General features: G+C 39.6%; 2 protein-coding genes and 1 pseudogene across 4 annotated transcripts; all 3 read right to left on the bottom strand.

Moving 5' to 3' along the window:
- Positions 1-92,938: 92,938 nt before the first annotated feature.
- Positions 92,939-116,110, bottom strand: Socs6 (suppressor of cytokine signaling 6). 3 transcript variants are annotated; one of them, XM_032885422.1, is made up of 5 exons: positions 115,952-116,110; positions 109,896-110,020; positions 109,678-109,750; positions 105,265-105,429; positions 92,939-95,414 (listed from the first exon to the last, which is right to left on the bottom strand). In XM_032885422.1, the coding sequence occupies exon 5, from the start codon at positions 95,283-95,285 to the stop codon at positions 93,642-93,644; it is 1,644 nt and encodes a 547-aa protein (XP_032741313.1). In that variant the 5' UTR covers positions 95,286-95,414; positions 105,265-105,429; positions 109,678-109,750; positions 109,896-110,020; positions 115,952-116,110; the 3' UTR covers positions 92,939-93,641. The 3 variants fall into 3 exon arrangements, with proteins under 3 accessions (XP_032741313.1, XP_032741311.1, XP_032741312.1); XM_032885420.1 differs by lacking the exon at positions 105,265-105,429; XM_032885421.1 differs by lacking the exons at positions 105,265-105,429; positions 109,678-109,750.
- A 1,744-nt stretch (positions 116,111-117,854) lies between these two features.
- On the bottom strand, positions 117,855-122,630 carry LOC116884747 (N-chimaerin-like). Its single transcript, XM_032885966.1, has 2 exons — positions 122,522-122,630; positions 117,855-119,753 (listed from the first exon to the last, which is right to left on the bottom strand). Exon 2 carries the CDS (start codon positions 119,713-119,715, stop codon positions 118,228-118,230), a length of 1,488 nt encoding a protein of 495 aa, XP_032741857.1. The 5' UTR covers positions 119,716-119,753; positions 122,522-122,630; the 3' UTR covers positions 117,855-118,227.
- Positions 122,631-138,553: 15,923 nt separating this feature from the next.
- LOC116884369 lies at positions 138,554-139,156 on the bottom strand (annotated as a pseudogene).
- Between the last annotated feature and the right edge of the window lie 5,023 nt (positions 139,157-144,179).

The raw sequence follows: 144,179 nt of genomic DNA, 5'->3' as shown, positions 1-144,179 counted from the left end.
TGCAAAGCCACTAGAAGCTCTGGTTTGCTCTGAGGAACCTGTGCCTCACACACCTGAAATTTAATTTCCAGGTAATTTCACGGAGAATTCAAGTCAAGAATGGGCTGGATTGTGAAGTGTTACACAAGATACAGGTTTTAGGGGTTAACGAGAAGTCCTGAGAAGTTATACACTGACTTCCAATAAATGTAAAGAAAACAGCATACACGAAGCAACAAAATCCAGCAAGAACAACTGAAGACATTTCACCTTGAGCCAAGAAAATGGCTAAGGGAGAGCACTTTAACATCTGAGGCCCTGGGTTATATCAGCAGCAACACAGGGACAGGACCTATTTAGTCATGAGAAGAGCATATTTTATAGTCAAATATTCAGAGCCCTCAAGGACAAGAATTTGGTATAGGCTTTTGGCAATGACTTGTGTCCAGTGTTATTTAAATTGATGGAACTAAAATATATGACTAAAGTGAACTAGACAAAGGAAGATGAATGCTTCATGGTCTTATAGACTCTCATTTGTGATATATATGTAATATTTAGAGAGACATATATATGTATATATGTGTGTGACATATAAATATATATTATATATATTACATATATATTACACACACACACACATATATATATATATATATATATATAGAGAGAGAGAGAGAGAGAGAGAGAGAGAGAGAGAGAGAGAACATGCATATAAACATTTTGAGTGAAGTTTTGGCATTTGGGTGATAATGCCATCCTGAACAACCACAGATTAATAAAAGTCCCACTGACAGTCATAGTCTCTCCCCTTTTAGTTATTGGCCTAGGGAATCTAAAAGCCTCCCAAAGATATGTAGACTGTGGCCATTGCCCTTGGTTGCCTTCCAGAACTTAAAGGTGAGATCTATTTCTGAAGAAAGCACACACTTTGGGCACGGAACTTTGGATACTCAAGCTAGAACTGACCTGGAAGCTTTTCCCATGAGGACTAGATCTCCTAGTACTGAAAATAAGTTCACCTGCTCTGAACATTAGGCATGGTCTGTTCTAAGCTCATCCCTAAACTTAAAGCCTGCAAGATATATCATTGACCTAACTAAAATGACGCTGTAGGAGAGAAAAATGAGTTAAATTGACAGGCTGCAAGCAACATCGACACGACAAGAAAATATCTCTTATAAATCAAATGTCCTGTAAGCTTTAAATCCTATTTAGGTTTTTAATGCCCAAAGCTGCCACAAGGGCGCGCTGCTGGTAAACCAACACCAGCCTTGCTTGGTGACTGTGTTAACTAGAAGGATCTTCCAGGTCCTAGCCTACAGCATGGCTGGAAGTTCAGACAACACACAGCATCAGCCGTGAGGTTTTCACAGAAGAACGCGTGCAAACGCAGATGTCCATAAAAAAAAAAAAATGTACATTTAAAAAATAATAATACCCGGATACGGCTTTACCTGGTCTTATCGCAGATTTATTGTTAAAACCAGTCTTTGCATCTTTTCAAGAGAGAACAAAAGCTGGGGTCTATTCATCCTAGGCCCACGTCCACAGTGGGAAGACAGTTTTAGAACCGCTGGGAAACCTGAATCTCCTAGAGACGTCTTTCTAGCTGACCAGACAATCTACCAGTCAGCTTCCTTACACTGCGTGTCATTTCAGTTAAAAGTGTTGTCTTTTATATCACATTCTCAAGGACTAACAGGAAAAAGCAAACAAACAAAATCCCTTACCCCTGGATGTTTAAAATGCAAATCAAGTTTTGAAATTCAGAGTCAGGCTTTGTTGTGCTTGGAATTGATTTCACTATTTTTAACTTCCCTCCAGTGAAGTCAACAAAGAATCTCTGAAACTCCAGGACTGAAAAGTTGTAAGCGGTTTTGTTTGGCTTAAAAGCTTCCTCTTATGAGTGACAATTTAAAAAATAAAAAAATAAAAAAAAATTAAAAACTTCTTTCACAGTTTCAAGCTTTTGTCTTTTCAGCAAGAGCATTTCCACAATTTATAGGATCCCTTGAGATTCAATTATTTTTGACTAATTACTTTCCAAGCGGATTTATAAAGCTGTTTTCCTGTTTTGCTACCCTCACCAACTACTCATAAATCAACAGCAGGTTAGCTCTTTTGGGTATGTCATCGAATGGGTGACCGGCCAAGTATGAAGTACTAATCCTTCCCTATGTCCCAATATGCTTCTTTTCCTTTGTATTCACATGATAATGGCCTTATCATTCACATGATAATCCAACCATCTACAGGTTTTAATGGAGGAGTGGGAAAGATTTCCCATCCAAAGATGTCCAGTGTTCCCTCCCAGGCAGTTCCTTTCTGTGCTACACTGGGTGGGTACTGAGGGATTGTAGATGACAGATAACCATTGTCTTTAACAACAGTACCTTGCATAGAGATTGGGCTTACACCCAGAGAGTGTGTAAATTATTACTAATTTGCATGGCATGAACTGATTGGTACAGGAAGGGTGCATATTATATAGTCAGTCTTGTTGTTTAGATTAAACAGTGTAGTGGTTTGAATGAGAAAGGCCCCATAGGCTAAGATAATTGAATGCTTGGTCCCCAGCTAATAGAACTGTTTGGAAAGGATTATAAAGTGGTGTGTCGCTGCGGGGAAGACCTCTCAAGCCTGATATCAGGTTCTGGTCATTACTCTTATGAACTCTGACTCTCTGGAATTGTGAGCTCCAAATTCAACTATTTTTTCTATGAGTCATAGTATTTTGTCAACAGAAAAGTAACCAAGACAAATTGTGTCCCTACCAAATGATATCTTCAAGTCATATACTTTCCACAAGCCCCAGAACCTGTGAATATGACATTTGCAATAGTGTCTTAGCTATGGTAATTTGGAACCTTAGGCTAAGATCAACCTTGATTTTGAGTAAGTAGTGTCCTTATGAAAGGAAAGAAGAGGTTTGACAGACATACAGACATATGTGTACACAGAGGGAGATACAGAGCCTACAGAGACAATACTACCAGGTGAGGGATCTTCCAGCAGCTACCAAACCTCAGGGCAAGGACAATCTCTGAGCTCCAGGTAGAACTGACCCTGTTAACTGCTAGATTCTTTACTCTTGACCTTTGGGATAGAGAATAAGTCTGTGGCTTGGGACCACTCCTAGTAATTTGTTATAACACCCAAGAAACTAATGCAGCCGTCATGTTCAAATCAATTCTTTACTAGCTTTGAGGCCCTAGGCACCAAATTTCAAACTTCCTCCTCCAAAATTCCTAACATTTTTCTCACAGAGAAATCAAAAAACCAATTTAGACTGCCATTATCTACTTTCTTCTACTTCTGACCCAGGACTTTGGCTATGCATTTGAGCCCTGTCTTTTGGCTTCTTCACCCAGAGGACCCAGGTGAAACAAACTACTTCCTACTTCCGTGTGCCAGTACTGGAGACCTCATCATGCACAGTTGTAAATGACTGATGCCAATATGTTGCTATACTGGTTGTCATAGGAACTGAGATATAATCAGCAAGACAGGAATCACCAGGAAGCTCTTACCAGCAGTGGGCCTTAAAGTACTGTTTTCTCCTCTCATACCAGGCATGGGAAAGGAGAAAGTAACTGGAGAAAAATTGTCTCAGAATTCAAGTCCTAAATGAATTTGAAGGTATGTGTGCAGGGGACCCTAAAGTCGTACCCTTGAACTAGACAAGCTCTTACCCCCAGTTTCTCAGTCCATGAAAAGATGACCAGTCTGTGTACAACCCAAGTGTGGAAGGAAACATGGACCTAGAATAGAGGACGAAATCAGAGATAGCCCTGGGGCGTGTTCCTCATCAGGAACGTAAAGCAATGACACAGAGCGGGAGAGGAAGCACCTAGCCTCGGAGGAGACTCTGTGCCAAGGTCAGGAGATGCCTAGTCCTACCCTCACCCCACCCCACACCAGCTCAGAGGAGAAGGGGTGGGAGCACTGGGGAAGGATTGTGGGAGGGGGTGACCAGGAATGGGACAGTGAGCAGAATGTAAAATAAATAAGTAAAAAAAATAAAATAAAATTTAATAATCAGATGCAGGTAACAGAGACTTACACAGCGTAGTGTGAAAATAAACGGATAGAATATCAAGCTATAACCAAAGAACCAACAGCCCTGGTACCTTTCTGAGGTAAGGGGCAGCTTTTGTAGAAATGGGAGAAGCCAGGGAAAATACAATCCTAGAAAGTTATGGCCTCGCTGAAGTCAGCAGCTGTAGCAATATTGAGTTTTCAGCATGTGGCGCTGACCCTTCTCCCAGTGGACCAAGAAACAGGGTAATGTTTCCTAAACTTTGCCTTGGTGAAACAGAGTTAAACTATCAACATCATTATAATTTTGACCACATCTTGTGGACAAAAATAAATATTACAATGATAGAGAAAATGTTAAATGGAATAACTACTAATAAAATACAAATATATAAACCCCGAGGGCCAGCAGAACGAATGGAAATAGGCGACCTTGGGAGGAAGGAGGTTGGGAGGACCCTCTAGAATGTACCAGAGACCTGGGAGGTGAGAGACTCTCAGGACTTAAAGGAAGGGGCCCTAAATGAAAGCCCTACAGTGGGGAGAGGGAACTATTCAATCCACCTCCAGCCGAAAGACAGGGCATCAAGTGAGGTTTGGGGTTGCTATCCCATAGCCAAAGCTCTGACCCATAATTCTTCCTCTCTGAAAGAAATGCAGGGATGGAAATGGAGAAGAGCCTAAGGAAAAGAAGGTCCAGCAACAGGCCCAAAGTGGGATCCAGCTCAAGGGGAGGCCCCAAGACCTGACGCCATTACTGAGGCTATGGGGCACTCACAAAAAGGGACCTTTCGTGACTGCCCTCCAAAAGATCCAACATGAAAGAGTCAGATGCAGATATGTACACCCAACCAATGAACAGAAGCTGCTGACCCCTCCAGTTGAATCAGGGGAAAGCTGGAGGAAGCTGAGGAGGAGGGCAACCCTGTAGGGGGACCAGCAGTCTCAATTAACCTGGACCCCAAGATCTCTCAGACACTGGATCATCAACCAGGCAGCATACACCAGCTGAGATGAGGCCTTCAACACATGTACAGCAGAGGACTCCTGGGTCTGGGTTCAGCCAGAGAAGATGCACCTAACCCTCAAGAGACTGGAGGCCCCAGGAAGTTTAGAGGTCTGGTGGGGTGGGTGGGGTGGGAACATCTTTGTGGATATGGGGTTGGAGGGGGGGAGTGCGGGGTTGGGGAGGCATGAGGGGGTGGACTGGGAGGGGAATAAAATCTGGAGTGGAAAAAAGTAATAAATAAAAAAATGAGAAGAAAAAAATATATATATATAAAGTTAACAAATTATCCTGACCACAAGAGGTCAGTATTGTTTCAAAGCAGAATCACCCTAAACCCCTTGGGGGCAGGGTATAAGGTTCTTTTTAAAGAGATTACATTTCCCTATAAATCAAAGGTTAGTCTCCAATGAATCTGATTTTTATAGCCTGCTGAGTGACAGATGGCTACAGAATGTGAGAAATATCAAGTTGTTGAAAAAATTAACTTGTTAAACTATATATTTCCTGTTAAAAAATGAACTTGGATCCTTCACATTCAAAAGCAGTAGTCATAATTAAGTGGAAAAAAATTTAAATTTTATGTAACATAAAGTAAGTTTATAAATTCAAAGGTATATATTTAAATAAATTTTGTATTTGTATGCTAAAATACATTGTATGTAAAATTATATATACACATATGTATGTATACACACACACACACACATACACAAGTATATGCATATAGAATCATGAACTCACCTTGGAGCTCAGTATCAAAGAAAAATAGCAACATGTTCTTGATTACTCTGCAGATGAAGAAGTCAGACACACAGGATGCCTTTTGGTAAAAGTAGAAGAAGAAACAGTGCTGGGCCGGAATGAAGATGGAGATGTGTACTAGACAATGATTTTCCAGTCTTCAAGCTAAGATTAGGAGAACTGAGAAGCCTAGAAATTACAGGGAGGGAGTAGAGGGAGGGATGGGATCGGTGTGAACGCAGCAGGGAACCGTTCCTGTTCAGGACAGCTTCAGGTCTACAACTCAGAACCAGGCCTGTGGCCCTGGATGCCTCCCATTTGCCTCCCATTCCAAACATTCTAATAGTCATTCATTTGTTGCCTCAGCCCTCATGGGGCTGATTTAAATGAGTAAATAAATTCCTAAATATTTGATGATCTATAGTGATACACTTCCTGAAAGAACAGAGCAGAGAGACCTGAGAAGGTTTTTCATGTTTAAGAGTGATCTAAGGTTCATTCAGAACAGAAACAGCAGGTCAGGAGCTCAGCCCCTAAAATCTAGAGCCAACATGGCTGTGGCACAATGAGCTAGCAGGAAAGAGAACTCTGCGTGGCATCTTCAGTGCCGAGAGAAATCAAGAATGAAGTTGGGATCGTAGTTTCTGTGAAAATTACACATGGAAAACCTACTTAGGCTGTTGTGAAAGAGAACAGGTGGAGATATACCTGGGAGGGAAACGTCTAGGAAGAAACAAAACAGGAAAACCCAACGCTCTGATTGATGGGACCTGAGGGTGTGTGTGTGTGGTGTATATGTATGTGGTGTGTAGATGTGTATGCTATATATGTCCTGTGGGTATGTGTATTTATGGGTGTATGTGTATGCTATCTGTGCATTGCTATGCATGCATGTGTGTGTGTGGTATGTTATACAAGTGGTGTGTACATGTGTGGTGTGTGTGCTGTTTGTGTGTGTTATATACATGTGTTTGTGCTATACCTATGGTGTGTGTGTGTGTGTGTGTGTGTGTGTGTGTGATATGTGTGGTATGTATGTGTGTGTATCTATTCATTCACTGCTGAAACCTAATTTTAATGAAACCGCTAACCTTTCCTCTTAAAAGCACAGCTATTAAACAATCGCTATTTACACAGGGGTGTTTCAAATAATAACAAGTCATCGTTTTGGTATATGCACACAAATAATGCCCAGCGAACACCATGAGTTTTTAATGATAATGGAAGTAAAACAATATTCAGCCAAATGCTTTTAAATTAAAATTTAATAAAGAAAAGATTAAAAGATGATTATTCCCTTGATGCCCCAACATTTATATCCATTGCTCAAAATCTCTACAGAGTATTCTTTTTCCTTTGAATTATTCATAGAAAAATGAGTACACTGGATCTAAAAACTTCACCCCATAAATCTATAAATTAGAGTCATACTCAATTTTGCACTGTCTAAGAACATTTTTAATAACTCACACGGCACTGTACAAAAGGTATCTACCATAGCCAGAAACCATCAGGAGAAATGAGGGGCCTCTGGTTCTGCTACGTCTTACTGGCTGCACAGAAACTAAATCGGTAGCAATGGTCACACTGTGACCCTAAGCTGATTTTGGACTTCCAAATAAAACTGGAAGTGAGCAAGCAGGCTGGTTTCTGCCTGGTAGACCTGGATCAACTTTTGTGAGTAGGATCTAGAATCAATAGATCTCAGGCTTCCCTGGTGCCAGAAGATCACACACACAGGGGATTTGAAAATATATTGAGATCACTGATGGTCACAATGAAAAATGCTTCTCTTAGGATGGCTACAACCTCCCTATGCAATCTTCTCCTCAGTGCTGGGGCCCTGGGGAGCTGCACCATGTCTAGCTAGTAAACACAGTACCATCAGGTCTGTTCTCCAGTCTGTCCTCTGCATGGGTCTTGGAGGCAGCTCTGTCTCCATGACGTTCTCTGTTCTGCTCAACTGCCTAAGAAGTCGCCACTTTTCTCATTCATGAATTCATGACCACTGTAGGAGCAAATCCACAGAACTGTGGAGCTCTTACAAAGATAATATATAGAATTCACAATGCAATGCTGTAATTAATTATGATTCCCTTTTATGATTCACCTGTTATATTCTTATGACCTGACCATCTACATAGAGTAAATATCATACCACTATCATTTTATATTATATAATTATATATTATAATGTAGTATTATGTTGTTGGTTATAAAACAAAGAAGGGAATACTAAAGTTTCCTAAAATATATTTTTAAAATCTATTTGAGGGAAGGCAACATGGCTCAATAGGTGTAAGTGCTTGCTCCTCAGGCCTGGCATTCTGAGTTTGATCCCTGGAACCCGGTGGGGAATGGGAGAACTAACTCCTAAAAGCTGTCTTGCAACCTCTATTATCTACCTAGATACAAGTTAACATATGCTCACACTCACTCGTTACACAATAATAAACAAACAAACAAACAAATAAAGGCTACTTTGACTTCATCCCTCCCTCACATTTGCCAAGGATAGAATCTGGAGTACAGATTTTAAAATTCTATTAGACTATACTGCCTATTGCATTGACTTTGGTGGCTACAGGAGAACTAATAGTGGTAGCAGACAAATAAATACTATATACATAAACTTAAAATTGCAGTGATTCTGAAAGATGACTACTCTCTTAAATTAACACCCTAAGGAATGCAAATCATCTTCCAGTTCACTCATATTTCTGTTAGGCTTTTAAATTGCTATAGCTCACAGGATGCCGTCCCTGCTTCTATTCTCTTTGTTCCTGTAGTATCTCTTTTCTCCTTGAAGTTGGGGGTCTCCAAGTGACATCTCACATAAACACAAGAACACATCTCTCTAAGTCATCAAATGGTAATTCCCTCATCTCTGGTCTTTTACAGTCTTTGCTGCTTGCAAAAGCTCCTTGTCACCACCACATATCCTGGTCAAAGCTGCAGAGCTCCGAGCCCTGACTTTGTATCAGCCACCATATTTGACCTTACAGTGCTGGGATCTCAACATTCAGGGTCCACAATACACTGGCATATAATGTTCTCTGTGGAAATGCAGAAGGAACCACTAGATACCAGAGAGAGGGGGTGAGGGAGGGAGGGAGAAGAGGAAGAAGAAGAAGAGGAGGGAGAGAGAGAGAGAGAGAGAGAGAGAGAGAGAGAGGAGAGAGGAGGAGAGGAGAGGAGAGGAGAGGAGGAGGAGAGGAGAGGGAGGAGAGGAGGAGGAGGGAGGAGAGGAGGGAGAGAGAGGAGAGAGGAGAGGGAGAGGAAAGAAAAGTGGAGGAATAGAGAGGGAGGAGGAGGGGGAAGGATGAGGAGGAGGAGGAAGAGGGAGGGGGAGGGAGAAGGGGAGGAGGAGGAGGAGAAGGGGGAGGGGAGGGGGAGGAGGAGAAGGAGAGACCTTTGCACTATACCCGTGGATGGAATCCCCAAAAGCACTTTTTGTCCTCAAAACATCTTTCCCAGACTTTTGCACTGTGAGATGTTTCTGCTTTTGGTGTCCAGACTTAAAAACCTCACTCTCTCAAGGGTAGACTGGAGACATAATTGGGGTCAGGAGAGGACCTGAGGTTAAGAAGGTGAGAGGACCAACTCAGCTAGCAGCTCCTGACAAACTCGTCTAATAATCCAGACCTTTTCCATCAGACTTAATTGGACTCAGTTCCTCACCTCCCCTGTATGTCCTAAAGACTTCTGCTCCTAGGGATGCTGGCTTCTATGTTGACCACATCTTAGATTCAAGCAAAAAATCCACCCCTATAGATCACAGCCTCAGCCAGAATTCTCAATTAGTTGTGGGGGAAAAAATGTGGACGATTGGAAATGTCACAAAAACAAACTACATGAGAACTCATTTTACCTGCAGTGAAATGTGTCTGCTAGTCCTTCCCGTGTACAAGTACTGTTCAAATATTTAATTCCTATTCTCCATAAAATGATAAACCTATAATGTGAGGCCCTCCTGCCCCTCCCACATCCAACTGCTTTGCTATTGTGTGCAAAAATTCTCGATCCCTGAAGTCCATTCAGAAAGCATATTAATGAAGCCTTCTTTGTCACAGCTGATTTTCCCCAGGGTGACCTTGTCTTCTTGCTCTACAGTAATATCACATGCATGCCTGTCAGACATCACCAGTCAGGGAGACTCTACACTGACTCCTGATTTATGTAGAAGCAGCAAATCCTGGGATAATATGCCAGGAATGGAGTGGAGATGGGGGTTTCTCATTGTAGATAACCCCCAGAAATCACAGCCTGGCTAGTTATGAGTCAGGCTTACTGCACTACACAATCACCATTACGTACTAGCTATACAATGTAAACAAGATCATATTTAAATATAAGGAAACAAAAGAACTATATCTCAGCCTGGCAACCTCAGTGATATGGCTACAAATCAAAGAAGGCCCAGGCTTGCTATAAAACATCTTTTTCAAAATAATTTCCTTGTTTTTGGAGACGCTTTAAGAAAAGTTACAAAAATAGTGAGACAGACACATTTACAGCCTTTAAGTGGAATCTCAAAAAAAAAAAAGTCTCCTTATTCTCTGTCTTAATGTCTGTCTGTCTTTCTGAACGATAGAGTTGACTGACAGACATATTGCCTCTCTGTTCTGGATACTTTGGTCTTTCTAATTGCAGGATGATTTCCATTATTAGAAATCAGCACTTGCCAAGGACCAGCCTCAGCTCAGCGTGAGAGCTTTTCTGAGAGAAGGGATGGCTGGGAGCAGTGAAAACAATAACCAGAAGTCAAATCTTGGGTCCAAGCTGGTGGCCCATGCTCTGCTGGAGACAGCTTTTCAGCCTGCGTTCTTTCTGTCCTGCTTTCTTCCTTTCTCTAATCTTCTTTCTATGGAGATCTCCTGACAGCTCTCTATGTTCTGCTGGAGACAGTTCTCCAAGCAGTTCTCACCGGCTATTCTAAAAATTCACTGGAGAGTTCATCTCCTGTAGATCATAAGCCCAGTTTTTTATTTTCCATTCATTCACTTCAGGTTTCCTTTTGATTATCCTATAAATCTACATCCCATTCTGTTACCCCAGCCCCCTAATTCTTAGGAAATAGTGTCAAGCACACTTTTTCTCTTAACACTGGAAAAGAATTCAGACATCTGCAAGCACAGATGCTAAGCTAGCTAGGTGGCACCCCATCCTGAAATTACCATTTCTACCACACCTGGGTCTGGACTCATGGTGTCCCTGGCTAACCTTGAACTGAGGAATCTGCCTGCCTTTGTATCTGCCTTCCTTCTTTCTGACAAGCTGGTTCAGTGCAACTGCCTTTGTTCCTTTATATTCATGAAGTCCCTCATAATTCATATTACATCCTTATTTTTTGCATAGTTGAGAAATAATTTATTTTCAAACTCATGTTTAAAAGAGTTATCTTCCACAGTCTTAAAGGCTATTCTGAAGGTCTCATCCTTAACCATTTTGCTGAGACATTAGCCACACCTTTGCCTCCTGGACTCATGCTGTCTGATTATCATGGAGTCATTAAGGTTAACAGGGAGAACATTCCTTAAAGGAAGTACATGAAAATATGTACATTATCATACAAACAAGCCCATGGCAACCATCAACACTCACGGAGGCCCATGTCCACTGGCCCTGTCCTAGGGGTGGGAAGCATTTTATTCTGTTCCCACCAAGGCCACGCCAGACCTGGCAAGCACTGACATGCCAGTAATTCCTTTCCTACAAACCTTAGACCAGCCTTTCTGACTGCCCTACTGATGGAAAAAGAAACCAAGATTTAGGGGTTGGGGATGTAGCTCAGTGGGAGGGGGCTTGCCTAGCAGGCGAAAGGCCCTGGGTTCGGGCCCCAGCTCCGAAAAAAAAAAAAAAAAAAGAAACCAAGATTTAAGGTTCATGAGTGATGCTACAAGGGCTCTAAGATCCTTCCAAGGAACAGCAAAGCACAAGAATCCACCACAGTCTTGGTCAAAATATCCCTGAGTATCTAGACCTTGGGTTCCTGCTGGTAGCATCTAAGTTGAAAAGTGAGGGAGAAAGACAGAGAATGTTGGGTCTGTGGTTTTTATTTCCCCTCTGTTTCCCTTTGAACCAACGTAACTCAGAACTCCCTAATTACTACATTAAACACTTAAGGCATCCATGTGTTCTCAGAGACATAAAGTTATGGAAGATACAAGTGCCATAACTTTTGTTAAGTCCAAATGCTTTTATGAACCAAAGCGTTAGTAAGTAGCCAAATAAAAGTAAGATCTATTTTATAAAAAGAACAATATGCACCAGGATAGACGCCATAACAACTGATTTTTCAACATGTTTAGTTTATCTCTTATATGTGTAATTAATTTACTCTATTCTATAGATGAGAGAACTGAGGATCATCAGGACAAGAAACTTCATATTATCCTACCAATGAGAGGCAAAGAGAGGATGTGTACCACATTCCTTAGAAACACTGTTGAGCAATGTGGGGCAAAGAAAGAAGAGGGCTATTTGATGGAGGGTAAGAAGTTTTCCCAGTCCTCAAGCTGAAGATAGTATCAAGCTAAAAGAGCAAAGGTAGAAGATATAAGCATTCAAGAGTATAAAACCAAGATGTTAAATAATAGAGAAGTGACCCAAAGTTCTTACCTGGAGAGATTCAATAATACATCAAGTGTCTCTCTCTCTCTCTCTCTCTCTCTCTCTCTCTCTCTCTCTCTCTCTCTCTCTCTTTTCTCTCTCTTTTTCAAGACAGAGTTCTGTCCTTATACTCACAGAGACCCTCCTGCTTCTGCCTCCTGAGTGCTGGGATAATAGATGTGCCATCCAGACCAGCTATCATCAGTTTTTCTAAACAACCTGTGAAACTTCAATAACACTCACAGAAAAGCAAAAGTCCATGTAGAATACAAGGCACTCAGACAGCCACCTGTTTCTGCCTCCCAACCTCTAGGATTAAAGGTTACTACTCCCAGTTAGCAATGTTTCTTCTATTGTAGAATTTTCTGTTTCGATGCCTGGACTTGCTAGAACTCTCAACCAAAATACTATAACCAATGCTCATCTTAGAAGGTAGCTTGTCTTTGCTTTTATCATCATTATTTAATGCCCATTGTTTATTGTTTTCATATGCCTTGGGAAGAAAAGAACTGCATCACAATCATAGCTATCTACCTGATTGAAGTTATCAACTTTAGCAACAGGCTTTTATGAAAAGTAGAGTGATGCATTTTCATTATATCAGACCATGAATCATTCAAACATGATGCTTCCGAAGTCATAAACTATTCACCAAAAGAGAATGGCTTTCTGTGTTGCTGTAAAATTTTAAAAAATGTCTTTTACAATGCACTAGGTCCAGCACCACAGTGCTCCAAGACATCTGGTAGATATCTTCATCTCAATCAGCAAAGCCCCCCACTTGTTTTGCTCTCTCCAATGGCTTCACTCTGAGTCTGGCAACAATCTCTCTACCCATCTAGTTCCCAAGGCAGGCTGCCACACATACCAGAAATAAATATCCCAATTCTGTGTCGGCATAGTGTCTCCAGCCACCCATACTCTCTTGAACTTAAATCGCCACATGAAAGAACACAAAACACAATAACCTCTGATCCAGCTGATGATATATAATTGCCCACCTAGACATACCAAGCCCTATACACATTCATCCCTTAAGAATATTCATAACAACATTCAAATGTGCAGAAAGGAATCTTAACATCTGCCTCCATGTTTTCTCAGCTGCCTCTCTCCTTTGCTCTTGTCTCCTCTTCTCCCTAAAACTTTTCTCCCACTCATCCTTCCTTCTCATCCAATGACAGGCCTCATTCTATCTTCTACCTGCCTTCACCTATGTAATGACATCATCCCACATTTCTGTGTTAACACAGGCATGGATCCTAGGTACCTGACCCACATCTGAATCTTCTCTCAGAGTCAGATAAGCTCCTATGTCATTGCTCACTTCACCTGAAACATCAATTTATGGCCTTTGGATGCTAAGAAACTTTCAAAACTGTATTCCTTTGGGAACCTAGAAATACTTTTATAAATCAACTAATTCTCTTACTGAACCAGTGCTCAGTCTGGCTGTGCCTTGAACCCTTTTCCAAAATATGGTGGTGTAAGCAGATGCAAGGTTAAGTTCTGATATGTGAAGACTTGTCTTGTAGGAATGGCAGAAATCCAGAAAAGGAAGGGGAGCTGCTATACAAGTTCCATGTACACAGCCTACATGTCGGCAATAGGACATCTCTATCCAGACTTCATAACATAAGATAGCTCATCCTGTGTAAGGGACAATGCCATTTATAATCTCCACCAGATGGCCATGGATAGTTTGTGGAGGTGGATGTGTAAAGAAAACATCCTTCTTGGCACTCATTACTCCCCAATTCTTTGTGTGCATCAAAGCAGCACCCAACATTTCTGAGAGTTTACTCTAGGCATGCAGCAAACTCTAGTCTCCGTTTACACAGCAACCACTACTCATTCCCTATCAAGAAATTTCTTCTTCCAAAGGGAAGTAATGAAAACACTGCTACTAACAAAAGAAATGTATCTGCCTGTTCACTGCCACAAATGCCGGAAGAAAGAGAACTTAAGAAGAAAATCAGTAATTTCTCTACTACCTCACCAATTATGCTGATGTCCCCTTAAAAGAGTGACTTTAGTAACCCAACGTGGCTATTATCCAGAGCCAGGCAAGCAAAGTCTAGACATCTGGAATGCTTCATCTGTGTCCAGAACTTAGGCTGGGGAAAACAACTTCCTCTTCATTTTGGTATCTCCCATGTATACAATAACAAAATATACTTATGTATATTAAAACAGTTACACAGAAACACAAACTTGCTTAGCAAGCATCTTTGAACATATTTGGTATTTTGAAACAGTGACCATGTAAAATTTGAAAGGGTCATCTGTCAGCCTGGTGGCAAATTAGCCATGAATTTCCAAAAGTTAGCTCAGCAGATCTCCTGGAAGTCTATAATTATTTCCCATTTCATATGCGGTGATCCCAGGGATGCTGTACATTAGCATTACTTACACCCAAAAGATGGAGATGAACGTAAACTAGACCAGACAGATGTCAGATATATGATGGTTAATGCTGGGTGTCATTTTGACTATGTAGGGACACCTAGAAGCTCTGTAAATCACACTTCTGAATATGTCTGTGAAGAAGTGTATAGAGACAATTAGCACATGAACTGTGTGAGCTATACCACCCAATTGTCTCAGTATCAAGATTAAATAAATCACCAAAGAGGTAAACATGTCCACACATGCATACTAGACTTTTCTTGATGTGTTTTGGTTTTGTTGGTGTTTTGCCTTTTGGTTTTACAATCATTATCATCCACAGACAGTGGACTAAACCTTTAAATATGGACTGTTGCCAGGGACTATTCAGAACCTCCACATCTAAAGGCTTAGACTGGGGTTCCCTCATGAGTCCCTCATGTTCTGAGAATTTTGAAGTGAATAGCTACTTATTTCCCAGCTCTCTAGACTGCAGACAGTGATTATAGGACTAGCTACCTTCAGACTAGGTAGACACTTTAGTAAATCCCTACTTATCCCACACATACATGCATGCACACACATAAATACACACACATGGACAAATATGATACATGGTCTACTGGTTCAATTTCTTTGGAGAACCTAATATGGAATATGACAGAGAAGCAAGAAATTACCAGTAAATTGGGTTACATGACCTTGATAAAATTGACAGCTAACCACACGGAATCATACCTTGCCTTTTTAGCTTGGGGTCTTCTGCCCTGCAAGTTTATTGTTAATCCAACGGTCACAGGCCTAGTCTGCTCTTCTGTTTCATTTCGAAATAAACAGTGACAAGTAGTTTGAGGACTGCTTGCTAAATGACAATCATTTGAAAATCTAAGATTGTTTCTGAATCGGCCATTCTCCTAATTTCCTAACTCCTTGCCGACCCCAACACAATCTTAATAAAGTTACAGACTTCTTAGCTGTTATTTAAAGAGGACCCAAAGGGGATGTCATACATACACCACACACACACACACACACACACACACACACACACACACACACTCACACACAGGAGGAGAGAGGAGAGGGGAGGTCTTTTATTTCATGAATACTTCTGGTATCCTTTCAGCTGGCACTGGGCTTCATTCAATGTTTCTGCATCCCAGGCTACTCAAGAGTATAGCCAGGATACAATGGCACATCCCTATAACACTGCTGTGCTTATTACATGGGCTAATTTCTAAGGTGCTTCCAGCAGGGTCTAGCATATGGTATATTATAGCTCCTTTTGTGAGCCTGGGAAGCTGGCATAGACTTCATTGAGCAGCTGGTGTAAGCAAGACAATTAGGTAAGAAATAGGACGCAGAGTCCTGAGTAAGCCATAGGAGAAAGCTTGGAGGAAGGAGGGAGGGGGATTATTATGCTGACCCTAATTAAACTAGCCTGCCTGCCAGGAATCATCCTTCCTGGAATCCACAGGGAAGATGCAGGCTTGATTGTGAACAAAGCACTCAGCTCTCCCTGGAAAGGGGGATGTCAGTATATTACTCACTGCATTGTTGTATTTTTCAAAAGATTTTGAACTTAAAGAATCTTCTCTTTTAATTGAATTTTTTCAAAAATATACCCAGATCACATTTTCTATTCCCATAACTCCGACCAGACCTTTCCCACCGCCCCACCCACCAACTCCACACCTTTCCTTTCTGTCTCTAAAATGCAAGCAAACAAACAAACAAAGCACAGAATTTTTAAAAAATATATAAAAATAAAACAAAGGAAATTTTCTGTTTTCATGTTGTTTTTAGGTCTCCTGGGGCTTCAGAGATAATTCTAGAAAATTTTAAATGCACTATAGGAATCATATTTAAGATGATTACTAATAAACATAGTGATAGTAGTCCTCTGATTAATTTTTTTAAATCTATCCATTGTCAGCATCACACAGTTTTAAAATGTAGGATCTATGAATGAGTCAGCCCAATAAGGTCAAAAGGTCAGGAGGTAATTGCTACTGAAAGCTTAAAAAAAAAATAGTTCCCAAGAGAAAGGGCAAGCAACACATTCAAGGCCACAGGTCAAGAGCCAGACTATTTTGGTGGCAATCGTGAACTAAGAAGGCATAGGAACCACTATTGGAGATCCTGCCGGAAAGGCAAGATAAAGCTTGGTGCAATGAGTCATTTGAGTGGGCTCAGGGGGTCCCAGATTCACTCTAGGTGTCAGGCGATCTTCCCCACTTCTCGGCAGGTGTCGGCTCTAGATGCTTAGGGCAGGGGATTGCTGTCTTCCTCTGTGCCTATCCCAGAAAGCAAGTCAGGTTCAGAGGTAGGTTCCAGGTGATCTCCTCAAGAGATGACGAATGCTGAAAGGATTCCTGTTGTCCATCTGGATTCCAGAAACAGAGTATCAGGAACGTGTGAAAAGAGTGAAGGAGAGCGACATTGACAAAGCAACAGAAAGGGAAATTATGCTTCATGCCAGGAATCTGGCCAACCAGGTTCAGTGAATTCATGGATATCAGATAACCTATAATTGCCACTTTACTAAAGCAGCATAGGTCCTAATTACATTCTAAATATACCTGTATATCCACAGATAAATGAAATCTTTGACTCTCACCAAAGAAACCTCTCTTTGTAACAGAGATGGTTAGAGTAACTTTTCTTCAAGTGCTATGAAGATGTATCTCTGAATTTTCAGTTGTTAGTTCTGTAACTGAATAGAATAGAATAGAATACTGGCAGGATTCTGGTATCATCATTTGTATGGCCGCCACTGGCTTATATTTTGTAAATATCCTTCCTTCCTCACTTGCCTAAAGGCAATCTAGAATTGTATCAAAGATTCTGATTGGTTGTAATGAAGATCTGAGGGCCAATAGCTGGGCAGGAAATGGAGGGTCGAACTTTCAGGCAGAGAGAGGGATGCTGGAAAAGAAGCAGATGTGGGAGATAGAGAGGAGCAGACAAGAATTACAGTGGATAGAAAAGTATAGAGCTAACCATATGGTGGATTGTGACCAAGATAGGTATGTTAAGAATAAGAACTGGTAGTTCCTCAGAAAATTGGACATTGAACTACCTGAGGACCCAGCTATACCACTCTTGGACATATACCCAAAAAATGCTCCAACATATAACAAGGACACATGGTCCACTATGTTCATAGCAGCCTCATTTATAATAGCCAGAAGCTGGAAAGAACCCAGATGCCCTTCAACAGAGGAATGGATACAGAAAATGTGGTACATCTACACAATGGAATATTACTCAGCTATTAAAAACAGTGACATCAAGGCTGGGATTTAGCTCAGTGGTAGAGTGCTTGCCTAGCAAGCGCAAGGCCCTGGGTTGGGTCCTCAGCTCCAGGGGGAGACTGATTATTAAAAAAAAAAAAAACAGTGACTTCATGAAATTCTTAGGCAAACGAATGGAATTAGAAAATATCATCCTGAGTGAGATAATCCAGTCACAATAAAACACACATGGTATACACTCACTGCTAAGTGGATATTAGCCCAAAAGCTGGAAATACCTAAGAAAAAATTCACACATTATATGAAGCCCAAGAAGGAAGACCAAAATGTGGATGCTTCATTCCTTCTTAGAAGTGAGAACAAAATACTAACAGTAAGAAATACAGGGACAGAGTGAAGCAGGGACCGAAGAAAAGGTCATCCAGAGACTGCCCCACCTGGGGATCCATCCATCCCATGTGCTGCCACCAAACCCAGTCACTATTGCTGTTGCCAAGAAGTGCTTGTTGACAGAAGCCAGGAGACCCCAATGGAGGAGTTAGAGAAAAGACTGAAGGACCTGAAGCGGTTTGCAACACCATAGGAAAAACAACATCAACCAACCAAACCCCACTAGAGCTCATGTGTACCAATGAGTACACACCGAGGAACCCATGACTCCAGCCACATATGTAGCAGAGGATGGCATTGTCCAGCATCAGTAGGGAGGAAAAGCTCTTTTGAAGGCTTGTTTCCCCAACCCTTCTTTCTCTGTTCTGCTGCAGTCCATCTTTTCCCTCCATGTCTGCTCTCAAATCTCCTGTGCCTACTTCTTCTCCCAACATCCCTCTCTCTGCACGGAAGTTCCTCTATCCACTTGCTGCCCCGCAATTGGCTGAAAGATCTTTATTACAACCAATCAGAACTTCTGATCCAATTCTAGATTGCCTTGAGGCAAGTGACAAAGGATGGATATCCACACACTATAAAGAAGGTTATCGCATCAAGAGACCATTACAGAAAACCACAACCAATCAAAATTCAGAGATCAAGAGATTGGCTCAATCCCAGTCCCAACCAATACGGCTACAACACAATGCCTGCTCCCTAAGGCTAGGGAATCATTGCAGCAGACCAAGGAAGATTGCTCTTGTGGGAGCACATAGTAAGAGTCAGAGGATCAGGAAGTTTACTGTGAGATTATCACCTAGAAATGTCAGAGAAGCTATACTCATGATATCTCATCAAAACGGCTGCCTACATAAAACCTGAACAAAGATGGTGCCAATAGATACGCTAATGTGGAAGGTAGAAAGCTCATGAGGTCTTAATCCTAGAAGAACTACAGGCAACTAAGGAATGCTGAGAGCTGACAAAATACTCTCCCCCCAATTGGTGATCTAATACTTTAAAATCATATACATACAAGTAACATTATAAAGACTGAGCATGTTGTACACACACATATGCGTGTGGCCGTGTGTGTATAACTTGTTTATTTATTTAATATACTAAATATATGTAATTGTTAATATGTTTGTTTAATTGTTACACACACACACACCATTTTAAAAATCAGGCCATGATTTTGAGAACAAGAGGGAGGATGTATGTTAGAGGTTGTAGGGAGAAAAGCGAAGAGGGGAAATGACATGATTAGACTATAATTTCAAAATATATATAAAAATAAATGAGAAATTTAAAAATTTAAGACTTTTAAAGCTAATTGGGAAAAGTGTCCTAGAAAGGAAAAAAGAGAATAAAGGTATTCTTTCAAATAGTTTACCAAATCCTCCCAAACACGATACCCCTGAATTTTACTGCTCTTCTCCCTTCCTGTGAACTTCTTGTGTATTCTCAGTGCAAGAATAATTTTCTTCTATCTTTACTTAGTGAAGTTCTGCTCTTCCTTTTGGAACAGACAGTAATTCTTGTGCTCTGCAGATTCTCCAGTTTCTCTCACAGCTGCTCTGCTGTACTGTTAGGATGAGGATACAGCCATGGGCAAAATCTAGTAGAAGAAACTGGCTACATTGCAATATACTTCTGTTTTTAAAAGCAGGAAGCAGGTTGGATTGTGCCTATAGCTGCGTTTGCTAACCCCTGGGATAGATGTCAAGTACATCCTCCTGAGGATTTTCTTATGCTCTGATCTGTGTGTGTGTGTGTGTGTGTGTGTGTGTGTGTGTGTGTGTGTGTCCTGTGCAACCTGAGTTATGTTCCAGTGGATGTCCCACTGAGAGTCACATGTAAATGAACACCCTGTAATCTATTGAGTAATCCTATTATCACCAAGTAGAACGTTCTGTTCTTATAACAATGCCAACAATTGTAAAATCCTCTTTTCTAGTTAAACAGAAATAAATTCTAGCCTTCTCTTAGTGCACTGGTTCCCACACTTTGTTTTTAAATTACAACCTCCTTTACTCTCTGCTTTCTTCATTTGTTAATTTTTGAAAGAATGAGAAGTGTGTCAAGAATTAAAGAAGTTTTTTTTATAGCATGGATGTTTGCATTTGTGAGTGCAGAAGATAATGATTTCAATGTCTGGGTCATCGTGTATTTTAAAAGCTGTTCATTTGAGCATCTGATGACCCTCCTGACAGCACAGGCAGACACATCAACTTTTCACTGAAACTTTTCTCAGTCTCTCTTGGATTTTCCGTCAGCAAACCTGTTTCCTCTAATCTGAAATCACAACCACATATCCCAGGGCAGGAGAGATGGCTCTGCTGTTAAGATTTACTAAGGACTGAGTTCAGTTCCCAGCATCCCAATTGTGAGATAGCTCACAACTGCCTATGGCTCCAGTCCCAGCAGACCAAGCACTGTCTTCTAGTCTCTGTGGCACCTGAATACATATGCCATACACATACAAAGACATGTAATCAGAGAATGACAAAAAGTGCACATCTACATATATACACATAGATACACATGCACACTTGCAAAGATGCACACACACACACATACATATAAAGATGCATGCACGGAGAAAGAAATTAAGAAATAAAAACTTTAAAAATAAATTACAAAGCCTTTGATTTATTTGAAGAGATTTCAGGCACCAACAAAAACTGTGGAGACCCCCTTTTCTGTTTTGGGTTACAGGAAGTTAGTTAGCAAGAACAGGTTGAAGTTTTAGAATCTGGGAGCCAACTGCCAACCATGACCTCTGGACACCTTCATTCTTTTGTTGTTTTTTATTATATATTAATTATATATGATGTTCTTATAACAACATTTTCATACATGTATACAATGGATTTTAACCATGTGCACCCTGTAATCCACTCCTGATGCTCCCCCACCCCCATCCCCACTCACCACTTCTCTAGACCATGGATCCTGGGATAGCCCTCTGTTTCCTCCTCTGATCATACTTGAATGCAGTTTGTGCTTTCAGAGAGTATTGGCTGGCTCAATTGAACCACTAACTGCCATAACACAATTGATTACTGGCACCTCCCACCTCAGCTTCCTCTTTCTAAGGACTGATGTCACATCTTAATTTTCTTAGGACATTAGTGTCAGAAATATATATCATTTATCCTGGGTTAAGGAGCCAGAAAGAGAGATCTACAGTGACCTTCCCTGTACTCCTGTTAACTATAATTATGGGATATGACTACTTATGATACTCACAGACACAAATATTAAACATCTGTCACCAGTCCAGGTTACAAATCACAATGCTGCTTCTTCTATTTCATATTGCAGCTACCTCTAAGCTTGCCTCTTTATAGCCCTCTGTTCACTTTAGAAGTAGTCCTCCTCCAATGTAGATCTCAGCCTGCCACTCTGTGCCCTGGGCTTATCTTCAGGACCTTCTACTTTGGTCCTACCTATGCTCTAGTCTTGATCTTCAGCATCACATACAACAGCTTTACATGCAGCTGGTCTTTGAAACAAGGATGTGCTTTCATTATTCCACTCATTCACAAACATTAGCTGAGTGCTTGACTAACCTAGATATGACAAAGTACACAGGAGATAACAGGTGGGATACTTTTACATCAGTGTAATGACATCTATGACCACAAAGGTATGGAGAGAAAATTGCACACAGTTATCAACACCGAAAAGGAAGAAGCTATGAATATTGGAGTTGAATGCTACTTTTCTCAAATGTAACTCAATTGTGTTTCTCTTGATTTGGTAAGTCTGACAGCCATGCCTGAATGTAACTGTAACATCTGCTGCACATTCATTGCAACAAATATGTCTGAGCAGACAGACATTGTAACATTACTTGTAATCCAAGCACTGAGGAGACTGACACAGGATGGTGAGTTCAACTCCACCCTAGGCTACGTATTCTCCTCTCTCTCTCTCTCTCTCTCTCTCTCTCTCTCTCTCTCTCTCTCTCTCTCACACACACACACACACACACACACACACACACACACACACACACACCACTCTCAAGGTTTTTGTGCCCTAGTTATCATTACTATAGTCTTGCCTTTTAGCACTTACATTTTAAAAGCTTAACAATGCATCTATCCTCTAAATTATCCCCAAACATTCACTCAAATAATCTCACATCCAGCCAGGAGTAAACTTCTCCTTCATACATTTCTTCTTCCTACCTTATCCACCAACAACTGTCAATACAGATCCTAAAGTTTTCAGCACAGATGGTAATTTGACAACAATTTTTTCCTCAATGTTACAACCAGGGATATTTCTAAAGGAATGAATTTTAATATAATTATTTCTGGGTATTTGGTGGCATTTTTCTAGGCTGAAGTTCAAACTAAGGGCCTTGTATATGCTAGGAAAATCCTATAGCACTGAAATACATCCCAGCCCTGGGAGTTTTTGTTGCCAACAGACAATTATATAGGTGATACCTTCTGTGAAGGAAATTCTCAAGACATACTCACTGTATGTTCAGGATTCATTTTTCCCAGATGGGTGAACACACTGCCTTCTTCAGGTAAATCTGTCACCATGTAGGTAGTAGTGTCATAGACCAGCTCTCAGACCTGTAGGAAGGCAGAGAAGGTCATATCAAGCCTGCTTTATTGGCCTGGAGAAAATGAAATTTTCAGTTTCATGCTCAATGGTCCTGTATGGAGTGGTGTTATTAGAAAGATCTATTGCACCATGCTGCATTAAACCTGGATAAGGAATCTCAAAAGTGGGTTGACAGGCAGACTCTCTTTAGCTCAGCTCTGGAAAGCAACCATCTCCTAGAGGATCCTCAGCTAACGCCTCTTACTTCACCAGGAACCCCAATCATGATATGAATCTAATGAATAAATTAACCACCAGCAATTTTTCCAAAATCACACTGCTTCCAGTAGATAATAAAATTGAAGAAGCATATTTTGAATTTTTTTTTTTACTGAAATGCCAATTCTTTCACATACTATAAATTTTAAAGTTCTCATCTTCAAAAATAACTCCAAGGGGAAAAGTTTTAAAGATAGAATCTGTTAAGTGTAACTATATATCTGGAGAGAAAGAGTAGTTCTCTCTATTTCCTATATTTTGTGTGTTTTTAAATTTCATTCAAGGCAAACAGATTTTGTACAGTATATGTAGTTTTTTTTTTTTTTTGAAACAGGAAAGCACCTTTCATGACTTGAAAGTTTCATTTATCTATTGTTTTATGTAGATCAATTTGTCTGATAATTTCTCCATGACTGCTTATTTTATATATTTTTGCTTCCACCCTAATGGTTTTCACTTGAAAACCATTCATCACATGATAATTAAATAGAATAGCCCAGAACTAAGCAGCAATGTGCACACCACCAGGAATACTACACGAAGTGTAGTACATTGTTGCCTTATCATGACTGTTTGGTGAATTACAGCTAAAATGAATGGAAGTGAGGAGAGAAGAAAAACAGAATGGGAATCTCAAAAAAGTCCTTTGAGTCACTGCATCTGCTGTCACCATAAACAATCTCCCACTTAGCAATACTAGAATGTTATGCCTATAATTGCCTCTGAGCTATTTTTAATGAATGTTTTGTTTTGTTTTTGAGAAGCGTTCAGTCCAGATATGAACCTTTTTCACACAACTCTCATGCATTCTTGGCTACTTGCCTGGCTTACTCATCACTTCCTCCTACTGTGTGGGGGCCCCAAGACACCTTACCATAAATACAGCCATATTACAAGTGCAATGAAATACAATTTTCCATACTGACACCATGGCCTGCTTAGATACTGAACAAAGTATGCCCTGCCTCTCCAGGATGTTTTAACCTAGGCTTGTACTTTGCCAAGCTAAAACACCAGCCATAGAAAAGCTTACCTCCTAAGGATGAAAGATTGTACTCAGACAAGCAAGTCTGGTTGCTTGGTGGGCTGGTTGGTTAGTGATGAGTCAGGATCTTGTTTTGTAGCTCAAGTTGGTTTTGAACTTGTGGTCCACTTGCTTAAGCCCCTCTGGTGTTGGAATTACAATATCCCACCATGCTCTATTCAGTGTGCTACATTTATTCAAACCACGGACTCAAAAGGAAGCTAATGCTGAGTGGAAGTTGATTCCCAAGAAAAATAGAAATGCTTAATTTACTTTCTAATAACTCTAGTGTGAGGATGAGGGCTTTGAATCTTTCTAGTTGTCTAGGAGGGCAACTCTGGATCAAGGGTTCTCATTAAATCTTTTCGCAGAAGCAATCAACCACAAGACACAGGCAGCAGCTATAGATACACCCGTTGCATCAATGTGCATATAACCCATGCTATATAGATAGCCAGGACCTCATCCACCTGTGTTTGAGGAGACAAAAATCATGCCAGCATCAGTAGGCTCCAAACACTGCTTAGCAGACCCATCACTCAACCTAACTCAGAATGACTATTTTCCATGGTAAGTAACTTGAGCCACTGGTGAGGAATAGATGTAAAAAGCCAGACAAAATCCTAAGGGCTGGAGAAGATGTAAGTTATTTTCAACAACAGAACTGTATAGTAACCAAAAGCTCTGACCCATTTCTTGCTGGTAAGGGTCTGTTTGCTTTCTTTACATCAAAATGTATATTTAGGAGCAAGACAATATATATTTTTATTTAGGCAGTGGCTTTCCATTCTTCTAATCTAAGAAGCACCCATAAGTTGAGAAGAATAAGGGGGTTGATGAAGCAAGTAAGAGGGCATTGGATCTCTGAGCTCTAACCCAAGCTGCCATCCATCAGGTAGTGAGTAGTATCAGATGCCTGAGTACACAGTGAGATGTGACCCTAGTACACAAATCAGGAAACTGTATGACAAATACAGGAGAGTGTGCAGAATGAATGACAGGCTTCTACTTCTCTTGTTTCTTTTCTTCAGCACCCATCTACACTCTCAGGCACATACTGATAGATGTGCTCAAATATTCCATGAAAGCTCAGATAGACTTGGAACAGGATAGCCCATCTCTGAGAATCTCTGCTGAGCTCTGGCCTCTGTTTTACTGTTCCTTCTTCATCGTGCTGACATAAGGTCTTTAATCTTCAACCTTCTGACTTCACTCCTTTGAAAACCCTTCTCATTATAAGTAGACAAATGGTATGCTCTTAGAATGTTCTCACTAAATATTCTGTTTCTCATTGTTAAATCGGGGTTAAAGTTAAGAATGGCTATCACGGATTATGGTAGCATTGTCAAACTGGTACCTGGGAGGTAAGTCTCTGGGCATGTCTGTAGGGGAGTACCTTGAAATCCTTGATTGCAATGACTGAGGTGGAAATATCTGCCCACTGTGGATAGAACTAGTCTCTGCCTAAGATCCTGGACAGTGTGTCCATGGCTGAGAGTCCTGGTCTAGGTGAAACAACTAGTCTTTTCTTCATTTTTTATTATTCCTGTTAATTCCATTCCTTTTGTGCCCAGTAGTTATGATGTCAGGCAACACAAAACATAAGCCTTCACCATGATATCTAGGAAAAAGGTAAGCAAGGGAGAAACTCTGACTTACTGAACATCTCAATGGAATGTGAGTTAGCCTAATTGGGCATCCTCAACCAAATGACCTGGACTGCATGCTTTTTAGCAACTGACATCTATCTTCTCATGGGCCTGTCATCAGAGAACCAGCCAGTGACAGAGAAGTTGGTTGTGATTTACCGTCATCTAGGAGATAATCCTCTGGGATTATCTGTAAGGAAGTTTGCAAGGAGGACTAACTCAAGAAGGATGGTATGCCCTGCGGGTGGGAGCCATTATTCCATGGGCTATTCTCTTGGACTGAATAAAAAGGAGAAAGTAAGATGAGGGCTAGCATTCACTCTCTTTTTCCTGACTATGGACACAATATAACCAACCATCCCACACTCCCATCGCCATGCTTTCTCCACCGTGATGGATTGTATTGTGAAACCGTCAGCCAAAGTAAGCCCTTTCTCCCTTAAGTTGCCTTTGTCAAGTTTTTTGTGTAGCAGTGATAAAATAACTAACACAGTGAGGAATTCTCTTTGCCTGCCTTGTAGGCAGCTGTCTTTCCCTGTGACCTCACATAACCTTCCCTCTCTACAAGCATGGAGAAAGAAATGAGGGATGTGTGGGCCTGACCTGGAGCTGAAAAGGGGTCGTCAAAGCATGTCTAAAAACCTGGAGTTTGGCTGCTCCCCCACCTTGCTCTGGTGCCAACAATCCCCAGCAGATAATCTTCCCTGGGTATGAATGAACCCTGGTCCAGGTAACAGTAAATAAGTTCCTAGTGTTACAAGGACTGGTAGCTGTTTATCTGGCCATTGGGTCTGAAACATCATGGGCTGGATTTCCTTTCTATATGACCTTATAAGGCCCCTACTGTTCCCAAGTATGTAAATGAAGCATCTTCAATATTCTTCCCACAGCATAGGCCCAACTGGTCATTCTTCATAGGGTATAAATACCCTCTACTCCTTCCTAATAAATGATCTGCCTTCTGATACAATCTTCTAAGTGTTTTCCCCCCACTGTACCCACCCCTACTCAGGATCCTCTTCTGGGTTTAGAGCCTGGCAGAGGTAGAGTAGGTCCTGCCTAATAACCTCATTTAACTTTAGGTACACCCACAAAATAATCAATCTCCCAAAATATTCATGTTGTAGGGTTCAAGAAACTACAAACAAATTTGTAAGGCACAAACATTCCATCTAGCACAACGAGTGAGTGAGGTGGAATTATTCCAGACAAGTTGAAAAGAGTATAAACTAATGGGTCTCAACTTTCCTGATGTTGCAACTCTTAAGTACAGTTCCTCATGCTTTGGTAACCCCCAACCATAAAATTACTTTTGTTGCTACAATATCATAACTATAATTTTGATATTGTTATTAATCATAATATAGATATCTGTGTTTTCCAATGGTCTTAAGTTACCCCTGTGAAAGGATGGTGACCTCGTAGGTTGAGAACCCCATGGGTAGAAGAGCTAGCTCTGCAGACTTGGGCCTTCATTTTCATACACAACTAACCATCGGGTTAAGGTTGAGAATGATGATGGTAGTTGTAGTAAAGCTGCCAGATATTAAATCAGCAACAACATTGAAAGGGAAAAAATTGCATCTTCGAGATTAAGATCAGCATTAATTATACTCATTTACTTGAAATTGGAGAGTAATTTGAAATTGAAGGGTGTAAAGTTCCCTTGTCTGATTAAGCCCCACTATTAAGATAATACTCTGTATTATACTTTTTAAACTCTACAGCATTACACGATGTGTTGAAAGAATTAACTGCTCAAAGGAGGGACTTAATTGTAAAAGAAGCTGGGAAACCATGGAGCAGAGTTTAAAGATCAGGTATTTATCTACTACCACAGCACTGTAGCATTATCTACAGAGAAGAAAGTATTGATGAGGAAGTATTCTCTTTCATTCATCCCATAAGTATTTTCTGCTAGTGATGGACAAATTCAACAAATGAAATCAGATTGCACTTACAGCAAAAGGATCAAGGGCCCTATCAAGAAAAGATGAGGAATAGCTGGATTGGAAACAGGACAAGTTAAAGACCATGAAGTCCTCCTGGGCAGAGACAATGATGGCCTGAACTATCTCGGAAGTGAGTAATAAACAGAAAAACTGACAAATTTAAGGAATAAACCATGGGGAAGTATGATTAGCTCATTAAAAAGATAATTCTTATAATCAGGTAGAAAAACAGAAGTTGGGAGTACCATTCAAGACCAAGATTATAATACTATAGTTAAAAATTATTTACCATGTATCTTTGCATAGGTGATGCGTGCAATCATGCCAAGGGCAGGGTGCTGTGAAGTCCTTGGGGATTTGTGTGTGCTCACTAGTATAACCTTGGAAAGGGTAACATTCTTGTTCCTCAGTTTCCTTGACAACCTTGCCAGGTTTCAGTGAGTCAGTGTATGTCCTTATCTTCATGAACTTCTCTGTCTAGTCACGGGGACATTCAGAAAATACTTCAGGTGCTCCACCAGATGCTCTTTGCCAACCCATGCTACCATGTCAGCAAATACCTCAGCAAACAAGGCATGGCAAGAACCTGGTACATTCTGTAATCCCAGAGCTACCCTACAAATAATGAGAAAGTGGAAAAGGAAAGCCAGCTCTCTGTGCTGCTATTTATTCTCTGAGCAATTGACAGTTATAGGGGACTGTAAGGTGATGTCATTATGCAGCAAGGCATAGCCTATCATTGGATGAGAAGGAAGGGTAGGCTGGGAAAAAGTCTAGGAAGGAGGGTGGAGGAGGATTGAGAAAAATCGAGATGGAGACGACAGAGCAGGATGATCCGGGGGACTGGGTAGATTTTGTCTTGTCTACGTGGGCTAAATCTTTATTGATTGGCAGTGAATTTGCTGTGTGGATGTATTGTGCATTGAGAATTTAGCATGTAAACCTAACAGCTAAATTACAAGTTTCTAGAACTTTGATTTACTGGGCTAAAAAGGACAGTGTGTGAAAGAAATGGCTGAGAGGCAGTTGGAACGTGAGGATCTGGTTCTGTTGTCCTCTCAGAGTGAGAATGAGCAAGGGCCCACAGATGTGTTAACTACCACCTAGGGGACCTCGAGGAGTAAAAACGTTTGAGGACAGGTTCTGCCATTTCTTTAACAGCAACAGGGGACAACTGTACAGTTTAGATTTAGTTAGCCCCATATGTTCAGGGAACAAGAAGCCCAGAAATAGGATTGCATAAACATAGCCATTTAGTTTTACTGAAGACCCAAGGCACTGCAACTGATGAAGAATGGTCTTTTAATGTTGGTTCAACTGGCCATATATATGTTATAGAAAAACTTTATGATGGGTTCACAAAAAGGTTTTAGATATGACACCTATAGTGACTTGGATGAGAATGGTGCTGATAGTCCCATATGTCTGACTATTTGATCCTCAATTGGTGGAATTGTTTAGGAAGTATAGCCTTACAGGAGGATGTGTGGCATTGGAGTGGGCTTTTATGTTTCAACAGACTCATGCTATTCTCAATATTCTTCTCTCTCTCTCTCTCTCTCTCTCTCTCTCTCTCTCTCTCTCTCTCTCTCCCTCCTTCTTGCTTGAATTCTCAGTGTTTTTTGTCATTATGCCTTTGCTCCACCACGATGTATGCTACCACTCTGAAACCATAAGCTCAATTAAATACATTCCTTTTAAGTTGCCTTGGCCATGGTGTTTTATTACAGCAATAAAATAGTAATTAATGCAACACCAATAGTATATAAATTAAAAAAGTAAATAACTGTACTTTATATATTGTTCTTTATGAAATTTTTAAGTTGGTTCTAGGAAAAACATTTAGGGGAATAAAAGAACCAACCTATGATACTCAGAGGAAATATTTAAAATACACACACACACACACACACACACACACACACACACACACACGAGTTCTTAAAGGAGTATATACACAAATGCTTAAAAACCTAATTATAAGAAAATATAACTCATTTTCTAAAATGGAATTTTAATATGAACACCAGTGTGAGATGGTAACAAATGTGGGTGGAATGCCCAGAGCATTGACATTAGAGAAATATTAAATTAAACCAGAATGAGACGTCAATACAGATGTCTGAGATTCTAAGGACTGGCTAGAATCAGAACTACTAGAACTGTCCAACATTGCTGATGTGGATATGAAATGATAAATTCTTGTTTCTTGTAAAGTTGAGTATACACAGCATAGCATGCTCCATGGGTATTCATTTACCCTGAAGAAAAAGCATAAATGCATGTGACAAGACACAGGCAAACATTCATTACAACTTGGCTTATAATACCAAACACTAGAGACTACTTACCCAGTCATCCCTTACTTGCATCTCAGACTCAGCTTGCTAGATATATGGCTGTAAGTGATGAAAAGTCCTAATTAAATAAATATTGAAAATGATAATCAGATGTGGTGGCACATCCTATAATCTCTGCACTTAAAGACTGAGGTGAGAGAAAATAAGTTCAAGAAGAGTATAAGCCATCAGAAAGAATCTACCTCAACACAAACAATTAAAAATTCAAATAATAAAATTAAAAAGCCAGTATTAAAAGCAATGGATAAATTAACAGAAAACAAAAGCATAATTTCAAAAACATCAGAAGTAAAACCTTATCAAGTCTACCCTCTTAAACATGAATTGTTTTCAATAGGGTAAATAAAAATGACTTTAGGATGTATAAACATATAAAGGATTATTTTCAATAACACAAAAAGGTTTTATTTAAGGATAAAGAAGATTGATAAACTATTAGTCAAGTGAATTAAAAGAAAAAGAGCGAAAACCTAGATTGATAAAGTTAGAAATAAAAAGAGACATTATAAAAGATAGCAATGACGGCATTTACTATTTGAATTTCTGGTTTTGGGAACTTTTTATTCTGTTCCATAACTTACTTGAAAATATTGGATTCCTTTTTTCCTTGAGGTTTATTTTTTTTTAAGTTCTCTGTATATTCTAGTTACAAATTCTGTGTCAGCTCTATCACTAGTAAAGAGTTTCTGCCATCTATGAGCTGCCACTTTCCTCAACTGACAGTTTCCTTTGTTGTAGAGAAGCTTTTTCATTGCATAAGATCCTGTTTGTCAATTGTTGGTCCTGCTTCCTGGTTAAGGGAAGTCAATTCAGAAAAATCCCAGCAATGCCTAGAAGTTGAAACATATTCTCTGCCTTGTCCTCTGGCAGTTTCAGAATATCAAGTCTTATGTTGAGATGCACTTTGAGTTGACTCTCAGACAGGATAATACATAGAGCATAGTTTTCTACATGTTGAAATCCATGTTTCCCAGCACCCCTGTTGAAGGTGTTATTTTTTTCTCCAATGTATGTTTTTGGTGTGGTGCCTTTGTGAAAAAACAGGTAGTTGAGTTTATGTGGACTGATAAACAGGGATATCTATTCTATTGTACTGACTTCATGTCTGTTTTATGCCAATTATAAGATATTTGTAATAATTTGGCTCTGTAGTACAATTTGAATTAGGCTGTGGTGAGACCTTCTGCAATACTTTTTTGTTTATTGCATTGACTACCTGTTTTTGTTTTTGTTTGTATTTTGTTATGGTTTTGGTTGTTTGGTTCGTGTCCTAGTGTTTTTATTGCTGTGAAGAGACACCATGACTAAGACAACTCTTGTAAAGGAAAACATTTCAGTGTTTCCTTCATTGACTAAACTTGACTATTCCAGAACTTACTCTTTAGAGAAGGATGACCTTGAACTCAGAAATATCCATGCCTCAGTCTCCTGAGTGCTGCAATTAAAAGTCCATGCCTGAGCCTCCCTTTTATTACAGATCCTTATAAGCATGACCTCTATGTCTCAGGAACTGGATTAAAGGCATGTGTCTATCTGGATCAAAAGCATGTGTCATTCACCTCAAGATCTGGATCACAGGTGTGCCCTCCATTTCTAGATTGTAGTTCATTCCAGATGTAGTCAAGCTGACAACCAAGACGACCCGTAAGATTTGGGTTTGTTTGTTTGTTTTTGTTTTCTTGCTTGTTTGTTTTGCTTTGGTTTTGTATTTCCCATAAATACTGAGGTTTTTTTTCTGTATCTGTGAAAAATGACCCTAGAACTTTGATTGAGATTGCATTGAATCCATAGGCTGCTTTAGGTAAGTTAAGTATTTTCATGATATGAAATCTGTGTTGATATGGTTTGTGAGGTGATTCCTGAACCCCAACAAAAATATATTTTATGAAATCTCAGACAATAAATAAAAATATTTCTAAAATGATTTTAAAGAAATTTTAAAAGAAGGATTGTACATCAGTGGGCAATGCTGCTCCTAAAAGACACAGGTTATTAAGTGAAAATCTCAGTGCCAAGCGCGATCTCTCCCTAAGAGTTGTTAGTCTGGGAGTTACCAACACAACTCAAAACAGCAGATGCTGTTGTCATTGCTCCTATTTATCTACCACAACCACAAGTAAGATTCTGTTGCCAAAGATACCACTCACTCTGAATATGGAATATAAAGACATCAACCTTAGAACTGACCAAGAAGCTCCTATGCTGTCTAGCATACAAAATGCTGAGGTGTCTGCTGAGGGGAAAAGATACCAACTGTCTTACCAAGCACTATAATACTGACCTGGTGTGTAGTACAAACTATTTAACCTTATCCCTGACTAGCATACAAATACATGAGACTCAGAATGTGGTTATTTTATTTGGCTATGACTATTACTGGGGGTCACCCCTCATCTACTTTTCTAACTGCAGGCCTCCTGAGCAATGTACCCCAGATACTTGCTCTTTCTCCTGGCCATTTGCTCATGGTTCCTCTCCCCTCCTGAAGGTTCCTCCTCCTTCTCCTCTTTCCTCCCTGTTTCTCCTTTTCCACTCCTAACCCACCTACCTCTAATCATACCAGGAATTGGCTGTAGCCAATTTTATTCAACTAATAGTTTTAAATCAAGGAACAAGGATTATACCACAAAAGCTTGTAAACATGAGAAATCACTCATAGGTCAAGGGATAGCATTTATCATTACAATATACAGCAACAGACCAAACCTCGACACTGGTGACTAGATGTACCCTGGGTACAATATTGGCATGATGGCAATGAGAGTAAACAACTGCTTTCCAATTAGATGTGAGTCCTGTTCACAGAAAAGATTATGCCTGATATTGTAAACCTTGTCAAAATCCCATGATTGGCTTGAAAGATCAGGGGTGGGGATTGCTGCTGTTGTGCTAAATGGCCACACTATCAAATTGTATTCTAAATATTTATGTTTATTACCATATATTTGCTACTCTTTTTTTTTTTTTTTTTTAAAAACAAATACTCTTTTTTTATTGCAGAATTGTTACATCTGAATTAATTTTTTTTAACAAGTAAGTTGATTTTCAGCCAATCAAGGGAAATAAAATGACCAAAAAAGACAGTTGAGATACAAAAATTGATTAGGGAAGTAAAGCAAGGTTGAGGATATAGCTCAGCGGTATATACAGTGCATGCTTTTCATTGCGGAAACCGAAGGTTCAATCCCCAAGAAAACAAGGAAAGAAAGAAATAGGGAAGGGGAGGGGAGGGGAGGGAAAGACAGTTTGAGAATTTTACACAATTAACACACAGTCATGACCTTTGCAACAGGTTCTACTAAGAGGACTACAAATGTTTAATGTTTCAGGCATTTTTTTCACATCAAGAATGATTTCTGGACTCTGGAACTAAGTCAGAAGAAGATTCAAGTCCACACAGTTGTAGTGGTTAGTGGGGTCCATGTTACCCAAGTACCCAGTTCTTTTTAGGAATTTGGGAGAAGACAGTGACGAGATGCAAATCTATTGAGACTTAGATCACTTCTGTTAAGGAGCAACATCCCAGTTCTTTTGTGTTTTGTTGGTGCGTGGTTTGGTTTTAGGACTAGTAGGAGTTGAATAAATATTTGATTTAATGATTTGGGAATGGAGGATTGTTTCTTAGAATATTTCTTAGAATGAGGAATAGTAGAAGTCTGTTGTCTAAGATTAGAGTAAGAAAATATTACTTATCTTAGTAACCCTAAAAACCTAGGAAGGAAATTGGGAGAATCTGATCCACTGGATGCCAACTCTGTTCTGAGGCTCCTTTTATTTTGAGGGAGGTCAGACTTCTCTATTCTTAGCATTACAAATCTAGAACTACAGCTTCGGTTACTATGGGATTGACCTGGGTGTGACAGGATAAATGCCCAGTGGCCGATTCCCGTCCATCAGTTCCACAGTAGCCCAGATACAGCTGCTAAATGACTACAGTATCTCACCTGCCACCAGTGGCTGCAACCAAAAAATTTCTCAACAAATTGCCAAACACCTTTTTTGTAGTAAAAACGTGCCCCCAGATAAAGCCAGTATTTTTAGGTGTCACTTTAATTATCTCTCCTCAGTACAGTGCTCTTCATGCTTTATTTTTTTTTTTTTTTTTTTTTTTTTTTTTTTATTAACTTGAGTATTTCTTATGTACATTTGGCAAACATCCCCTTCCCTCCCCCCCTTCCTTATGGGTGTTCCCCTCCCAACCCTCCCCCATTGCCTCCCCCCGACAGTCTAGTTCACTGGGGGTTCAGTCTTAGCAGGACCCATGGCTTCCCCTTCCACTGGTGCTCTTACTAGGATATTCATTGCTACCTATGAGGTCAGAGTCCAGGGTCAGTCCATGTATAGTCTTGGGGTAGTGGCTTAGTCCTGGAAGCTCTGGTTGCTTGGCATTGTTGTTCATATGGGGTCTCGAGCCCCTTCAAGCTCTTCCAGTTCATTCTCTGATTCCTTCAACAGGCGTCCCGTTCTCAGTTCAGTGGTTTGCTGCTGGCATTCGCCTCTGTATTTGCTGTATTCTGGCTGTGTCTCTCAGGTTCGATCTACATCCGGCTCCTGTCGGTCTGCACTTCTTTGCTTCATCCATCTTGTCTAATTGGGTGGCTCTATATGTATGGGCCACATGTGGGGCAGGCTCTGAATGGGTGTTCCTTCAGTCTCTGTTTTAATCTTTGCCTCTCTCTTCCCTGCCACGGGTATTCTTGTTCCCCTTTTAAAGAAGGAGTGAAGCCTTCACATTTTGATCATCCGTCTTGAGTTTCATTTGTTCTAGGCCACTAGGGTAATTCAAGCATTTGGGCTAATAGCCACTTATCAGTGAGTGCATACCATGTATGTCTTTCTGTGATTGGGTTAGCTCACTCAGAATGATATTTTCCAGTTCAACCATTTGCCTCACAATTTCATAAAAGTCGTTGTTTTTTGATAGCTGAGTAATATTCCATTGTGTAGATGTACCACATTTTCTGTATCCATTCCTCTGTTGAAGGGCATCTGGGTTCTTTCCAGCTTCTGGCTATTATAAATAAGGCTGCGATGAACATAGTGGAGCACGTGTCTTTTTTATATGTTGGGGCATCTTTTGGGTATATGCCCAAGAGAGGTATAGCTGGATCCTCAGGCAGTTCAATGTCCAATTTTCTGAGAAACCTCCAGACTGATTTCCAGAATGGTTGTACCAGTCTGCAACCCCACCAACAATGGAGGAGTGTTCCTCTTTCTCCGCATCCTCGCCAGCATTTGCTGTCACCTGAGTTTTTGATCTTAGCCATTCTCACTGGTGTGAGGTGAAATCTCAGGGTTGTTTTGATTTGCATTTCCCTGATGACTAAAGATGTTGAACATTTCTTTAGGTGTTTCTCAGCCATTCGGCATTCCTCAGCTGTGAATTCTTTGTTTAGCTCTGAACCCCATTTTTTAATAGGGTTATTTGTCTCCCCTTGCGGTCTAACTTTTTGAGTTCTTTGTATATTTTTGGATATAAGGCCTCTATCTGTTGTAGGATTGGTAAAGATCTTTTCCCAATCTGTTGGTTGCCGTTTTTTGTCCTGACCACAGTGTCCTTTGCCTTACAGAAGCTTTGTAGTTTTATGAGATCCCATTTGTCGATTCTTGATCTTAGAGCATAAGCCATTGGTGTTTTGTTCAGGAAATTTTTCCAGTGCCCATGTGTTCCAGATGCTTCCCTAGTTTTTCTTCTATTAGTTTGAGTGTGTCTGGTTTGATGTGGAGGTCCTTGATCCACTTGGACTTAAGCTTTGTACAGGGTGATAAGCATGGATCGATCTGCATTCTTCTACATGTTGACCTCCAGTTGAACCAGCACCATTTGCTGAAAATGCTATCTTTTTCCATTGGATGGATTTGGCTCCTTTGTCAAAAAATCAAGTGACCATAGGTGTGTGGGTTCATTTCTGGGTCTTCAATTCTATTCCATTGGTCTATCTGTCTGTCTCTGTACCAATACCATGCAGTTTTTTATCACAATTGCTCTGTAATACTGCTTGAGTTCAGGGATAGCGATTCCCCAGAAGTCCTTTTATTGTTGAGCATAGTTTTAGCTATCCTGGGTTTTTTGTTATTCAGATGAATTTGCAAATTGTTCTGTCTAACTCTTTGAAGAATTGGATTGGTATTTTGATGGGGATTGCATTGAATCTGTAGATCGCTTTTGGCAGAATGGCCATTTTACTATATTAATCCTGCCAATCCATGAGCATGGGAGATCTTTCCATCTTCTGAGGTCTTCTTCAATTTCTTTCTTCAGAGTCTTGAAGTTCTTGTTGTACAAATCTTTTACTTGCTTGGTTAAAGTCACACGAGGTACTTTATATTATTTGGGTCTATTATGAAGGGTGTCGTTTCCTAATTTCTTTCTCGGCTTGCTTCTCTTTTTGTGAGGAAGGCTACTGATTTATTTGAGTTAATTTTATACCCAGCCACTTTGCTGAAGTTGTTTATCAGCTTTAGTAGTTCTCTGGTGGAACTTTTGGGATCACTTAAATATACTATCATATCATCTGCAAATAGTGATATTTTGACTTCTTCTTTTCCGATCTGTATCCTTGACCTCCTTTTTTTTGTTGTCTGATTGCTCTGGCTAGAACTTCAAGAACTATATTGAATAAGTAGGGAGAGAGTGGGCAGCCTTGTCTAGTCCCTGATTTTAGTGGGATTGCTTCAAGTTTCTCTCCATTTAGTTTAATGTTAGCCACTGGTTTGCTGTATATGGCTTTTACTATGTTTAGGTATGGGCCTTGGATTCCTATTCTTTCCAGGACTTTTATCATGAAGGGGTGTTGAATTTTGTCAAATGCTTTCTCAGCATCTAATGAAATGATCATGTGGTTTTGTTCTTTCAGTTTGTTTATATAATGGATCACGTTGATGGTTTTCCGTATATTAAACCATCCCTGCATGCCTGGGATGAAGCCTACTTGATCATGGTGGATGATTGTTTGATGTGCTCTTGGATTGGTTTGCCAGAATTTTGTTGAGTATTTTTTGCGTCGATGTTCATAAGGGAAATTGGTCTGAAGTTCTCTTTCTTTGTTGGGTCTTTGTGTGGTTTAGGTATAAGAGTAATTGTGGCTTCATAGAAGGAGTTCGGTAGTGCTCCATCTGTTTCAATTTTGTGGAATAGTTTGGATAATATTGGTATGAGGTCTTCTATGAAGGTCTGATAGAATTCTGCACTAAACCCGTCTGGACCTGGGCTCTTTTTGGTTGGGGAGTCCTTTAATGACTGCTTCTATTTCCTTAGGAGTTATGGGGTTGTTTAACTGGTTTATCTGTTCCTGATTTAACGGTACCTGGTATCTGTCTAGGAAATTGTCCATTTCCTGCAGATTTTCAAGTTTTGTTGAGTATAGGCTTTTTATAGTAAGATCTGATGATATTTTGAATTTCCTCTGAATCTGTAGTTATGTCTCCCTTTTCATTTCTGATTTTGTTAATTTGGACACACTCTCTGTGTCCTCTCGTTAGTCTGGCTAAGGGTTTATCTATCTTGTTGATTTTCTCAAAGAACCAACTTTTGGTTCTGTTGATTCTTTCTATGGTCCTTTTTGTTTCTACTTGGTTGATTTCGGCTCTGAGTTTGATTATTTCCTGCCTTCTACTCCTCCTGGGTGTATTTGCTTCTTTTTGTTCTAGAGCTTTTAGGTGTGCTGTCAAGCTGCTGACATATGCTCTTTCCTGTTTCTTTCTGCAGGCACTCAGCGCTATGAGTTTTCCTCTTAGCACAGCTTTCATCGTGTCCCATAAGTTTGGGTATGTTGTACCTTCATTTTCATTAAATTCTAAAAAGTTTTTAATTTCTTTCTTTATTTCTTCCTTGACCAGGTTATCATTGAGTAGAGCATTGTTCAATTTCCACTTATATGTGGGCTTTCTTCCCTTATTGTTATTGAAGACCAGCTTTAGGCGTGGTGGTCCGATATACGCATGGGATTATTTCTATCTTTCTGTACCTGTTGAGGCCCGTTTTTGACCAATTATATGGTCAATTTTGGAGAAAGTACCATGAGGAGCTGAGAAGAAGGTATATCCTTTTGTTTTAAGGTAGAACTTTATATAAATATCAGTTAAGTCCACTTGGCTTATGATTTCTCTTAGTCTGTCTACGTCTCTGTTTAATTTCTGTTTAAATGATATGTCCATTGATGAGAGTGGGGTGTTGAAGTCTCCTACTATTATTGTGTGAGGTGCAATGTGTGTTTTGAGCTTTAGTAAGGTTTCTTTTACGTATGTAGGTGCCCTTGTATTTGGGGCATAGATATTTAGGATTGAGAGTTCATCTTGGTGGATTTTTCCTTTGATAAATATAAAGTGTCCTTCCTTATCTTTTTTGATGACTTTTAGTTGAAAATTGACTTTATTTGATATTAGAATGGCTACTCCAGCTTGCTTCTTCCGACCATTTGCCTGGAAAGTTGTTTTCCAGCCTTTCACTCTGAGGTAGTGTCTGTCTTTGTCTCTGAGGTGTGTTTCCTGTAGGCAGCAGAATGCAGGGTCCTCGTTGCGTATCCAGTTTGTTAATCTATGTCTTTTTATTGGGGAGTTGAGGCCATTGATGTTGAGAGATATTAAGGAATAGTGATTATTGCTTCCTGTTATATTCATACGTGGATGTGTTATGTTTGTGTGCTTTTCTTCTCTTTGTTTTGTTGCCAAAACGATTAGTTTCTTGCCTCTTCTTGGGTATAGCTTGCCTCCTTATGTTGGGCTTTACCATTTATTATCCTTTGTAGTGCTGGATTTGTAGAAAGATATTGTGTAAATTTGGTTTTGTCATGGAATATCTTGGTTTCTCCATCTATGTTAATTGAGAGTTTTGCAGGATACAGTAGCCTGGGCTGGCATTTGTGTTCTCTTAGGGTCTGTATGACATCAGTCCAGGATCTTCTGGCCTTCATAGTTTCTGGCGAAAAGTCTGGTGTGATTCTGATAGGTCTGCCTTTATATGTTACTTGACCTTTTTCCCTTACTGCTTTTAATATTCTTTCCTTATTTTGTACGTTTGGTGTTTTGACTATTATGTGACGGGAGGTGTTTCTTTTCTGGTCGAATCTATTTGGAGTTCTGTAGGCTTCTTGTATGCCTATGGGTATCTCTTTTTTTAGGTTAGGGAAGTTTTCTTCTATGATTTTGTTGAAGATATGTACTGGTCCTTTGAGCTGGGAGTCTTCACTCTCTTCTATACCTATTATCCTTAGGTTTGATCTTCTCATTGAGTCCTGGATTTCCTGTATGTTTTGGACCAGTAGCTTTTTCCGCTTTACATTATCTTTGACAGTTGAGTCAATGATTTCTATGGAATCTTCTGCTCCTGAGATTCTCTCTTCCATCTCTTGTATTCTGTTGGTAAAGCTTGTATCTACAGCTCCTTGTCTCTTCTTTTGGTTTTCTATATCAGGGTTGTTTCCATGTGTTCTTTCTTGATTGCTTCTATTTCCATTTTAATTCCTTCCACTGTTTGATTGTGTTTTCCTTTAATTCTTTCAGGGATTTTTTGTGTCTCCTCTGTATGGGCTTCTACTTGTTTATTTATGTTTTCCTGGAATTCTTTCATGCATTTTTGCGATTCCTCTCTGTAGGCTTCTACTTGTTCTCTAAGGAGTTCATCATGTCTTTCTTGAAGTTCTCCAGCATCATGATCAAATATGATTTTGAATCTAGATCTTGCTTTTCTGGTGTGTTTGGATATTCCATGTTTGTTTTGATGGGAGAATTGGGCTCGATGGTGCCATGTAGTCTTGGTTTCTGTTGCTTGGGTTCCTCGCTTGCCTCTCGCCATCAAATTATCTCTAGTGTTACTTTGTTCTGCTATTTCTGACAGTGGCTAAACTGTCCTATAGGCCTGTGTGTCAGGAGTGCTGTAGACCTGTTTTCCTCTCTTTCAGTCAGTTATGGGGACAGAGTGTTCTGCTTTTGGGCGTGTGGTTTTCCTTTCTACAGGTCTTCAGCTGTTCCTGTGGACCTGTGCCTTGAGTTCACCAGGCAAGTCACTTGCAGCAGATAAGTTAGTCTTACCTGTGGCCCCGAGGCTCGAGGTTCGCTCATGGGGTTCTGCCCACGGGCTCTCCAGCAGTGGCAGCGACCGGGAAGATCTGCGCCGCCTCTTCCGGGAGCCTCCGTGCACCAGGGTTCAGATGGCCTCGGTGTTTTCCTCCGGTCTGTTTCCTTCAGGATCGGCGGTGTCTCAGGCAGGGCTCCTGCTGCTCCTGGGCCCTCCCTCACAGGAACCCAGAGGCCTTGTACAGTTTCCTCTTGGGTCAGGGATGTGGGCAGGGGTGGGCAGTGTTGGTGGTCTCTTCCGCTCTGCAGCCTCAGGAGTGCCCACCCGACCAGGCAGTAAGGTATCTCTCCCACGGGTTCTGGGAGCAGAGAGCTGCTGCGGGCCGGGATCCGCGGGTGTGGGACTTCCGGTAAACACAGGACGTGCCTGGTCCTAGAGGGATTCTGCCTCTGTTGTCCCGATTCCACCAGGCAAGTCACTTGCAGCAGATAAGTTAGTCTTACCTGTGGCCCCGAGGCTCGAGTTCGCTCGCGGGGTTCTGCCCCACGGGCCCCCCGCGGTTGCCGCGACCCGGAAAGTCTGTGCAGCGTCTTCCCACAGCCTTGATGCCCAGGCGCGCCAGTAGGCCGTCGGCGGTTTCCTCCGGGCAGATTAATTCAGGATCCGGCGGTGTCTCAGGCAGGGCTCCTGCTGCTCCTGGGCCCTCCCCCACAGGAACCCAGAGGCCTTGTACAGTTTCCTCTTGGGTCAGGGATGTGGGCAGGGGTGGGCAGTGTTGGTGGTCTCTTCCGCTCTGCCATATTTGCTACTCTTAACTTTGATCAGAAAGACTTCATTTTGAGGTGAACAAAGATTAATGCAGAGATTCATAACTGGTCAAAATAATAACTATAAAGAACTCTAAGTGCTCGGTTCTGAGTGGGTCATGTATGTCAACCTTTCAACGTGTCAGGCTCATGGAATCTCATGGATGAGGAGATATATAGGACAGATATGTTTGGGTTGCTCACTTCTAAATATGACACGGCTATTGCTCAAATCAATTCACAGTAGTGGATACAGAGGAATTTCAATCCAGCAATAAAGCTGCTCAGATCGTATCTTGTAACTTTAATTCTTTTCAAAGTCTACTTTAGTGATGGTTTTTAATGATGGGCAGAGAGGGGTGAGAAGTGGACCTGTTTAGAAAGGTTCTTTGGAGCAACTCTCATCTGTGTTGTCGGGAAATCAGAAGTTCGATTTACAGGTTAGCAGCAGCAGCAGCTCTATCCACTAGCAAACACTTCACAGATACACCAGCTGTCCAGTTTGCAAACATGAATCAACAGGGGTGGCATTACCTAGCAGAGGCAGCCTGGCATGAGTCAGCAGGAGGAACTGTGAGGGAGTTCTGGGCTCTGCCTTTCTCAGGGAAGTGAAGATCAGTGAAGACACTAGACCCACAAGCATTACACAGCTAGCTTTATAAACAAGCCAGGATCAGCCTCCATCACTGTCCATCAAGTCCTATTTATACCCTCCAAACATCACATGTCCTCCACCGGCCTTGCCTCAGCGTCTGTCTTGCCTCATCATGTATGTCTGTCTCAGCTGACATCACACTGCAAGTCAGCATTGAGTCTGTGGAAGCAGCAAGAAACTGCAGCACACCACCAGGAGGTTTTTGGCACATTTTTCTCTATGGAGTCCTGACAAATGTAGCTCATTGTAAGGTAGACCAATGTTGTGAATTTGGTCTAAAGCTGCTTAATTATGTTAATTTGGTCCCCAAAATTACACAAGAATCCGCACATCCACTGAGGGATCTTGCCCCCAGTTGATTCATAAATAAAGTTGTCAGCAACCTTTAGGGCTCCTGGGGCAAGGGACAGAGGAAGTAACAGGAAGAGAGAGCTGCCATTCTAGGAAAAGAATAGATGCCACACATGAGAGGTGCTGGACAGAGAGCATAACTACCATGTAGGTGCTGGAGATTTCAGCCTGGGAGGGCTCCAGATCTGGGTCTGAGGCAGTCAAGATACAATGTATGTTTTAGTAAATAATAATTCAGTAATATCAGAGGGGAGTGTGTTAGCCATGTGAAGGTTTGGAATTGGTCTAGCCATTGAGCTGTTTAAGGTGTATTAAAATATGAAGTCTGCATATGGTGTCTTTCATTTGGGAACCCAGAACACTGGGGCAGGTAGTGAGGAATGCTGCCTCCACTGCTGGGGTCAGTTTGAATAGGATTAATTGGGAATTGCAACAGACCAATACTTGCATGTCCTTATGAAGAATCCTTCTTCACATGTCCATTCACGTGCTTATTTTAGGAGAATATCCTGTCTCCTGTGGCAGCCCCAGTGAAATGTTCCTTCACAAGTCTGACTTAACCTTTTACCTGTGTCTGCTTTAGCTAAACATTCCTTCATGTGTTTGCCCCAGCCAAACACCACCCAACCAACTTTCCATAGAACCCTTAAGTTTCCAGTTCAACATCCAAAGACTTTCTAGGTCTGTGTGGTCCTGCTAGAATGCAGACATGCCCTTAGTATTCACCCTTAATCCCTCTGGTAGAATTCTTTAGTACAGACCTTTATTTCAAACAATGATTCTAATTGAGGGGCAAAGTAATGAATCAGAGGAAGATCTGACAGAATGAGTCAGAGATAGGATACACCCAACTTTTACAAGAAGCTATTTAAGAGCAGGACAGAGAGAGAGAGAGAGAGAGAGAGAGAGAGAGAGAGAGAGAGAGAGAGAGAGAGAGAGAGTCAGTTCTGTTCAGTCAGTTGGGAGTCAGTGCAGGGACTCCAGTTCAGGAGAATTGAGTGCACATCAGCAGAAGCAGTTGAAGCCAGAGAATAAGTAGCCAGAAAATTAGAACAAATTGCTGGAGTTAGTTTGAAGCAGAACAATTCTATGAGGAGCTAAGAGAAGCCAGATTGAATTAGTCAGCTTGGAGAGGAGTTCGAGCCAGAACACTGAGTTCAACCAGCAAGTCAAGAGCTCAGAAAGAGCTAGAAAGGGTGAGTTTATTCAGCACTAAGCCTCCAGGGGGACGACAATTACATCAGGTGAATAACAGATACTTTAACAAGTGGGGGTTATCAGTGTAAGACCTGAATGAGATCAAAGCCTGTCAAAATTGAATGGAAGAGAGTCCTTTAATACCCACTCCTTTAGAGGATAGTGGAAGTTAATGGAATCAGACAAGCTCCTTTGGAGGCAGTGCCTGCTGGTAAGTTGAGCGTGAGCTAGTGGATAGCTACACACCAGTGCACATACAGGAAGCACTAACTGGACTTATTAGGGTGTTAATAACAATAAAAGAAAGAAGATGAAGTTGGGCGGGAACAGGGATTGGGGCATTATGCAAAGCTGAAGGGAGATAGCAATAGATACCATCAAAATATACTACAAAATAAACATATTTTTGAAGAATTTTTCAAAGACATTTTCAAAAAATTTCAAAGAATAAAAATATTTTTAAAAAATAGTATTAATTTAAGCAAGCGGCTTTCTTGGTAAGCCATGCAAAAGGAGAGCCTGGCACTACCTTTCAAAACTAAAAATCGTCTTCTCAAACAGCCCAAATAGGGTGTCTATTGCTGCAATGAAACACCAAAAAAGCAAGATGTGGAGGAGAGTTTTATTCCTCTTACACTTACAGATCATGGTCCATCATCAGAGAATCTCAGGACTCAAGCAGGGCTGGAACCTGGAGACAAGAGCTGAGGCAGAGGACTCAGAGGGGTGCTGCTTACTAGCTTGCCTTCCCTAGCTTGCTCAGCCTGTCTTCTTATAGATCCCAGGACCACCAGCCCAGGGATGGCCCCACCAATAATGGCTGAGTCCTCCCCTATTGATCACTAATTGAGAAAATTCCCTACAGCCTGATCTCATGGAGTTGTGTCCAGTTGACAGACAAAACCAGGCAGTACAAGCCCCAAACTTGAAATACTGAACATTTATACCAGAGAAATCAGAACACATTTTCATGGAGGGACTAGTTAAGTTACTATTCATAGCAGTTTTACTTGTACCTGTCCCAAACTGTGACATCCATAATAAATAGTTAAACTGTGGTAATCCATGCTGTGAGATGACTACTTGCCATGGGAAAAAGTGGACATTCTCTGAAAAATAATCTTAGAACATGACACTGGATGAGTAGCCAACCCAAGAGGTTGTTTACCCTCTGGCTAAACTCATTCAACATTCCTGAAATGACAATATAACAGATACAAAGAACTGAACAGATGTTGCCATTGATTAGAATGGAAGACATGAGTCACTAAAAGCAATCACGATCCTGTAGGTACAGTGCAGTTATATATCTTTACTGTGGAAGTGATAACGTAAGCCTACGTGTGTAATAAAGTTGATGCAAACAAACATTCCATTAGCTGAGTGTCTCCAGAGAAACAGAACCCAAAGGAGGACACAACTGATAACTGATTTACTGGTAGGTAGACTTATTGATTGTGACTTGTCTGTCTGCCTGTCTGTGTGTTTGTTTTTGTTTTGTTTTGTTTTGTTTTGTTTTTTTACTTTTCAGTATGTAGCCTTAGACTAAGCTGATCTCAAATTCACTATGTAGCAGAAGATAATCTTTAGCTCTTGAGTCTCTTTCCAAATGTGATTGTACACATGCACCACTACTTACAGTTTAAAGGAGACTTATTTGGGGAATTCTCTCATGGGATTATGGAATTTAAGACAACCCATATAGGCTCAAAAAACAAGGAAAGTGAACATATGGCTCAGCCCAAATCAGAAGTCTGAGTACCTTGGCAGGGGACACAGCAAGGCAAGTGTGACACTGGAATGTGACACTATGGATTTAGAAGTCTGAGAACATCAGGTCTTAGCTGGTGCCCTTGATACTACTGAACAGGTCTTCCTTAGTCAATCAAAAGATTCCAATACCAATTTCTTTCAGAACACTACTCAGAGACACATCCAGAAACAATGTTTTACCAACTATATGTGTAACCCTAAACCCAATAAAATTAACACTCAAGGTTAGCTATCACACACAAAAAATATATGTCATGGCAAATCTCAATAATTGTACTGATGTCAATTCCTGGCTTAAATATTATACTATACTTACATAACTTTTTAAAAACTATTAATTTATTCATTTACATTCCAAATGTTGTCTCTCTTCCTGGTCCCCCTCCCCAAGTTCATCACTCCAACTCCCCTCCCCTTTGCTTCTGAGGAGTTCCCCCACCCACCCCCACCTCACACCTGCCAGCATCCCCCTTTCCCAGGGCATCAAATTACTACAGGATTAGCTGCATCCTCTCCCACTGAGGCCAGAAAAGGCAGTCCTCTGCTACATATGTGCCTGGGGGCCATAGACCAGCCCATGTATGTTCTTTAGTTTGTGGCTTAGTCTCTGAAAGTTCTGTGGGGTTAGTTGATAGTGTTGTTCTTCCCATGGAGTTACAATCCTCTTCTACTCCTTCAACCTTTTCCCTAACTCTTCCATAGGGGTCCCCGACCTCAGTCCAATGGTTGACTTTAAGTATCTGCATCTGTCTCAGTCAGCTACTAGTAGAGCCTTTCATAGGACTCCATGCTAGACCCCTTGCCATACATGTCTTTTTGGGTCTTGGTTACTTCATTCAGTATGATATCTTCTAGTTCCCATTTGCCTGCAAAATTCATGGTGTCATTGTTTTTAATAGCTGAGTAGTATTCCAATGTATAAATGAACCACATTTTCTGTATCCATTCTTCAGTTGAGGAACATCTGGGTTATTTCCAGCCTCTGGTTATTACAAATAAGTCTGCTAGAAACATATTGGAGAATGTGTCCTTTTGGTATGGTGAAGCATCTTTTGGGTATATGCCCAGAAGTTGTATAGCTGGATCTTCAGATAGAACTATTTCCAATTGTCTGAGAAAGTACCAGATTGATTTCCAGAGTGGTTGTACCACTTTGCAATCTTGCCAGCAATGAAGGAGTGTTCCTCTTTGTCCATATCCTCACTAACATGTGTTGTCATTTGAGTTTGTGATCTTAGCCATTTTGACCAATGTAAGGTAAACTTTGACAGAGAAGTCAAAATGATAAATTGCAAAAAAAGGATAGCATTTCAGCAAACAGTTCTGGTCAAACTGGTGGTCTACATGTAGAAGGATGCAAATTGATCCATATTTATCATCTTGTACAAAGCTCAAGTACAAGTGAATCAAGAAACTCGACATAAAACCAGATACACTGAATCTAATAAAAGAGGAAGTGGGAAATAGCCTCAAATACATTGGCACATGGAAAAATTTCCTGAACAGAACACCAATGGCTCAGGCTCTGATATTGACAATTGACAAATGGGACCTCATGAAACCAAAAAGCTTCTGTAAGGCAGAGGGCACTGTCAATAGGACAAAATGGTAACATACAGATTGGGAAAAGATCTTCACTAACCCTACATCAATAGAGGGCTAATATCTAAACTGTACCAAGAACTCAAGAAGTTAGACTCCAAAAAACCAAATAACCCAATTTTTAAAAATGGGGTATAGAGCTAAACAGAGAATTCTTAACAAGGGATTCTTGAGTGGCTGAGAAGTACTTAAAGACATGGTCAACATCCTTAGTCATCACAAAAAATGCAAATCAAAACGACCCTGAGATTCTACATAACTTCATTTACTAGAGGATGTTAGTTATACAGAGGATACTTGATACCTTTTATATAGTTCTCTCCAACCTCCTGTGAATTTATAATTATTTCAAAGTTAAAATATTACAATAAAAATTAGTAAATGGCTTTTCTAAATCTCAACATGAGCTCTTATTTTAAGCTCATCTTTCAATATTCTATGCACACAATTCTCTGAAAGATTCTTTTCTATTTCATATTTCGTGCACACAAAATTGAAGAAGGTGACACTTAGCTAAAGGACAAAGGACATTCACATACATTTTAATGAAGTTTACAAGACTGATGATTATCTTCCACGGTCTGATGCCATATGTTTTTTCAGATGACAAATGATATTTACAACTGCAATGCTAATGAGATGGCTCTTTCTTGAATTATTATTTTTTTCATACAAAGGAAATTGGCAGTGGGGAAGCAATCCCACAGTCAAAACTCTAATGCTGATGCTCTCATTACATTAAGTGGTTGAAGCCACTCTCCCAAGTCTATTAAACCTTAATATGTATTCAGCTCCTTAAAACTCACTTATCCTAGCAGAATTGAGTGGTGGAGGAAGTGTAACCACCTACTTGTCCAACAAGATTTAGCATTATATTTGTAAACTGCCACAAAATAGATGATTGGAGACTAGTTAGACAGATGAAAAGATCGAAATATAAAGCCCAAGCATCGCTCAAGCACTGCATAAGCATGTGAAGATAATAAAGGCACATTCTACCTAGAGATCTGTCAGCTTGCTTAATAAGTGGTGTTAGTAGAAGTTTACTACTAAGAAACAGAAAAGTAAACTAAATTAGGTGTCCTCCTGTAGCCTTCAAGTACTAAAGCATAGGGATCTACTCCATGCAAGAGAACAGATAGAGAGGCCAAACTAGGGACCAATTTAAGGGTGCATCCTTGTCAGTGCTTTTCAGGGAACCTGCATTTTCTTACAGTATTGGCGGCAATTATTTTAAATAAATACTTTAAAAATAGTTAAAAGTATTTTAAACCAGTGTATATCCAAGCTGTATTAGCGTCTTAAGGTTGCCATTACAAATGATCAAGAACTGGTCAGCTGAAATCAGCACACATACATCTTACCCAGTCTTGAAGCTAAGGAGTCTGCAGTAAAGGTATTGGCAGGATTGGTTCCTTTTGAAGGCTCCAAGGGAGACTATCCCTACTTTCCTCCCAGTTTCTGGGATTGAAGATTTCCTGTGGCATTCCTTAGCTGGTAGTTCATCAGTACAATGTCTGCCGAATTTATTATATGGCCTTCTTGTATCTTTCATGTTACAATAGCCCTTCTCATGTAAAGACACCAATTACTGCATTACACCCCATCTTAATCTAATATGACCTTACCCTATCTTGATCATTTCTGCAAAAGTCTTACCTCTTAAATGAGGTCACATTCACAGGTACTGAAGAAAAAGACTTTAATATTTTTCTGGGATACAGTGAGTCAGTATACAAGTCAAACAATCTACTGATGCATTCCATCTTAGATTATCCATGGTTACTATCTGTGTGATGGTAAAAAAAAATCCAATTGAAATAATTCCAAATATATCAAAATATTTTATACCAAACAGATTATAAAATATTTAAACAAGTGCTTGCATACTCAATAGATAAATGCATTATAAACATACCTCAAAAAGAAAATTTATACAAAAATAAGATTTGTAAATTTTATGGATTGAGTTAAATTTTATAGGCTTAACAAAATAAGTATTTCTTTACATTTAAAAATGAACAAGGTATAATACAGACCAGAAATGTTGTAAATGTTGAACGGTGTTTAAATATATCATGATTAGACTTTTTTTTGAGGAAGACTTTCATATATCCTAGGCGTGTTTTGAATTTATTATGTAGCTGCGAGTGATGTTGAATTAATCCTTCTACCTCCACTTCCAGAATGTCAAAATTACAACTATGTGTGTGCCACCACAACCTGTTTCACCTTCTTTTGCTCACTTTGTTATCCTCAAAAAGGAGGGACACAGGGCTGTAGTAGAAAATTAGTGATAGATGATAGATCTCTGATCCCTAGACAAATCAGAGCATGTTGTTTCCTGCTGGTTATCAACACACGGCAGATATGACACAACCACAGGGAGGGACTGGGACGATGGTTCAATGTTTAAGAGTACTTGGTGCTACACAGAGGGCCTGGGCTCAGTTGCCTACACCCATGTGGCAGATTACAACTCTAACTACAGTTCCAAGGGATCTAATAGTTTCTTCTGGCCTCTGAAGGCACTGCATGCATGCAGTAAACATTCAGAAAAGCAGGCACATGCATTATTTTTTTTAAAAAAAGAAAGAAATCATAACCCTTTTAAATTCCCATCAAATGTATCAGAATTAAAAATGAAACAACAAGCATAGTAGGGCACACTTTTCATCCCAGGAGTCTATAGGCAGAGTCAGGTAGATCTGTGAGTTGCATGGTCTACAATCCAAGTTCCAGGGCAGCCTGGTCTACACAATGAGATCTTAGTTTTGAAAATTAATAAACAACTCTCAATGGTAACAAGAGGGTAGTGGTTTCAAATACCATCATCTCACACACACATCACCTGTGTAAATTATCAGACTTCTCAGGATCACTTTACTACCTGGCATCAAGTCTTAGACTGAACAAGGGGACCCCAATGGAGGAGTTAGAGAAAAGATTGAAGGAGCTAAAGGGGTTTTTGCAACACCATAGGAAGAACAACAATACCAGACCCCACTAGAGTTCCCAGGGACTAAACCACCAACCAATGAGTACAGATGGAGGGACCCATGACTCCAGACACATATGTAACAGAGGATGGCATTGTCCAGCATCAATAGGAGAAAAAGTCTTTGGTCCTGTGAAAGCTCGTTTCCCCAGTGTAGGGAATGCCAGGACATTGAGGTGAGAGTGGGTGGGTGGGAGTAGGAGCAACCTCATAGATACAGAGGGAGGGAAAGGGGATATCGGAGAGGGGGGAAGGGGTTAACATTTGAAATGTAAATGCATAAAATATCCAAGAAAAACAAAATTTAAAAAAGTGGAATAATTGTCATTACAATGTTCATTATCATTCCTGCTTGGTTGCAGGAATTTTCTTTTTTAAAAAAATCTATATTTTCATGAATTATTTTTGTTTGAATAAATGGTTTTAAGAAATAGAAATATTTTTGTGATGTCCTTCCTTTACCTTGGGGAAAAATATATTCTATAGTGAACTATACACTAGAAATGATCAAATTATTGATCCATGAAGAGTACACACTTTAGGGACTGGTTCGATTGACTAGTTTGACTTACACAAAGCCACAGCACATAGACAGCCATCCCTAGAGGCAAATCTGTGGGAATAAAAGAGCCTTTTCTCTAAGAACAGAATTTAGTTTGCAGGGATGAGTCTGTTTTTGCTGGGCCCACAGAAGCTCTGAGATGACTTGCTGTCTGCAGACGCTTTGATTTATAGGTAGATCTGAACATGCTTTCCCAAAGGAGAGGAACTGCTACTGTGCATGGGTTGTGGAAATAAACAATGTTGATGGCTGACAGGCGAAAAATCAATGAAAAGAACAATGGAAGATAATTTGCGTGAAAAGAAAATACTATTAAAAATTACCTCCTAAAAGAATAAGTGTACCAATCCCTGGGACTTGTGCTTAGCTGAAATTTCAGATTTAACAAGGGATCTAAGAATGAGTAAAAAAGATGGCACTAATTAGGTCATCTACATTCAGATGAGTATATTTAAAAGAGAACAAAGAAAGAAAGAAAAGAAAATCAGGGGAGGTAAAATAGTTCAGTGGGTAAAGACACTTGCCACTCAGCTGGACAACCTGATTCCTGGAACCCACGCGGTATGAGGAGAGAATTGATTTCCCCAAAATTAATTGTCCTTTGATCTAGACACATGCATGGTACCCCTCACATAAGTAAATAAATAAATTCAATAAAAGAAAGAAATGAAGTAACATACATTTTCCAGAGCATCCTTGCCTATTGTCAATCCATTACAATACAATAAAATATTAGATTTGTATTGAGGCAAAAATTGTCATATTAGATACAATAGAATTGTACATAATATGAATTAACTGCCTCACATTTATGGATTTTATAATCATATAAATAATGACTTCTTTCTTAGAAGCAAAGCTTTCCAGGAAAATAATATTTAATTGCATGTGAAGTAATATAAAAATTTTCTAGATTTTCATATTAAGGAATTTTTGTATCTTAATTTTTCTCCTAAAAAACTAAAACTAATTATGGTACTTTCTTTTTATGTGATTTTATGTGATGTTCCTCTTGCTGTAGGAAACAAATTATTCATTTCTCAAAACATGTTTGATGGAAAATTATATAAAGAAATCCAGTCAGATACTGAGAGGAATTTGTGGAAGATTAAAAGTATAAGAAACCATTACAAAATAAACCAATCCCATTGAGTTCCAGCCCATAACCACTTACTCAATAAGTACTGTGCTATACTTAGAAAATACAGAACTGCATATGGACTACTCCCTATGAACCAGTTGGGTAGAGATACGTAAGTAGGTCAACATTTTTATTTTTTCCTTTTTCTTTCCTGGCTTATATTTTCCTAATTAATCAATAATCAAAAAGATATATTGATATCTTCAAATACTTGTGGCTTCAGAGTTCTCTCTAGTGGCTGTTAATGTGCTAATTTACATGATAAGAGGGAAGGTAATAATTGTTTTTCTTGAAGATGACCAAATGCCTAGCAAAATCAATTCATGGAAGGAAAGTTCTGTTGTCTCAAGGTTAGAAGGAATAAAGACCATCATGACACTAAAGACATGGCAATGGGAGAATGAAGGGGATAGCTGATCACATCAGCTATCAAGAAGTAGAGGGAGTTATATTTATTCAGTCTGAGTCTCCAGCCCATAGAGCAGGTCTTCCTTGTTCAGATAAATCCCCCTGGAAATACTCCATGGAATCACATAGAGGGTTATCTCCTAGAGAGTTCTAAATCTAGCCCTGAAAATTAAATTTAACCACGACAAGTTCACCCCTTGCCAACTTGACATATAGACACATCACTTTAAATTATAAATATTTCTTGTGCTGGAGAGATGATCCCATGGTTAAGGGCACACTGTCTGCTCCCCCAGAGGATCTGATTTCAGCTCCATGGGGGTCCCATATCTTCCTCTGGCTCCTGCGGACACTAGGCTTGCAAATCCTGAACATCAGACATATATAGAGGCAAAAGACCCACTCATAAAATAAAATAATGAAATAATTGTTTTAATTGTAACATTCCTACTCTGTTTACTTGCCTTATCTCCCACTTCTGAGGGCAACCAGGGGCAATAGCAATACTCTCTATAATGCTTTGGGAATCTCTTTAACAATCCTGATCCTGACCAGAAACTTCAAAGAGAGCTTGTTTGTCTGGTACTGAGGTTTTTGTTAAATTATCTTTGGCTCTTGCAGGGAATCACTGTCAATACAAATAGGAAATTTCATTTAAACTATATTTGTATATTTAAGCTCTGACTTATTTAATCTTTTTAATTATTACATTTAATTATTTGGGTGAAGGCACGTGCCACAGATTTCCCGTGGAAGTCAGAGGACAGCTTTAGGAAGTCATCCCTCTTCTTCTACCATATGAGCCACAGAGATATCTCTTGGGTTCTCAGCCAGTCCCTTTACCTCAGTCTCCAAAACAGATTTTATTTTTTAAGCTAAAGAACATGTTTCCCTCTGGAGAACTCTCCAAATAAGTCAGGAGACATAAGTAAAAAGGTAAACACACACACACACACACACACACACACACACACACACACACCAATATTAAAACTATGTAAATGTGTAGTTAGCCACAGTGGGAGAGGAAAAAAATAACATAAAACCCTTCTGTTCCTAAATTCAGGATAGCTGCATATCAACTCAACAAGGAAAAATGGTAGCTACAAGAAAATATACTTTAAATAAATAACTCTTTACTTTTATTAAAGAATCTATATTTACAATTAGAATTTACTATCTATATCACATATACAGATATGGAACAGGATATTCCTAGTTTTCTGAAAGGAAGAATTTAAACACAATAGTGTGTATTAAAATGCATAAAGGGCACTATCCTAAAGTACAGGAGAAAACTCTTGCAGAAAGATGGGCTGGGACTAGGAAGGAAAGATAAGAGGTATTAAAGCAAGATACAGCAGCCTAGCTCCTGACTGTGAGTATTCACTCTATAAATATCAAACAAAGTACCAAAACGCCATCCACTGGTATAAAAGGATTTAAACTTTAGACTCATTGGAGCAAAATCTCTGAATAAATCTTGCCATGCTTTAAGAAATGCCCTGAAGATAATCCATCAATTAAATGCTGGAAAACAGTAAAGCCACCATCAATCTGGAATTAATTACAACTGACTCAGAACTGATTGGGGCTATGCATGCCATGGAATACAAAGATGGATGTGAAAATGTCAACTCGGACTATTTATCATAGCTCAAACTGGAGCTGCTTATGACTTTATGTCCCCTATAGTTCTCAGCAGCATTTCTGGACTTACAGAAAAGTTAGGATGGCCCATCCTTCCCAATGCCCTTGGCATTACTAGGTTATTCCCATTTGAAGTTGTTCCATGGAAGTAGCTCTGTTTGTATAGCTAATTATAACGTTAGTTTCATAGTTTATATTTATAGTTGGTTTTATTGCCAGATAGCTGTTGTTGTTTCAGGTTGTCCATACTTTGGAATTAAATGAGCATCATTTGGCCTGGGGCCTACACTGGATATATAGAATATAACCCTCTGGTTTTCAGGTCCAGAGCAATTAATTACCAAGACCTAAAAGGTGTAAACTTAAAAGTAAACATTGAGAAATAATGGAGAATGGGGAAATGTTCTAAAAACAAATGAAGATGGCAAATGTTTGTCCTGTTTTGATAAACATGAATCTCAGGATAACAAGCACTTATTTGAAACTGATTTTGACAAAATTTTAAAACAGGTTTCAAAAACTGTATATTTTGTAACATCAAGGAAACCAGAGAGTCTCCTCCCACTTGGAAATCCAGTAAACACTTCTTAGCCAGATTTCACATAATTGCTTCTCCAAAATGAAAACCGAACCCGGAGCCGTCCTGACTCAGAAGCCTTAGTTTCAGAAAGACATTTAAAATACGAATGCATTCGAGTAACGTTCTGGCTGCAGAGCCACCCAAGATACATCAGAGAAGTGACGCTAGTGACCCACTCAAACATTCCTGTTGACCATTTCAGTCAGGGGCATTGTGTCACATTCATAGAGGAAATGAAAATGAGAACTGTAGAGGAAAGCACAGGATGAGCAATCACTGGAAACATTAAGCAGGGAAGAAAGCTAGGACGCAAAGGGCATCATTGTAAATGCACAGCAATAGTGGTGATCGCAACATCAATGTTACTAGTAAAAAAAAAAAAAGACAAGGAAAATAAAGTAGAAATCTTTGGGTAAAATAGCCAATTGCATGCAAAATAAAATTGGAAATCTCTATATTTCTAGATGTGAAATTAAAGTTGATTATATACGTTTTATGTTTGCCATACCTTATTTTTTAAAGTCTTGGATATAAATATTAAAATATAGAAGGTTTATTAAAAGTACATGGTTTTTGTTGTCTTCACTGTTGTTCAGAACACACCGGCGTTTTCTGTAGTAATCCTCTATTAAAGAAGAATACTACCCAATCACGGTGCTTCGGAATTTTATAATTAACATTGTAAAATTACCTTGCAGACCACAACCCCAACATCCTCCAAGCTCTGGCAAGAATGGCAGTCCCAGTATTTGACATAAGCTCACCTAGATCCCAAATCGGTCAGGTACAAGAAATTCACAAGAACAGAGGGAGGGTTGGTTAGCCTAGAAAAAAAAGGCATGTGACTGAGATATTGACAGAGTGGAAAGGTACAAGTACATTGGAAAGGGAGATTTAGAAGCTACAGTAAGAAGGTTAAAGGTCACTTTAGTAAAGACTCTCCACAATGAGGATGACCAATATTTCAATGAGGAAAGTACATGATCATCAGGAGTTTTCAGAAGAATGCTGCCAAAGTTTTACAGTACCCAGTAAAAAGTAGATACAAACTGGTAAGACCTTTATTTCACCAGCCCCCAAAGAATGGTTTTAGGTTCCCAACTTTTTATTTTGCACATAAATACATTTATTTAAAATAAAAGGATAGACACATCTGACAAACACCGTGATATCGTACAAGATACGTGACATGACAAACACTGGATATTATACGATAAAATTCAAGTTTGAAAACCTTTTCTCCGAAATGAAACAACCTGGTTTTACTTTTCTCAAACCACCAGCAGTCTGAAGGCAGCAGAGACTCTTCAGTATGACAGCAGCTCTCCTCCCAGTAGCTGCTTGTTTGTGCTAATCGCTAACCTGCATGGACCTTTCCTTCTGTCCTACCAACAAAGTATGTCTAAATGGAAGACCCATGGCCCCTACCATGAGGCCATAGAGGGGAACTCAAGATCTTTGATCATGTTCTGTTAAGGAACCTTACCATTGGGCTGTCAGAGAGCTCAGGCCACGTGGGAAAGCTGTTCTAGTCGATCAGCTAATAAGTCAATTCTTGTCAGTCAACAAAACTCAGAGCTACTTATCCTAACATTTGACTGTGTTAATTACCAACTGCTGTAACTGAGATACATTGACTATCACTTCTTAAAAATGAAGTGATTTCTGCTACTTTAGGCCAGAAATGTTTAAGGTAATTTATTTTTACTGATTTGTTTCTTTGACTTTATGTTTGGTTCTCTGAGTTCGGAGTCTCATCATACGGCTCAGGCTTGCGTAGAGCTCAGTGTGTAGCCCACCCTAGCCTTGAGTTCACAGCAATGTCCTTACTTCAGCTTTCCCAGTGCTGGGATTTCAGGTGTAAACCACTCTCCTGGGTTTGCAGTGATGGGATACCCTAAGTTTGATCCTGGTATTACAAGAAATATATAAACAAATATTTCTCAAGGATCCAATTATATTAATCCAATTAATATATCTGATATTATATTTAACACTACTGTCTGGATACTGAGCTAAAAATAAAGGGCCTCCATACTCAAAATAACTGGAATAACTAAGCTACGCCTGCATATATCTGCATCTAGGCTTGAGGCATCTAAGTCAGGGAGAGGGACATGAAGAGAAATGGATCTGCATTTAATGAAGTAAAATCCATTTTAAAATATGCATTGTATGACATTCATTGTATGATAACCAACACTGAGAACTCTTTAGACTCATGAAAGATGGAAGATTCCTCCCTTCAAAGAACTGTGTGTGATTTCATGAATGGTCATGGAAACCCAGCACCAAAACTTTAACCTCTATATAATTTTCCAGACTAATACTCTCAATATAAATAAATATCCTGGTTATTTCAGAGAAAGATCCTAAGGCTCTAGAGTTTAAATGACCTGCCACTTCTTGTACAGATAGTTAGGTGGATGATGCCCAGGAAGAGTAATCCAAGAGTTGTCACATTCTCATCCTGAACTCCATCTCCTTTACATGCTATGAGGAGACACAGCTGAGATTTTACTCTAGCAGCTTCACAAGGCTTAGTCATAAATGCATAGGGCTTAGGCACAATGTCTTCTGTCTATGCAAAACCAAAATACACTTCTCCCCACCACCTTCATCTTGGACAGTTAGCATCAGCTGGCTACCTGAGTAGAGTCTTACTCCATTGTGATCACATCTATGTAATAGGTCAATGTCCCTCTGTAATCTTCTAATCCCAGTTGCTGACACACTGCCTTGCCTGTTTTTCCACTGCCCTTGTACTTTGACTCTTACTTCCTCACCCAAGCCTGTTTCTCTTTGTTTATGTCTACAAAATTTTTTAAACGCTCTAAGCGTGGGCAAACTTTTATATTTTATTTTCTTATTTATAAGCCTTAGAACCTGATGCAAGTTTTCTATTTCACTGTATATGCCATTTCTACCTTCTGGCAAACTTTTATCATATAGGACATGGATTTAGAAAGAAATACAACTTAAAGAATATCTGCTGAATGGCGGTCCTCTGCTAGGAGGAAGAGAAACTGCATAGTGTACATTCCAGCATTGTTCAAGTTAGGGGTGTAGAGACAAGTAAGTAAATTCTCAATCATAGTGGTGTGTGTTGCATAAAATATTGGGGAAATAATATTACACCAATATCTGAGGGAGGGGCTCAGGCAAGCCTTGATAACAGGGGAAGCTAATGCAACAAGAAAGGTAGTTCGGTGTTTAAGGAGAGTTCTTCTAGAATAAAGAATAAAATGGGGAGACAGCCTAGCATACTCACAGGCTATAAAAATATTCCATCTGACTGGCATGTCAAGGCACTTGACAGAAGGGAAGCTTGCAGATGACTTCAGGGATCACTGTAAGTAGTTCAGAGGGATTAAAAAATAGACTCAAAGATTTTTTTTCCAACAAAAGAAGGCAATAGAAAAGTGATGAGGATGCCAGTAAAGAACTCACCACCTCCTGGGAGCCACAGATTTGTAAACAAATCATTACAGAACTCTTTGTTTAGTTCTAAGAATAGTGAGCACAGAGGGCTTGGGGACACAGAGGAGAAAGCCATCACACTGCCTGCAGAGAAGAAAAGCTTTGTGTAGGTGACAGTTGAACAAGATGACAGGTAAGTGGGCGACAGTTAGTCTCTGCTGAAGGGGTGAGCCCTTTGAGTGAGACCAAGAAAAGTACCTCCAACTCATTACTCAATATGGGATTGGCCAAATATTTGCTGCTCTCTTCAAATTTCATGAATTTGTATTTCAACTCCGTCTCGGGAATTTGTCTGTCTTGTTAGAGACAGTGGATGTTAACCTACCTTTCTATTCTCAAGGATTTTGAATGTTTGTATACAGAGAACACCCATCTGGCACATTTCAGAAACAAAAATGCATTTTAGAAATAGTTTCCATACACAGAAGCTGGGTGTGTTTCTGGTACCTGCATTCATGGAAGCGTTATACCCTAAACACAGAATTGGAAGATATAAACAGATGCATACCATGCTTGATCGAGATGCACAGATACCCTATACTGTCTCAGTCCCCTCTCCATACAAACTCTAAACTCAAGTGCCCGTGTCACTGGTATCGAAATGAACCGATTATCTCTTTAGCAGCAACAATCTTAGAAAATGATTCCACTAAACAAAATATAGCATGTGATATCTTCTTGAAGTTTGGAAGGACATTGCCTAAGCACAGAAAACCAGGATATAGAAGGCACACAGCTGTTTCGTTAGCTCTATCTTAGTACACAAATACTGTGAGGTGTGATTGCTGGTATGTTTGGGTCACCCCAGTGCTCATGTGTTGAAGTGCTAACCTCCAATTTGGTGATACGAGAGAGAGGGTGTGCCTTGGAAACTGAATAGATCATGGATGGAACGTCCATGAGTAAGATTAGGGACCGTGTCTCAGGGAGTCCACAAAGCTCTTCAATCTTTCTCCCGTCATGTGAGGAAGCAACAAAAACTATGTTATATGCAACCAGGATAGGGACTTTACCAATGATGCTGCCGTCCAGATCTGTCTCCAACCTCCAGCACTATGAGAAATAACATTCTATCGTTGTAAGCCAGTCAATATGTGTTACTTTGTTATATCTGAGTCTAAGACCCACACAACATTCACTTTGCTAATAATAAAGCATGAAGAAATTAGGTTTGGATTGACAAGCCACTCACTACCCTGATACATGTGGTAGGAGCTATAAAATATTGAAATAGAGATTGTATTGAGAAACTGAAAGTAAAGGGGTGGAAAATAACAGGTAAAAAATGAAGGGAGAATAGTGAGATTAGCAAGAACAATCATGTGTTTTGTTTTCAATATAAATTTCTGAGGGCTACATGAGAATGATAGTTTAATATTTTTAATTATGTGTACATGTATATGGATTTGTGAACATGAGTATAATGTCCTCAGAGGTTCAAAGAGGACATCAGATTCTCCAAAACTGGGGTTACAAGCAGCTCTGTGCTGCCTGGTGTATGTACTAGACTTGAGTTCCAGTTTTCCATGCCCTTGAACATTAATATTTTAAAGACAGGAATGTAGTATAGCCATAAACTTTAAAGTTTTGAGCATACTAAATAGATACTGTTCTTGGTTTGTTTTCTATTACTGTAATAAACAGTTCACCATGAAGGAACATCTGGGCAAGAACTCAAGGTAGCCACAGAGGAGCGCTGTTTACTGCCTTGCTCCCCATGGCTTGCTCAGTCTGCTTTCTTACACCATCCAGGACTCCCTGTCCAGAGGTGGCATCACCCATAGTGGGCTGGGCCCTCCCACATCAATCAACTGGATCAGGAAAACGAGAGATCAGAATTTCAATCATAAGCATGAAGCCAAGAGGAAATTGGAAGCCACCCTCAGAGACTTCCTCCAGCAAGAATTCACTTCCTCATAAGCTCTCCAAACAGTGCCGTCAACTGGGAGCCTAGTGTGAACCTATGTGGGAAATTTCTCATTTAAACTACCACAGATCTCCAGACAATAGCAGGCACAACAGTGGAGAATTATGCCTAAGCACTAACATTCTTAAGTTTATGTAACAACGATCTATTGAAACAAGTCTGGGAAACAGGGAAACTGTTGCTGCCAACTAGCTATTCAGTGCATTATAAGACAGGAATTACTTGTTTCTTAGATACACAATCTTATGGACTCTCTGGTGCTTTGGTAGGAGATGTTTACCATCATGCCCACTCAAAACAAATTTCTTCTTAGTATAGGGCTAGGATGTAGCATGGAAGAAAGTGCCTAAATAGCCTACTCAGGACTGTAGATTTTACACCAAATCAAACACTGCCAAAACAAACAGAAAGACAAAAAAAAATCCTTTTTTTTTTTACTTTATTATAAAACAGTAGATGATTTAATCAAGGAAAAATATTACAATACAATATTAATATGTACCAAACTCTGTCACACTTAAGTTTATAAGAAACATACGAATGGAATTAAGGACACAGATTAACACAAATACATTACTAATTGAAGACTTCAATAGCCCATTTTCTTAGGTAATCTGAAAAAGAAAAAAAAACACAAACAAAAAACATAGAAACCTAAAAATTAAAGACATTTTACATCAAGGTAGACCTAAAGATAGCCATGGAATATTCCAAACAAACACGAAAGAATATAAATTCTACTCAACAGCTCATGGAAATGTCTCCAAAACAGTTATAAGCTAACCTTATAAAAACAGGAATTTTGAATTAAACTTCTCTAGACATAAACTTCACTGTCTTTTTAGGTTCTCTTCCAGCACAAGAGTACTGTTTCTAACAGTTTTCTGAATCTCTCACATACTACCTTCTAGTTGAACAGTCAATATTCTCTTAACTGATCAAAGAGTTTCTTTTATGTTCTTTCTGGGAAATTAGCTTTCTTTGTTCTGCAGAGTAAAGACAGTGGCTAATGTAAAATTGTATTTAGCTAAGTGAAAAAGAAATAGCTTACACTTGGACTTCTAGAACCACCAAACTTCAGCAATTTGAGATACGAAAATAAAATCCATGATGATGGTCTCGTCTATAGCCATACTTTCCATGGTTCTGTGACAGCAAAACTCTAGGGCAGTTGGAGAAGAAATGCAGAACAAAGCAGTAATAGTAAAGGGTTGCTTTACTGCTCCCCAGGCAGAAATCCTATTGCTTGAGCTGTTAACTCTGTGACTTTCTGCAACAAATTTCTACCATCCACTTATTATAAGCATCCCACAAACAGATTCCTCTGCAGTTAGCTTTCTGCTGCCATGCTCAAAACCTGAACATCCGCATACCCATCCTTTCTAACCCTTAATATGATCTCAGGGCTCGTGATACATTGAAAATTTAACAGCGAACAGCTAAGTTAATATAATGCGGGTTGGAGAACATATATATTACTCAAGGACAAAGTACATGAGAAAGCACGGGAAGAAACATAGGACAGATTTTTGCTTCATGATTACAGACGTTTCAGTCCACAGTCCTTGACTCCATTACTTCTTCAGGGAAGACAAAAGAGAAGGAGAGTGACAGACAGAAGGCCTGGAAAAGACACCAGAACACCATCTCTGCTCGCAGTCCCCTAAATCCTGCCAAATTTCACCCCTTAAAGTTTCCAGACCCTCTCAAGACAGCACCACCAATCAAAAACCAAGGATGGAACACATGAGACCAAGCTGGCATTGCATGATTAGAAAGTAGCACAGGGTAAGAAATCCTGGCTTGGATCACTGAAATTTTATATTCGTTCATAAAATAAACTAAAACATGTATATATGATCATCTTTCAGCCCTGAAGAATAATACCCTTACAAATTTCTCTATCTTGCCTTTTATTTTGTTAGTTATCAAGCATAAAAAGAACAATATACAAAGGTTGTCTACACTCAAATGACCAGCCTTGGACACAGGTGTGTATGAGCAACACTGAATGACTGCTGTATATATTATATACAATGTATATATTTGAGAGGGAACTGAGGACATGAGTGTTGGTTAGCTTTTGTCAACTCAACACAAGCTAGAGTCATTTGAGAAAAGGGAATGTCAACTAACACAATGCCACCAACAGATTTTCTGGTATACAGACAGGGCACTGTTTTCTTGATTGATGATTGATGTGGGAAGGTTCAGGCTACTGGGCAAGATGCCATCCATGGGCAGGTAACCCTGGGATATATAAGAAAGTATACAGATCCCCCAGGTGGGGCAGTCTCTGAATGGCCTTTCCTTCAGTCTCTGCTCCGCACATTGTCTCCATATTTCCTCCTGTGAGTATTTTGTTCCCCCTTCTAAGAAGGTCTGAAGCATCCACACTTTGATCTTCCTTCTTTTGAGCTTCATGTGGTCTGTGAATTGTATCTTGGGTATTCCAAGCTTTTGGGCTAATATCCACTTATCAGTGAGTGCATACCATGTGTGTTCTTTTGTGACTGGGTAACCTCACTTGGGATGGTATTTTCTTTTTTTTGGGGGGGGGATTGTTTTCTTTTGTTTTATATTATTTTATTTTTGGATACCTGTTGTTTTCTAGTTAGAAAAACCAAGAAAGTATGTGGATTAGAGTGAGTGGATGGAATTTACATGGAGCTGCAGAAGGGGGAACAAAGATCAGACTATATTGCACAAAATCTATTTGAATAAAAATAGTTTCTGGACTATTTTATGTATCCAGTCTCTTAGTCTATGTCTTTTTTTATTATTAACTTGAATATTTCTTATATACATAATTTGCCTAAGAATTTCATGAAGTCCTTGTTTTTAATAGCTGAGTAGTACTCCATTGTGTAAATGTATTGTCTATATCCATTCCTTCATTGAAGGACATCTGAGTTCTTTCCAGCATCTGGCTATTATAAGTAAGGCTGCTATGAACATAGTGGAGCATGTGTTCTTGTTGTGTGTTAGAGCATCTTTTGGGCGTATGCCCATGAGTGGTATAGCTGCATCCCCAGGTAGTACTATGTCCATTTCTGAGGAACTTCCAGACTGATTTCCAGAATGGTTGTACCAGTCTGCAATCCCACCAGCAATGGAAGAGTGTTCCTCTTTCTCTACATCCTCACCAGCATCTGCTGTCACCTGAGTTTTTGATTTTAGCCATTCTGACTGGTATGAAGTGGAATCTCAGGGTTGTTTTGATTTGCATTTCCCTGATGACTAAGAATGTTGAGCATTTCTTTTGGTGTTTCTCAGCCATTAGATATTTCTCAGTTAAGAATTCTGTGTTTAGCTTTGTACCCCATTTTTAATAGGGTTATTTGATTCTCTGGAGTCTAACTTCTTGAGTTCTTTGTATATTTTGGATATTAGCCCTCTATCAGATATAGGATTGGTAAAGATCTTTTCCTAATCTGTTGGTTGTCATTTTGTCCTAATGACAGTGTCCTTTGTCTTACAAAAGCTTTGCAGTTTTATGAGGTCTCATTTGTCAATTCTTGATCTTAGAGCATAAGCCATTGGTGTTCAGGAAATTTTCCCCTGTGCCATGTGTTCGATGCTTTTCCCCACTTTTTCTTCTATTAGTTTGAGTGTATCTGGTTTTACATGGAAGTCCACATGGACTTGATCTTTGTACAAGGTGAGAAGAATTAATTGATCTACATTCTTCTACATGCTGACCTCCAGTTGAACCAGCACTATTTGTTCAAAATGCTATCTTTTTTTCTACTGGATGATTTTAGCTCCTTTGTCAATGATCAAGTGACCATAGGTGTATGGGTTCATTTCTGGGTCTTCAATTCTATTCCATTGATCTACCTGCCTGTCTCTGTACCAATACCATCCAGTTTTTATCACTATTGCTCTGTAATACAGCTGGAAGTTAGGGATGGTGATTCCCCCAGAAGTTCTCTTATTGTTGAGGATAGCTTTGCTATCCCGGGTTTTTTGTTATTCCAAATTAATTTGCAAATTGCTCTTTCTAACTCTGTGAAGAATTGACTTGGGACTTTGATGGAATTGCACTGAATCTATAGATTGTTTTCAGCAAGATGGCCATTTTTACTATACATATCCTGCATCTCAGATATCTATTTACACTATGATCCATAAAAGTAGCAAAATTACCATTATGAAGTAGCAACAAAATAATTTTCCCCACAACAACATGAGGAAATGTATTAAGAGGTCACAGAATTGGAAAAGTTGCGAACCACTGAATTAGAGGTGTAGCCCCACTGGAGGAGGTATGTCCTTGAAATCAGACTTAGAAGTGTCATTCCTAGTTTGCTCTTTCTGCCTCCTGCTTTTGCATCAAGATGTGAGCTCTCAGTGTTTCATGATGCCATGCCTTTGCTCCGTCATCACCGACTCTAACTCTCTGAAACAAAAACCTCAACTGAACTCTTTTATAAGTTTCCTTGGTCATGGTGTTTTATCATAGTAGCAAAAAGGTAATGAGACAGCTGGGCATGGTGGTGCATTCCTTTAATCCCAGCACTGAGGAGGCAAATACAGAGGGATCTCTGAGTTCAAGGCCCTCCTGGTCTGCAAAACCAGTCCCTTGACAGTCAGGGCTTCACAGAAAAACCCTGTCTCAACAAACAAAAATACAACGATAAAAGAAGGGGGAGGGGGGTAAAAGTATCTAAGACAGAAGTTGGTACCAAGAAGTGGAGTATTGCTATGAAGAACCTGACCATGTGGTTAATCTGTAGGAATGTGGAAGACTTTTGAAGTTTGAGCTAGAAAAGCTGTTGGATGCTGTACACAGAGCTTAATGGCCCATCAGTAGGAGCCTGAGATTTTTCTCTGTCACCAGTCTATTAGTTTGGGTTCTCTAAGGGAACAAAACTGATAGAATGAACGTATATTTATAGGGAATTTATTAAAGCAACTTATATGTTGTGGTCTACATCGTCCAACAATGTCTGTTTCCAACAGAAAGGTGAAGGATGTGGTCATTGTACGTCCATGAGACTGGATGTCCCAGCACTCACAATCTGGAGCTGGAGCCTCAGGTAATTCCTGGAGAGCTGCTGGTATTCAGTCTATTTGGATCCCAAAGAAGTAGGTCTCAATACCAGTGAAGGAATGCCTCAGAAACAGGTAAGGGGCTCTAGTCTCCAGAGGCCTTTTCCTCAGTGAAATGAAATCTCATTCAATCTCTCATAAAAGCCTGCGTATTCTGTCATAGTAAGGGTCTTTTTGACAGCTCCTTCTTCTACTGGGACCTTTTTAACATCAGTGAAGGAGAGGCTGCTTCTCTTCAGTGGCTTTAGGAGTCAGAAAGAAGTTACTGCGGACAGCTGAAATAATTTGGTCTTGCTCATTAACTTACTAGATTTAGAATCACATAAGAGGTGCGATTGGTTGTGTCTGTGAGGACTTTTTAAAAGAGGATTAACTAAGGGAGGTATTGCCTACCCTCAGGATGGGCGATACCACTTACCAGGTGCTCCCAATATAAAGAGGTCTGAGAAAAAGAGTAGCAAGTGCTTACCTTTGTTTCCTTCTGAGCCAATGTACTTGTAGCTGTGCTGCCATCCACGGACAACAACTGACTCCGGCTTCTTCAACCTTCTAACGTGCTCTCAGTGCCAGCTACCCTCCAGGTAGCTTCCAGGCTTCCAGTACCAGATTGGTACTACTGAGATATTCAGCTTCATGAACTTCTCTCCCTCTCTAGCAAGTACAGACATTGCTGGACTATCCAGCACACTGCATGCAAGATGATCTAGACTCAGATTAACTTCACGTAAGAAGGGCTAAGAAAGATCAACCATACTAAATGAGTGTGAGGTAGGTACAGTGAACTATGGGTGAGTAAACCAAGTTTTGTTGTCAGTCAACTTGCTTCATGTTTGCAATGCTTTACCACTAAAACTGAACAATACACAAGCCCTCAAGAGTAACAGGGAAGCCTGAGGTTATCTTTCATCATCATGTTTCTCTAGTTTTCTTTCTACCTTCCACTCTTCTACTTCATTTTCTTCAAATTCAGTCTTTACTTCCAATTTCAAAGTGGGTCTATGCCTTTTCAAGATTCAAGTTTCATGCTCTATAATAAGATTTAATAATATATTCTTCCTTTAAAATGCCCCCTTCTTTGTTTATTTTTCATATATCTTAATAGTAGCTAATTTTAATGGAGGAACTTAAGTGCTAAAGCATTCTCTAGTATGTATTCTTACCATCTCATTTACTGTCTTATTAGAATGTCATCTGTTCTTAGGTTTGTAAAGATTACAAAGCCCATTCTAGGATCGGCATGGTGATACACATGTGTGTAACCCCAGCTCCCGAAGAGGCTAAAGCAAGAAAATCAGAAGTTCAAGGGTAGCCGCAGCAAGATCCTGTTTCAAAATAGGATTTAAAAGGGCCAAGAATGTAGTTCAATAAACTGAGTGCTTACCTACCATATACAAGGCCCTGGGCTCAATTGACAACATTGAAAAATCTAATAATAATAATAAATAAAAACCCATGACATTTTATTTTAAAATGAAAAAGAAAAGAAAAGAAGAAAGAAGCTCCTGAAATTTACCTGGGCCTCACAAACAATAAGGCAGAGATTGAATGTAGAACATCCCATGTGACGGTCTAAATCCACACTCTTAATCACTGCATAAGCTATCACCAGAATCATCAAATCAGGATTGCCAGACATTGATGAAAGAACCTTATGAATAGACCTTTAAAATCTTGGTCTTCGTTCCTTTCCACACTGTTTTCAATCATTATATAGCCCAGGCCGATCTTAAATTTGTGACCCTTCTGTCTCCCAGCCTCCCTGAGCTATGACTACAAAAGTACACAACACACACCCAGCTAACTTTAACCACATACATCTCAGCCTATGATAAGTAACATGCTGATCATTACTATTCTATAAACTTGATATTTACTTCATCTTCTTTAGTAAAATTAAGCACTGTCATGTGTTATCTTAATTTTACAGTACAGTCACTGATTCACAGCGTAGCTGTTTTGATTCAGCTATACAGGATAGAGTCTAGACTCAAACCCATGACTTCTAACTCCAGACTCCTGGTATGTATTGACTCATGGTTAGTAGCATATCTCATTCCTCCACCATGGTCAGAAGCCATCTGTTAGACTTTTCCATAGTAAATAAATGTCTAGCACTAGAGAGAAATGTTGTAAAAATATACTAACACTTGAAACAAAGAGGAAAAAAATCAAGCAAATCTATTTTGATGACAAGCCTCCTAACAGTATAAGAAGCAGCAGTTATATTCAACTTTCATGGACAGAGCATTCCTCAACCTGATAAAGCTACATATATACAACAATCCTATAGCCAATCTCATGATAACTGGGGGGAAAAAAACACCTCAGAGCCTTTTTTACTAAGTTCAAGACCAAGATAAGGGTCTCTACTCTCTCCATTCCTATGCAAAAATTTCAATTTAATAAAAAAGAATATTTTAGTTGTAGAATCTAAATGATGGGAAAATGATAGTTCACATTATCCAAAAGTCCTTAACTTTTATGTTTCAAAAAAATTTAAGTGTTGGAGAACATAGCAACCATGAACTCATAGCATCTGTGCTAATACTCTGGTTTCATAGAACCTGAGCCTTCTGAACAGTCAGGCAGGGACAGGGGGGAGGTGAGGGGGTGGTTCACATGGCCTTATCACATACTGCTTATCTTGTTGACACCAAACTACCCTGGGAAGGTAAAGCAGAGTATTTAATTGTGCACCCACCGGTGAGACACCCAGGCTCTGATGGTTAGTTCCAAACTCAGGACAACACAGGCAGCCCTTATTAAACTCCACGGATGACCAAACAAAACCAAAACTAGTATACAGGGGGACAAGATTTATAGGGGTGTGGGGTGGTCACTAAACAGAAGACCGTGAAGGAAGAGAGGGTTCAGAACACATAGTAGATACGTATGAAATAGTAAACAAACAAAATCTGCTGATAAAAAGAAACAAACGGACATTATTTCAATACAAAAAGAAAGAAATTGTTGTGAAATCTTTCCTGAAAAATATTTATTACATATTGCAGAAATATTTACCAATGCTTCTCTATTTCAGATATTGACGTAGGCTAGAAAGATAGCTGACAGATGAGATTAATAATCACACAGAAGAGGTTTATGTTCCACGCCCCTCACTCAAGATGAGGACTAGATATTCTTTTAGTAGGAACAAGACCCACAAGGCTAAGCCTGAGTGCCTCTCCCAAGTGCACGTGGAGCACTAGTAATTCAACACTATGGAATGAATTAGAGAGCCAATCATAAAGCTGCCTGTTCACTGCTAATTTCTACTACCTCCACACACTTAAAAATAATATCTCACCCTAAGAAACTTGGCTACCCAAGTACAACAGAGCTAAACCAAAGAATCCTGTTTACTCTGTTTTGTTTGTTGCTTTTCCGTCACTGCAATAAAAACACTTGAAAAACTTAACGGAGAACATTTATTTTGGCCCACAATTTGAGAAGATATCAGGCTTTGGCCACTTGGCCCCATATGCTCGGGAAAAACATTGTAATGGTAGAAGCACATAATGGAGAATAGCTGTTCACTTTGTGACCAACCAGGAAGTAGAAAAAATACAGGTAGGGGTCCTGGATAGTATGACCCCATCAGGTACCTCAGTAAGAATACTTTCTGGTGTCTAAAACATTAGCCCAGGGGCACTTCATATGTAAGCCACACTATCTGTAAAACTTACTGTCATTTCAAATCACTTTGATTACACTAAAGGGAACTCAAAGAGTACCAACTGTAAACTTCAAATAAACAGCCACTGGTGAACTCCACAGGTGTGCATCCCAAGGATAAATCACCAACCACAGTCACAGACACAGTTCATTAAAATCAGAAGCAACACCCGAAGCTGCTTTCTCCTGGAATTCCACTTCCCTTTGTATTTTGTTCTATTAAAAGAGAAGCAGATAAAGTTATAAGTGGCTTGCCCAGATTGGCACATTGCCTGCAGTGCCTCTGTGGGAGTGTCCTGCTCTGAAATGTGGCGTTCTTAGAGAAGCGTTCAGAATTACAGAAGGTTTAACCTAAACTCCACTCAGTAAATGATCTGGTCTCCGGGAAACAAAGTACAAGACAGCGTGAGCGGTACTGGCCGCCGGCAGGTGCATGTATCCTCTCTGAGTAATCGATACAGAGCCACTCAAGCTGAATTCACAAAAGTTACTCTAGCCACTGTCCATCTCTGTTCAGTCTCTCCCATCCAAGCACCCACACTCTCCTTCTTTGAGGTTGATTCAAGTCTTTCCTCAAGTAACAGAACTTCCTGTAATCATTCTTCTTCAAACTGAAGAATGTACTTCTTTGAACGCTCATAGTTATAAACAGAACAAAGGGAGGAAGAGGAGAAGGGAGGGCAAAGAGAAAAACAAGGTACAAGTTGTTTGATAGTGTTAAGGACAACAGGCGAATGTTCAAAGACCCTTATAAGGGTATAGACTGAGTATTTTAATTTTAAAGGCGACAGAATGGCACGAGATACGACTCAGTTTCTTTTTACCACAGTGGTTCTCAGCCTTCCTAATGCTGTGATCTGCAACCCTTCAATACAGTTAGTTCTTCATGTTGTGGTGATTGCCAACCATAGATTACTTCGTGGCTACTTCATAGCTATAAGTTTTATACTTTTATGAATCATAATGTAAATATCTGACAGGATTGATATCTGATATGTGATCCTCCAAAGGGGTCATGACCTACAGATTGAGAACCATGGCTTTATCATACTATTAAATTTTTCCAGCTTTTATACAGAACTGTTGCTGTGCTTCTGATATACTCCCACTCCAACTTTCCTGTAGAGACCCTTAAGCTGTCATCTAATTATGAATCAAGGAAGTCTATGTAGCAGGAAGCAACTGAATGCCTGAGTTCATAAAACCCTTCAGTTTTTCTGTTAAACATAATTAGAGTTACCCTGTTGTCACGAGACCATGAGGTCTAATAGAGGATGCTTCATAATAGCTTGAAGCAAGAAGCTAGTGGGTCTTACACATTATGCAGACCTGGTCAGTGTCCTGTGTGACTGTCTCAACTCATCTCTGGAGGTTGGCGTGCAGAATCTGAGTAAAGTTTTCTAGGATTTCTACAAGTAGGATCTGGAAAAAGTGCCTTCGATGTTTTCTTAAAAGAACTTGAAGTGTCTAATCCAATTTCTAAGGCAAAATTTCAACAGAGAAAGAGGGAAAAAAAGGAAGAGAATAGCTGGGAAAGGAGAGAAAAACTATTCCTGTTAGTAACAAGGTTGCAGCAGGCAGAGTCCACAGTGAGTCCGCAGTTTGGTATGTCTGTCTCAATCAAGTTCCAAGAACAGAAACCTTTGACTCCAGACACACCCAGGCCTCGCTTTGAGCGTTTCTCCAGCTCTGCTTAAATATGCATTGACTGGCTATCTATGACACCATTAAGAAGGCTGGCACTGTAGCATCTAGAGATGACCTAAGTATCAGGACAGTGTGTGATACATGCAAACACTATGCCCTTTTGTACAAGGGACTTGAACATCTCAGACAATCAGCTGGGCCATACCGAGAACCGCTCACTCAGAAGCTACTCCTAGCCTTCAAACTGAATCTCTCTCTCTCTCTCCCTCCCCCCCCTCTCTCTCTCTCTCTCTCTCTCTCTCTCTCTCTCTCTCTCTCTGTGTGTGTGTGTGTGTGTGTGTGTGTGTGTGTGTAAGGGTGGAAGGGCAGGCAGCACAGAAGTCTCAAGGTGTTTCTCTCATTCCCTTGTCAACACAATGGTCTTTATTTATCTAAGTGAACTACAATAGACTTCAAGTTCACCTCTCCCAAAACTCGACTGATTTATTGAAATTCTAACAACCAAAGTGATGGTAAGGAAATGAAGAGTGTGTCCTCCTGAATGGAGTTAGTGTCCTGATAGCAGAAACTCAGAGAGCTGTCTGGCCACTAGAAAACACACCACCTATGAACCAGAAAAGGGACACTCCTCTGTCATCAAATATGCCGGCATTTTGATCTGGAGCTTGCCAGTCCCTAGAACAATAAGACATATTTTATAATCTTTCCAATTAATGGTACAATTGTCCCTTGGTATTCATGTACTATAAGTTCTTGGATCTTTCACAGCTGCCAAAATCCTCAGATAGTGTTTACATGTAACACACACTATCCTAGGTGGCCTTCTCTAGACGCTACATCGCCAATGTGAAGAAAGAGTTGTCCCACCATACCTTTGTAGGAATAATAGCAATTGGGAGAGTTTGAGCCTGCCGAGTACATTTGGCTGAATCCACAGATTCAGCCTTAGATGCAGTGAGGTGACAAACTATTGTAACAACAGACGATCCAAGCAGATGTGTGTTTCCACACATTTAAGATGCAAATACCCATAAAGTTGTGTACATAAAACAGTAGAGAAGGGCCAGTGAGATGGTTCAGAGGATATAGGTGCTTGCTGTCAAATGCTATGATCTGAGTTCAGCTCACGGCACTCACATGCTTGAAGTAGAAAACAGACTACCCAAGTTGCCCTTCAACTTTCACATGGACACTGTAACATTTGTACCCATGTACAACACACAGACCACACACGGGGGGCGGGGGGGGGAGAGAGAGAGAGAGAGAGGGAGAGATCAAAACAGTAAAGCAAACTTAATTTCTGGTCAAATGTAACCATGAGTAGGAATGCTACTTTTGCTTACTGGGAAAAGAAAACAAGTAAGTAAACTTTTATATCCAATCCTTTAAGCATGTTTTCACTGTAACAATGGATGTTGAAAGAAATGACTTGCAAGTTAAATCACAGGTACATAATTTGCAGAGTATGATAGAGTATACCTGAGCAGATACACACTGCTTATAGACTATCATGTCCTGGTTATTCCTCATTAAGAGAATTTCAGTTTTCATACAATGGCAATGTGTCAAGCCTTAAAAACAAAAGAACAGGGCTTGGCCAATAGCTCATGACTCAGAGGGTAAGATGGCTCATGGTTTGGTGAATAATTTGTTGCTGTGAATCATCAGTGTCAGAAGCCATCTAGGAAAGGCTGTGTGGCCAGCAAATGAGTTTCCTGGAGATGGCCCATCATTTTGCATGACTTCAATGGGTGCCTCTTTCTGCTGATATGCCCACCCTACTGGGCAAATTCTTTGCAGATCAGCATGAAGATGAACTTTCATGAATTAATGCTGTTTAGATGAATTAAGGGCTTTATAAAATTCCTGACTTGTCCAAACACTTTTAAGAAGAATGTGTAAGGAGATGGGTTTAGTTGTTATACCAGAAAGATGTAATAAAGTTATTTTCAGGAGTAGAATGTGTGCCTTCCTCATAGAACACTAAGTAAAGACTGCATAATAAGGAAAGCAAGGAGCTTTCAGAATTGCACTAAGAAGAGAAATAAGCTTGGGACATTTTTGTGATCAAGATAAAAAGCATTCATTCTAGGTCAGGTCTAAGGAAGAAGCCATAGGTGTGCACTATGATAAATTAAGTCCGTGTGAAACGGTTGCTTTCAGCTTACAGAATGAAACACTATTTTGAAACTTACTGTTGACATCCTTCCATAATTCACCCTTTGGGTAACATTTTATCTAGGAGGTAATTTTATGAAGAACTTTTGTGTAAAAAAGGTATAAATTTCCAGAGAGAAGAAACAACATGTGGCCTTTAGGGCTCTTCTTTATACAATAAATATATACATGTATATATATCTGTCTATGTGTGTGTTCAATATGCCTATATGTGTATATGTCTGTCTAAATGTATGTACAATATACATATGTAGGTATGTGTATATAAATATGCTTGTGCACTTATGAAACGGATGAAACAGGTGGTTAGGACCAGCCAGAGTGTGTGTGTGTGTGTGTGTGTGTGTGTGTGTGTGTGTGTGTGTGTGTGTGTGCGTGTGTGTTCTTTTCTTCCTTTTCTTTTCTCGCTGGCTCACAAAGAGTTAACTAATTCCAAGCCTGTTTCCTGGCCTTTGGGAAGCACTAGAGCTAAAGAGCAAAGAGCTCAGGTAACTAAGCTTTTTTTCTTAATCCCCTGCTGCTATCAGCAGGAGTTAAATTGCCAGATTGCAGCTGCTTTTGGGCTTTTGGCCACAGAACAACAAAGAGTTAAAGAAAGTTAAATTGACAAAAGTAAGCAGCATTTGGCCATGCAACTGATGACTCCAAACCCCTACCTTCCTCAGGGAACTGGATGCTGGGTTAGCCCCCCAGAACGTGAGGAACCAAGTGTACATTTTCATAATCTAAGTTTTTTTGTTTGTTTGTTTGTTTGTTTGTTTGTTTGTTTGTTTGTTTTTAAAACTACATTGATGATGCAGGTCTGTAACTCCAACACTGTGGGTTTTCAGAGAGAAGAGTATACTGAAGGCTAGACTAAAATGGTAAACTCCAGATTCACTTAAAAACCCTATCTCAAAAACCAAGGTGGAGAATGACTAAGCAAAACACTGGACAGTGACCTCTGGCCTCAAAACACATGTACACATATGTACATGCAAGCTTGCATGCACAGGGGCACACACACACACACACACACACACACACTCACACTCACACTCACACTCACACTCATTCCTATGACATGAGCTTCTCTTGTAGCCAAAGATATCTGTAAGAGGACGTACAGGTAAGTTAAGTTTTTAATTTGTAGAGTTAAAAATGACTGTCCTTCTTCCTTGATGAACTTCTTTGCTCCTGTATTGATAACATGATTTGTATTTTTTTTCTGCAATTGTGCTAGAAGCATAGAACAGCTGATAGTCACAATTAACCAAGGTCTACATCCCCTCATTAGTCCTTGAAATGGCCACTCTGATGCTCTTACATGGTAATCAACAAGTTGCTCCTTTAAGTAGTGTCAGGTCTGTGACCTTCAGCTCAATCAATATTAACAGGAAAATGTAGAATAAAAAGTACCAAGTATTCTTAGAATTCTTTGGGAAATTTTATTCCCAACCAGTTGCTTCCTTTTGTTCTGAAGATGTGTTAATTGTCCTCATGTCTTACCAAAACCAACCTTAGAGGAAGTCAGTTTTGAGGACTATTATTTTGGTAATAAAGGAAAACTAAAAGAGTCTGAATTCAACAAATTTCTCCTAAATATGGTATTTACAAATCCCAAAACAGAGGCAAGAAAAGTCGAGAAAATAATGGTTTAGAAGGGAGATTCTTAGTCTACTTGGCCATGCGATCCTAGTATTTCAGATGATGAATTCCAGCTCTGGATAGGAAATGCTAATTGTATTTAGATAAAAAAAACATATCCTTCACCAACCACGGTGAAAACTGAACTATTGATACCCAGTTTCTAAGAATAGTCCCTCAAATTTTCATTCCCCATTTGTCAAAACACTGATAGTATTATCATCTCTTCTACCTGTGTCCCTGAGGTTATGTGGTTCTTGGTCAATGTCAGCACAGTTTAAACAGTCCTGTGCACCCAGCACATGTGCTGAAGATGGCTCAGAGACTGGGATGCAATGTCAAACCCTGTTTTTTCATCCTAGATGGAGAGGGTGGAGCCCCAGGGCTGTAAGTGTACCAAATTCCATCCTTGAAGGATGGGAGCTTACAGCTACCTACCCATGTGACTGAAACTTAACCTGACTGGGGCAGTAAAGGAATGAGGAAAGGACAAGCACACAGACACGTGTACAGAAAAGCTGGGGTCAAGTGGACTATGCCCATCTGATGGAGTTCAAAACCTGGAACCTCAGTGCTTTTATTATGAGCATCTCAGAAAAAAAAAAGAGTTAGCTAGTCGCCCTAGGAGGACTCTGTAGGCCCCAGTCTCAGGTCGTGAACATCCAGCAGGAGGAAGCTTTAGTTATTAGTTGTTACACATACTGACAACCTTCTATTCTGATCCTGACCTGGGGGAAAGCCTTTCCTATTTATTTTCCACGGATTTGAGTCATTGGTCTTGGCAGGTCCATGCATGTTCCAAGAACACACATTCATTCAGGATTTCTTCAGCTCTCTAATGGAGATGCTGGAAGGTAATAGTTCTTGTGAATGACACAGAAAGGGTAGGAGAGAGAGAGAAAGAGGAAGAGAGAGAGAGAGAGAGAGAGAGAGCGAGCGAGCTTGGCAGTTGTGAGGAAGACATTAGTTAATCATTCCTCATTCCTTTCCTTTCCCACGTCTCAACACAGATTCTTGCCCACTTCTGGAGTCACAATGGCAGCATACCAAAGAATCCATGAGATTTAGTAGCCCCAAAAGATGCAAAGTTGACGGACTCCTTGAAAAGGCTTTTGTCATGGATAAAAGGAGAAAAACCAACTGGCAAGAAGAGGTTCTTCCACCATATTGGCAAAAGGCCCTCTTTCTGCACCTATACACATCCATGTAAAGATTTGGCATTGAGAAGTATGATTTGGTGACTATGAAGTGTAAGACCTAACGGCAAGAACTGAAGATTCTGTAGAATGAAGTAAAGAAAGAGCGTGGGACCTCATGTCCTTAAGCCACCAGCAAACCTAAGAACAATTATTCAATTATTTATACACATACTATTAATATAAACTGACTACTCATCTCCTCCATCCTCAATTATGAAACGACATAGACTGATACAGATAAGGAGTGGAATCTGCAAGTTCATAACCTATACAAATGCAACAACAAAGGTAATCCGGGCATTTCAAGAGTAAGAGTCACATCCACAAGCAACCCATTGACACCTAGCATGCAAGGCCTTAGAAAGAGCTACTAGCAGGAAAGGAGCTAGCTGGAACAGTTTACAGAGAATGCAAGTGACCTCTGGAAAGAATTAACAAAGCTTTCTTCTCAATGACAATATGCTTGCTTAACTTGCAGGCATGACTGGGAAGAATAAGGAAGCCATAGAAAAAACTTACCAGTGGGAACAATGGTAATTTTATTTTTATTAATAGTTAACCATTGCTTTGCTTTATTTTTTAATAATTAGCATCCTGATGGGAAGGTGAGGACTAAAGGATGACTTCCATTGGAGGGGAGAGATGAAAAGAACTTGCAATTAAATGATTAGCTGTAAGCCATAGTCAAAACGTAGCTCCGGGTCAACAGCCAATAAACCAGAGGAGGTGAGATGGCAAATACCTCAGATCTCCATCCAACCTCTGGGTCTTAGGCATTCTCCTGATGATTCAGCACACACCAAACTGAGTCACTCTGATTCCTGGCCCCTCCCAGAAACTAAGCTGGGATATGAAGAAAAAGCAGAATAAATAGACAAATCAAACCAGCTCATTCAAATCATTGTAATTAAAGCAGTCTATTCGTTCTCTGATGCTCACATACTTAAGATAAAAAGGAAGAACGGGAGAAAAAAAGACCTATAAGAAGAACCAGAATAAAGGGAGTCGTGGCAATGCTTAAAAGCTGCTTCCAAATGACTTCCACAAAGTAGACAAAACCGAATTATCTACAACCAGCAGAGCTGGGGAAATAGCTCAGTTGCACAAGCATGAGGACCCAAGTTCGGATCCCCAGTATCCATATATAAAGTAGGGCATGGTAGCATACAACAGCTGTGGGGGGTGAAGACAGAGGAAGGAGGATTCCTGCAGCTTGATGGAAAGCCAGCCTAGCTCAAGCTGGTTGCCTCAGGTTCAACAAAAGACACTGTCTCAAAAAAAATAAATAAATAAAAAATAATAAGGTGGAGGGCTGGAGAGATGGCTCAGAGCACTGACTGCTCTTCCAGAGGTCCTAAGTTCAAATCCCAGCAACTACCTGGTGACTTACAACCATTTGTAATGAGATCTAATGCTCTCTTCTGTGTGTCTGAAGACAGCTACAGTGTACTTGAATATAATAAATAAATAAATCTTTAAAAGATAAGGTGGAGAGTTACTCAGGTATATTCATGTACACTCAGGAACAGGTACACATTCCTGTATGGTACACATACACTTAGCAAAACTTTAAAACTAGCAGAAAGAAAGAAGTATTCTATAAGTGGGGCCAAAGAGGTAGTTCAGGAGGTGAAGAGCCTTGCTGCCAAGAATCTGACCACTTGAGTTCAATCTCTGTGATATTTTTTTTCCTGCTAGGAATAATTGAAGGAGAGTACCCACTCCCTTGAGAGTCCTCTCATGTCAACATATGAATTTTGACATAGATAAGCATGTGTGCATGTTTTTGTTTGCACAAATACACATAACACTAAAAATAAATGTAAATTAAAAAGAAATATTCCGCAAATATGAAAAATGTTGTTTGAGAGTTAACTCACGTTTGGCCAACATTTTATTTTTATTAGTTAGTCATACTGCAAGTCTTTCAAAATAACATGAGATGGCTTGAAATAGTCTCCATAAACCATAGAGCCTTTAGAACATAAATCTGCCTGGTTGAGGCCACACCCTTGCCTTGCCTCATCCTGGCCTGTGATTAATCTCTCCATGTCTTGAATTTAAGAAGTTTATGAGGGTGTAACAAGGGTACCAACCCCTAAGAGCTCTCACCTCATTGTCCAGTTGATTTATCTGATGTTTCTGGAAGGGAGTCTGAATAAGAGTCACATTAACCGAGTATTTTTATTATAGGAAGAATTGAATGATACAATTAACAGATATTTTAAAAACATATTTGCAAAAATGTGTATGCCACATGAACATTTGGCAGATTTCAATGAGTGATTATATCTTAGAACATTAAAAATATTTCAATAGATTCTAAAAATTGCAAAATATAAAACCTACATTTTCTGGCTAGCATGCAAGAACTAAGCAATAACTTTTCCTAATGTAGAATTCACATATCTCTCTCCACCTAACCTACCACCACTGACTAAGAACAGCCGCTCTACCGCAAAGGCTGGTGACTACTCATAGTGCTATTTTTTTTCCTGCTAGGAATACATGCAAAAATTTCTTTTTAAAGCAGAACCCATGGCTTGATTCTCCAAACTAAATTTGATATTGAGGGTGTGGAAGCCCCACCCATCAATTCCTCTAATCAATCCCTGCCACTGTCACTTATTGCTACCTGAAAACTTTTTCAAAAGGTTAAATTGTTGTCTGAGGATAAAAACAAAACAAACAAAACCACCTAATTTATCAGGTTTTATGATTGTTAGGATCTGGAATTTTGGTAGGGATTGTCTTAAACATTCTTCAGTTTTATCACAAGTTGGCAAATGTCACTGATGGTTCTAAATAAGAAAATGGAATACCCTGAAAGGAACACTAAATGGTGTGATCAAGGCATAAAATCTCTGAGCCTTCATGTCTGGCATCAGTAAATTTGTTTAGTGGGGTACCTACATGTAGTCTCTCCAACATGGTGATCTCAAAAGAGCCAGAACTTAACACATTCAAGACTGAAGCAGTTTGGCCTTTAGTAATCCACCATCTCCAGTCATTAATGGTCAGTACTGGTTACTGCCAAAGCAGTCATAATCCATCTTAAATCAAAAGATAATGTGTGTAACACCATCTCATCTATCAATGGGAGGCATGTTAGTTCCTGTGTGATCATGATAAACTACATTAGCTAAATAGGAATAGACGTGACACTGGGAGCATCCAAAGTGTCTTAAGTATTCGAGGTTATTATCCAAGGTCATGGGCTGCATAGCCACCAGAATTCTTGTACAGTATATGTAAATGAAGAGGAACTGTAAAGAGTCTACTAGTTTGAATCCTGTGTATTTAATCATACCAAGAATGAGTCCGTAAATTCTCGTTTTATTAGAGATTTAAATTTTGATGTATTCAGAACATACAGGACTGGAGAGATTTCTCAGTGGTTAGAGCATTTACTGCTATTTCAGAGGAAGTTCAGATCCAACCACCCACATTTGATAGCTTACAACCCCCTGAAGCTCCAGCTTCCAAAAGACATGATACTTCCTGCTCCCTTCGGAAAGTACACAATACACTCACATGTATATAAGGATACACATAAAAATACACAAATAAAATAAAACAAGTTTACCCCTGTAAAGTAAAATAAAATAAAATTAGACTTAAATAAAATCTCCTCCACCATAGCTCCTGTTATTTGTTGTATATAAGAAAATCATACACAGCCCTGAATAACAATTTGTAATCTCACAGTTCTGTAGACATCGCATCAGACAAAAGCCTCATAGAGCTAAAGTCTCTGTGCCTGAGAGATGGCTCATATCTGGGCTCTTGGAGAGATTCTATCTCCTGTTCCGTTAGCTTCTTGAAGTTGCAGGGTTTAGGTACTATTTCCTTGATGCCAATCATTCCTAACTTCTTGAGGCCATTCTTACTCCTTGGCTCTAACTACTTTCTTCTCCAAAGCAAACAGAGGCAAGTCAGGCTCTTCTTATCCTTGTTATCTCGATTGCCTCTCTCTGACTTCAACCAGGAAGGATACTTTAGTGTTAAAATGTCATGTGTTTAGACAAGATGCAGAGCTCATGTCCTCCTCCCAGTCTCCTTAATTTAAACACATCTCTAAATTCTCTTTGACATACAGCCTATGCACAATTTTGAGCATGAGGCTGTGAGCCCTCTCTTTGGAGGGTCCTTATTCCATCTGTGACACTCTCAACCTTCCATTTGAATTCCAATTTATTTTTGCAAATAGTACCAATATATAGTACCATTTCTGGACTTCCTTGTTTAGTTTAATTCTTAGCCTTAAGGTATCAAGTACCAAGTCATTCCCATTAAAATGGTAATTTAATTATTTTTATCTACCAGAGCACTTGCTCTCAAACATGCCCTTTCCTTTCTCCATATTCATAAGTGTTATGTTCTAAATTTGGGAGATGTCAAAATATAAGCAAAGTAAATATTTTATAACTAAAGTATGCATTGTAATATAGTTACATTCTTTCTAGTGCAGCCACACTCACTATTTGCTACATTCGAAGGCTTTTCCGTTTTAGTACTTAGTTTTCTATGTGTTTATCATCATTCAAAGGAATTTAGGACTATTCTCAATACATCCTAAAAACAGCAGATAATCAATTGGATTTTTTCTCTTCTTGCTCCAGCTGGCAGGACCTTTGCCCTGTCTTGAGCTTGAATTGATAGCCGTTTAGCTTGCCATAGCTGTTAACCTGCAGATGTTTTTTTTAGACTCACTCCCTGGGTCCTTTTCACATTTCTTATGCGTGAAGGGCCATCTAATTCATGATTTCTCCCTTTTTTGTCGGGGAGTACATTCTTTGATGGGTCCCTGAGGGGGGGAAAAAAAAACATGCTGTCTATGTATTAGCTCCTTAAGTGTTTTCATTCCATTCTCACATTCGATTAACAGACTTTGCACAGTATTCTTGGTTAGAAAACTTCCTCCTTTTGTAACATGGTATGGAGATGTGCATATGGATAGTGTAGAGAAGGGCCCACATGAGAGCTTGAAACCACACAGTCAGAGAAATGAGAGGACCATCATGGTGCTTTAACTGAGATGTCCCTACAGCCTTGGGCACTTGAACACTTGGTCCTCAGTCGGTGGCACTGATTGAGGAAGTTTAGGAGGTGCAGCCCTGCTGAAGAAAGATATCGCTGGAGACTGGCGTGCAGAGCTTAAGGTATCGCCTTCCTCCCTCTTTGCTCTCTCTTGGGTTTGTGATTGCAGTAAAGAATGTGAGTTCTCAGCGTAGCATGCTGCTCCTGCCTGCTTCTTGCTGCCACACCTTCCCATCATGACAGGCTCTTATCTCTCTGTAAGTCCAAATAAACTCATCCGTGGTCATGATGGCCTTGGTCATGATTTCACCGTAACAGTAGGAAAGTAATATGACCATTGTGAAGACAAGCCCACCCCCAGCGTGTTCTCAGGCAGCACATTTAGAAGATTATGAATGGCCCTTGAGGGGCTAGGAAATTGCTTCCTTATGTACCAGTGTGTGGAGACATCGGGAAAAGTCTCATAGCCTTTTTCCATAGCACAGACTTGCTCTGTTTTGAAGACCACTCTATAGCATCAACTCCTCCCTGAAAACCAGGTAGGAAGCATAAAAATCCTGTACAGTCCCTCAGGACCATACATTTTTCACTCTTCTGTTTGAGTGTCTTCATCCTATCTCCTGGAACACAGTAACAGTGTTTTGGTATCCTGTCTGTGGTTTTGATGTTCAAAATGTAACTGATACTGAGAACAGTTGTTCTTCCTTTCTTTTTTAAAATCTATACTAGAAATAAACATGTCTTTGTATGCTGGTTATGAAGAACTAAGAATCATATGCATTTTAAACTAAAAACATCTCATAGATTTTTATAAGTACAAGTAAATCCAACTGGTACTCTTCATGGAAGAAGATTGTTTTTGCAATACAAAGTTACAACTAGTCAAATGCAGAGAACAACTGATGACCGTGAGGTACCTGACTCTGACTGGCACATCTACAACACAACTCATACACCTAAAGTTTAGGGAAATTTTCAGAAGGAGTAGAACTGAAATAGCCAGAGAACCAGGAAATCTGCTGTAAGATGTGCCATCTATATATGAAAAAGTGAAGCTACTCTCATGAAATTCAAAAAAATATGGCTACTTAAACAAGACCTGAACAATGACAACACCCATTGTGACGCCACTCTGGATGGGGAAATCTCATGGGACCCCACTTTAGACAAAAAGAACCATAGGCGGTTAATTCCGTAGAGAGGGAGAATTAGTCTTCCCCAGCGATGAGGTTTCTAATAGTTACCCCTTAAAAACATATACATGCAAAATGTGTCCATTCAGGAAACATCGGACAACGCCAAAAGACCACCAAGGAGCCGATCCTGACGCAATCGCACTAGGGTCTCTTTTAACAGCAAGGCAGAAGGGTAAAGCCTGGAGTCCTCAGAGCCCTCAGCAGGACAAGGTTTTATAGGAAACGGTGAGCAACTGAGGGGGTTTCTAACCTGGCAAGAATCTAATTAAAAAACTATCGTAAGCTATCGAGTGGGTGCCCTGAAGGAAAGCCATAAACAATCACAAACAGTCTGAAAGTAAATCTAGAACTACCAGGCTAATCGCGATTGGCTGCTGCTTAGGGAGTAGCTAGATAGTAACTCCGGAGTATGGATGAGAGACACTCTATGTGGTTCTTCCTAGAACTTCGGTGCAGCTTGAGTTCAGTTGCAGGTCAAGTTCTCAGGCCATTTTTCTTTTAAAATAGAGGTTGGTCCCAAGATGGAGCAATGAACAGATTCAACGTATACGTGTAACAATAATAAAATACAAATATTTTATCAATTTGTCTTACCGAACAAAAAAGCAAAGCAAACCAAAGCTAAAAAGCCCTGATGCTTTCTAATGATCCATGGAAAGGCAGGGACGAGTAAGGTGGCTCAGCAGTTAGGAGCACTTGCTGCTGTTGGCGAGTAGCCCTCATTTCAGTTCCCAGCACCCATACATCATGGCTAACAATAATCTTTAACTCTAGTTCCAGGAGATCCAACACCTTCTTCTGACCTCAAAGGCTTCTACACACACACACACACACACACACACACACATACAGAAATGCAGAGTGAACACTAATATAGTCAAAATAAAATGGATAAATATATACAGAATCTAAAAAGAAAAACCATACCCTTATATTTATTGTCAACAAATTACACACATGTATCTATCTGCCATTATAATCCTAAAAATTATTAATTTTATTAACACTTTGTGAAGTAACCAAGTCCTAAATATTGGGAATTGTGACAATGTCATAGTCTCCATTTTCTAGGCTTTTGTGTCTTTGTAGAAGAAAGACAGCTATACAATGAACAGCTAAACAGTCTATGGGTAAAGTGAGTATCATAAAGACATAATTTCTAACTGGGTATGAGGAAAAACAAGAGAATCAGTACCAGAACTTTATCCTGTAGTCCACTTAGAAGAAGAAAAATCAAAACAGAACGTAAGCCACAACTTAATGAGACATACATAAGAAAACTCAAATAGATCTCTTAGTATGTATTCGACGTCTATGTCTGAATGAATGTGTTAGCTATTAATAGAAACCAGCATTGTGTTGCTACGGCTGAAATTTTATGATGCCACAACTGAACTTTTATTCTAAGGCTGACATGGAAAGAAAAGCTGAACAAAAATAAATACATGTCTTATAACTAGAGTTTTATAAATATACTTTTTCTTCGAACATTTCTGTACCTTGCATTTTAACTTCCTCAGAAAACCATAAAAATATACTCTCATTGTGCTCTGGACTTAAAACCTAGTTCTTGCAAATAGGGAAATCCTTCCAACCCATTTTAACAGCAAGGTTGGAATCCAAGGTTGTATCGATTAATAATGGACAACAATTTAGTAGTTGATAGATGCTATGTATTTGATGTTTTAGATGAATCCCTTTATATTCTTGATTTAATAACTCATAGTAATTAAGCTATCAATTAAATGTAGCACTAACATTAAATAGTTCAGTTACAGAGCAAATGTAGGTAGTTTCTAAAATTCAATTGACTGGAGATAATATTCATGTGCAGGTATTATAGAATGCCAGGCAGTGAAAAAAATCAGCATCTGAATTAATTGTTCTAAGAACTTATGTTCAGATTTCCCCTTCCAGTTGGCATTTGCTGGATTTCTGGATTCCACCAATTGTCTTTAAATTCTAAACAGGGAAAAACTATTTCCTTAGATGTAGTTTAAAAAAAATGCATGCATGCACAAACTAAAACCAGCCATCATTAAAGCTGAAGTCTGCCGTTAGGATTCAGTGAGTGGGAGCCAAAGGCACAGATATAAAATACATTCCACATTAGTTGTCCTTGTCAACTGAAAGCTTAAACATTACATGGTTTCTAATAAGTGAATGACATTTTTATTTTTCCTCCAAATTCAAAGTAAATAGATCAAAGTTACATTTCCCCCCTTTTTTTTCTGTCTGAAGAAGTGTTCTCTCATGTGGAAAAGAAGAAAATATGGCATGGGTCAATGAAAAGACTGGCTTTAAAAGTGATCAAACCGTGAAACACTCTTTTTGTAAATGACTCAGGGTCATACCAGGCACATTTACTGAGAGCTCCCGTCCCATCAGAGCAAAGTACTGATGTATAATTTTGCTATTTTATTGTGCCAGTAAAACAAGAAACTGTAGGTTTTATAAGGAGAGTTCTGCAGCTACTCTCTCTCTCTCTCTCTCTCTCTCTCTCTCTCTCTCTCTCTCTCTCTCTCTTTACGATTAAGTCTATTTGCACAGTAAGTCTGGTAGGCATGTATTAGAACTAAGAACTGAATCTTTAACAACAATAAAAATCTAATCCATTTTGTTGGTTGTAAAAGAAAAGTTTGTTATATATTGGAATTACATATGTCAGTGTCATAGATAATCAACAAAAATAAAGAGGATAAAACTGAATTGCTGGATAGAGAGGTGGGTAAGAATACACTAAAATCAAATCACCACAGCAATGACTCTGAAAGAGGAAGGAAGGAAGGAAGGAAGGAAGGAAGGAAGGAAGGAAGGAAGGAAGAAAGGAAGAAAGGAAGGAAGGAAGAAAGAAAGATGTCTTTTGTCATGGGTTGTGTTTGCCCACAAGCTTTAACTTGCCAAGATACCAGCCATAGAATCATATAAAACATGCAAAAACATCATTAAAACTAAACATTTAGCTATTAGAAAACAGGGAGAACCCAGAACCACATGAACAAGGCTACAGATTAGGTTAAAGAATTGTGAGGTGGAAACTACAGCTAAGATCAGAGCTACCTTCCACCAAGAGATGCATGCCCTCCTGTCCTTGCTTGTGAGTGAGACAAACCCATGCTGCTTCTGGGATTTGGGCCTGGTTCTATTCTGAAGGGTTTTTCTTTTTCTTTTTTCTTTCTTTCTTTTTTTTTTGTTTTTTTTTTGTTTTGTTTTGTTTTGTTATTCCTCCTGATATTTCTAATCCAAGGGAGGCATTCCCAAAAGGACACTTCTATCTTCCAGAAGTGTCTGGGAAACCCTGCTGCTAATGTTGGAAGTCTGAGGTTTCACGGAAAGTCCTGAAATCAATATAAAATGTGAGAAAACCTTTGTCAGCAGGACTTCCTTTTCTCTGGAATCACCTGAGTAATGTCATGTAGTCTTGCACCTGAGATTCCTGGAATGCCTCCCCCATGCTAATGAGGTATCTTAGGAGCCTTAGCCTTCACCAGTGTTCTTTGCCCACCCTGGATATTCTCAGCCCTCTCCCCAAAACCATATAACCTTTGGTCCAACCCAAACAAAGTGTATGTATATAAGCCCATCCCCTAATAAAGGTATATGCAGACGCTAAGATCTTCGCAGAGAGCTACTTCATTGAAGATTGTCAGAGAAGGACTTCGCCTAAAGGATCATTAGAAAAAGAACACTGTATTTTCCAGACACTGCTTCATCCTTCCAGCCTGGTGGGCAAGCGGCGTCTGGACACCCTGAAAGGGAGAAAGTGGAAGACGCGGAATCACACAGGAGTGCTGGTCAGGCTGCATAGTTCTAAATAGGGAAGAATGCAGTCTTGAACAAAACTAGTTAGAAAACATGGCTACAAAACTCAGATGTAAGCTCTGGGCAATGTCTCAGTGGGTAGACACTGAATTTTGATGCACAACATCCACATAAAAACTGGGCATGGTAGTCATACCTATAATACCAGCACTGGGGGAGGGGAGGTGTGAAAATGGGGGGTAGATTCCTGGGGCTAACTAAGTAGACTGTTTCTAAGCTGAAACAGTAAGCTCAACTTCAGGGAGAGACTCTGTCTCAAAAAAATTAAGGCAGAGGAACCATTAAGAAAAAAAAATCCTTGTTAACTTTTTTATTGGATTTTTTTTTTATTTATATGTCAAATGTTATCCCCCTTCCCGGTTTCCTCCCCAAGAAACCCAATACCCCATCCTCCTCCCCCTGCATGTATGAGAGTCCTCCCTAACCCACCCACCTACTCCCTCCAGCCTCCCAGCCCTGGCATTCCCCTACACTGCCTCCCAGCCCTGGCATTCCCCTACACTGGGGCATAAAGACTTCACAGGACCAAGGGCCTCTCCTCCCACTGATGTCCGACAAGGCCATCCTCTGCTACATATGTGAATGGAGCCATAGGTCTATCCCTATGTACTCCTTGGATGATAGTTTAGTCCCTGAAAATTCTAGGGCATCTGGTTGGTTGATAGTGTTTTTCTTCTTATGGGTTGCAAACCCCTTCAGCTCCTTCAGTCCTTTCTCTGACTCCTCCATTGGGGACCCTGTTCTCAATTCAGTGGTTGGCTGAGAGCATCTGCGTCTGTATTTGTCAATCTCTGGGAGAACCTCTCAGGAGACAGCTATATCAGGCTCCTGTCAGCATGCACTTCTTGGTATCCTCAATAGTGTCTGAATTTGGTGTCTGTATATGGGATGGATCCGCAGATGGGGCAGTCTCGGGATGGCCTTTCCTTCAGTCTCTGCTCTACCCTTTGTCTCCGTATTTCCTCCTGTGAGTATTTTTGTTCCCCCTTCTAAGAAGGACTGAAGCATCCACATTTTGGTCTTCCTTCTTCTTGAGTTCCATGTGGTCTGTGAATTGTATCTTGAGTATTCCGAACTTTTAGGCTAATATCCACTTATTAGTGAGTACATACCATGTGTGTTCTTTGTGACTAGGTTACCTCACTCAGGATGATATTTTCTAGTTCCACCCATTTGCCTAAGAATTTCATGAAGTCATTGTTTTTAATAGCTGAGTAGTACTCCATTGTGTAAATGTACCACATTTTCTGTATCCATTCCTCTGTTGAAGGACTTTTGGCTTCCACACACTTGCACACATGTGTGCACCACACTCACACCTGAATTCATGACTTCGGGAACATACACATGCAAATTTAGCTGTTCTCGGAGATACTACCGGTTCTTTGCCAGGATCAGGCCTCAGCATTTCCAGAATTCTTGAATTTTACTAAACTCCCATGATTCATCCCTAGCAAACAGCTAGGAGTTCCTTTTGTTTGAAAGTCTGAGGTAGCCTAGGCTGACCTTGAACTTGCTACATAAGCAGAAGTGGATCTTGGACTCCTGGTCTTCTTGCCTATAACTTCTAAGAGCTCAGATTTTAGGTAGGAGTTCCATGTCCAGGTAAAGCTAAGCTCTAACATGGATTCATGAATGATCTTCCTATAAACACTGAATTACCTAAGAACCGAGCACCATATTCACAGCATCAAACTAACTGCTACCTCAAGGGCACAGATGGCACAGGATCAAACCATGTCTGGTAATGGAGTTTCAAGTCTCACAGAGACACGAAGAATCCCTTGGTGATTGAGATAAAGCATTCATGAGCTGCGCAAGTATATGCCAGGAATAAAACTACTCAGGGTCTCTGAGGAACAGCGAGTACTTTTAAAGTCAGAGCTGGGCCACCTCTCCAGCCCAAGAGCAAAGATTTAAAAGAAAAAGAAAAATTTCACTGGAAGCCAAAATATCAGGCTCTATGAAAATAAATTCAACTGAAATAAAGGTTAAGTATTTTTAATTCTGAAGTTAAAAGCCTCAGAAAAGAAAGAAAACACCCAGGCCTTGGGCAGGGAAGTTAAGAATTTAAAGGTGGGAGTAAATTAGATCGGCTGTTAAGCTTAGCATAAGAGTAAATTATGCATCCCAAGACAGACTGATGTTTTCAGTGAGTTAGCTGGTAATGTTGCATCTGCTCCTCCACCCTCAGGAAATGCCTCACTACTCTCACCCTCCTCACAGAGCCTGCAAAAACTTTTAGGGACACCATCTGGTCTCTTCCCACTTCTATCAGGTAGAATGAATGACTCTAGTAAAAGGATGGGGGATAAAAGTAAGTTGTTTATATATTTGTATATACATTTGTGTGTGTGTGTGTGTGTGTGTGTGTGTGTGTATGTGTGTGTGTGTAACAGTAACAATATGGGAAGTTGCTATCAATATGAAAGCAAAGGAGAGAACCTAAGAGGAAGGGCTGTGGAAAGGACTGGAGGGAGAAAGGAGTTGGGAAAATGATGCGATTTTCATAAAATTCAAAATGTACAAAAAATAAAGTACTTCGCGTATAACAGGAAAGTCTGAAAAGAGTTCATCTCTGGAGACACCTTTTCCTAGTATGCTGTCACTACTGTATACAGCCAGGGCTGCATATCAAAGAAACCCTTGGACCTGCAGGCCTGGGTCCCAGCTTGACTCATAAAGTCTGAAATGCTTTGGGTTGTCAGAAGCCCTGCCCATGAGGCCAGGAAGGACTCTCGTAGGAGCTTCATAATTTGACTATATTTGCTCTATCAACAAGAACCATCCATTTTCTTAGTGAAGACCTCTCTTGTTTTGTTCAAAGGTTTTGCAACTGCATTAGGGGGAGTTCTAGAACCAAATGCTAGGTTGGTTTACCATGATCCTAAACATACCCTGTACGAGACAGCCAAGAAGCAGGCTATGGATCTGTACCTCCTTTTGTGTACCTCAATCACAGAAGTCATCAGCTTGTCTTTGATAACTCCCTGCAGTTCATTAAATGAAAGAACTGTTCTTGGCTAAGCTGAACCAGGAAGCTACTTGTTAAATGTATTTTATTAAATCTTGGGATTTGATGACTTAAGCCACATTATAGAGGACTTTAGAAAGACATTTTAACTTCACAGTGATGTGCAATAATCAAGTAAGGCAATGACTGGGAAAAGAAGGTCTGATGATCAATGTTAAGTGTTAACAGGATAATACTGGGAAACAGAGACAACTATCGATTATTTGGCGCTGAGCTTGCAAGGGATTGTATTGACTAGACTGAGGTGGGAAGACCCAGTCTAGAAGCAGAAAGTACCATTCTCTTGGCCTAGGTTCTAGACTGTATAAAAAGTGAACCGAGTGTAAGCGTGTATTGCTCTTTGCTAGTTGTGGATGCATGTTACCAACTGTTATTGTGACACCATGATAGCCTGTACCTTTGAAACATAAGCCAGAACACATCTTCTCTTCTTTGAATTGTTTTTCAGAGTATTTATCACAAGAGAAAAAGGGGAGTGAGGTAGTTGAATATCATATTCAAGAAGATAGACATCTGGCTCATCTTATCTGCACATTCATAGGTTTTTTTTTCTTTTTACATTTATTTATTTATTTTATGTATATGAGTACACTATAGCTGTCTTCAGGCACACCAGAAGAGGGCATCAGATCTCATTACAGATGGTTGTCAGCCACCATGTAGTTGCTGGGAATTGAACTCAGAACCTCTGGGAGAGTAGTTAATGCTCTTAACCTCTGAGCCATCTCTCCAGCCACATTCACAGGTTCTTAACGATAACCTATCACACATTGGCTGAGGCCTGTCCCTTCTAGCCTCAATTATGAGTTCCTCATTAGGCCATCACTTCAAGGTTATCGATTGAATAAGGTCTGGAGAGTTTGAGTAGAGCTCCTCACTATTTTGGGTTCTACTAACATCAAACTTTGCACTGTATTTTTCAAAAAGATTAAAACCATCTTTCACTTAGCTATGATTTTGGAGGGTAGTTGCTTTAAAATAATGTTGGGAGAAAATTTTCATGTAGTGTTTAATCCAAGATGCTTAGGTACTGTGATAGTGCTGTCAAGCAATCTAGAATCAACAGGAAGTTGAGCCTCCAAGCAAACGTGTGTAAGATTATCTTGATTATGACATACCTACTTATAGGAGTGTCTCCATTTCTTCGATGGGATTCTAGACTAAGTGGAGAAGTGCAACTGAACAGCAGCAACATTTATGGATCTTCTGTGTGTTTCAATCTATGTACACAGACAGGCGACAGGCATGCATACATGCAAAATTTTACAAAGCAGATAATGAAATTCAGTGGATACTGGAAAGCATTCTTACAAGTTTTCCCTGGTAAATATTTATTATTGAATAATGAGATACTTTTTAGTGTCACAATCCAAACATTTTATCACTTAGTCTAACTTCCTTTTTGTATGCTTTTATTACTAGTATTTTATTGCTAGTTCTAGCCTTTTAGTAAATCTCTCAACTCACTCCATCATATAGACCACTGCACCATCAAATGACCCCTAGTTGGCCATCCTGGCACTTCATTTCTCCTTTTTACTAAAATGTAATTGTTCCCATTTCCAGTGTCTGCCCACTTTATGGAACACATAGAAACTCTAGCTAACCACACACTAAGAGGGCCAGACCCTGCACCTGGATGTCACTGATGAGAAGGCAGATGTTATGAACAAAACTTTTATTTACATACTGTATCTAGAAGCAGATACATAAATTTTTATACAATTGATTTCCAAAAAAATGTGCAAGAAATTACTATAATTCACTTACAAACCAAAACACATATTAAATTGGTGGACTTTGGATAGTTCATTCTGTGGTGTTCTCAGTACAAACAGTATACACCTGATTTGAAACATACAAAGTGTAAACTACAGCAATCTAGATTGCAGGTTTTAATTTCATGGCACATTAACTATGAGACTTCCTTACCCCACCACGACAATATACTGTTAGGAAACTCTAAGACCCCATCTCCTCCTTTCTGGTTGGAGAACTTGCATCACCTTTCAAAAACAAATTCATTATTTGCCTTGTTACATCATGCCTGATCAATAAAAAGGATATGATAAAAACTTTACAGGACTAAAAAAGTATTAAAAGAAAGCAATTTTTATTATCAATGTACCAATAACTTTAGAATTTTAGTTATTTGTGGAACTGGTTATTGTTCCTCATTATTCAACAAAACTGTCTATTGCTGGTAGTGTTATTTCATTTTCTAATGAACACTTCATATTCAATGAAAGACATTCAGATATAAATCAAAATGTTATTTTGATTCATTTTAAGTTTCTTTCACATACAACATGAAATGTGCATTAAAGTTGGCATTTCTGAAAGCAGTTAGAGATGCTTAGCACTAGGAAAGAAACTGAATAAACCTGTAAGATTTCAATAACTTTCATCTTCAGTAATACTGGCTCAGAAACTATGATGAATACTGTTTCGCTACCTTAATGCTAACAAGTTAGCCTTTTTGGTACATCATTTTATTCAACAGCAAAACTGTTGCCTTATGTGACTGGTTTCCTTAAAATCATTTTTTCAGTTTTGTGGTTATTTATGTAACCTTCTAATATTTCAGAGTATTGCACCATGTAGAAAGAGAACAGTCTTCCTTGGAGAAAGCAAGGCAATTTTTCAAGTCCTTTCTATAGCTCCCTTATCTATAAAAATGTGTTACATGTCTTAGGAAGCCCCAAATTAACCCTCAAGCCTCCAGCATTTTTGGTGGTGGAGTATTTAAGTATTAAAAAAACAAAAACAAACAAACAAACAAAAAACCTGATTCATTGTCACAGATGGTTTTCCTGCTTGCTTTTGTCTTACCTTAATGTAGGAATTCTAAATGTGAAGACTTAAGAAGAATGGTTTGTAGCAACAATCACAAACCCTGTATGGGTCTGAGCTCGGGCCTCTGCATGAGCCTTATGGTTGTGTAACTGATGTTTTTGTCAGACCTCTAACAGCGGGGGTTGCAGGTGTCACTGAATCTCTTGCCTACACTCGGGACCCTTTTCCTTCTAATAGGTGGCTTCATCCAGCCTTGATATGCGGGTTTGTTTCTAGTTTTAATGGAATTTGTTATGCTAGGTTCTGTTAATATCCCTGGGAGGCCTGCTCTTTGTTTTTGTTGTTGTTGGTGGTGGTGGGGTTTGTTTGTTTTTTGTTTTGAAGGGAAATGGAGAAGTGGGTCTAGAAGACAGGGGAAGCTGGGAGGGAGCACTAGGAGGAGGAAAGGTAAGAAAAACTGTGGTCAGGATGTAATGCATGCAAAAAATGAAAAGTAACAAAAAATAATTCATACACACACACACACACACACACACACACACACACACACACACACACACACACACACACACAGAATGGCTTAGAGGTTGTGTTTGTATCATCTAAGTTCAAAAAAGCCAGAAAGTTAACCAACTTCAATCTAGGCTAAGATACAAGACAGAGACTTAATTAAATCTCTTTTCAATTTTACTAGACAGTGTCTTACAAAAGTCAGTATTTCCCACTTCTGTTAAATGGATGTCTTGGCTACAAAAACACAAAAATACTGACAATACACCTTTCTGTTTGTTAATCTGATTTCTCAATAAATGCTTCGATTTTTATTCATAAACTATCAGAATCTAATGATTTCAAATTGAACAACACTGGTCATATTAAGCATGAAAATGGAGGCTCATCAAGGGCTGTTTTCATAATAAAGATTTGTCCTACAAAGTCACACAAAATTGATTATTAGAAAGATGTAGATAAAGATAAGAATAATCTTGACATTTAATGGGTAGATCCTAAGCACCCGGTACCAAGAGAAAGAACGGGAAACAAGCGATGTTCATTTGAAACATGTTTGGGATAGTCCTGAGACTTCTATAAGCCATAATCTCAAGGACATGTGCACGTTTTTGGAACATGAAGCCATCTTGACATTCATTATTAACAGAGTGACTATGTGACAACACCTGCCATCTAATGTAGATGTGGGGACTGTCAACTTGCCCTAGCTATAGCTTTAGTTGTTTAAAAATAAAGTTTTACAAAAAAATAGTTACGTGTCTTGCATTACTTTGCTTACAAGCCTACAATTCTCCAACCGTTCTTAATCTAATAGAGAATGCTTGTACTATTACAGTATACTCCATCCATCATATTAGGTGAAACACATCAGAAAATGAATTTAACATTCCATCAAAAGTAAGTGTCTTGCTCCTTATAAGTCAAGATACCACAACTCTTTAACATGTTGGCACTGAGCCTTTCCTGCAATACCTCAATTTTGACCCTAGAAAAATAGAGAAAAATGTAAAGCTATAGATATGTTTAAATGACAAAATCAGCAAGTTTGACCTAAGACCTTTATCATTCTGATTTTTTTAAAAGGATGTATAGCTGGAAATATTTTCTGAATGGGAAAATCTTTAAATACTATCGCTTAATAGTTTTAATAACACTGTTGCAGAACTTTGAACTCAATCAACAGTCTATGTTCCAAAATAACTTTTAAAACCTGGGCACATCATTCTCTAACATCTCTAAGAAAGTAGAGATGCCAAACTACTTAAGAATTAACTAAATTAAAATAAACAAAAATACTATCTTCAAAGGGTAGTCACAACCAGGAAATTATTTCTGGTATCTGATATGGTTTTACAATTTTTCTCACACAATGTATCACAATTTCTAATTATTTAACTGATGTCATTCAGGGTTGTTGGTTTAGGAGAATGGTTAAACCCAGCACACTGTAAAGATTATACAGAAGAAAGTCAAGACAACTTTAAAATAACCTTTCTATTCAAATCAGTTTACAACTTTATATAAACTTTAATGTAAGAAAATACAACTCATTTATGAAACTTGTTTTGTCAAGTTTATGGAAGCAAGTATCTACTAAAGAAATTATAGATAAAACATTTAACTGAAAAAAATCTCACACACACACACACACACACACACACACACACCCCTCACAAGAAACCAGGGTTATCTTACTTTTGTAACAGTTGTTTGGGCTTTACAGAGCTTTAAGTTACGCCAATTTGTACCCGAGATCAATGACAGAAAAGGCAACAATTTCTAAATTGGGTATATATTTGTTTACAATTTTTAATGTAAGGCAATTTATCAAAAGAGACAAACCACAAGATGAAAATGAAGGCAACAGAAAAATTCAACTTCTCACAACCAAAACAATTATCACATCCTTAAAATATAATTTAGAAAAGTGTTGTAAAAGATGTTGCAAATTTGAATTCCATTTATCAACATTGTATTAATTTATAATTCTGGACAAATCATTTTTAAAGTGTGAGGCTTAAAAAATCATTTTTCAGTGTATATGTAAATGTTTATCCCACATGTTTATTCAACTGGGCCATTTAACGTCATAGCAATTTGTATTTCTTAAAATTTCATTCAACTTTACTTAGGGTTGAATACACATGAAATGTGCTTTAATGCATAAGAATCACAGTGGATAGCAGCAAAGGACTGGGGAGGGGCATTAAGGAGAATCTGGTCATTCACATTGTGATTATTCTGCACATTAAGGAAAGGTAACTCACACTTCTAGACCCTCAAGACATCCATCCCTTTCCAAGAACCAAAATAAACTCAAGACGCCTTGCAGACACTTCCCCACCCCTGAACAAATCGATGACTCTCACACATAAAAACTAAAAGTTATGGCAGCAAAGACTTCAATGGCGATGTAAGTCTGTAAACTGTACTCAAGTCTTGTTTCTCAAACCCAAAGTGCAAGAAAGAGGGCTCCCAATCTCTCAGTAGTGCTTCTCCTGCAAATAATCCTTCATTTTGTTTGGCAAAGGCAGTTTCTGAATTAAGTCTATTCTGGTGTACTGACGTATAACAAAGCGGCACAGATACTGCAGAGAGCGCACCTGCATGAACCGTGACACTGGATTGGTCAGTCTGACTGGGTAAGTTGCTGATCCAGGTAACCGAGACCTTGAATAACAAAATGCTCCATTTTCAGAGTCCCTGATTGAATGCTCGATTAAGTCAACTATAGATGTATGCCCTTCCACATCTGGCTGTTCATAAAAGCTGAACCTACCATTTGAGTGCTCAATTCTAGTGTGAAGTGTTTTACCATGGGAGCGGAAGCTCAAGCTTAAAAGGTAACGGTCATCAGAACTATCCCGGACAAGAAAAGAACCATCTGGCACATTTGACAACTTCCCCTCTGCCTCCCAGCGTGTGATGGGGCCCCAGTACCACCCCTGTTTTGCAAGCTTCTTCAGCTCCTCCGTAAGACTTGTAACAACCATTGGGCCACTACTTTGCACCGAGTCATAAACTCTAGCAACCCCAGGTGCAGAGTTGGGATCGAAATTCAAATGACAGCGAACACTTTCGGCCATGTGCAAGTCTGGGCCTGAGAGGCCGCTGAAGTTCCTTTGGATTGGGTTATTCTGCATTGGAGGTAGCAACGGTGAGAGGGGAGGGGCATCATCATGACCTCCTCTAGGGCTCTGCAACATGACTCCTGTGGTGCCAATCAATAAGTTGTTCACCGATGAATCCACAAGGATCTCTGGGCCTACAACCAGGTCCTGGTCCACGTGACTGTCGTCTTCGGAGAAGGTCCCACTCGCCCCTGGCAGGGGTACGGCTGACACCTCCATGGGAGAAGACGTATCCAGGCAGCAGCTGCGCGGCCCTTCGAGTGGGCACATCCCGTCGTCTAAAGGCACGGTGTACTGAAGGTAGTCCTGAGACATGAGTCCGATTACTACAGGCACGTGTTCCTCCAGGTGGAGGCTCAGCTCCCCGGGCGAGCTGGGGCTGCAGCGGGACTCAGGGCGCGGCTCTGGCTGCAGGTCTCGCAGCTCCCTGGGCTGCAGTAGCTCCCTGGGTTGCAGGTCACGCAGCTCCTTAGGCTGCAGCTCCCGAAGCTCCTTGCGCACACCGTTGACTGGTCCTGGGCTGGCAGCATGCACCAGTGCCTTCACTCGCATCTCCATCTTGATGCATGTCTCCTCCGAGCTAGTGGGACGCAGCGGCCAGGGTGTGGGGCTATAATGGTGGCTTCGCAGTGATGTGGAACGGATGGGCCTTGGAGCACGCACATCCTTGAGGCCACCAGGAGCTGAAGCTGAGGAGAAGGCATCCTCATCTGTGGGCGCAGTGCCACTCTTGCCCTTGGTCTTCTGCTTGGCGGACAACCGCCTCTTCAAAGTGCCCATCAGGCTCTCGCTTTTGGACCTGTTCTTCCCTTTCTCGTCCTCACTGCCAATGTCGCAGCTGGCCATGTCTTTGCCGTAGCAGCTCCCGAATAAAGAGTCATCTTTTACGAAGTCACCAGCAAGGGACTGGGGCTGAACCACCATGAACTCAGTTTCGTCTTTGCTTTTACTCAGATTGAAAGATTTCCTGAAGGTCTTCAGACTGATTTTCTTCATTGTGACAAAAGTTAACTAATCCAAATGGGTCAATTTGCTTCTAAAGCAGCTATCCCCAAACATCGGGAGGGGCTGTGATGCCTCATGGGTGAACTCTGCCCGGTTTCATTTAACCTCTGAAGCTATTTTCTGGGGGAAAAGGTTAAAAAAAAAAAGCCATTAAACATTTTAGTTTTCAAATAAAATAGTAGAAATTTAAATTTTTAGCTTCAAAACAAAAGCACCCAATTCTATTCTTAGGAACTTTACCCTAAAGATTAGGATAACTGCCTGCTATATACTGGGCATGGAGCAAACACTGGGTCCTTTATTTACCCCTTGTTTTTTGTTTTGTGTTTAGGCCAGAACTAAGTCTTTTCTACTGACCAGGTCTAAGTAGCCCCCTCATCACTGCCCATGCACCAGGCTGAAGGAGCAAAACATAATGAAGGCACCAAGATGTCCTGGAAGAACAGGCAAGCACACCCCAAACACATACATGTGTATTATGAGGCAGTTTATGGCCCATCACAGGTGCACTGTGACCCAAACTAGAAAAACGCACCAGAAAACTTACACCTTTCCACCTGCAGCTTAGAGCAGAAGACACAGCTCTAGCTCACTGTTTGCTTACTAACCCCTATTCCACACACGGCAACCTGCAATAACATGAAAGCTAGTAAGTTATGATCTTGAATGCTTGTAAGTCAGAAGAGACAGATATGAATGGTAAATTATAATACACACCTGTCTGAAACACACTGGTAAAAAGGTGGGAGTTGAGGGAAAAAAGAAAATGTCAAGTGTTCAATGTTAACCACAGATACAGGTGGTTGTTGTATAGACAGAATCTGCAAACATCATGCTCACTGAAACCACTCAGTTCAGACAACCTATCAAGAACAGCTACATTAGTTCCACAAAAAGCAGCAGCAGTTTTAACATCCTCGCTGTCAGACACTGTTTCTGAAAGACACTGTAAAAATAGAATACTTATAAATATTTGGAGCACCAGCCACTTAAAGCATGAAGCTATGCACTGAGTGAACTCACAAAGTGCCTGGTCTTGTCCCAGACAGCAGACTCAGTAGCTGACTGTGAAACAGTGTTTTCACTAACTCTGAGATTTCACTAGTCCTGCTCGCCACTGTCACATATCTACACCCAGATGAGAAAAACACTGCCAATGAATACGCAACTCAATTCTAATGTTAAGGGGGCAAGATCCAATTCTAGACATTAGAAAGTAGCTCAATCAAGATCAATCAAGATCAATCAAGATCCAATTCTAGACATTAGAAAGTAGCTCAACCAAACCATATGTTTTAGATCTCTTTCCTCCATCTTCTAGGCAGAGATTACTCTAAATTTTTTAAAGAGTATCTATTTTCCTGTTTGCACTTCCAAAAATATATGCCATCTTTTTATAGGATTACCATCTGTCCTGTGCCCAATAAGTATTCTGAATCAATCTTGCCATTTTTCTAATTGCAAAGTTTTAAGTTTACACATATACTTGAAAAATTCATATAATGGTTCAAGGGAAAAGGTTCTAGATATTTATTTAAAAAAATAAAAATAATAAAGAAAAAAAGAAAAACCTCTATAGGGCCAGTGAGGTGGCCCAGCAGGTACTTGCTACTAAACCTGATAACCTGAGTTCAAGCCCTAGATCCCAATTGGAGGTAAAACTCCAAGTTATCCTCTGATCAACATACAAACAACAGTAGTGAAACACACACACACACACACACACACACACACACACACACACACGAGAAAGAGAGAGAACATGAAAAACTGTTTAAACAAAAAAAGAATTCTCTACAGAAAGTAGCATCTACTTGTTCCTTTACCCCTTTTTTTTACACAAGGTCTCAGGTAAACCAGCTGTCCTTAAACTCACTGTGCAGGCCAACAATAAATCTGATCTCAATGAGCCTCCTGCCTCTACTTCCCATGCACTGAGGTTACAGGTGTGGACGACCACTCTGGGTAGCCTTCCCAGAGTGTTTTTATTCTCTCAAAAGATCTTGAAAAATGCTGTTTGGGAATCACAAAATGATTTAATTACGTGTTTTGTGACTACTGAAATTTATCCTATTAGAAACTAAAACCAAGTTTAAAACTACTTACCTGTTTATTTAAAAACATTAATATGCTTATTATGCATTAACATAAATCAGTTTCCTGAAAAAAAATAACTACACTTTCTAAATGCTAAAAACAGAGTGAGAGAGAAAAGTAGCAGCATTTCTTATTATGGAGAATCTTGTGTTGACAGAAAACATAGCTGAGCTCACTTCTGCCTCTGCATATCATCTTTCAATATGTTCTTTATCCGGGGGTAAGGAAAAATCCAGTGAACAGAGACAGTGGGAAAAGAAGATATTTTGCTTAATACCCTTTATATACTTGTGCATAGTTTTCTTTGATAATGAAGCAGTGGTTGTTTGTGTTTGTGTACATGTGGATGTATTCCTCCATCAACCTCTGCAGCTAATTCTTCTTCCTATACTAAATTTCCTTAGTTTTGAGACATAGTTTCTCACTGAACCTGAAGCTCAATGTTGCAATGAGCCCTGGGGATGTCTGTTCTGGCCCCCAGAACTCAGATTACAGGAGGTGAGTCTCAATACCCATCTTTTCACATGGGTTCTAGGGATCCAAACTCTGGTTCTCATATTTGTACAGCAAGTACTTGATCCACTGAGCAATCCCTCCAGTCCTACATGATAAATTCTTAAAAGTTAAGCTGCACTGGAAAGCTGAAAAATCTGAAACTGTATCAACATTGTTGCTTTTACTCTATTTCACAAAAAATTAACTGTATCTTGCATTTAAAACAATGTTCATACACAATTTTGTAATATTGTGCTTCAGTCAATCATACAACAGCGAAAAAAGGGGGTTTAAGCTTTTGGGTTTTTGGTTTTAAATTACATTTGTGCGTATCACCATTGATTCTACTAGACATCCTTAGGTAGGACTTTTGGTTTAGTTAGGGCAACTGTGAGAGACATAAAAATGTAAAATTATAACCTTTATTTGAAGATTTAAACTGGGTTATCAGCAATAAGACTATCCACTGGTTTTATGGAAGAAGCTCACTCTAATCATTCATGAAAAAAAAATCTAAAACTTAAGTTGAAGAACCATAATTCTTGTGTTCCTTTAGGTAAAAATGGTGTTTCATGGGGGATTGGGGTGGGGTGGGGAGCCAAGTTAACCAGAATCAAATCGATTCTTCCTTTTCAAAATTCCCTTGCTTCATCCTGTGCAATGAGATGTTTGCCTAGCATACACAAAGCACTGGGTTCAATCCCTAGCTGTATATAAGTCAGGTATGATCTGCAAGTCTGTGATCCCATCACTTTAGGGGAGTGGGATTCAAGAGAATCAGGAATTCAAGGCCAACCTTAGCTACACAGAGAGTTCAGAATTCTGGAGACCTGACTGTCCCCCAAAGACACTAACTATGGTGAGGCTTAAATGGGTTGATCCATTTGTTAAAACTCTATTAACTGTGCACTAAACAATGTTATTTCATTGGAGGTGAATTATACCTCATTCTAAAAACTCATTAAACAGGAAATTCAAATCAAGATAATATATTTCTAAGAGCCATAGAGTAGCTAACAAAAACTCCATTACCAGACATGGGAAACCACCTTTCAAACTGGAACTGCCCTGAAACTCTCCTAGCTGAGGACTATACAAAGGTGCTAAAGAAGAAAAGCAATTTAAGACCCACCTAGGGGAGGTCTAGAAACCACAACAATGATTAGCATAGCAAAATAAACAAAGGGGTGCAATAGGGCTGGAGAGATGGCTCAGTGGTTAAGAGCACTTGACTGTTCTTCCAGTAGTCCTTTGTTCAATTCCCAGCAACTACATGATGGCTCACAAAAGGGTACAAAAGGGGGCAACCAATAACCACCTCATTTAACTAAAGCCTATTCAACAGGAGGGAATTCATCCCTGGTACTGAAAACCTAGGCAACTACAATTGGTTGGGGAGGTCACTGACCCCCAAAAGAACCTACTATTCCTAAACTAGTATTTTTCCGAACCATATTTTAAATATCTATTCTTATGTTCACAAGTAAGCTCTTATCCCTTATCTGAGAAGCTACATTTTGCAACAGAAACCATCATAGAAATCTGCTGGTGGCCATAGTGCAGATAAAACTGGCCCTGGAGTGCCCACCCCCAATCAATATATCTACAATACAACTACACCTAAGGCTCAGGGAACATTGCAGAAGAAGGGGCAGAAAAACTGAAATAGTTAAAGACCCAGGAACATTGGCTACTAGATGGTATCTTCTATCACAGGAGCCACACCCATGAGACCTTAAAACTATGGTCACCTAAAAAAAAAAAATCTATACAATGACAATACCAGTGACACTTGAAGTGGACAGGGGAAATCTCACAAAATCCCATCTCTAACAGGCAACCAATTTCAAGTTGTCAGCCCTACACATATTCAAATAAGCAACACTTAAAGGACAGCAAGGTATTTATAAGTCTATGCACATATGCATGTGTAACAATAATTGAGGTCATGCATTTGAGAGGGGGTGCAGTGGACATGGGGAAAAGAGGAAAGGGTAGGCGTGGGAACTATGTAAATATAGTCCTCATGGATGAAATTCTTAAAATGGTAAAACATAATGTAAACGTATTAAAATGTAAATGTAAATGTAAAAAGAAAGGATCTTCAGGTCAGAAAGATGGTTTGCCAGTAGAATGCGTCTCTTGAAGATTCAGTTCCTGGTACCCACATTGGATGTCTCACAATCACCAGTTAACTAGTTTCAGAGGATCTGACCCTCATCTGGCCTCTGTTGTACATATGTGGTGCACTCATCTACATCCAGGCATACACACACCATACAGTTCACCCAGGAATTTGGGAAAGCTTTATAAGGTTATTTAAAAACATTTATTAAATTCGCCTATGCATTAACCAAATAGACATACAACTAGTAATTTGTCTTTTGGATATGTTCTTTTGTCAAAGTTATAAAGACAACAATGTTCTTTCTACCGTTGTTTTAAACAAACCTGTTGCTTACATTGCTTATAGTGGTAAACACTACCGAAATATTGACAGAGTGACACAAGGACTAAGTCTTCTGAATAGTTTCATCAGTTCTTATAATCTTAGAACTCTAAGTTCTAAGCATGATGAAGCTTTTTAAGTTTAATGAAGCAGTTTTTTCACTATAGAACTAGACTGAGTTTATGCATATCCCAGCTCTATTTAGCAATTATATGATCTTAGATATAACTAAATCTACCACTCACGTAACTTATGGAGTCAGATGTCCCTAAAGCAATGTCTTACATACTTAGGCTAAATAGTTGCAGCTAATAGTAAATTGCAACATTTTTCATTAAGTAAAACAAAGCACAAACACCTTAGGACACTTGCCAAAAATCACATAACTAATTCTAAAGTCGACTTAATCACAATACACACCTTTATATTACATAATTCTTCTTAGAAAAAAACATAGCTTTAACCTAACTTGTAGAAAACAACACACACATACACACATATCAAATATCTACAGACTACTAGTTTAATATACAAAGAAAGAAGTCCAGGAAAACATCATGAGAAAAAGAAAGCTATAAGACAAAATGCAAAGATGATCCTGTCTCTGTGTGTGTTTATATCTAAGCCAATACATTAAACATCTCAGGTAATAAATAAATACCAATAGTTACACATCAAAAGACCAGGAAAAAGGTGCAGAAGCCCAATTTTCTTATTTAGGACTTTCTGTAACAATTGAGCAGGTTTAACTTAGCACTGAACAACCACTCCATGCCATCTCACCTGCCAAAGTTGAATAGTGTAATACTAGGCAAGGCTCTGCCAAAGGTACTCCTCTCGAATCCTCCCCAGCCATGTCAAAGTCTTCCTAGTTTTAAATATTACAATGCAGATAGACTTTTCATGTTTGACCTCATGCTATATACCCAACACTGACTTCAGCTTTTTGCTTTCCAGTTCAATTCTAATTTGATCTATTGTGGTGAGTCTGTTCCCTGTGGCCACTAGAAACCTATTCCTCACCCAGCTAAATCCCTGGCACCTGAATTCATCCAAACAGAGGTTTCTATCATTCATAGGATTCTGACAAGTTTCCTTAATTTATACACATTTCTTTGCCTCTGCAACTTCTCTTATTATTGTAAGCTATACCTTTGTCAAGTCATTGACAAAACACTGTGCTTTCCAGAAAAGTCTGAAGACTTAGCTACAAGCAATGGTTAGAAATACAGACTGAAGGACAAAACTGTACTCTCCAGGCCTTCGGACTCCACAGGGCATTAAGATGTCAGAAATCATGTACAGTAGAAAAGCACTTAGGATTTTGCACTTTCAGTGGCTCAGGCCAGGAGGGAGCTGGTTCTAAAAACCCATTCTCACTTGCTGATGCAAAGCTGATGGATACAGCTGTGGAGGTCAGAATGCACCAAAAAGTACATTTCCCGTCCTGTCCTTCACAAGACCTTACAGAAAAACAAAGTAAATTTAATAATGTCTCCAAAATCCACAAGAAGTCCTCTGAGTAACATGGAAGCACTGAAAGTTTGGTGTATGCCTTAGAAACTACCACTTTTTGTTGGCATAAAGCAGGCAATTCACAGCAAGATGAAGAACACAGATAAGTCATTCTGCCTGAGTCATTTCACAGGACCATTTATTTCCTAATGCTCTGGATGCCTGTGAAATGTTTCCTCACTCAGAAATACAGGCAAAAACAGCATATGCATAGATGTACCTGTAACATGATGTAATGAGGAGACTTGTAGGTCCTTTCCCCCCCAGAGTAACTAAAGCTGAGCTTATCTGTCAAACAGCACTAAAACACATGCTAACAAACACTACCGAACTCTGGAGAAGGCAATCTGTGCAGGAGATGGCAAGACTGAGAAGAACAAAGAAGGAAGGACTTGTCAGAGAGGAAGGCAGAGATATAAAGAAGACCAGCTTCTAAACAGGAACAAAGGAGACCAGAAGGGAGTAGGATCATACATTCAAATGCTGAAGGACATTCTGCTACCAAGAATTCTATAGCCAAAGCCATGTAGGGTAAATCAGGGAAAAGAAGTGATGACTGACGCTGCAGGCCCAAACTATTGTGTGGGTAGGGCCTACCTCTGAGTAAGTAGTCCTCATTTATATAGAAAGTATGCAGAGCAAACCAGTAAGCATCCTTCTTCCTGTCTTTTTTTTTTTTGATATTTAATTTATTTACATTTCAAATGTTATCCCTTTTCCCAGCTTCCCCTCTGAAATCTCCCTATCTCATCCCCTTCCCTCTGCTTCTATAAGGGTGCTCCCCCACCCACCCACCTTCACCTAACCACCCTGGCATTCCCTATACTAGGGCACGAAGCCTTCACAGGACCAAGGGGCTCTGCTCCCACTGATGCCAGATAAGGCCATGCTCTGCTACATATGCAGCTGGAACCATGGGTCCCTTCCTGTCTTGAGTTCCTATCTTGGCTTCTCTCAATGGATTGTCAGCCAGAATATGTAAGCCAAATAAACCCTTTCTTCTCGAAACTGCTTTTGGCCATAATGTTTCATAACTGTATAGCCATGCTGTCTATAAGATTCTTCTAACATGTAATGATGCATGTCACTTAAAGAACAGAATAAAGAATACACCAAGAAAGTAACCACTAAAAACCTGAAATAAACAGAAATCCGACATTTTGACAATTCTGCACCTAACCTGGTATGATGAGTTGTAATCAAATGCAAGGGTTGACAGAAATAAAAACTCACTCATATGCTAAGGGAACACAAAACAGAAGAGCTGTGTGTTCAGATGTAGCTTCTTTCCTAGGACATCTTATAACATGCAATCAAATATTCAAACTCAGAAAAGAACCCAAAATCAGAAACACTTTTTCTCTCAAGTATTTTGGGCAACCAACACTCAGCCTAGGACTTGAACACTAATAACAGCTTTGTGTGTTGTTTTTAAGTATTCATTCTTAGGACAGACAAAAACAAGACTCAGCAGTGTTTAAAAGAGTAACATTATACAGGATATGTTCTTTGACCAAAATGAAGCTAAATGATATACATACAACTGAGACAAATCTGGAAAACCACCAAATATAAGAAAATTAAACAAAATACTTCTAAATAATCTATAGGCTAGAAATAATAAGCTTAAACATATTCTAAACAGAACAAAAAATAAAACATAAAGTGGTACAGTTTATAAATAGGCATTGTAGAAATCATGTAAGCCTATCACTTGAATCTGAGGCTAGTGTGGACTGCACACAGGAAACTCTTGAGAATGTAGAACTTAAATTAAGCCAACTCTAAGAAATAGTAAATAAAATAAAAACTAAACCCAGAGAATATGAACACATGCATGTAAATGACTGAGTAGAAATGAATAAGATAAATAGCAGGAAATCTCTAACCAATTCTTTTAGATGATAGAGAAGAAATAATACCAAAGCCAAACACAAGAGACCAGAAAGTGTATCCCATGGGGTTCCAAAAAGCCTTAATCTAGTATTAGCAAACTTGACAACACAAAGAAATCACTATGATCAGGTTCTAGTACTGATTTTGTTCATATTTGTGTGGGGCTTGTAGTTCTGCCAGGACTGTGTGTATATTTGTGTAAGTCAATGGATAACCTGCAGGAGTGTTCTCTCTTCTACTTTTTGGATTTTGGGTAAAGAATTTGGTCATCATCCCTGGTGGTCCTACTGAGCTATCTCATGACCCACAAACAAGTTTCTTTAATAGCAGTGATCAATTAATATAAAGAGGAATCACTCAGGACAATTTAACTAACTCTATTCCATTATAAAAAAAGAACTATGACACACTGTAGATGTCTAGAAATTTCTCCATATCCAGCCCTACAGATTGCCTTGTTTCCTGCTTTCTTCTAGTGCATTTTCCCTTGCTACATAATGCTTGTGTCTTTGTTTTTGATTCTGTCCCTTTTGTGCTTTTATTATTTGAGCCTTTTACTTTTTTCAAGAAATTACACTGAAATACAGTTTTGCCTGTATTTTCTACAAAAAGTTTTGCCATTTATATTGAAGTTCTTGGTTAGCCTAGTACTGATTTATGTGAGGGTAGGGATTAATTTTTCCACTTAGATAACTAATTGGCTCAATATTCACAGAAAATATTGACTCCTACAAATAACAATGCTTCTTGAATTATGATAAAAACAACTGAGTCTTAAAAATCAAACACATCTCAATTCCAACAGTGTAAGCAGTGGAACAAATGCTGGCAAAGCTACATGTGGACCATGGAGAGCCACTGAAATCCATGTTTACACAGTTATAAATAGCATGGAGGCACCCATAGTGTTCATTTGTTAAGTGCAAAACACAGGAAATAAAATTATATGTAAAGTGTGGTCTCAATTATGTAGCAAGAGTAGGGAGGAAAGTGCACAGAAAAGGACCCTGTTGGAGAAAAGAATTCTTTAGATATGTTAGTTTATATGAACTTGGAATGTTTAAGAGAAAATTCTGTGAGGTTATTTGTTTTTCTGAAAATACATTTTACTTGGGAATTGCCACATAAATCCACCAATTTCGAGCAAAGCAGAAGGCTTCTTCTACGAGTCAATTATTTCACAAACTAACAAAAAATTTCACAAACAAAAAAAGGCAATGGATAAGACTGTTATTTTGCTTTAGTATAACCTAGATAACTTCTTCCTTTTTATGTTATAAAATCTGACATAAAGTTTTATACTGATATGCATCATGGCCTACTGGTCTTATGTGTTCAAATTTTAAATGACAACTATGACAAAATCTACCTTCAATAGCACACCTCCTTCCCTTTTTGGTTTACAGTCCACAGCTAACCAATGCAGACACCCCTTGCAGACACTGCATTTAGATCCCTCCCTCCACCTTCAGACCCAGGCACTGGTTATGTCTTTGCCTAAGCCACAGCTGCACTCACAGCTGATCATGGCTGGAAAAGGCCACTCAGATGGTTCTCCTTCAGTTCTCAAGGCAGTATGTGAGGTCGATCAATGCTATCTAGAAATCAACTTTCTGGCTCATTCTCTCTTGTTGCTGCTCACATCAAATACTCCATCTTCAATCTCAGCTGATGGCTCAGCCTCTAATTTCAGAGAAAATAAATCATCAAAAGAAAACTACGTAGCCAGAAATAAAGCTCTGCTGTGGAAAGTCTCCCCAACAAAGTCCTAGGTTCAAGCCCCAGCATCAAAAACGAAGGCAAAGAGAAAAGTGTGCATTCTACTATCTTGTCAATCCAATTAACAATGTTTGTTCCACATCTCTCCTCAGCTCCTTTCTAAAGGCACCACGACCTTGTCTGCACACTCCATTTCCTAACAACTCCCCTTCTATTGGATCATTCCTCACATATATACCCCACTTTCTCCACGGCCATGGCTCCACCTCTGCTCCCCGTGTGGCAGCACTCCCTAGAGACCTTCATGTTTTTCAACTCACTTCCAAACTTGCTTTACCTGCAAGCTCCCACTTCCACTTACAGCTACTTCACTTACCTCATTCTTACAAGGGCTCAGATCAACACATTCAGAATCACCCTTGGCTCCTTTCTTGATCTGAAGCCTCATGAATGTCATGAAAGTCTAATCACAGCTACCCTTAACACATATATTCATAATTTAATTATTTTGCCAACAGATTCTAGTTTCAATCTCTTGAAGTACTGTAATAGCATCTTAGAGATAATTTTATTGTGTTTTCCTTTGTCGTATACTCTGATATAAAGCACTGGTACCCAGGAAGACAAGGCAGTTGCTTACAATGGTGTCTGCTTCTATTCTAGTAACAAAGTCCTTCACTTTGTACTGTAGGCTTTCATATCTCTTACAGCAGGCCAGCTTCACAATGTCTGGCATGTACATGCAAATAAAAATAACTAAAGTGTACAAAATGCAATAAAACTTCTTTGTCTTCTTTTAGGGCCTGTAAATAATCAAAATAAAACTTTTAACAAATAATATGGAATATTTTCAGGACTACAAAAGTGGATTTGAAAAAGATAACCTTAAAACATGGGCATAAAATTGCCATAAAAATGACAATTTATAATTACAGCAAAAGCCTTAGTAAATTTTAAGTATGTTTACTCACAGGCATATGACACTAACATATGGGGAAGCAACAACCCAAGTTTGCAGAGGTTTGAACTGACTGATCTTCCTTCCTGAGTTCCACAAGAACAAAGAGCTTCAATCTCTAAAGCACGCTGGGAGACTTGTATGTTTAACCTGTAGAGCAAGTTTTACATGAACTTTCCTAAGAATCTGATTATAACCTCATTTACTACATTCCTGTTATATTACAGAGGGAAAAATGTTCATAATTTCAATCACATACAAAAAGTTAATGCAGCTAGCTTTTAAGAATTAATGAGATGCTCACTTTTCCTTAATATTTTATTCATTTAACAAGTTGCACTTTAAAAAGTAGTAGATATTGCACATCTTTAATTTCAGTGGCAGAATCAAGCAGATCACTATGCCTTAAAGGGCAACCTGCTCCACATACTGAGTTCCAGGCCACCAGGCTACAGGTGGTACGCAATCTATCAGCTCAGTGTTCTCTAGTGTGTATACACATTACATCTATTATACCCATTTTACACCTAAGTTGGCACTTGTTAATTCAAAGCATCATGATTAGTATCATAGGAAATGTCTGGTCTCTGTTTTGTTGCTGATACAGCTAAACCCTACAGTTTCCTGAGTGATGAAAATATCTTCCTAGATCTGACAAATAATTCTTAATCACACCAGAGTTGTGACTTAGACTACACTACAGAGTGGGAAATTTTGGCCCTACTCCCACATCAGGAGGGAAGGGAAGAGTTAGAAGATTGAGAAGGGCTGTGATCAGGATGTAAAGGGAATAAAAACTTAGTCAATAAAGAAAAAGAGCAAGAGATTGATCAGGTGCTAAAAACACTCTTAATAGATCACCAGTTTCTGCACACAAGAGGTACTGGGAGAGCAGGGCATGCTAACAGGGCATAGGAGCTGTAAATCACACCCAACACCACATCCCATGCAGCTTTTCTATTCACCTTTTCCTGGTATGTAATCCTTACAATAAACCAATCAACTAAGTATTTTACTGAGTTCTACAGATTATCTAATCAGACGAGGTCATTATGAGAACCTCTGACTTATGGTGAATCAGCAAGAGGGCATCTGTATGAAGAAGTCTGTGGACTGTTGTACCTGAGACGTCTGTGCTACTCTGAACAGTGGCATAGTGGAAGATACCAGTTTTTATGTTGGAGAATTAGTGTACTGAAAATACATGGTAACAAACATACCCACTCCTTCATTCTGTATCCAGGTCATCTATAAAATAACTATTGAGCATTTCAACAAACTCTTTCCTTAAAAATAAAACAGTGGCACAAGGGCAGCACTGATAAAGGAAATCTTGGGCACGTTCCCACATAGCCACTTTGTTGACTAAGTCACAATTATACTTGACTTTTTGAAAAGATCTATTGTAATATTTAGTGATAAGTTATATAATATTATAAACCCTGTCTGTGTTGTAAATGTAATTGTTTTAATAGAATTCATGGATACATCGACATAACTGACATTTGAAAATTAAAAGAAACTAACAGTTTGATAAATGTCAACAGAATGGTTTCAGCTGAAATATTATACATTCTCCAAAATGCTCATCACTTGCACTGCCTATGAAATAAGTGTATCCTTTCTGGTTAAGATATCAAGTAGGTTAAGTTCTTGATGAGTTTTAAACAAATTGAACAATTACATAAAACTCAAAGAAGATCTACATTTTTACTCTGGATAGAATACAACAGAATGATGCTATCACGTGATTTCTCTAAGAACATGCTCATCTATAAAAATCTCTTTGATGCACTGAACTACTATAGTAAGAAAGCTTAACTCAGATTCTGACAGACAACACAAACATACAAATAATGACTAAAGAGTAACAAAGTTCCTTTGATTGTTTCAGAGTCTGTAGGTCATAACACAGAAGTTCCAATCCCAAAAGAAATTATTATTCAATGCTTTTGCATAAAAAACACACAAGCTTTTTTAATCTCTGCTGTAGGTTATGAGCTTATGGTAAAAAACAATTGCATTTTCGAAATTACACTTGAATTAAGAATTTCACTCTATCATCTGTGAATGGTAGGAACACATAAAAGGGCCAATCTTGTTAATCCAAAATTTCAGGATCTCCATGACATAGGGCAATAAGAGGATAACAGGGAAGTCTCAGTCAGGATCCAATATTAATGGTGTCACAGAAACCAGAGATCTCAAACCAGACCAATGACTCATTACAATGAACATTTGCAAGTGAAGATATATAGACAGAGAAATATACTGTGGGACACATTGTGACACACTACAGCTTCCACAATGAACTTTCTATGCTTTTGCGTGTGTGTTTTATTTTGGGGGGAAAGTTACAAGGGTAAAGGGCAGATATGAGGGGACCTGGAGATAAGTGGGTCTAGGGTGCATGATATGACACTCACAAAGAATCAATAAAAACTTTAAAAAAGTAAGATTTTAGAATAACAAATATGAGATATAAAAAGTAATTCACACAAGACTTACTATCAAACGTACAAAGAGGTAGGGTAAACTTTATCCATCAAATCTCAGAGAATAATAATTAAGCAATGCAGCCCTGTTAACCAAAAACTATTAACAATCTCACAAAAAGACTGATTGTTTTGTAAACTAATCTAGCTAAAATAAAATTATCCAACATGGGCTAGTGAGTTGGCTCTACAAGCAGGTAAAGGGTATTGATACTGCCACACTTGATAATCTGAGTTCAATCCCAGAACCTAAATAGTGAAAGGAGAAAAACAACTCCTATAAGTTACTATCTGATCTCCACACATGCACACAAACCTACCTCCCCAAAATAAATAAATGTAAATAATATGATATAACTTAAAGCTATTCATATTGTCTACTGTAGATCATCTGGCTTTGGGCTGGAGGTATAGCCCAAAGTGCTTACTTGACTTATATGGAAAACTAAGGCTCTAACACAAGAAAAAAAAAAAGGAGGGGTGGGGAAGACAAGCCAGCTAATTGCTGGTTTTTCTGAAGGCCTAATTAACCATAAAGTTCTGGAGCAGGGTATGTAGTACAGGCCTACAATCCTATTAAGACAACACAGTGAGTTCCAGCTTTGGCAACATAGCAAAATTGTCTCAAAAAACAAATAGCAACAAAAACCCATCATGACCAACAAAGAGCATACAAGTTAATTGCTACCTGTCTTAGCTGGGGTCTCTAGTGCTATAAGACACCATGACTAAAACCAATTTGGAGAGGCAAAGGGTTACCTGGCTTACACATTGTGATCACAGTCCATCAGAATCAGGTCAGGAACTCAAGGCAGGAACCTGAAAACAGGAACTGGAGCAAAAGTCATGAAAGAATACTGCTTACTAGCTTGCTCCCTATGTTCAGCCTACTTTCTTCTATCAACCAGGATCACCTGCCCAGAAGTGTCACTGTTCCCACATCAATCATTAATCAAGAAAATGTACTATAGACTTACCTACAGACAAATCTTATGGAGGCATTTTCTCAATTTAGAGTTCCTCTTCCCAAATAACTGTAGCTTATGTCCAGTTGACAAAAATCTGACCAGCATGCTACCATTCTCCCAGACAAAATGAAAACCTGAAAGCAAAAGAAAAGTATGACAACTGGGAACAAAGTTAAAAGGCTCAGCCTAGCCTTAGCTGCAGCACCCAGCGGTAGCTCAGTGAAAGTGCACCTGTGCCAAGTCCTGTTTCCTAGATCCAGCACTGAAAAAATAACCACAAGTCAAGCCTTCTAGAATGGAAGACAAGAAGACACAGCCCTGAGAAAAGATCACAACTTTGAAATAAGTCCAGGGAGTGCAGGAAGGTAAGATAACCAAAATCCATTGTTAAAGATTTAAATACAACAAAAACAACCCCCCCCAGACTGCCATGAAAAACTGAGAAAATAAAAAATAATAAATAAACAAATCAATCCAGAACTTCCTATTGCAAAAAAAAAAAAAAAAAATCAAAACAACAAGAACAACAAAACTTCAGAGAAGTAAAAACAAAAAATGAGAGGGAAGAAATTACAAATGAAGGCTTAAGCTCTTTCCTAGAAAGCATAAGTTTAAAAATCAATGAAATTATACATTTTAAGAATAAAAGAATAATAATGATACAAACCATTATGAGGTTTTAGTATAAGCAGATATAACAAAAACTACAAAAAAATTCTAGGAAGAAACAACTGCTGTAAACCAGAGTTAGCTGGCCCAAGTTCTTCACAGTGAAAGGCGTATGATGATGGGCAATGCTTTCAAACCTCCAACTTTGTCACCCCAAAGTTCACAGGCTTTCTCCTTGAGTCTTCCACAGTCCCTGGCATTCTTGCACAACCATATGCTGAACTCTGGACCTGCCATCCTCTCCACTTGCCCGAGGTAGGACAGCAATTACAGAAGAGCAGACTGATCCAAAGAAGTCACAAGGACCCATCCCTCCAAAAACTAGAAAAGCAAAAGCCAATTTTCATCCTTTATAGCACAGTGAGATTTTAGGGTTAATTCATCAGTGCCACATAACATATTTCTCCTGAGTAAATAGTACCTAAAATTCTATACACAACCAGACCATAAACCAAATACTTAGAGCAACATTTTCTGAGACAAAAATACCAAATAGAAAGGCACCACCTCGCCCGTTTTAAGGAAGTCTCTACAAGTGTGAGTTTCAGCAACTCAAGAAGGAAAACAAGGAATTCCCCTTGGGAAAAACTTCTAGACTTACAGGCTCTTTCTGTCTCTGCTTCTATATCTCTCCTAGCAAACCAAGACAACTGTTCATGAAGACAGAAATACAAATGCCTAAATCCCAGGGTTAAATTAAACTGCTGGCATCAATGGCAATAAGAGCTGTATGTACCAGATTCCAAGCTGAAATCCTCTAGAGAAGTGGCATGCAACTAAGCTAACTTCATAAACACTCCAGTCTGAACTTATTCCTTTACTGATTCATTCATTCATCTGTAGAATGAGGAAGTCTGACTATTGAACTCTCTCTAGTCTGAAATTATAACAATTTTATAGATGTATAAAAGCATAAAAATACAATTATTTCCTATTTGTTTATATACTCTGCCAGTCTGTGATATTTGGTAATAATATTCCCTAAATGTATTTTTTCCATTAAAAGAGAAGCCAACAGACAAATGACTTATTGAAGAAGGTAATATTTCAATTAAGAACAAAGCTTGCCAAGCATGATGGTATATGCCTTCAATCCGAGCACTCGGGAAGCAAGGGCAGGTGAATCTCTGAGTTTGAGGCCAGTGTGGTCTACAAAGTGAGTTCTAGGACAAGTTACACAAAGAAACCCTATCTGGAAAAAATAAAACAAAACAAAAACCAAAACAAACAAAAGAACCAAAGCTAAACTTTTAGAATAATACATTACAAATATCAAAATTTACACAAAGAAAGTAATACACAAGCACAGTAGTACACTCACCAATGAGAACTCATCTTAATCTAAGTGTACTAACCCTGTTGCTTTAACCATTTGTTTCACTGCTGACACCATGGTCAAATAAGATCTACAGCAAAGAGCTCTCTAAGGCACTTAGTAAACCAAGCTTATCTGTGTAATTATAAAGATCAAACTAAATGATTAAGTTTTTGATGAAAATCTTTTATCTAATAGGGGCCACACATACTTCTGCGTTTGTTAAGGAGATAGTTTAAGCACAAGTTCACACATTAAGTACAATCTCATGCTGTCATTAGACTTCTGTATAAATCTCCAAGATGCACAATGTGACCACTTCAGGATGGCACTGACACCCTTGAGGTCTACGGATGATATTACAGCTTGCCACTGAGGTCTTCAGCGACATCTCATAGTCCATCATCTCTTTCCTTTCTTCTCTAATGCCCAAGAGCTGGCTGTGGGGAAATGGGATAATCATTAGAACTGTCTCAAACCATTTTCAATAATTTTAAGATAATACTTTAGTGTGGTAGCAGTAAAGAGGAGTAAAACCGCTTATACCACACATCAAGAAACTGCAGAAAAGACTCACCACAGTCAAGCTCCACTAGCATCTACGCTGACCTATGAAACACAGACACACACACACACACACACACACACACACACACACACACACACACAAGCTTGCATACTACCAGTTACCCATGCTCAGCTGCTTTCCCCTACCATGTTCATGTCCGTTGACTCTGTGTCTTACACCCTTCTCCCATACTGGACACTTTTAACTAGAAAGTCTGCATCATGCAGAGACATTGCTGGTTCTTCACCATATTACTTTTTACCAGCCAGAAAACATTTTAAACTAATTACTATTATTTGCTATATTCTAAACACAACCCAGTACACGTGCTGTTTCAATTTTCACCTCAGCTCTCAGAAACTAATGCTTTACAGTTAAAACAAATAAGTTTTTTAAAAAGTGACTACATAAAATCAAAGTGCTGAAATTCAATCTAGATTTGTATCCCCGTGAGAGACTACTGCAATCAGTTTTCTAAGCGTCTGGTGTGTCTAATTCCAAATTGTTCTTTTTTTCCTTGTTGATTCTCTGTTTAAAACTGAGGCTATCAAGAGGTTCTGGATAACTGAGGCTTGACTTTATTAAGCTGTGTAAAGAATCAGCAAGGAAATATGCTTAGGAATAACTGTTTTCCGTACTGACAAATAACTACACTTACAAAGGTGATGCAGATCTGCCCATCTGTGCCATAACCTGGTTTGGTTTATGAGTCAACTCATACACATTATGTCTCCACAGAGAAACAGCTCTCTTTGTAAAGTCATACTTGGGCCATGTGAATACAAGACTTCTGATTTTACTAATGTTATGATTTATTCATCTGAGCAAATCAGCTTAAACAAGGATGAATTACATACAATACCAAAGGCTACCTAATGTCTACTCAGTGAGCCTCTTTCTTTAATGTGATGAGAACTACATACACTTTCTGCACAGCAGGTCCCTGCACAGTGTGCAAGTTCCACAGGATATGTTGAAGACACAAAAGGGAAAGTGGCCAAGTTCCATGGAATGTGTTAGGGGACATGATAGGAAAAGAGACCATTTCAGGCACACTACCTTCCTGGAACCTATATGAAAACAGACCGGAAAGAAGAGCATAGAATAATTAGCAAGGTCTAAAGGAAACATGCCAATTTGTTACTTTAAGGGGCATAAGGTTCTCAGAGGAGTACACTAGCAGTAAGGTCTGAAAATAAACCTCTCATACAAGTAGCCACTGGTGGACACTGAGAGTTAACAGAACCACTGTATCAAGACTGAGTGTTGTAAATGCTGCTGAATAGAAGGGCCAGGGTATAATCATGGTATCAGACAAGGTGCAAACCTACATAGAAATCCTGTAGCCCAATTAAGAGTTTGGATTCACTTCAAATAAAATATATACTTGCTAAAACTGTGAGATAATTTAGATCTATTTAAGGAAGACTCAAGAGCTCCAAAGCCTGTTCAAGGTCACAATATGCTGGTAAATGACCACCCCATACACATGTCACATCTTGTGAGCAGTATGAAAACTGAAATCTTAAATATGGTCACTCAGAGTTCAACAAGATAGCCATTTAGGAAAGCCAGACTGATTCCTCATGGAAATAATAATTTCACAAAAGTACATATGTTCTACAAACATGAGTGTCACGTGTATAACTGCAAGAAATCAGAAGAGAAGCCACACATTCACATCGGTTGTACACATGTATGCATCATCCTGTTCCTTCCGAACACATATTCTTAATATTGACAGCAACCCCCAAGAAACTCAGAAATGGACATAAAGGATTTATTTCCTGTCAGTGTATCTCATGACTTTAAATAAGATTACAATTACCTCTATAAGCAAAATAAAAGATTCTCTTGGTAACACAAGGTTTCCTGAAACTGTCCACAGAGGCGAAAATCTGCAGGGTTTTCTCTAAGGAGTGAAGTTATACAAGGTTACAAATCACTTGGTTTCTGTTCTCTGTAAAGACAGCTCTTAAAAACAAGGCTTCTCCATTCTAAAGCAGACTGAAGAACATGAGAAGGTAAACTACTTGGAATCCAGTTGGTATAGCAGCGTTTTTCCACACCACACCCTGGGCTTCGGCTGGCACCCAAATCCCTGCCTTGCCACTCCCTGCAGGTGTCCTAACAAGGGAGGACACTCAGATGACTCCCTGAGGGAGACAGTGTTTTAGTTCCACAGTGAGAAGAGAAAGGAGCAGGGCCAGGGACCCGAATTCAGAGGAGTCTTAAAAAATTCAAACAGAAGTGGCTTTAAAGAGATGCTAAATGGAGCCCAAGAAAAGCTAGAAGTTCAGGTAAATAAGTTGGCAGATCCTGACTCTGTCCAGCCCTGGATAATAAACTCTCATAAGATCGCTTATGAAGCCCACTGTTCAGAAGCCAAGCCCTCAAAGAAACAAGGATTAGGGAGAGTGGTGGAACCAAGAGGTTAAGGTGACCTACTTTCTTAGGGCAGGGATGGATCCTAAACCTTTTTTCCACATCCACACATGCAGCACTGGAGAGAAATCAGAGCAGAAGAAAGACACAGATATATGCTACCCTGACTGTATTTTATCCCTGAAACCTGTAAGCAATATCACTGGTGTTTTTTCACTCCCTTCAAAGCACTGAGATTCCAAGTGAAAACTCATTCATTCAAGTAAACTACGTGGATTCCACTCTGTGGGAATTGGTGGATTAAAAGTAAACAATGAAGTAAACTGCTACCTACAATGGCTGATAATTCACCTTTGCATAGGCAGGGGGTCTACCTTTGTCTGATTACAAGTTTATCTTTATTCCAAGGGACACTATAAATTAAAACTGTGTTTGGGAAGTCTCTCGTGTGCTAATTCATATTATAATTGTAATTAGTATACTGCAAGGTACTCGGGCACAGCAGCATGTTGCCTCTGTGAGACCTTCAAGAATTCAACAATATTTCCCTACCGGAAGCCAAGAGTTCCACCTCGGACTCGCCGGCCTCCAATTACAAAAAGTGGGGATGAGAACCCCAAATCACGTTCTGACTACACACTAAGTTGGTACACACAACTCTTCCAAGTTTGGGGTCAGGCCCTGCCGTGGGAAACACCAACAGTGCCACTCAGAGCCACAATGATGTGTACCTGAAGTTGCCAACTCCGGGAGCAAAAGAGGGCCTGTGCGAGATCAGGGCAGTTTAAATGCCTCGGCCCTCCTCCCGCGACTCTTCCGCGGCACGTCGCGCGCGGCCATCCGGTCCCGGCCCCACTCGGCACCTCATCCCCTGGACGCCACCCCCGGCCCGGACGACCGCGCTGATTCCGTGGTCCCGCTCCGGGAGCCCCGACCGGCCTGGCCCACAGGCCCCGCCGCCCAGGCCTCGCGGAGCCCCGGCCTCGCAGAGCCGCGGGCCCCGGGCAACAAAGGCGGCGGCGGGCCGGGCGTGGAGCCTAGGGTCGGGGCGCCGGCCTGGGCCTCCTCCTCACCTTCCTACTCTGGGCCACACGCGACCCCGCGCCTCCCCCTTGCCACCCCGCTCACCCAGCAGCCGCCGGCTCCGCTTCCTCCCCGCGGCGGCGCGACTGCCGCGGTCGGCCCTCCTCCCACCGCCGCTCCTCCTTCCTCCTCTTCCTCCTCCCCGAAGGGAGGGCGCGCGGCCGCGGCCCAGGCGGGAGCGGAGCCACCGCGCAGGAGCCCGGGCCGCCCGCGCCCTCCGCACAGCCCGGTAGGCGGGGCGTTGCGTGGGGCCGAGCCCTGGAGGGCGGGGCCGCGGTCGGGGGTGCAAGCGGCTCCGCCCCTTTCCCCCTGCGGACTCTTCAGCAGCTGCAGCCAGGGCATCAGAGTCTCTGGGTTCCTCCTGCTCCTCTCTCTGCCCAACTGAGCTACAAGTGGGAAGCCTTCCCACACCTTCTCTGGCTTGGTCTTAAGAAAACTTGTCTTAGCCCTTCTTTCAAGTCTTCTAGCTTTCAATGGAACTCCTGCAATTAATAGGTGTGTGTGTGTGTGTGTGTGTGTGTGTGTGTGTGTGTGTGTGTGTTTAGGCTTTGGAAACTTCACTCACTTTGTTTTACAAATTAACACAATATGCTTCTAATGTATAGCAGAACAAGGAGAATTTATTACTGTCCATGAGAAGGCCAATGGAAATTTATTTTTCCTATAATGATGAGCAATCAAAGAAAATATTAATACCTCAATAAAGGGAGGAATACATATTATTAAAATCTAGCTTAGAATAGCTGGAAGCCTATATAAGGGCATAAGGACATGGAAGTAGGAAGCTTTTGCTTTTTGCCTGCTTGGTCTTGCCTTGCTAGCAATTCCATTCCTTCACTGACATTAGAGCCTTCAAGATTACAACATATACTAAAGACCAGCTAAAACGTCCAGCCTTGTGGACTGAGAAACTACTGGATTCCTGGTTTTCCATTCATAACCAGCCATTGTTACATTATCTGGACCAAAACCTGTAAGTCATAAATCCCCTATATGGATAGATAGATAGATAGATAGATAGGTAGATAGATAGACAGACAGATAGGTAGATAGAAAGATGGAAATTTATTCTATAAGTTCTATTAATCTATTAAGTTCTATTAATCTAATCACCTTGTGGATTACTGCCCCTTTGGGGATCAAATGACCCTTTCACAGGGTCAAATATGAGAGATCCTGCATATCAGATATTTACATTTCAATTCATAATAGTAGCAAACTTACAGTCTAAAGTAGCAACAACAATAATTTTGTTTGTGGGGTCACCACAATATGAAGAACTGTATTAAAGGGTCACAACATCAGGAAGGCTGAGAACCACTGCTCTAGAGAGCCCTGACTAACACACTAGGAAATGGAAACAACCTAAATGTCATTTAACTGATGAATGGATAATGAAAATGTGATTATATATATATATATATATATATATATATATATATATATATATATATTTAAGCTATAAAGAATGGAATCATGAGATTTGTATGGAATCAGAAAATATTACACTGAATAAGGTATCCCAGATCCAGAAAGACAAATGTTTAAGGTATCCCAGATCCAGAAAGACAAATGTTTAAGGTATCCCAGATCCAGAAAGACAAATGTTTGATATTCTCATTCATCCGAGGCTCCTAGCTCCAAATCTTCTGATGTCCATATATAACCTGGAATAACTAGAAACCAAGAAAGTAAAAAGGGATCATTAGGCAGTGAGAGGCATTAGAGAGGGGAACACATGGTCTGGAAAGAAAAAAATGGGGAAAGAAGTGAGGGACTCTATTTAGGGAGAAGGAAGAAGATAAATGCTGAAGAAGAAAAGGAGGATAAAACAACAGAAGAACATCTGAAGAAGTTGCTATTCACTATATATCTAATATACATTTACCATATATCTAAATATGAATAATACACATAAGTTGCTATAAAAATATACATATAGAATTTATTTTTTTAAAGTCATGACAGTTTACTCTGGGAAGTATGCTGGGTGACAACCACAGACAACCCAGGACAGAGAGATGGTGCAGGCACAAGTCTGTGATTCCTCAATATGGGGTTTCCTCACCAAAAAGGGGTAATCATGCAGTAGCTTGAGTTTCTCTTAACATGATAAACATCCAGGATTACCAGGACCAGAAAGTGTGTGTTCACAGTTTTACAAAAACAGCTGAGCAGTGCTAAAGAAATGACAGGAAGTTCCTTCATTTTAATCTGGGTATTTGGCCAAACCTCTAACCAAGAAACAATTCAGCTAATGAAGCTAATTAAATTACTAGAAAACATTCCTTCATCTGTAAACCATTTCTTTTCTCCTCAAGTCAAAACTCTAAATTAAAAATGTCTTCATTTTTGATAAGCAGCTCCACCACCAGTCTCTGATAGCGTATGTCAGTCAGGGCGGCCATGGGGTCTAACTCTGGTGATCTCATGAGGGTTGGACCAAACACAATACCAAGGTTCTCTGCACTCATCAGATTCTCCTTCTCGTGAAGGGTCACTCTCTTGAGGTGTGCCATGAGGTACCGGAGCGTCTCGCAGTGGGCGGGCGGCAGAAATCTGAGTGCTTCATGAAGGGTCTCCAATTGCTCATCAGGGTCCATAATTTTGACAGACTCTATGAACTTGGGGTAGGCATCGTAGGTGATGAGGGGAATTGGCAGGTCCTTGAAGTACAGTTTAAGTGCCCCAGTGATAATGTTGATGTCCTCATACATGTTCACAGAAATATCTGCCTTTTCACCGTCTCTATCAAAAGCCATCTTGACATCTTCAATTAGGTCACTAAATCCCGACACTCGGTAGAGTCCTTCAGATTTCAGACCTCTGGACTCAATCTCCCTGATGCACATGTCTACCACCATTGGCCGCTTGGTGATGTGAGCTTTCACGAGCGTTGTTAGGTCACAGCTGTACACCTTCTTCACGTGCTTCAGGTCTGGCTTACAGTCATTGGGGACCATCTTGGAACACTGCTTGTGAACATTCAACCCACAATCTGCACATTTCACTCTCTGAGCAATGAGGCCCCACATGAAGTTGGCACAATATTCACACCAGTGTGACCCTCGGAACATACGAACCTTGAAATTGTGAACCTTCTCATATTTTGGAATTTGTTCATTTTCTTTCAGAGTTGCTCTTCTAACAAGTGATGTCAACCTTTTGTTTGATACCTCATTCTGGCCTGTAGCCTCTTTCTTATCGTGTGTCTTTTTCAGGACTGCCATGTGCTGTTTGTATGCTGGCCCTCTGTGTAAGGTTGTGTATCCTATGTGCTCATAAATTGGGTTTATCATCATCTTGGCAATGTATTCTGCTGTCTTGGTTTCAATATAGAGAGTATTCAAGCCATCAGTCACCAGATCGTGGATGGACTCAAAGCGTTTGTCCCCAACAAAGTGCTTTCCATCATAGTACAGCCTGAAGTTTCTAGTCTGACTTTCAAATCTTAAAGCCAAAGTGTACATTCCAGGTTGCCGCTGGCTCTCACGGATGAGGTAGCTCCCCTCAGCCACACTCAGGAGCTGGTCAGTTTCTTCTCTAGAGATCATACCATGAAACTCTCTTCCATAATATTTTGGTCTGTTTTCTACCTTGCAAGTGCAGGTGATCCTTCGAGGGTGAGGGGCTTCCTGCTGCAGCTGGTATAAGTAAGATTTCCGAACAGGAGGTCTATATTCATCTGTATCGAACAGGGTCAGGGCCATGGTGGAGCCGTGCTGCCCGGCGCTCCTAGCTCCCGCAGCAGAAGGCAGACGGCACCTCGGCGGGGCGGCACACATAGAATTTAAACGAAAAGTTCCCATCTGAGATGACAATGCTCCCTCCAAGAGCCAAAGACCATCTAACAAAAAAAACAAAAAAACAAAAAAACAAAAACCAGGCATGAGAAGCCGTATTTTGAATAACTGGTGAGGGTTGTTTAAGAGACACCCAAAATATTATAAGCTATTGCCATTGCCCTTGGTTGCCCCCAGACACAGAAGGTAAGTATCCATTGACGAAGACACCATGTGCTTCATGAAGACACAGCACCTGGAGAACCCTGAGCTGAAACTTTCCTTAAAGACATCTCTCTGAAGACTACATTTTACAGCACTAGAAGGCACCATTCAAGCTTCCAAAGGAGAGAAGCAACCAACGGTATTACCCAGATATGACATCTATGAACCACAACAAATGCTAGGATGACAGAATAACCCTAAGGCTACAGTAGTGGCGTGCATAACTTGGTAGTAACCAACAGCTCTCTAATCAGACTTCAGATCCACTCAACAGAAAAGGAAATCATGCCTAATACTGGAAACATAGCTCTCTAACCAGGGCCAGTGTAAGTCACCAGTCTTGGAGAACCTACAATTACCACTTTACTAAACCTGCATAATCCCTAACTATGGTCTAACTATTGTCTTTGTACCCACAGATAAATGTAGCCCTTACTCATCAAGGAAACTTCTCTTTGTAACAGAGATCATTATAGAAAAACACAACTAATCGAAGTGCAAAGTTGTAGAGCCCACTTCCAGCTGATACATCTACAATACAACTTCTGAATCTGAGGCTCAGAGATCATTGTGGAAAGATATGTAGAGTAAGAAGATCAGAGATTTTGATGTGAGTTTTGTTTCTTAGTAATGTCAGAACCTACATACGCGAAGTCTCACCGATGACTGCCTAAACATGGGCTGACTGGGAATGCACTGACAGATATGCCAAAGTAAATGGGGGAAAGTTCACAAGGCCTCAACCATACTCAAAGAGCTACTACAGGCAAGTGAAACATGATAAGAGCAGAAGTGGTGCCCCCTCCCCCAGGAAAAACACACCAATAGGTTATCCAATACCAAATGGTCAGCCTTGAAAACATACATAAAAGTAAACATATAATATAGACTGAGCGATCACGTTCTCAAAAGTCAGGTTGCTACTATGGGAAAGATCTGGAATGCTGACATATCTTTATAACTCCGGAAACACAGCTGTTAGTCACTGTAAATCAAAATAATAGCCATAACAACTAATAATAATATAAGGCAATTTAATGTAGAGGTAAGAGCATCTAAAGAACTGTTGATATCTCTGTACTTGACAGAATTCCAAGTCCCATCTTGACTATAGACATATATTCTCTACTTGACAGCTCACCACCCTGTTCCTCTATAAAAAGGATTCTGTATTGTTTTGGGTGACATCTTTGCCCTATCTACAACCAGGACAGCCAAGGTGCATGTCCATGATTCTCATAATTAGTTTGGAAACGATACAGGTCTGATTACACATGAGAAGGAGCCACTCTGATGGGGCACACTGATAAACTGATTCTGATTCCAGAAAACCTAAGTAAACCTCATTTTGCTAGTCAATTATTTTCCTCTCTTTTGTTCTTTTTTGTTGTGGTTGTTTTGTTTGTTTGCATTGGTTTGTTTTATTTTCAACAGCCTTATATAGACCAGCTTGACCTAGTAGGTGACCTTGATACCCCTGCCTCTGTCTCCCTTCATGAATACTGACTAAACAAGCACTCTACTAACTGATCTACTAATACCCAGCCCCACAATACTTCCTTTATAGAGAGAAGAATGTGAAAATAGCAATGAACCATGCTTACAGCATAAGCATATACGACCATATTCCTTTCTCAGAGAATCTCAAAGACAAAAATAGAGCTTTGCTTAGAGTATATTATCTTTTTTCATCTACATTAATGTATTTAAGACCTATGGTAGCCATGCAGAGAACACAGTACAGGTGTATTTTCTTCTTTAGGAAAGAAGGGAAACACAAAGAACAGTTATAAAATTATCAAAGTCATTAAGGACACAGCGTAATCAATATTTAAAGTTAGACCGACTGATTCTCAGCATCTTCGTTCATCCCTCTACCTCACCTAATCTAAAAGTCTCCTTGATACTGCATTTCCTAAGGAGTAAGAGTCTTCCTGGTCAATCATAGCAGCTTAGCCCAGAAAAGCCTATTTTCCCCTGTGGCCCAAAATTTTACTGTATTAACTGTAATCCTAACCAATAAATAGAAACGACTCCATGGTCACATTAGGTGATGTAGTCCTTTAAGATGTAACCTCAGAAGCCAACAAAAACAGTATGTATGTCTACCATATGAAACAAGTAAGAAGTCTGTGCCCATATTCTTGGGTCTGTTTACTTTCTTCCCAAGTGCTGTTGCTTCTCTTAAACATCATTTAGGCCATGGGAGATAGCTCAGTGTGTTGAGGTGCTAGATACAGAAACCTGAGGATCTAAGTTTGATATCTGGAATTTAGGTAAAAACCCAATTATGGTGGCATCTAAGATTCCAGGAAAATAGAAAATAGACAGGTGAATGGCTCAAAGTCAACTAGCCTAAAGTACTATAGAATTCCCAAAAGTTGTCCTCTGATTTACACACACGCGCGCGCGCGCGCGCGCACACACACACACACACACACACACACACACACACACAGTAGCATCTCATATGCTCACAGGAGTCTATGCATGCACGTGCACACATTTCTTTATTTAGAACTATATTTTTAAAGTCACATAATAAACTGTGAAGGGATACCGTGGCCACAGCAACTTTTACAAAAGAAAGCAAAAGAGGCTTACTTACAGTCTCAGAGGTTGAGTCCATTGCTATCATGGCAGAAAGTATGGTAGCACACAGGTAGATGAGCACTCAGCTGCTGAACTAGCTGAGAGCTCTACATCCATATCCACAGGCAGTAGGAAGAGAGAGACTCTGGGCTTAGCATGGACTTTGAAACCTTAAAGCCCACCCCCAGTGACACACTTCTTGCAACAAGACCACACCTTCTAAGTCTTTCAAACAGTGTCACTCTCTGGTGACCAAGTATTCAAATCTAGGAGCCTATGGAGGCCATTCTCATTCAAACTGCCACAATGCCTCATACTGACTCATCATGAAATTATTTCCTGTGGTTAAGGTAAAAAAAAAATCCATTATTACCTGAGCTGAGATGGCTGAAAAACTAAGAGGATGACTTTTCTCCATTGCTGATCACATTAAAGACATTATGTAATCTAGTAGAGTAGTTCTAAAAGAATATGCACAGTATGATTCTATACAATAAGTTTGAAATAGTTGACGAATGACAAAAATTTTGTGAGCACATGCAAATACAGAAACCGTACATGAACATGACTGGAAGGATCTACATCAAGTTCACAATGATTTTTATCTTTAGATAAAAGAACACCAGAGAGGTGTGCAAAGAAGACTTTTTGGCTGTCACATATTCTTTAAAATTCTGAGTTAAGCATAGCAAAATTTAAATAGCTGTTAATTTTTTGTGATATGTAACTGAATGTTCACTCTATTAGTCACTATAAAATACAAATTTCACTTGTAGATTCTGCAGTCAGGTCCGAATTCTATGCTTCTACTCGCTTCCTGGTATATAACTATGACTTCTGCTACTAAGGACCTCATACATATGAGCTTGACGGTTTCTTTTGCTTTGTTTTCTTTCTTTATAGCAAAGAGGGGCTAAAGCAATGGCTCAGCAGTTAAGAGCACATTCTGCTCTGAGAGAAGACCTGATTCAGGATGCTCACAACAGCCTATAGCTCCCGTTCTAGGAGATCTGACATCATTTTCCAGATTCCATGAGCACCTACACTCATATACAGATACTCACATATGCATATAAGTATGAATAAAAATGTGAAAAATAATACAATAATACAAAATACAAAAAGCTAAAGCAGTAAAATAAATATAAAGCAAAACAAAAATTGAGAAGATCAAAATATACTGCAAGAGCCCATTGACCGCACAAGTGAAAATACCCAAGGTTCCTCATTTTCTTTAAGTATGGTAAAATGTCTGAGTTTTGAAAAGAAAAAGAAGAGGTGTAGGTAGAGGCGGAGGAGGTGTGGTCAGATAGACCTGGGTGCTTCTTTAGTTTGCCATGCAAAGGTGTCAGACTGTGGGGTAGTGGTTTCTGAGTGGCAACATCCATTACATAGAGTCAGTCAGAAGACAGAAACTCATTTGCTGTAGATTGTACAGCAACGTCACAAAAAGGTGTTTTTACTCAAGAACTCCTGTGATAGCAGAAAAGAGACCTTGTTACGGAGGTGAGCTCCATTCCAAACATGACAGTGGTGAGATTTGTAGTCAAAGAAAGAGTCGAGGTCAGTGCCTATAAATTATGAAAGAGGAACATCAGAGGAAGAAGCCCTTATGGCTAAATCAGAGGATAGGGGTAGAAAGGTATAATACATTTCCTTCACATATGATAAAGGTTCTGGATGAATTCCTATACAAAATATTAGGGAAATAATAGCATATTTATTTAATCAAGGTCTTGTGTGGCATGGGAAGCTTCAAAGATATAGACTCAAACCCAAAAGAAAATTTTTTCTGCGTTTCAGTGTGATTGAGAGTAGACAGAATTGTATATTTAGAAAAGTGATTAGGCAAAAGGAATTGAGGTACTGGTAACCGACTGACATGGAGAAGCAGAAGAAAGGTCTCTTCTTCATGCCTTTCTTGGCCTTTCTGTGTGGCAGCCCTTTCTAAGTTGTCTCTCTGAGGTGGACGTCTTCCCAGAATCAAGGAGAAGGGGTAAAGTAACCTCTTCAGGTTTTATGGCTTGCTTTGAGGAAGGGAGATTCCAGTTTCTATGACTCACCATGAGAACAGAGTCTGGTTTCTGTGGTTTATTTGAGGGTAGAGATAGGACCGGAGACAGGAAAAACAGAGATAACGTGATCTGTGGCCTTTCCAAACACCTTCAGTTCAAAGTCCTCAGTATATCGAGGTGTCATAAATTTAGAGTATTATGTCCTGAGACAGGGCAAGAGATTGCTTGTGGCAGGTAGGCGAGAACAGTCGCATAGCAACTCAAGGGATGGTGGGGAATGAGTAATTTGTTCAGTTTTTTTTTTTTTTTTAAAAACTAACTGACAAGATTTTCTCTAAAACTGCATGATACAGGATGACAACAATCAAAGATGTGCACTAACCAACCAGCCTCAGACATGGTTGGCCATAGTTACGTTCTTAATCTGTCAACATTTATAATGGCTCTTCTCTAATAGGGTTGCTGGTAGAACTAAGTCTTACATAGTGTATTTAACACACAGTAGGTTTATCACAAATCTTTAGTAAATGAAAACTACCTTTACTACTCCCTAATGAGCTTTCCTACGAATGTAGCCATGTGATTTTTTTTATGTGATGACCTATTAACAATCATTTTGTTCTGAGCCCTTAAAATTCAGAAGAGCAGAGGCCTAACATCCATCACTGTAGCTTCAGCACTTGCTAGTTTCATTGTGTGTGAGGCAGGATAAGAATCCATTGTTGGATAAGTGAATGATTTAATGATGTCAGTGCGTTTGTTTTCTAAGACATAAAAATGAAAATTCTAGATTTGAGTGACACCAAATGCATAGGAGAAAAGAAAAGACTGACAGTAAATTTGCTTTATAGTGTTTTTATTATTTCTATTTACAAAATTCCCAGATGTGCTTAGAAAAAGTATTGTCAATTTGTGAGTGAGAATCTGTGTGAGTAATTCATTGTAGATCATCATATATGGAACTAATTAACTAACTGTCATCAAGTTTGCCAAACTTTTGAGTTGCTTATAATTTAGTCACTCTTTAGCAAACTTTATAACACATGGTTGTAAGTGAGATATATTTTTTTATTTATCCTAAGGCATGTTTAAAGTCTCACAAGCTCCAGCTTCTGGCATATAAGATTTAGATTAGAAAAAGCATATATCCAAGGTTAATCATAATTATTAAACAGAGGTATGTAGCATAGAGGATGGGGAACTGGGTGTAACCACCAGAAAGTGGTTTCCAGATGCCAGGAAATCAAGAGGCTCCCAAGACCCAACAGAGATGATATTAGCTGAAATACTCAACAAAGAGGAAAGAGAACCTGTAGAGACTATCTCCAGAGATTAGGCACAGCCCCTGGTTGAGGGATGAGGCCACCCACCCATCTCAAAAATATTGACTCAGAATTGCTTCTGTCTAAAGGAAATACAGGGACAGAGAGTAAAGCAGAGATTGAAGGAAAGGTCTTCCAGAGACTGCCCCATCTAGGGATCCATTCCATATGCAGCCCAGACACAATTGCTAATGCCAAGAAGTGCTTGCTGACAGGAGCCTGATATAGTTGTCTCCTGAGAGGCTCTTCCAGAGCTTTACCAATACAGATGTGGGTGCTTGCAGCCAACTATCGGACTGTGCATGGGGACCCCAATGGAGGAGTTAGGGGGAAGGACTGAAGGAGCTGCAGAGATTTGCAACCCCATAGGAAGAAAAACAATACCAACCAACCAGATCCCCCAAAGCTCTCAGGGATTAAACCACCACCCAAAGAATATACATGGAGGGACCCGCGACTCCAGCTGCATATGTAGCAGAGGATGGCATTGTCTGGCATCAATGGGAAGACAGGCCATTGGTCCTGTGAAGGCTCAATGCCCTGGTGTCAGGGATTGCAAGGGCAGTAAGGTGGGAGTGGGTGGGTAGGTGGGTTGGGGAACACCCTCATAGAAGCAGGGGGATAGGGTATGGGATAGGGAGTTTGCAGAGGGGAAACTGGGGAGGGAGATACATTTTGAAATGTAAATAAATAAAAAATCAATAATTTTTTTTAAAAAAGAACTTAATTCTTGCCCATACACTCAGCTAAATAAGACTGAAGCAGATTTGCTTGTGCCCAGAAGGAGTTCAAGACCAGGCTCTGAAAATAATTCCATTTTAAAACAAAAACAAACAAACAACGAAGTCACAATTTCTCACATTAAAGAAACTTTAGGGAAGGAAGAACAACAATACCAACCAAACAGATCCCCCAAGGCAAGGGAGGTGGGGGTTAATTCTGGGTTTATATTTTTGAGATGGGTAGGTGGCCCCATCCCTCAACCAGGGGCTGTGCCTAACCTCTGGATAGGAATCTTCCAAACATACCGCGTCAGTATGTTTGGACAGTTATAAAAAATACTGTGAACTATGTTGCCCACAAACAAGGAACATTTACTTCTCACAGTTCTAGATACACATGATTAAGATTCCAGTACGTAGAGGTTGCTTAGAGGCCCATTCCTGGTTCCTGTAGAGCCATCTTCACAGTCAACACTAAGCAATTCCTTGGGTCTCCTTTATCTTCTACTCAAGAGGGCCCCTTCACAGTCTAATCATCTCCCCAGCACTCTATTTGCCAATACCATAAGGATTTCAACACATGAATTTAGAGGGTACACAAACTGTCAGATGATTAGCAAATGATCAGTGGGTTTTATTCAGGAAGGGAATGCAGTATAGGCTCAGTTCCAAACACATGGTATTTGCTAAGTCATTGGGGATACCCAGCTGCAGAGCATCTGTGGGCAGTGGATGTAAAATTACTCAGAGGAAATCGCAAGGGCAGATGGGATTCCAGCTAAGCTAACAGGACTAGCTTCTTGTTGAAGGCAGGCAAAGGAGACTAGGCATCACCTAGAGGACAGAGCAGACAGAGGAGACTAAAGAAATTGATCTGATATCAAAAGTGGTTAGATAAAAAGTATGGAGAGTCTACACAAACTGATTTGCCAGGAATGCTGTGACTGGTGCATGCTGGACTTGCAACAATTGGAACCAAGCTGAGAAAAGGACCTTGAAAGCCTCATATAAAGTGTAGGTGAAGGAGAGGATTTTTGTTGCTAACTAAATGTTTTCTAACTCTATTTTTTTCATAGAGTATTAATTCAAAGTTACGAACTCCTAGGGTGATATAGAGAAAAAAAATACAACTTTTACTCAACCCTCATATATTCTTCTTACTCTTTTATTGAATGGGCCCCTGTAACAAAAGATAGATTCATAAGAGGAAAATGAACTTCTCAATGTGTATATTTCAAATAATATGAAATGATACCCAGGAAATGAGGTAGCTTTTGTGATGTTATCAATGGCAGTGGATATGGCTCATAGGAAGAGCTGAAGCACTTTGAATCTTATCAGACACCTTTACTCAGGTGGAGCTCACAGGAAAAAGAATTCAAGATGAGTCAGTATGAAGCAGATCTTGAGTTTATTAAGCAGATATTTTATTGCATTTGTTTATTTGTGTATACACACATATACATACATGCATATACTTGTCATGACAGAAATGTGGTAAGAGAACAACTTTCAGGAGCTGGTTAAAAATGTCTTCATACCCTTACAGCAGCCAAATACATAATCTGGATACTTTTGAAGTTACATCTCAGATGGTCACTGGGGTGAACCCAGCGATGAATCGTAGGGTCAACCAGAGGTCACAACATTTGCACACAGAAGCTTAGACATATTATTGTAAAAGAAGTATTGTAGTCCTATTCGTAGAGCCTCAGAAAATTTTAGGCTTACACGTGGCAAAGAAAAGACTATGGTTTTTCTTGAAGATCATTTATGGTTAGGCTGCAAGCGTACTTTACTTCTTTTCAATATTTTTATGTGAAACACTCTGAACGGAGGGCATATTGTCTAGGCAATCTTCACAACAATTTTTGGTAACTTTAGTGGAATTCTTGGCCCTAGGCTGGCAAAGGATGTCCATCAGGTTCTGGAGTGAGGGAATCCTTCCCCTTTCCATATCCCTTACATTTTCCCTGTTTGGCTATTTTGCCTCAGTTAGGGATCGTCAACAAAGAAACAGGAAGTGTTAGAAAAAATGATGAGGCAGAAGAAGACTGTAAATCTGTATGGATAGCAAAGGGGGAAGGCGAGGCTAGTTAGTCATCATCAATGCTGATAACTGTGGAACTACCTCTAAAGGCACACAGAATCCCGGACAGTCTTCAGGGATAACCCCTCGTTCTCTCTGGTAGAAAGAGAGGAAGCATCTCTTTTGTCTTTGCAAAGCTGTGTGCTACTTTTAGAAAAGTAGAGAGAAAGAAGACGGCTTTTCTAAATTCAAGCCGTCCCAGTTAACTCCAGAGCAACCACCCTTTTCATTTACATGTAACACAGTCTGGTACCGGACAGCACAGACACTTATTTGGGGGTAGTTCTTTTGTAATTTTATATTCAGACTCTTCTTAATGAAGCTGAATAACAGATAATGAAAAAAAAAAAAACCTCATCTGATTGGAACCTAGGCTTATCTAAACATCGCTATAAGAGGAAGGGCTTTGAAATAACGTGGTAGCCTGTTGTCAGCCACAGATGAGCACGGGCTGGAGACACAGCTCGATACTACTGCCTGGAGCAGCCCTGGGTGTTTGTTACTGAGACCTCACTCAGACAAAGCTGAGGTTCTTTGCTATAAAAAGAATTTGGAGGGGTTGGGGATTTAGCTCAGTGGTAGAGCCCTTGCCTAGGAAGCGCAAGGCCCTGGATTCGGTCCCCAGCTCCGAAAAAAAAAAAAAAAGAAGAACCAAAAAAAAAAAAAAAGAATTTGGAACTGCAAGGTTGAAGCAGAGTTGGAGTTTAACAATAAGATTAACAAGTTTTTTTTTTTTTTTTTTCAGAGAAAGCCTGTCTTAAGGGGAAGGAAGGAAGGAAGGAAGGAAGGAGGGAATGAAGGAAGAAAAGAATATTTTCTCTATATAGGTAACACATGACGTTAATTTTGCTGGAATTTTTAGCTTTAAGGTGGTAAAAGTCTTTAGTCAGAGTCCAGTGTGAGGGGCTTATTTTCCTTCCTGTGTCTCCTTACCCTGCACCGTTAGTTTTCCAAGTCTTTCTATTCTGCTACAACATCACTTAGTGTGCAGCTTCGAGCAAATATCTGGAATATAAATAGTGAGGTCCAAGGCTCCATCGTGGGTTATTAAAGCACTGAGACTGAGAGTGTATCCTACAGACCTTATTTTCACTTCCTTCCAGTAACAACAAACGTGTCAGAATTGTATATTTATGTTAAATAGAAGCAGTTGCTCATGGGCTTTTAAAGTGCTGATCACTCTGAAAAGATGAGAATTTGCCTCCCTGTAGCTCTCCTTCCTAAGACAGAGAGTTAAGAAACCATGTTGTACTGCGGCCTGATAACTACTGGTATATTCTGCCTGGCTCCCCCATACTCTGTGCTATGTGGAAATAAATCCCATGGAATGGAACTCCCCATTATCCCTGCAAGGATAGAAAAGTCATATATTTTCCTTTGTCTGGGAGATTACTCTGAAGACCGCCTTTGGGTTCAGTCATTCCATCTGTGGTAGAGGCTGTCTCTCCTTTACTTTATTTCTCTTAATGATGCTCCTTTCCAAGTTTTAAATGGAAGCCTATCTTTCCCCTTAAGGCCCTAACACACTACCTTTGATATGGTGGACTTCCCTTTTTAATGTTCTCCCACCTCAAAGCTCAATCATAGTTCCCATGAGCATGAGATCCTCTCTCCGAATAAAGGTCACCGATAAAGGGTAATTTCATGCCAGCTCTTTTGCTGAGACCACAGTTGCCATTTGAGTCTTTCTGACTTACAGTAATTAAAATGCCTTTGAAACAGCATGTGTACATTTCCTATCCTGAGTCACATCTTTATCTCTGCCGGCCAAAAGTCTTGAGCTCAGAAAGAATTCTGAGAGAATAGCAACAGGGTTTCTACTTAGGGACTTTCCCTGCCAGGACTTATTTAATGTCCTCTTGGCTCAGAGTTTTGGCTAAGGCTGGGAACAATAGGTGCTAAGTAACTTTGCATTAAGTTCTAGATAGTCCCTGCCAGACTTGCAAAAGGGCGCTTCAAAACCTGTTCTGCCTGAGGTAGGTCAACCGCCTAGCTTCAGGGCACAAATACCATCTTTCATTTATGTAGAAAAAGGACTTTCCTCCCCATTTAAGAAAAGTTATGGGGTGATTTAAGAAAATCAGACAGAGATCCTGGACCGTCCATGCTGCTTGAGTAAAACAAAGCCTCCTATCAGACTGCCTTAGTCTGCAGTCACAGTTCCTCTCCCATAGTGCAGTAGGCCCTCTCGGTACACTAGCAATAATCTTTAAGAATAAAATCTACTGCTAAGTCTGGATTTGTGTTCGATTTGTTATGACAAGTAGGCTAGCAGATTGATGTCTGCCTGAAATGACAGGGACCATGACACAACCCATGGGTCCTTTAATAGAAACACATTCTGAATTGAATTGTAGGTTAGAGAACCCAGTATCGACAGGGTGGGTACCTCCATAGTTAACAGAAGCTTTCCATAAAGACAAACAAACAAACAAAGCAACAATAGCAACAACAAAAGGACAGAAGGAAGGAGAAGAAGAGAAGAGGAGGGAGGAAGAAAGGGAGGAAGGAAGGAAGGAGGGAAGGAAGGAAGGAAGGAGGGAAGGAAGGAAGGAAGGAGGGAAGGAAGGAAGGAAGGAAATTCAGCATTGGGAACCTGTCTCTTAGTGTCAGAGGATGAGTAGGATCTTGGTGCTTATTACAGATGTCTTTTCTCTCCTGTTGGTGCACATCAGAGAACTACCTCAAGATAGTGGCATAAATTGATGAAGAGAATGGTCAAGAAGCTTAGCTAAGCCTTGCCCTCCAAACATGAAACTCATAAAAAGAAAAGAAGTTCAGGTTCCATAGAAAGATTGCTCTGGGGGTTATCATCAGCATTTATTTATTTATTTATTTATTCATTCATTCATTCATTCATTTATTTATTTATTGGAGAGGTCATGTGTGTGTGATTACCTCTGATACGACAGTGGATGGTAACTTTTCTAAAACATCTAAGAGTAAAAAGAGAAATTTTTTTAACTTGCATGAGAAACTTGAGGATCTCCTTAGAGATAGCTTTTAGGAGTGAAAGAAAGCATTTATATCTGTGTAATTGTTTCAATGAGACATTCTTAGAAAGTACTATTTCATTCTTAACAGGTGCGCACATAGAGTAATTCTCTGGTACCATATACCAACTATTTTCTTTTGAGAATAAATAAATATATTAATCATAAAGTTGAAAACCGAGCCTTTCCTTTCCGATTCACCATGTTTATAGAGTTCTACTTGTGTTAGGCACTGGGAAGGCACAGGCACACTTCCCTGGTCACCATGGAAGGTGGTTATGATCGTTATTGGCATATGTCAATTTGGCTGGGACAGGTGGTACAAAAATTCTGGCTGTGTCCGCAAAGGTGTTTGTGTACATGGTGGATACTGAGTTGGCAGACTGAGAAAAGCAAATTTCTCTTTCTAACATAAGATGACACTACCCATTTAATTAAACCAAAAAAAAAAAAAAAAAGCTGAATAAGGAAGACACTGAAGTCTGACTGGCAAAGTTACTTCTGCATTCCATACTGAAAAAAGCTGAGGAATGATGGATACTTACTTTTAATCCTCTTTATGGCCTGAATGTGAAATGTTTCCTGCAAGCTGGTGCATTTGGATACTTAGAATTCAGCTGGTGGCACCCTTTAGAGTGGTGCTTTTGGAGATGGAGTCTAGCTGGCTGACGTAGGGTAATAGGTGCAAGCATTGAAGCTTATAGTCTATACCTGTTTCCCATTTGGCCCTCAGCTTCCTGTCAGAAGCTGTAATGTAAACCAGTTGTGCTCCAAGCTCCTGATGCTATGGTGCAAGTCACCAACAATTGCTGGACATTAGGGAGTGTGGCTCAGAACTATGAACCAAAATAAATCATTCCTCCTTAAAGTTGTTTCTGTTAGGTAGTATGTTACAAGGAAAGTAATTTGCATAACCATTACATTTTGGAGTAATTATGAGATAGTAGCTGTTAATTAATGCACTTAACTCTATAGATGAAAATTAAGTCACAAAGAAGTTAAAAAGCTTGCCCAGTATCATGCAGCTAAAACTGACAAACCCAGAATGTTCATATATATGCTGGTGTTAGCTATGCCCCTACTACTCAAAGAAGGGGAGGGAATTGAAAATAAATAGGAATTCTAAACAACTGGTAGGTACATGGGTTTGCCTATCTGTAACATTTTATCTTAGTATTACTTCTTTTCAAAACTTTAGTTTATTCTTTAACATAGTGTCTTAATTTTTTTCTAACATTGCCACAAAGTGCTTTGCAGAAACAGTGAGTAAATTTCCTCATAGTTGGGAAGCTGAACACCTAGGATGAGGATCTCAGGGCAGATGATACCACAATGACGGGAGAGATTACATAATGAGAACCGAACCAGGATGAGTCAGAGTCTAGACTTGTTCTCTCTTTAAAAAGTTCTTTTCACGGGAACTAACAAGGGTCTTAAAATGTATACTTAATTCTTTCTGAGAGTGGAAACCCAAATGATCTAACTTCCTGTGTTAGGAGGCTCTACCTTTTAAAAGTTTCAGCAGTTCAACACCAACATAGTAGGGATCAAACTTGCAACGTGTGAACCTCTGAGGGATACAAATAATATAAAAAAACATAGCAATTAGTGCTAAGCTCACAGCAAAAATGAACAGCACGTATTTATTTTTTCTGTAAAACATTTGAATATTATTTAACCTTATTTTAAAAAAACCTATTGCAGTCTGAATATGAAATATCCTCCATAGCCTCGCAAGTTAGAACAGTTGTTCACCGTTTGGTGGTATTATTTGGGAAGACTGTGGTTTGTTTCAGAGGTGGGGCCTGTCTGGATAAAGAGAGTCACTGGGGAAAAGACCCTGAAGCTTTAAAGCCCAGTCTTATTCCCTGTTCCCTTCTGCTACCTGAGTATGTGTGTGATATGAGCAACCAGCCTCCTACGATGGTGCATCCCTCTGCAACTATGATCCAAGGGCAATCTTTTTACCTTCAGGTTGTTTCTGACAGGGTATTTCTTTTAAATCATCATCACCATCACCATCACCATCACCATCGCCATCATCACCATCACCATCATCACCATCATCACCATCACCATCACCATCACCATCATCACCATCACCAACACCATTATCACCATCACCATCACTATCATCACCATCACCATCACCATCATCATCACCATCACCATCATCACCATCATCACCATCACCATCATCACCATCACCACCACCATCATCACCATCACCATCATCACCACCATCACCACCATCACCATCATCATCACCATCATCACCATCATCATCACCATCACCACCATCACCATCATCACCATCATCATCACCATCACCATCATCACCATCATCATCACCATCATCACCATCACCATCATCACCATCACCATCATCATCACCATCACCATCACCATCACCATCACCATCACCATCACCATCATCACCATCATCATCATCACCATCACCATCACCATCACCATCACCATCATCATCACTATCACCGTGGTGGGATGGGGCACATGTGGAAGTCAGTGAACAACATTTGGGGGTTATTTTCCTTCTACCTTCAGTTCCAGGGATCCAGTTCAAGTCCTTAGGTTTGTGTGACAAGGAATTTTATCAGGAGGCACCACACAGGTCCTTTGTTGAGGAAGTTTTGACACAGAGAAAGGGTAACTAAGACAAAAACTGATAATAATAATAATAATAATAATAATTATTATTATTATTATTATTATTAATCGGAGATTCCATATAATATTGTCCTTACTCCTCATTTACATTGTTTTTTGGGGGTAGGCATATTGCTCTTACTCAGATTAAACTCTCTTCTCCATTAATACTTAGCTGATTTATTCAAATTTAACTTGTAATGATTTGATCTTTAATTTAAACAACATAATCAAGTAAGTACTATGATTTTGAAACCAAAAAAAAAAACATTCAAGATTCACTTGTGAATGTTTAAATATTAACTACTTAATTTCTAAATTCTACATATTCATAAAAAGAAACCACACACAAACACCTATTTTCTTATTTTAACATATTTTTCTAGTTTCTCTTTCTTGTCAACAACATAGCCTCTTGCTGTGACAAAAAAAAAGTGTCCAAACAGTTTCCACTGTTTTCTTATCCATAACAGTTATGGTCAAAGTGAGTCGGTATGACAATGTGGCAGTTATATTATTGATTCGTTTGGTTTTAAGGTGGGTTTCATTGTACAGTCCAAGCTAGCTTCAAACTCTGGATCTCCTGCCTCAGCATCTGAGTACTTGGATAATAAGTGTCCATCACCATGCTTTTAACTAATAATGTTCACTACATATAAATATTGAAGTCTACCAGGGAACTTCTGTTCAATCATTTGCTCTTCAATACCCAGCACTAATTGTGATGGAGATAAAATATGTCTTCAAATCGGGTGCAAATACAATATACGTGCAGCCACTTAAGAAAAGCACTTAACCAAACATATTTTTTCATTAATCAATCAATCAATCAATCAACAAGTGGTTTTCAGTACTGATTGCATCCTATATTTTAACTGGCATAGATACACACTCGTTATAATAGCAAATTAGCATCTATTAATACTGGCCAGTGAGAAATTTTGTCAGAGATCTGTTGGAGTAATTTTCTAGCATATTCCCTCTTTAAAATATTGCTGTATCTGAATAAAGGAATTTAGCTTGAGAAGATAAAGCAGCAGCAACGGAGAGAGACCTAGGGAGCTATTAAGGAAACATCAGTGTGAATCAGATCTCTGTCATTCATGATTTTCAGGTTCAATTGTGTTTTAAAAATATTCTGTGGGGGACTGTAGAGCAAACAATTGCACAATTGCAGACGAGTTACTTAGTTCTTAGAAAGGGCAGCCTCACTGGACTGCCGGCAAGCTGTCATGAAAAACAGTAACTCTCACCTGAGAGAGTATTGAGTAGCAGCCAGATAAACGTTTATTCCTAACAGATGCCTGGGGACTGTTTAATCTTTACTGAGAGTTGGTATAGAGCAATAGATTTAGTTTGAGGCAGGCCAAGAGAAGGCTTGTCACGTGAGCAGAAGGCAAGGAACCAGACAGGAATATATTTGAATAGTAGATAATCACCTTGGCCCATAGGCTGTTCCAGGGGCATGTCTAAAAGCAACTGCCAAGTCTTCCTGTCATGTCCAGACATTTCAGGCTGGATGGTAGAACGTGAGAGCCCTATGTTCCATTTCTAGTGTCATGTATACTGGACATGTTAGTTCACGCCCAAAACTCCAGAACTCTGGAGGTAGACAAAAGAGGATCACAAGGTCAAGGTCATCCTTAGCTATATCCTTAGCAGATTCGAGGCAAGCCTTGTATGCCTAAGACCTCGTCTCAAAAAATACAGACAAGCAGAAAAACCTCTAATTCATACAATGCATAGCAAAAAAACATTTACCTCAAAACAAATAAATATAAATAAATAAAGTCTTTGCTTAAAAAACCCAAACAAGCAAAAAAAAAAAAAAAACTCCACAAAACAATGAAACATATTTTTGTGAGTTAAAATAAAGCTCGGTTTGGTTTTTCTAGAACTTAATTATGCTTCTTGATTATTATACAGTTAATACGGCTTATCATTTTAATAAAGAAGGAGGTACAGGTCTACCAAATTAGCAAATTAGAAATCTAATAATCAATGAAAGTGTATATGTTTGAATTATACATGATTTTCAGAAATATTGAGTAAATATTTTTTCATTAATTTATTCACTTTACATCCAGATCATAGATTTCCCTCCCTCCTCTCCCTTCAACCCTTCCCTCTTGCCTATCACGCAAATCCCCCTCACTTCCTCTTCAGAGAAGGGGAGGCCACTCATGGATATCAACCCTCTTGGCCTATCAAGTTGAAGTAGGTCTGGGTGCATCTTCTCCTACTGAGCCTAGATAAGGCAGCCCCGTTAGAGGAAAGAGAGCCAAAGGCAGGCAACAGAGTCATAGACAGTCCCTGCTCCATTTGTTAGAGGGTCCCACACGAAGACCAAGCATACACAGGCATGTGGGTTGGTGGAAGAGAGCATGGAACCGTATAGGGAAGAGAGGGAGGATTCACTAGTTGTTAATGAGACTCCTATCATCTTACGGAAACAGTTTTCTTTTGTTGCCAATTCCTGATTACTTCTTCATCCCTTGTTAGTTTACTAATTCAGCTCACTACTCTGAGTCCCAGTGTTTTCTCAAGTTTTGTGGTGTGTGTGTGTGTGTGTGTGTGTGTGTGTGTGTGTGTGTGTATTAATGCACACATACATATATGTAAAACACTTTGGGTTTATCTTCAGTTCTCGTTGACCGTGATTTGACAGTTTGACATGGCCATTTCTTTATATAGCATATGGGTAGATATAATTCAGGTATGCAAGCTGGAGACCTTTCATTGAAGCATCTATTTGAGTTAATACAAACATCTCATTTCCTACCTAATCCCATATTATCATGCCATTAGAAGTAACATCAGTTTTAAATTTATTACTTACATTATTTCTTTTATCCACACTGATTTCACTTTCTTCCCATCTCTTTGTTGTTGTTGTTGTTGTTTTCATTTTAGTTATTTGAGCATCTAAGTTGGCAATATGCTAAACTGAGTAGGTTGGGCACTTCCCAGAATTCTGTTCTAATCAGGGTAAGCTCAAGGATATTTGAAGTATATGCAAAAACTTTGAAGACTTTTGGCAATGCACCAGGTATTATGGCAGCTTTGGAGTTGTGATTGGCTGGTTTGCATGGTTGACGTAAGGAGTATCTGAACCTGTAGCTATGACATTTTCCCTAGATCTCCCTGTAGCGTCTCCAATACCTGGCTCAGGACTGTGTTCAGTTTAGAACCAACTTCTTTTGTAGGACTTGTAACATCAACACTGGGTTTTTCAGATGGATAAGAGCGCTTGCTATGCAAGCATGAAAACCCGAGTTGAGATTCTCTATGACCCACATAAGAAGCCAAGCTGAAACACACTCACTGTAGCCCCAGCATTGTGAGACTGTGATTGGGGGAATAGGGACAGGAAATGAGACATACTCCAGTTCAAAGGAAAAAGGTAGAAAATGATGCAGCAGGACATTCAGTATCCTTTGTTGGCCTCCCTGCACATAGAAACACACACACACACACACACACACACACACACACACACACACACACACAGAATTACAGCCTTACAAACTCTGACTCACCACTCTCCATAATGATATGAGGGTACTCCTAAATCAGTACTTTGTAAGAATGCTTGAGTCTCCAGTTAAGCCCTGACACACATTGCAATCCTTTTATTTTCCTATATATGCATCGTGTATGCATCGGCTGCCCAAATACTTCAACATTCTTCCTTATTAAAGCCTTTTAAAGATGTTAGAAAAGTATGAGATCCTTTTCCCTTTGGGAACCTAATTAACTAAAGTAATGTCAATCTGGATAACTCTGAGGCCAGCCATTAGCATCTTCAATAGCAGCTGGGAATTAGAATAAAAATTAAAAATAGCTATTTGTGTTATTTCTCAAACTATTGTTTCATAGTTCTTAGGTCTTTTGCAAAAATAATTTTTAAGTTATTGGTATAATTCTTTTCTGTTTCAAATGTCATTTTATTGCAAGGCGGTATTTAATTACACGTTTAAACAATAACTTGGTAATTTTAGTTGGGCAGCAAGTTGATGCAAATTGCTTATTCAAAAGTGATTAGACAACTCTGGATACAGACCAAGGATCAAATATATCTGACTGGCCAATAGGGTTAAGCCACTAAGTGAACCTTAATCATTTCTTAGGAAAGATACACTGTAATTTCAGTAGCTGACAATACAGGAAGAGTTCTTCACACAAAATAGTTCCCATTTAAGTTAGCTCTCTCTGGCCATCTCAAATGAGATCGACACATTCATATAACTGGGTGATTTTGAACCTTTCTAGAGAGCAGCTTTAGATGTTCAAGGTACCTCAGACCAGTTTCCTTTTCCTGCTATGCAGAACCATCCTGCACCACGTTTCTCCATCCAGTCTATCATGTGCTATTGCTCCCTGTGACACATCATGTCCTATACAGAAATATGATAGTCCAGTTGCTTCTTTACCTTCTTATATGCTCTATGTAGCTTTTGCCCATAAGTGACCTCAAGGCTGTGACAGCATTGTTCCTCTGAATGTCGAAGAGGTAACAGCACTTCTGATCCAGTGCCTACTGTGCCTTCTCCATGTCACCTGCATTCTAGATCATTTGATACTTCTAGCTGAGCGATTCTTTGCTCATTAAGTTTATCGATAAATTTTCCAATAGAGGCACCACAACTCTTAACCACAAAGACAGTCAACCCTCTTGCTGAAATTGTGGACACGATCTCTGGGATAATCACGTATATTTCTTTGGACAGAAGATACAAGCTAAGCCGAACCGAGTTCAAAAAACGTGGGGTCCCGTTACACCAGTTTTAGGAGAAAGGACCTGGAAAATTTTCTCAGGGATCAAGATACACTTTCCCTTCATCTTCTGGAGGAAGTGGTACAGGGACAAGATGTAACTGCCCTATGTGAAAGACCCCAGGACTATCGCGTTCTTAAGACACTCACTGCCAGTAACCATGGTAGCAGGAGCAGATACCTGGACAGGATGGTCTGTGAAGGTACAGGTAGCCATCTTCATATCCCTGTGACCCCGAACTGAGACTGTCAGGGTAGGCAGAAATTTTAAATGTTCCATACAGTTCTTTTATTCATATTAACGCCGTCCTTTTCTTTGTTATATGGATATCTAAATCGGTCAGGAAATGGATGAGTCGTGTACTTTTTATCGTCATTTGTACTACCAACCTCATCCTCCTTTTCCTCTACTAGGGCTTTTTGGTTTTGCTTTTGTGGAAAATAAAGACCTTATTCTGTGCCAATGAAAATTTCCTCTATCAGGTTGCGGTGCTGCACACCTATAATTCTAGGACTCAGAAGGATGAGGCAGGAGGATTACTTGAAAGAAGAAAACAATATAGTGAAACTCAGTGAGTACCATGAACCTATTTCTGATTGTGGCATAATTTATTTAATCATAGGGAAAATTTTCATATTCTCTTCATGTATGTTTTTTGAAACTCACTAACTACAATGTCAATCATATCTGTGTATGTGTGTGGGGGGGATAATAATTAATCAAACTTTTCTCATTCTGTAAATGGATACATTTCAATTATCTTTCACATTTTGGAACTTATTAAAATTTAGACTCTGAATTATATTTATTTTTGATATTTATATCGAATAGAACATGTGATACAATATTAGATACTGACACTCAGGGGGAAAAAGTACCAATATTTTCTTTTCTGTGAATACCTTTGCTTTGTAATATTGTTAATTGTTTCCAAATTTTATGTTGAGAAAAGTTTATATTCAAAAAGATAAGTAAATTAAATGTGATCAACATACAAAAGAATCATAAAATACTTTGTTTACTTGAAACATGTATAAAATGTAAAAAAAATGGATAAAAATTCATTCAGTAGAAAAGATTACTTGGAAAACAATTATGCTTTAAAAGCCTGTAAAATACCGCTTAGTGTAGCCATTAAAATTTGAATTGATGTACATTGTGAATTTCCTCCTAAGAGGTAAGAGCCTAAGATTAGTAGAGTGTGCATTACCTTATTTAATTAAGTGTCATCCTCAATGGTACATGTCAGTCTGCACGGTTGTGGACATGCACTGTTGGACTATTATAGGATCTAAGCCAAGATTTTCCTCTAATTTTGAAAATCATTTTCTAAATCAAATATATATATTTGTTCATTTTCATTAGATGTTTATTTTTAACATAATTGGCACAAACTGTGGACAGTGTTTTTCCACTGTTATAAGGGAGCAATTTCCAGAGCCATGGCTAACCCTGCAACCAACAGTTTGTTTAGATGGAGGGAGGGTGGGGAAAGAGAAAACATAACTTCACAGAAAGATCACCCGAAACTAGCATTAAACTTTTGGGAGCAAAGTGCATTTTGTATTGTTTACAGCTAACGCATTGATTTAGTGTGTAAGACATATTCTATAACCCTTTAACATGTAGGCTAGCCTGATAAATGACAACACTATTGCATTATCTAGGTCTAAAACACACAGAAATCACTTGGATCTTAAAAAAAAAAACATGGAAAAGAAGCACACTCCAATTTCACTATAGAGAAAAGGGAAGGAATAATTTGCCTCATGAATTTTATTTCTTGCTTCATATAATAATAATTGGATATTTCAGAAAAAAATCAATATTTCAACAGAAGGTGAAAATTACCAACTCATTATTTAGAGGCAGAACTCTTAGTGGAATGGTTAAATAAATAAAAATTGAAAGCTCATTTCCTCTCCAGGAAAACATAGTAATTAAACTGTCTTTTTTAAAAAAAAAATAGAGATTTTGCTGTTAGCCTTTGAATTCATAGAAGTTGACTTCAATGTTCTGTACTTGGTACTGTTGAAATCACCCTTCCAAATGTTGTGATAATATTAAGAATATTATTTTTCTTTGATTAAATTCCTAGCAGTTTGCCCTATATTAAACTGGAAGAGCTTGAAGGGGCTCGAGACCCCATATGTACAACAATGCCAAGCAACCAGAGCTTCCAGGGACAAGCCACTACCTAAAGACTATACATGGACTGACCCTGGACTCTGACCTCATAGGTAGCAATGAATATCCTAGTAAGAGCACCAGTGGAAGGGGAAGCCCTGGGTCCTGCTAAGACTGAACCCCAGTGAACTAGACTGTTGGGGGAGGGCGGCAATGGGGGAGGGTTGGGAGGGGAACACCCATAAGGAAGGGGATGGGGGAGGGGGATGTTTGCCCGGAAACCGGGAAAGGGAATAACACTCGAAATGCATATAAGAAATACTCAAGTTAATAAAGAAAAAATATTGCCTATATAGTCACTTTCCAATTCTGATAACCTTAATTATGAACATTAGCCCTTTAGCTGTCTTAATCTCAGAGTACTGAGAACAAATGTGCCAATCGGTGCATGAGTACTTTTATTTGTCATCTGGGCTTTAACCACATGCCTTACCCTGCACAGTCTCAGCACCCCAATTGCCATGGAACCTTCGGGAAGTGTGCTTTAGACAGACTTTCCCACACAAACTCAAGGACAAAGCTGGTGTCGTTTTAGATCTATTCAAATATATAATAGCAGAAATGCTTCTTCCGTGCTCAGTTTGTATGAATATAGTCATCTGGCTTTCCCTCACTTGGATTTTAATTTTATGAAATAACATGCTCTGTCAGTGGTCCCCTTCATGGGTTTTTCCACTGTAGAATAGAACTGCTGGGCGAGAGTCTTAACAGAGCTCAATTCCTTCTCAGGGTTTGTCTGCTACATAATGACTGATTGATCCCTTTGGTTGGATCATGTTACCAGATTCATCCCTTTCTCTGTTCAGCTAGTTTTATAGGCCCATAAGACATCACTTAAAGCCAGCGACATGGAAATGCTATTTAAGGAGCTTCACACCCAGTATCTTATAAACTAAGATCAGTTCATATTAAAACCAGGCTTGAGTTGGACATTAAAAAAATGTACCAAGTCCTTAAAATAATGAGGATTTGTTTAAATATACAAAACTTAACACAATGTTTAATAACCCAAATAAAATAAACCTTTCTTGCTAGGTGGTGGTGACACACACCTTTAATCACACTTGGGAGGCAGAGGCAGGACGATTTCTTTGTAGGGAGGTCTACAAAGCAAGTTCTAGAAGAGTCAGAAAAATATGTTTCGAAGAACTGAAAAACAAGCAAAAACTTTTCCTTTGGAATTAAAGATATTTGTTTTACACACACACACACACACACACACACAAAACACACACACGTGTATGTCATGACTCATGTTCTCTCTACATGTTCATAAGTAGACAAGTTCAACTATTCATTGAGATGGATTAGCCAGTGAGGGAATTTAGTGAAAATATAAATAAATATTAATGTGTGATTCATTAGCAAAGCTGTGCTAGCCATGAGCTGCACACCTCCAAATGTGATGTCCACGGTAAGAAAAGCCATAATCTACATCTATTCAACCAAGACTTATTTGAAAAAAAGAGATTTGACCTTATTCAAAAGAGAGGGAGTAGAATGGTAAAAGAATTCCAAAGTCTCAGATATACAAAATGGTAGAAGGAATTTAAAGTCAAGAAGACTGAAGGGATCTAAAGTCACGGCCTCTAAACGTCTGAGATAAAACTTTCCTGTTGTCCAACGGGCATCAGTGAGATGCCTTCTGTCTAGAAAGAGAAAGCCCACTGTGTAGATTAATGTTTGATGCACAGGGGTAGATGGTATTTGAGAGCCACCATCCATTACTGCCATGGAAACAATTGAAACAGTCAAGATAGCCAATGGGTGCCAAAACTGACAATATGTAATCAGAAGCTGGCTGTGGTGGTAAATGCCTGCAATCCCAGCACTACAAAGTGCACAGGAAGCTAAAGAAGAAAAATTTTTATCTCAAGCAGGGGTTGGGGTGGAGGATGGATGGTAAGAAGTGGGGGTAGCCATAGAGTGTTGAAGTCTTACCCAAGACTCACATCCTGCCATTGCTAATTGGTATGGTTTGTTTTGAGACCACAGCTTGGTTCTATTGGGATTACTATTTAGGGAAAACTTGAACATCCCATCAACTTTGCCCCTAGCTATGCATGACTGAGTCCACAAGAACCATTCTTCTTGTGCCCCTTCTCTATACAGACCTCAGGTCTTATCAGTGGGACTGCGGGGCTTATGTGACGTTCATGTACTGCTTCTGCTTGGTTTTCCCATTTTTATGAGGCTTGTTCTGCTTGGAAAAAAAAGTTAAATTATGAAGTTTAGTATGCCATGCCTCTAATCTTATCTTTTCCAGAGGCCCTAGGATTTTGATTTCAAAATTTTGCATACTTGATCATTTTTATTCATTTCATTTTTAGACAACTTTTATTAAACATGTGTTTTGACCATTTCACATATGAAATAACCCATCTTGGTTATTATAACCTGTCCTACCTCCCTACCACCTCAGTCAACCCCTACCTTTTTTCCCTAAAGCCCCTTCCTTATTCATATCCCTTTGTCGTCTTTCGCGACTCTCTGAGTTTAAAGAGGACTTGTCGTGTGACAATGAGCTTGAATCAGTTCCTTGTGGCTTGGTGGCTCATCTGGGTAGACATATATCCCCAAGAACAACATACATGTGAATTATGGCAGGATTACTATACTTGCTGGTCTGACGTTTGGAAGCAGGACAGTGATTTTTGCTATTTCTGCATTCCATGTGATGATCTAATAATCTGGCGTTAAGTTCCTCTTGATAGGATATGGTGCAAAGTACATAAGAACCCTTAAAATAGCTGGAAATGTTCAGTGAATGCCTTCTCTTTGAGCTTTTATATCTGAGTACAGTGGTACACACATAGTATATTCTGCACACAGGATTGGGCTAGAATTACTACTAAAACAAATAACAAACTGATTGGAAAATAAGAACAGTTACTAAAATTTG

The sequence above is a fragment of the Rattus rattus genome, chromosome 15 (assembly GCF_011064425.1).
Source record: "Rattus rattus isolate New Zealand chromosome 15, Rrattus_CSIRO_v1, whole genome shotgun sequence".
NCBI lineage: Eukaryota > Metazoa > Chordata > Mammalia > Rodentia > Muridae > Rattus > Rattus rattus.
Note: the sequence above shows the minus strand (reverse complement) of the source record. Positions and strands in the feature narration are given on the sequence as shown.

Coding starts and splice junctions, on each gene's coding strand:
- Socs6 (XM_032885422.1), bottom strand. CDS start 95,285: ATGAAGAAAATCAGTCTGAAGACCTTCAGGAAATCTTTCAATCTGAGT.
- LOC116884747 (XM_032885966.1), bottom strand. CDS start 119,715: ATGGGAACTTTTCGTTTAAATTCTATGTGTGCCGCCCCGCCGAGGTGC.